Source organism: Schistocerca piceifrons, chromosome 3 (genome assembly GCF_021461385.2).
Source record: "Schistocerca piceifrons isolate TAMUIC-IGC-003096 chromosome 3, iqSchPice1.1, whole genome shotgun sequence".
In the NCBI taxonomy this organism is placed as follows: Eukaryota; Metazoa; Arthropoda; class Insecta; order Orthoptera; family Acrididae; genus Schistocerca; species Schistocerca piceifrons.
The window spans coordinates 781765710-781909888 of NC_060140.1; the positions used below are offsets into that span (position 1 = coordinate 781765710).

General features: G+C 41.2%; 1 protein-coding gene and 1 non-coding gene across 2 annotated transcripts; both read left to right on the forward strand.

The window, feature by feature from the left end:
• Positions 1–14897: 14897 nt before the first annotated feature.
• On the forward strand, positions 14898–116380 carry LOC124789060. The gene is made up of 5 exons (XM_047256352.1): positions 14898–16002; positions 78396–78598; positions 85505–85933; positions 102079–102159; positions 112778–116380. Exons 1-5 carry the CDS (start codon positions 14898–14900, stop codon positions 112937–112939), a joined length of 1980 nt encoding a protein of 659 aa, XP_047112308.1. The 3' UTR covers positions 112940–116380.
• Trnaa-cgc lies at positions 91764–91836 on the forward strand. Its single transcript has one exon. It is a non-coding gene; the product is annotated as a tRNA-Ala (tRNA).
• Positions 116381–144179: the final 27799 nt, after the last annotated feature.

Genomic DNA, 144179 nt, shown 5'->3' on the forward strand with positions numbered 1-144179 from the left:
TCTTTATCACCCCATATTACCATATCATCTGCAAAAATCATCTTTTTGTCTTTTTCTTTTATTATATCTTTAACTGCCCCATTCATTCCCTCCATTACAACATTAAAAAGCGCAGGAGATAGAATACTTCCTTGCTTAAGTCCTTGTCTTATTTCAAAGTATTCAGAGTTCCCCAATGGTGTTCTAATTCTACAATTGTGGCCTCTGTACATTGTCTTTATAACATTAATGTATCCATCTTCTATATCTATCTTCTTCAGTTCGTCCCAGAGTCTTTCCCTGTCAACTGAGTCATATGCCTTTTCTATGTCTATAAAACCCATTATCACCGTTTTGTTATACTCCCAACTTTTTTCCATCAGTTGACGGATAGTTTCCTAAACCCATGCTGTTCTTCACTCAGCTCCTTTTCTATCTTTTCATTTATTCTATTTAGTAAAACTCTTTCAAAAATCTTGGCTGTATGACTCATGAGGGTTATTCCTCTGTAGTTTTTACAAAGTCTTTTATTGCGTTTCTTGAAGATAGGAACAATGTCTCCTGTTCTCCAGTCGTCAGGTATTTTACTATTTCTCCACACGCTTGATAGTACTCTATACAGCCACTGCATTTCCACTGGACCTGCTGCTCTTATCATGTCCACTGATACTTCATCAGGTCCTGGGGCTTCCCCCCCCCCCCCCCCCCATTCATCTTCTTCACAGCTTTTTCCATTTCTTCCCGTGTAATTTATCCTAATTCTGCTTCCCAACTTCTCTCAATTTCTTCATTATTTGTTGTTTCCTCATGTACCTGCTCCTCAGCGTTTAACAGCTTCTTAAAATGTTCTTTCCAGAGATCTTTTATATTCCCTGGATCTTCAATAATGGTACCGTCCTCTGTTTCCATCTTTACTGGTACTTCAGTAGCCTTCCTTTTATTTTTCATCATTTTATAGAACATTTTCTTATTGCTCTTCACATCTTCTTCAAGTTTTTTTGTAAACTCTTCCCCATGCCTTTTCCTTTGCTGTTTCCACTATTTCTTTGCACTTCTTCTTTTCCTCTATATATCTTTTATGGTCTTCGTCATTTTTAGTTTTCCACCATTTTCTCCATGCTCCATTTTTTCTTCTAACTGCTTGGATTGTGGTATCATCCCACCAACTTGTCTGTCTTATTTTTTCCTTTCCAGTTGTTCTGCCACATACTTTTTGTGCTGCTTCGACTAAAGTGTCTTTGAATAAACTCCATTGTATTTCTACATCGCAGAAAACTTCTTTTGGAAATTTTTGTGTTATTAATTCTCTGTACTTCTCAGCACATTCACTCTCCTTCAATTTCCAATCCCGTATCCTCATCACTTTCTTCTGTTTTCTATTTTTCACACACTGATTCATTTTCCATTGTCCCACCAGTAATCTATGGTCTCCATCTGCACTCACACTTGGAATTACCATCACATTTGTTACTTTCTCTCCCCATTCCCTATCTACTAGAATATAATCAATTACACTCTTTGTTCTTCCATCCCAACTGTATCTGGTGATAACATGACTTTCTCTCTTCATAAACCAGCTGTTTGCTATTTTCATTCCATTCCTCTGGCACAAATCCAGGAATCTTTCCCCTTCTTCATTTCTGCCTCCATATCCAAAACATCCCAATACTTGCTCAAATCCCTTTCTGTCTTTGCCTACCTGTGCATTAAAATCTCCCATCACTATATTAGCACTCTCTATATGGTTTTCTAACACATTTTCAAAGTCCATCTTCTCTTCTTCGCTACATCCCACTTGAGGTGCATAAATCTGGATTACTTTTAGTGTTTCTTTTTGGAATCTCAGGTTTAAGATTATGATCCTGTCTGATATATGTATCACATTTTCATTACAGCTTTGTAAATTCTTATTCACCATCACTGTCACACCAATTCTTCCATACCAGTTATTCCCACTCCAGTACAGTTTTCCTCCTCCTCTCAAATTCTTCTCACCTTTTCCCTTCAACTTTGTTTTACTTAATCCCAATATATCCAACTTCCTCTCTGTTAGTACATCTATCATTTCCTCCATTTTTCCATTCAGGGTTAATATATTAAGGGTGTCAATATTTAGGTTGTTTTTTAGTCCAGTTGGTTTCATCTTCTTGTACTGATGAATATCATCAGGTCTCCCATCATTTGCACCATTACTTGAAGAAGCAGTGGGGTCAAATCCTGAGTGGTTCGTTCCGAGGCTCGTCTGTGTTTTGAAAGCAATATATGAAGACTTTCCTACTGGCTTGCTAGGCCTAACGCAAGGAAGGATTTTCTGTTGGGGTTGTCTCCCTTAGCCTTTGGAGTTTCTCCTCCACCACAAGGCAGTGGTTCCCTTCTCATTTAATCCCCAGAAAGGAGGGTTGCCTCATCTACCAGCTACGCCGTTCCGAAGTCTTCCTGCTCCACCGTCGCTGCCATTAAGGTCTTCACCCGTAACCCTGGGCATGGGTTCCGTCTTATACCCCACGGGATTGGGTCCCTGCCTGAAGTCAGCCATCCTAGCACTCCGGACTACTGAAGTATATGATGTCCACCCCCGCGACGTGGACGCACCAGGCAGGAATTACCCCAGTGGAGGAATAGGGAAGGGCACTCTACCTCCCTGGAGCCAGGTTAATGATTGTGTATGGTGCCACAGTCAGATGTAATTATCTTCGGGAATTCCTCAGGGTGGTGTATTGGGAACCTTGCTGTTCACGTTGTATTTTAATGATCTTGTCGACGATGTTAATAGTAACAGTAGGCTTTCGCAGTTGATGCAGTTATCTATAATAATGTCTGAAAGAAGCTGCATAAAGATTTAGCAGATCTTGCTAAAATTTCAAATTGGCACAAATATTCGCAACTTGTTTTAAATGTTCAGGATATAAAATTATGTATGTAACAAAACGAAAAAGAAAGTTGCATCCTATGATTAGAATATCAATGAATCATAGTTGGAGTCGATCAACTGATGCAAATACCTGGCTGCAACACAGGTCACATTGGAGAGTATCGCATAGAATCTGAAGAAACTGAAATGACAGACTCTTGAAGATAGACTAACTTATTCCGAGAAAACCAAAAATTTCAAGAACTAGATTTAAATTATGTCTCTAGGAATATTCTACAATATCCTTCGTGTTGCTCCCATAGGGGTAGTGAGGACAAGATTAGGTTAATTACAGCACGCACGGAGGCGTTTAAGTAATCATTCTTCCCTTGCTCCATACGTTAGTGGAACGGGAAGAAACCCTAACAACTCGTACAATGGGACGTACCCTCTGACATGCACTTCACAGTGGTTTGCAAAGTATAAATGTAGAGGTAGTTCTTTGATTGCCGTCGTGCAGCAACGACCGTTGCAGGTAACGACGAAAGAGCTACAACGGCAATGACTAGGGAAACACCCCCTCCTCACCCCAACCCCTTGACGTTAGAGCAGAAAGCAAATGTAAGCTCCAGCCGTGGGCTGGAGTTCACATACGCTCAGAGAATGCCAGCCTCCAGTGGTTGGCGAAACGTCAGAAAAATCATTGAAAAAACGTCTGACGAAGATCCCGAATCGGAAGCGAACGTCGAGATAATGAAGCTTTATTTGAAGAGGGGACCTATGCGAAATTTCAATGCTGTAAAAAAAAAACCTTATATAGGTTAAAAATTTTCAAGAAATGTAACTAAAATAGGCAAATTTGTTACGAAATTTTAGACACAGAAAACTTAAGCTTTCATGTTTATTGATGTTTACGTCTTTAACTATAAAAAACTAAAAGCATTTCAGCAAAGTTCCTTTTTTGAAAAATCTATCACAACTAAATTAATGCATTTTTGTACAAAATTTGGTGTACCATTATTATACGTATTTGTGGAACAGAATTTTGGTATCTACTTTTGCTGGTGTTTTACAACTTTCCAAATATCTGAGAAAAAGCGCCAAATTTTAAGGATTTTCTCTTGCATAAACGCCATACTATTGCACCAAATGACATTTCCTTCCACAGGATATTTCACTATAATACTGACTAAACGCGTGACAATTTTAAGTACTCTAACGTCAATGGCTTGGGAAGAGAAGGTACGGCTTGTGAGGAAAAGGAACATAAAGTTCCCAAATTGTAAGTTACGGGAATCTAAATCAAACAAAGATTTATCGATGTTTGTATAAGATCTTACCTTCAGTGGGTGAACTAATGCAAGACATACACACTCCTCTTCATCCTCAAGCAGTCTTTCTTTGCTTGTCTTCTTTGATTAATCTGATTTTCGAACTGAGTAGTACTAACGTTCGCTGCAGAACTTCTTCTATTATCGATTTCCTTCAATGTCGACAGTGTGACTGCTTATGGATCAAATCTTACCATGTATATAGTCCATAGTCTGCCAAGATTGGTAAACTGTAGTAATTACACTTTACGATTTTGCAGTGCTTGTGTTGTTCAGAAGTACTGTGCAATATCGTATTTATCCGCCGACACCGGACAATAGATTTTCAATTAAAATATCTCCACTGTATGGGAATATACATATAGGATGTACGAGTAGAGGTTGTGACGTAGGAATGACGACATATGGTTGATGATTGGTTGACGATATATAGAAGTTTAGTCTGGCCATGAAACGTGCTCGGATAGCCTAATGGTAGCGTCTTTTCACTGTCATCACTTCATTGTACAGCTGAAGGTTCTCCATACTGTCCACTGCGAATATATTTCATCAGTTACACTTTACTGGAACGAGGCATGCTGCGGATTGTGATAACAGATCTACACACAATTTTCGCAAACTTTACTCTTTGGCAACCATTTGTACACAACACTATAAACCAAAGAATACGAAATCATTGTGGGTGATGTTATTTCATAGCCTTCTTGATGTATTACTCAAACATTCACTGCATGAAGATTGCATAAAACTGGAAGAAGACGTCGCAGGAATAATTAATATGAGAAAATACACAATAAGAAAGGGAGATGGCACTGCCCAAGCTTTTGACAATCACTATTTTTATCATACTTAGGAGACGATATGGAACGTAATGTTCAAGAATAGAAATTTCAATACCATGCAGTAAATGAAGAGCCAATTAAAACTTTTCACACTTTTGGTCACATTCACGTACGTCCCCCTTAAGAACTTGTTGCTGGAGGTGATCCTGCTCGATAATTCTTAATTGAGCAGCATACATACGGTAGATTTTAATGTTTTGAAGTGATGGGAATGTTTTCCTATTTGCTGAATTAACTCGCAATGCGAATACTTTACGAATTTTCTCGATAAAGTACGTTTTATTCTCACTTTCGGCTTACAGTCACCAAATACAAGCCAAGAGCGGTCAGTGTTAGAATTTATTTAGCGAAATTTCAGCGGTCTAGAAGTGCGACGAAGAGATTTCTCAGCTGGGAAAGTATTGGATGGAGACAGAAAATGAAAATCCGTAGGAAACTAAATAACAGTAATTCACTGCATACTGCTAACTGAATGATGGCAGTTCGTCTTTGCTCGGTAATTTCTTCGGGAACGGGGCTATGTCTACCGAATTCAGAACGAAGAATAAAGCAGTCTGGAGTTTTATGCTCTAGGTGTTTGAGTAAATGTGTGTATCGGTCGCTTTTAGTGCATTCGCTTTCTGAATTATTGAACTGCTCTTTGGCGACTGATTAATGGCACGAAGCCGATTTATTTTAGGAGACTTGAACGAAGAAAACTAAATAGAAAATATGATTTCAACGATTGAGAGTACATTTAGGTAAAATGTTACAATTTTTTAAGTCACCTTAACACAGTCTTTGAGAAACTTATTCAGATACGTCAAGATGAAATTGTGTTGGTGTTGTAAAACGTAATGAACTATGTTCTACAAACTATTGGAACTTGCGTTACCTTTCTGGTGACAATAGTGAACCAAAACTCTTGTAGAGGGTGCAGGAAAAGAGCGTCAAAACAGATCAGGTCAGGGACACTGAATCATCAAATCAGGGGTGTTGATCGAGCAAAACGGCAGTCAGCGACCAGTGCGTATAAACCTTGCCCTATACGAGACCACAACAATCATTCACAATGCACCGCGAGTTTTTGAGAGGGTGGCACAACATTGGTCTAAGACAACTTGATAGCGACGTTAGCGGGCAGAAATTTCTAGCATTTATCGTAAAAGAAATGATATTTGAGAAACAAAAGCTTTTAAAAATTGTTTACTGCTACTTCTTACGTTTTTAATATATTTATGCGTTAGATACGTGATGAAATAGTCCTGATCATCTATGCGCATTACAATTTAATGAATTTCTTTTTGTTCTAAGGTGATCCTCTTCACGTCCAAATTAAAAAAAAGAAGCGCAACTAAAGTCACCAGCCTCGAACAGAAAGTTAAGATTCAAAATGGTTCAAATGGCTCTGAGCACTATGGGACTTAACATCTGAGGTCATCAGTCCCCTAGAACTTAAAACTACTTAAACCTAACTAACCTAAGGACATCACACACATCAATTCCCGAGACAGGATTGGAACCTGCGACCGTAGCGGTCGCGCGGTTCCGGACTGAAGCGCCTAGAGCCGCTCGGCCACAACGGCCGGCGCCAGAAAGTTAAGATTTATCGATTTTTGACTTTTTTGTTTTAAGAGTTATCTTGGGCTAATTTAACCAGTGAGTGCTACCTTCAGCATAGCAGGTGTTATCTGGGGCAAGTTAGGTGAAATGTGCACACTCATGTATGTTCGTCACTGGATGACTGCTGTACTATGGCAGTGGGTTCACAACGATACATTTCCGACCCGTCGTCTCTCAACAAATTTTGCTCGATTCGCTGACCCGTCCAGTTTATCACAAATTTATTACAAGTTTTTTCCATCACTCTAGATACTTTGTAAATGTAAATTACTATACCAGTTAAACAATTAAAATAACCATTCTTTTGAATTTGGGAGGTAATTTAAATCACGAATTAAATCCACTCGGTTAGGCACATTATCCACAACAATAAATGTATCGTTTTGAAATGTAGGTATCATGGAATTTCGGAGGTTGATAATTTATTTTACTAAACCGTAAGTTTTCTCTCACTTTAATTTTAATTATATTCATGTTGTGTGGAACTGGTTGAGACCAGCGACTGTACTACGAATATAGGAAATAGTTTCAACTGCTTCAGTCACTTTTTATTGATATTTATTACCACGAAGCGTTTCAACACCATGCAGCCATCGTCAATTGCGTTACATTTACATGTAAGCTGAAGGGTGATGATTATTTGCTGGGTGGGCCAGTGGGGGTTATGTAACTAAATTTAACCGCGCACATAAAAATTAATTTATTTCAGTGTGTATCTCAAGTGGGTTGTATGTTGCAGCACACACTGAGACACAGCATAAGCAAACAGAGAGATTAATACACACAATAATGCGCTTACAAAACAATGTGCAGTACGTCGAAAGCCCTCTATACACGAGGGTTGGAACCTAAATAGTGGCAACTATTTACTCACAACCAATACAAAAGACTTACATGTTTGCATACGTAACTATTCTTTAAATCAGTCACCAGCGTCGTATAGAACCCGTTGCCAGCGATGTGGAAGACGTAGTATACCGTTAGCAGAGCCTGTTCTGTTGATGGTGCGAATGGAGCGGTCTACTGCCTGTCGAATCTCTGGAACAGTTCTGAAGTGAATGCCACGAAGTGGTTCCTTCATTTTCGGAATCAAATCAGAGCCACAAGGACTTAAGTCCGGGGAGTATGGTGGATGGTACAGTACTTCCCAGTCCCATCGACCGAAAAGAGCAGCCACCGCTTGCGCTGTATACGACAGCCCATTGTCGTGCAAAATGATGGGTGGGTTGCGCAAAAATTGTCGCCGTTTCTTTCGCAAAGCTAGTCGCAGGTGATGCTCCAAAAGCGAACAGTAATACTGTGAAACTTCCTGGCAGATTAAAACTGTGTGCCCGACCGAGACTCGAACTCGGGACCTTTGCCTTTCGCGAGCAAGTGCTCTACCAACTGAGCTACCGAAGCACGACTCACGCCCGGTACTCACAGCTTTACTTCTGCCAGTATCTCGTCTCACGACTGTGCCCACGCCGGTGACGTGGGACTGGCGAGTCCATTTGCTCGGAGGCAAGGTAGGTAGGTCAACAACGTGTGCCATCAGTGACAATAGTAGAGTCCATTGCATAGTGTCTCTACAGCAGTGTTACCATTATATAAGTTCCAGCATACGTAGTCCAAACTCAGAGGCTTCCAAATATGTACCCATCATAAGGGCACTGGCCACCCTTCCTAGATTCCGAGGATGATCACACATTGTATAAAATGAGCAAGGGACACTTAAACATCTGTGTGAAGAACCAGACATTTCCATTCATGGACCAGCACGTGGTAGAAGTTTGCCAAATGACAACCCTAGAAAGTAGTAATGTAAATTTCTTCGACGTTAAATGATTATTACCGGAAAGAAAGTTACGTTAGCATTACTGAATATCCAAAAAATACCAAATAATCGTACTATTGGACATAACATGACATAACATGCTTACAGAAAAAGACTGTTTTTCCATTATTTGTACTACCTCAGCAGCTGAAATAATTTTGTCTTAACTGTTAGTCTTTGGAATGCAAACATCTGAATGTGACTGTGCTCTGTGTCTAGGACAAATATCCAGCAAAAACTTAAGTAAAGACACCAGCGGTATCGTTTAGACGTAGAACACACTTTATGTGGACACTAAAGTGAATGCGTCTTTCGATACAGGGTCATATTTCAGTACATAACACTACTGCCACACCCAGCAAATAATCCTCTCACACTACAGCTTAATTTACGAGTAACTGTCACACACCTGTCGGTAGCAGTATGCTGCCAAAAGCACGCCGTTCTAATACCTACACTCACGGGAACAAATTCGCAATACAAATGAGGAGTTTTTCCGTCAGTGTGTTGGTAAAAAGTGGTTGAAAAAGTAAAAACTATTTCTTAACTAATTTCATTCTGTATTCCAGCAATCTTAATAAGATAACCTGACTCTTGCGATCTGCAACGAACTGTTTTGCCTTGTCGGTGTCACGCACTTCCTGTAGCCGAAAATTTATTTACTGAATCGTTCGTACATTCATTTTGCTACAAGACCTACTAAGATAGCGTTGCACTGTTCTGAACTAGAAATGGAGAACACGGCTTTCTTCCCAATATAACAGAGTGGAGAGTTGTTATTGCCCAATGTTTTAATCAAAAATCAGCTTAATAACTCTGACACTGCAAATTAATTCATTACATAAGGTTCGAAATCGCACCTTAGATAAAGTCGTGAGCAGTTTTGGAATTTAACCCGGGTCATTGGTGCCAAGTCTGGTGACCACTAACTTGACGCCATCAGTTATTCTACGCTGAGTCGTTAGTTACTGGTGGCGGAAAATTTCTTTCAGCACAAGGATTTGAACCAAATACTCCTCATCGTGAACTCGATACCGAAATCTAACTTCCGTGCTCAGAGAGGCTGATCCTAATATACAACAAGTTAGTGAACTCAATGAAAAATTTTAGTTCTGATTCGATAGCGTGAGGATATTTTACTATGTTCCCGATCCTGACCTCCAAAACGGTGCATTTGCCCTTTCTCTGCGTGGAAACACTTCAACATCAGTGCGTATCGTTTGCGCCATTGATGGAAATGCTGATTCCGAATTTAAGTATTAAAGTATTATATCGTATGGCACAAAGACAGTTACATTTGTAGTGAATGTCGGTATATCTGTGAGACCACGAAGTTGCATAAAATGTTTAAAATCAATGAAATCGTTTCCTGAATGTTAGACAGCAATATGGGCAATAGAAATAAATTTTAATTAAGGAAAGAGGAAACGAAACGAAACTTCACTGGTTGAGAGGATATGTCATATCATTTCAGTGTTTACAAAATCGACTCAGATTTACGAAGAACTTCTCAGTATGAGTTAGGTGCACACACTGAATTAGTTGGGAAGGGTCCTGTGGTATTTCTACCACGCGGGGGGGGGGTGGGGGGGGGGTTGGGGGGGGGTGGGGGGGGGTGGGGGAGTTGACGCCCAAGCCGAAATTGATGTACACATCTTCTATCGGGGACACACCTGGGATCTTGCTAGCCATGGAAGTACCTCAACATTATGCAGACACTTCATAGAGACACGTTTCACGTGTGGAACAGCGTTATCCTGTTATCTTGTTGCAAGATGGCAAGTAATTCATGAGGACGTCGGATGTGGTGTGGTGTTAATGGTACTCTACGCAGGGGAAGGTAATTCCCAGAAGGGCTGCTGGTGGTCTCCGGCCAAATTGCGGGACGACAAAGAATGTTTTAGGGAGTCCATTAGTTGTTGTCAGACATTAACACCCCCTCCCCCTCCTCCGCACGGAGGATGAAGTGTACCCCTTCTGCCTGCGTCTAGTACAATCGCTTCGTCAAATGTGATTTATCGTTTACATTTTGAGTATCGTGTTTCATATAAGGGGCGTGCGATCCAATGGAATATTTACCTAGGTTTATGTGGAAAATCTCATAAGAACTGCGTCCATTCTCGTCGCCACACAGGCCCCTGTCATTAATCCAATGTCCGTGGGACTCCCCTTGTCCCACAAACGACCGCTTTAACGCGCTCGGCTATCCACTCGCATAGATACAAGGAATAAGGACATGCAACATTTTGATATCAGCGACTTAGTCAATGTTGGTTCAAGCTAGCAACAGAAAATTATGGATCTGACACCTAATGCGATTATAATATAAACAGTAAAAATTATCAACATGACTGCATTAAAATACAACAAAAATTCGATATTCCACTGCGATATAGTATTTTAGATAGACAGAATAAATCACATACAACCAGCCTTAATAAAATTAATATATTCATGTGGTTAATAACAGCAAACCAGTTTCCATCTTCAGGTGCTATACATACATTTAAAGTCAAAGAATTCCGTTGGTTATGTTGCTGCTGTACATAGTTTCGCCCGAAGTCATCAAATACACATGATGCATCGCATTAGCTAGTTGAAAATTAATGAAAAACATAATTTAAGCCCAGTGATTTTGTCATTCACAATGGAATTTCTGATGAAATATTTCGAGGGAAAATCATAAGAAGAAGAAGAAGAAGAAGAAGAAGAAGAAAGAAGAAGAAGAAGCATCCCATACACCCCGTATCAAAAGCGACATCGACGATTTTGTAGACAAATATTTGAAATGTGAAGTATGTATTAACCTTTAAACGTTTTCCGTAAAAAAGACCACTGTTTTGTATCCAACCCAAGTTGACCAACGCGTAGCAAATAAACTGGTGCACTTGGCATAGCATAAAAGCTACATTAATTTCATTCAACAATGGAAAATATCGAGTTTTGCTCTGTCGGATTAGTAGATTGCCCTGTTGGATTACTATCATATAACATGCCACAAAATTTGAATGCCCTGTTTCTTTTTACTCAGTTCTTCAGTCAACACAATACTGCGGACTTTGTCATCTGTTAAATATTTTAACGTAATAACCGCTGAACGGATACCCAAACCGCAATTACGTCGCTTTTTTTGTAATGGTGCAACAAATCTTTATTGAATCTTGCTAATTAAGAAGACGATCAACGAGTAACGGAGAGATTTTTCCGGCGACGTCTTCCTCTCCGAAAATGAAAAGCCAGTTGGAAGTCCAGAGGGCAATGAATATCTTTGTAATTACAGATCTGTATTTCTTTTACGCTGGCTGGGCCACAATAGTGAGATGTACAGGAGTAAATAGTATAAAAACCAGTTCTTTAAAACCAACTATCTGCATTGGTGCAGCAGATGAATTGCAACAACCCTAAATTGATATAGTGTTATCGGTCATCTAAATAACAGCACAAAAAATACAAAGACTGACTGAAATTTATTTCACCCCTTAATTAATTACGATTTGTAGTATAAATCTGAGGAAATATAACACAAATGATACTGAGATAGTACGACTTGGTGATAATACTACTTGTCGCGATAAGGAGATGAATCACCAATTTTCAGGGTGCACAGCTGTCAAAGTGGTCATAGGTACGTTGCACATGTCGAACAAGTAGATTTACACTCTAACAAAACTACAGTTCGATAGTCTTGGTACAGTACACAAATTACGTATTAAATGGTAGGATTATCTGAAGAATTGTTAGCATTCGTAGGGAAAAGACATAAATGAATGCGTTTAAGAGAAACATTGCTTTTAGTCTGCTTCTTTGCACATAGTTCATCGTTTGTCCTTTTAATATTTTCCATCCTTACAAAAGCTAAATTGCATTTTATAGTAATAAGAACAAGTTCATCACGTAACTTCCGAGTTATTATTTAACCATAGCAAGTACAGTTTACATGGACAAACATAAAAAATTTGTATATATATTTTTTTGTTATTATTTTGTACTCAACGGATCGTTCCTCATCATGCTCAAAGGCAAGAGTTACTTATTGTTACTGACATGTGTGAAGTTGTTTATGAACAACATGATATTGCGTTTCCTAATGATATACGATTAATATGTGTTGTTTTTTAGTTTTACTACATCCCACAGTTTGACGTTAAAAATCAAAAATTTTCGAATGAAACCTGAATTAACCATCGACAGATTCAGTTTTGATACAAATACTGTTGATCTTTAAGCAACAAACAGTAAGATAACTAAGTAGAACACAAATACTCCGTACCTTACGCGTCCCTGTTTTACCCTCACCCAGTTTCGAGACGGTTCACCACTCCGGTTTCTAGGGCAATGTAGTAAGACACTGATCGCATACGCAGACAAAGCGCTCGATATGAGGTGACGCCCCTTAAGTATGCAACACACCTAACGTGCAGGTAATGCGTTTGCTGTCTTAGCTGAGCAAGGCTACTAGGAAACCTACCGTAGTCTACGTTTAATAATGGTAGTCTGCGGTAGCCTACGTCAGTTTTACAACTCCTTCATGGTACAATGCTGGCCATTAAAATACTATCATCATCGAACCAACATGACTTGCTCGACATGTGCAGCGTATCCAACTCGTCACCGTTCGCAGCCATTATGACTGAGGACGATTATTTACAGATTAGCCGACTATTGTTAGTACAGACAAAATAAGTAACCAACGGCGAGAATAGTGCAGTGCGTGCATTTTTTTTGTACACACTATCTTCTATGAGGACAACAGCAGCTATAGGTAGACTTTTTGAATAATAATCGTTTGGCAGTTCTTGTTAATAAATTATTGAACGACTGGATTCGTAGCCTAGAAGCCTGTCGTCCGTTCCGGATTTACGGTACGGTTGAGGAACCGTGGCGTCCGCAGCTCGTGGTCGTGCGGTAGCGTTCTCGCTTCCCACGCCCGGGTTCCCGGGTTCGATTCCCGGCGGGGTCGTCGATTTACTCTGCCTCGTGATGACTGGGTGTTGTGTGATGTCCTTAGGTTAGTTAGGTTTAAGTAGTTCTAAGTTCTAGGGGACTGATGACCATAGATGTTAAGTCCCATAGTGCTCAGAGCGATTTGAACCATTTTTTGAGGAACCGTGGCTCCATACTTTCTGCTTATTTGACGATTCGTTAATTGCGACATTTATTCACGACAAGTAACGTGAGGTCCCGCCCATTTGACAGTCTTGATGATTTTCCGAGCCCACACACCAGAGATAACTGGGGACAGCTAATACAAATTCTATGTACTTTCGTATTATCTTTCATTTCTCCTTCATAAATACAAGATTCTTATTATTTTCGATTTTTATTCGAGTTTATAAAATCTCATAAAGTGATAATAATATGTCATAACCGCTCTTTATCTCCCTAAATTCGTACCGTCAGTTCATTTTAAGATTCTCGTTTCATAATTACTTTTAAGTCTACAAATATTTAAAACTGCCATATTATTTATTCTTACGGCAGATAACATATATTTCCAATTTTAAGCATGTGCAGAACCATATTGTGAAAATATGAATACTACGTGACTGGTCATATGTAAACGGGAGAAAACAAAACAAAATAAAATAAAATAGAGTTTCCTTCCATGTTGCAAGTTTATTGTCATGGTTTAACGTATCTAATCTGATGATGTGGTATCTACGCCCACACACCAGAGATAACTACGTGGTGGGATATCTAATACAAATTCTATGTATTTTCCTATTATCTTTTATTTCTCCTTCTGAAATGCAAGATTCTTGTTATTTTCGATTTTTTTTCGAATTTATAATATGTCATGCAGTGATAATATGTCATAACCTCTTTTTATCTCCCGAAATTCGTATTGTGAATTTCTTTTAAGATTCTCGTTTCATAATTACTTTTAAGTCTATAAATATTTAAACCTGCCATATTATTTATTCTTACGGCAGATAACATATATAAGAAAGTTTCAAATTTTATAATGTGCAATTCCATATTGTGAAAATATGACCTGCCTTAGAAACTATGTGACAGGTCATTTGTAAAAGGCAGAAAATGAAATACAATAAAATAGCGTTTCCTTCCATGTTGTAAGTTTATTGTCATGGTTTAACGTATCTAATCTGATGATGTGGCATCTACGCTACGAAGACGGAAATTTACGCGAGCAGGCAAGCAGACATTATTCAAAATTTTTTGTACGCCGTTACAAGTACGTTCTTGCGATATGAACACGGGTAGCAGGGAGCGCTTGTTGATACACGGGAATCAGCTGGTCTGGTAACCAAGGTTACGAGAGGAAAGGCGTGCGCCCTCTCTGTGACGCTCGCCGGGAATAGCAGGAGGCCGTCCAGAGGCTGGCGCCGCCACGCGGGAGCGCCGCGAACCACGATCGACCGTGCTGCGGTGCCTGCAGAGCAGCAGCAGTCGCGGCGCCCACAGCTGCCGACGCCTCCTAGCAGCTGGCAGCGGCAGCCGCAGTCCACTGCGAGATGTCGGACGCCGCGGTGGCCGTGGAGGCGGAGGCGGTGCCCACCACCCCCGAGCAGGTGCTGGCGGCGGGCGGCGTGTCCCGGAGGCGGCGCGGCACCTCCGCCAGCGGCAAGAGGCGCAGCCCCTCCGGGGGTGGCAGTTCGCGCCGGCGACCGCCCACGCCGGAGCCGCACGCCGTGCCGCCTCCGGAGGAGGACGACGAGCCGGCCTCGAAGAGCGACAGGCCGTCGTCGCCGCCGCCCCCAGCGCCGCGGGACGAGCCTCCAGTTCCCCCGGTGAAGGCACGCAAGAAAGCTCGCAGCGACAAGTCGGCCTCCAGGAGGAGCCAGTCCGCCAGCAGGGACGCCGAGGAACTGATAGCCGCCGTGGAGGCGGACATAGCGGCGGCGAGCCAGAGCGGCCAGGAGCAAGTCGTGTCCGGCAAGATCGCCTTCGTAGATGGCCAGGTGTCCACCACCACTGAAACTATAGTGACCCACACTAAGAGGTTCACTGTGGAGAAGGTGGACCCGGCAGTGCTCCAGAAGGAGTTCGCGGCAGCGGAGGAGAAGACTGAGCTCAGATCGAGCCACGACAATAATATAATTCGGACGACAGCCGTGGTAGAGGCCAAGCCTAGGTCGGAAGAAAAGACAGAGAAAAAAGACAAAGTAGTTAAGGCGAAAGAAGCGACAGCGCCGAAGGAAGCGGTGTGGGGTCCGTTCCTGCGCGACGTCTACCGGGAGTGGGGCGCTTTCAAGAGGCAGTATGCCGGCGAGTACAACCGCATCCTGTCGAAGCGCAACCAGTGCGTGGCCGAGCTGCTGCTGATGGTCATCTTCTGCGGCCTGGGCGGGTTGCTCTTCCGCTTCACGGAGGGCGCCTTCGAGTCATTCTACAAGTGCGGCGTGAAGCGCGTCAAGCGGAACTTCATCGACGACCTGTGGCTGAGCAGCCACAACCTGCGCGAGGAGGACTGGAAGTCGGTGGCGCGCCGCCGCCTCATGGAGCTGGAGAACCAGCTGCACGCCGCCCACGAGGCGGGTGTCACCTCGTACAGCGGCCAGCGCGCCTGGAGCTTCGTCAACGCCATCGTCTACTGCCTCACCGTCGTCACCACCATAGGTAACCGCCGGCGCCGGCGCTCGGCCGCCTCCCGCTACGACGTTTCCGGTCCGAGTGACAATGGCTGCTTTGCCAGCAGTCACGGCGCCATGTGCTCCATCTTTTACATATCTTAAGCACAGAAAATAAGAAAGAGTTCATTTCTTATTCTTAATATCTCACCACAGCCGCTATAATGTCCTCGGTTGTGCTCGAGCCTGTTTTATACTTCTAATTAACATTTTATTTTTCTAAATAAATTACTCTAGCTTCCAGCCACTTCAATCAGTTAAAAATCCTCGATATTCTAACACGTGCTACACAGCCATTATTAAATGGTGACTGTTAGCATCTGACTATGACCAGAGTATTACTTTCGATGCTTGTGGGTATTTAATCGCTTGATAAGGCTATAATCTGAATTTTATTTACATCGCTGTGACACTAATGATTTCAGTTATTCGCTGTGAGACCATAAATTATGTGGTTCAAATGGTTCTGCGCACTATGGGACTCAACATCTGAGGCCACCAGTCCCCTAGAACTTAGAACTACTTAAACCTAACTAACCTAAGGACATCACACACATCCATGCCCGAGGCAGGATTCGAACCTGCGACCGTAGCTGTCGCGCGGTTCCAGACTGAAGCGCCTAGAACCGCTCGGCCATTCCGGCTGGCCCATACATTTGTACAACAACTTATTTAACTTCATTTGTGAGTAGCTAATTTCACGACCTTAAGAATTACCAATCTATACAACATAAAAAATTGCGTTATAGAACGTATAATAATAAAAAAAGATAAGCATTAATGGTAAAATGCAGGCACATTCTGTAAAACAAGGATCACAAAAAACAACTTACAAGATAATTATGACTGTTTACCAGCCACGACTGAGTTCAGTATGAAATATCGTCTTCATTAATAAATGTTGTTGTTGTGGTCTGTCTAAGATTGGTTTGATGCGGCTCTCCTTGCTACTCCATCTTGTCCAAGCCTCTTTATCTCCGAATAACTACTGAAAACTATCTTTTTTTGAACCTTTTCAGTGATTTCGGCGCCTGGCCACCTTCTAAAACTTTTAGCCCCCCCCCCCCCCCCCACACACACACTTCCCTGTAACAATAAATTGATGATCCCTTGATGTCTCAGATCGTGTCCTATCAACCGATGCCTTTTAGTCAAGTTGGCCAAAAACTTTATTCCCCAGTTCTATTTGGTGCCTGCTAATTAGTTACGTGATCTATCCATTTAATGAGAGGCATTCTTCTGTAGCACCACAATTCTGTTCTTGCTGAACTGTTCATCATCCACGTTTCACATCCATACAAGGCTACAGTCCAGACAAATACTTTCAGAAAAGTCTTCCTGACATTTAAATCTGTATTCGATGTTAACAAATTTCTCTCATTTGGAAACTCTTTTCATTACTTCTGCCACCACCAGTTACTTTACTGCCTAAATCGCAAAAATTATCTACTACTTCTAGTGTCTCGTTTACTAGTCTAATTCCATCAGCATCGCCTGATTTAATTCGACTTCATTCCATTACCCTTGTTTTGCTTTCGCTCATATTCATCTTATATCCTCCTTTCAAGATCCTGCCCATTCCATTCAAACGATCCTCCAACTCGTTTGCTGTCTCTGACAGAATTACAACGCCATCGTCAAACCACAATGTTTTTACTTCTTCTCCTTGAACATTAATTCATTCATTTCCAAATTATTCTTTAGTTTCCTTTACTGCTTGCTCAGTGTACAGATTCAGTAACATCGGAGACAGGCTGCAATCCTGTCTCATTCCATTCTCACTTCCGTTGCATGGCCTTCGGCTCTAAAAGCCGTTCAGTTACTGTACAGCTGGCCGCAGTGGCCGAGCGGTTCTAGGCGCTTCAGTCTGGAACTGCGCGACCACTACGGTCGCAGGCTCGAATCCTGCCTCGGGCAAGGATGTGTGTGATGTCCTTAGTTAGGTTTAGGTAGGTCTAAGTTCTAGGGGACTGATGACCTCAGATGTTAAGTCCCATAGTGCTCAGAGCCATTTGATCCATTTTTAGTTACTGAACAAGTTGTAAATAGGCTTTCGCTCCCTACGCTTTATCCCCGCTGCATTCAGAATTCCAAAGAGTGTACTCCAGTCAACGTTGTCAAAAGCTTTCTCTAAATTTACAAATGCATTAAAATTAGGTTTTCCTTTCCTAAATCTATCTTCTAAGAGAATTCGTAGGGTCAGGTATTGCCCCGCCTTGTTCGTACATTTCTCGGGAATCAAAACTGTTCATCCCAGTACTACATAAGTATTTAAAATATAAACTTTTCGAACTATTTGGGTCAAGACTGACGTAAATCCATATGAAGTTCACAAATAATCAGAAACTGCACTAGGTGATTGGGACACATATTCTTCCAAAAACACATACTGGACGAGGGTACCTTCGGTTTCTCCGGCACGATCTTCTAGGAGTGCTTGAGGATGGTCGCAATGAGTAACGTGCGAAATGTGGTATATGCTTAATGGGAAACCGGCACTTTTGGGCCTCGAAGTTCATCATACCTCTATATTCTGGACCTTTCTATCTGGTATCTTCTCAGAACTACAGTGTACATCACTCTCTTTGATACAGTTGAAGAACTGGAGCAGCGAATTGTACGGTACTGTCAACTTTTACGAGGTGATCGGGAGTGTTTGAAAGAAGCCTTTTCTCAGTGCAGGGACGAGTTCAGTATTGCATCCGAATGCGAAAACGACAGGAAGAACACGGCCTTTAAAGGTACGAATTTGGAGTAAACTGTAACGTGTAACGTGCTGAAGTAGCGTTGTACTCCTTGTTAAGGTAGCGCAGAGTCATATTTGAGACCAATTAGATGGGAAATCAGAAGAACCTGTTATGGGGGATACTCAACATTTCGGATTTGGATGCAATACTGTACTATTTTCTGTAGTGAGCTATCAATTTAATCAAACTTCCGTGAAGCATCTGGTAAATAGTGACGAGACTGCACAGTTCGCTACTGCAGCTAGTCGACCATATCAGCAAGAGCTCTGCACAATTAATTTCTATGATGACCCCAGAGAAAAAATCCACAGGATTGAGGTCAGCTGATCTTGGCAGCCAAGGTAGAGGAACTACTCGACCTACCAATCTTGGTTTACATCAGTTGCAAAATGTGGTAGTTGCTTGCCATGCATATACCTCATTCTGCATACATGGGCCGAGGATGAAATTTGAGGCAAATTAGACGTGAACTACGTCTAAAAGTTTCCATTTCGAACGTTTCTGTGTTAACAAGGAGAAGACTGCGTACAAAAGTCATTGGCGGCTCGTAACCGTAATATCACAATTATCTCGCGAACATTTCATTTGCGTACTACGTTTGCTGGGAGGTTTTTGCTTCTGGTACAGTGCACTTGCACCCGTGTCAGATCTCACGGTTATGATAAACCCCGTATACGCAGACTGTATGTTGACAGTGTGGCAAAGCCCGCTTATCGGGTGTACCGAGTGATCAAAACGTCAGAATAAATTTGAAAACTGAATAAATCACGGAATAATGTAGATAGAGAAGTACAAATTGACACACATGCTTGGAATGACATGGGGTTTTATTAGAACAAAAAAAAAAAAAAAAATAAAAATACAAAAGTTCAAAAAATATTCGACAGATGGTGCTTCATCTGATCAGAATAGCAATAATTAGCATAACAAAGTAAGACAAAGCGAAGATGATGTTCTTTACAGGAAATGCTCAATATGTCCCCCATCATTCCTCAACATTAGCTGTAGTCGAGGAATAATGTCGTGAACAGCACTGTAAAGAATGTCCGGAGCTATGGTGAGGCATTGGCGTCGCGTGTCATCTTTCAGTATCCCTAGAGATGTCGGTCGATCACGATAAACTTGCGACTTCAGGTAACCCCAAAGCCAATAATCGCACGGACTGAGGTCTGAGGACCTGGGAGGCCAAGCATGACGAAACTGGCGGCTGAGCACACGATCATCACCAAACGACGCGCGCAAGAGATCTTTCACGCCGCTAGCAATATGGGGTGGTTCTAATAAAACCTCATGTCATTTCAAGCATGTGTGTCAATTTTTACCTCTCTATCTACATTATTCCGTGGTTTATTAAGTTTTCAAATTTATACTGACTTTTTGATCACCCGGTACTTCCCTTATTCCAGGTATCGAGGTAATATACTATTTCAGGGAGGCCTAGCATATTACAAAATGAGTATTTCATGGCGAGATTCTTAAACACCAGAAAATTTCTCGTTATTATGAAGAATGAATTCGTTGTTAAATTCCTTCCTTTGCAGTGCGTCAAATTCTTAAACATACAGTGAGACGATTGACTCTCAGAAACGGGTAAATACAAGTATTGCATTCCGTGTGATATAATGTCCAATAAATGTTACATTGAAATACATCTGCCGGTCGGGGTGGCCGAGCGGTTCTAGGCGCTACAGTCTGGAACCGCACGACCGCTACGGTCGCAGGTTCGAATCCTGCCTCGGGCATGGGTATGTGTGATGTGCTTAGGTTACTTAGGTTTAAGTAGTTCTAAGGGACTGATGACCTCAGAAGTTAAATCCCATAGTGCTCAGAGCGATTTGAACCATTTGAAATACAGCTCCCCGACTAACTGCACTCTGAGGAAAAAGAAAGAACGCACTACGAAGGAATTATCCGAATGATTGGGAAATTAGTAGATCCATGTACATGTACAGACATACTGGATGATTCATTCGAGAGAAAGAACTTCGTAATTTGAGAAAGTCAATAACGCATTGATCTACCGCTGGCCCTTATGCAAGCAGTTATTCGGCTTCTCGGTGATTGGCAAAGTTGTTGGACGTCCTCCTGGATGGCTTGTAATCTCAATGACTGGAGTATAATTGTCATAAGTGATGAGTCCAGCTTCGAAGTGAGCCCCAATGATCAAAGAAGTCGTGTCTGGAGACTCCCTGGACAGCCGCTGGATAACAACCTGACCGTAGCCCGCCATACGGCCCGAGAACCAAGAATAATCGTCTGGGATGCCAATTCTTTTCACAGCAGAACCCTTTCGATTGTCACCCGTTGCACCATTACAGCGAGGCGGTATGTCGACAATATTCTAATCCACGTTTTGTTGCTTTTCATGGCATGCCGCCATGCGCTTACAGTTCAGCAAGATAATGCCTGCCTGCTCACGGCGAGGGTTTTATCTCCTCAGTTCAGAACGTTTAGGGCATTATGGGGAGGGTCTTCCACCCAGTTCGGGACTGTGACGATCTAACGCACCAATGGGCAGAATCTGCCACCATATCCCTGGGAAGGACATCCAACAACTCGATCAATCAGCGCCGATCCGACTAACTGCTTGCATAAAGGCGGGATGTGGAACAACGCGTGTTGTCTTGATGAATTTTCGAAGTTCTTTCTCTTGAATAAATAGTCCAAGTTTTCTTAAATTGTAAGGAATTGTTTGTCTGTACATGTACTGTATATCGCATCTACCGATTTCCGTTCCAAGTGGATAGCTCCTTTTTTGTGACTTACAATGTATGTACCGCAGATTAACTGCAGCAACGTTTATTGATACAGCTGGATCTATTCTTCACTGCTCATCGCAGCTCTAACAAGACTACAGATGATGACAGTCAAGTAATGTGATGAAGTCGTTTCATGTAAACATCTTCATTCTTTAAACGTTATCAGTTTCCATGGCAACCTAAAAATCTTTGCTCTAGAGCAAATAATTTAATTTTCTTGGTGAAATAGGAGAATTTGATTCAATATATTGTCAGTTTTAAGCCATCAGTCCTTTGACTAGTTTCATACTACACTCACCTACTTGCGTTTTAAACCATTCTCTCATAGCAGTACAGTTTCTGCTTATATGTACTGCATATAACACCCTCCGCTATGTGTTTTAATTATGATCTGTATCTGCTAGAAACTAACTACTTCACCTTACCGATTTTTCCAGTGTAGGATAAAAATTCTTGGATGTTTCGCCCATATAACGGCAATCAGCACCTTCACATTAAATCCTGTTAGTACTATATGAACAAAAATGTAGTGAGCGTACTGGCAATAAGGATAACGGTACCCTAAAATGAACTGGACAAATAAAATCTATATCTACGTGATTACTCTGCTATTCACAATAAAGTGCCTGGCAGAGGGTTCAATGAACCACCTTCAAGCTGTCTCTCTACCGTTTCACTCACGAACGGTGCGCTGGAAAAACGAGCAGTGCCTGATTTCTCTTATTTTATCGTGATGATCATTTCTCCCTATATAGGTGGGTGCCAACAGAATGTATCCGCAATCGGAGGGGAAAACTGGTCATTGAAATTTCATGAGAAGGTCCCGTCGCAACGAAAAACGCCTTTGTTTTAATGATGGCCACTCCAAAACATGTATCATGTCTGTGGCACTATGTCACCTATTTCACGGTAATACAAAACGAGCCACCTTCTTTGTACTTTTTCGATGCCATCCGTCAGTCCCACCTGATGCGGATCCCACACCGCACAGCAATACTCCAGAGCAGGGCGGACAAGCGTGGCGTAAAGAGTCTCTTTAGTAGACCTGTTGCACCTTCTGATTGTTCAACCAATGAATCGCAGTCTTTGGTTTGCTCTAGCCACAACATTATCTAGGTTATCGTTCCAATTTAGGTTATTCGCAATTGTAATCCCTAAGTATTTAGTTGAATTTACAGCCTTCAGATTTGTGTGACTTATCGTGTAATCGAAATTTAGCTGATTTCTTTTAGTACTCATGTGAATAACTTCACACTTTTCTTTATTCAGAGTCAATTGCCACTTTTCACACCGTAAGGATATCTTATCTAAATCATTTTTCAATTTGTTTTCGTTATCTGATCACTTTACAAGACGATAAATGACAGCATCATCAGCAAACAATCTAAGAAGGCTACTGAGATTGTCTCCTATATCGTTAATAAATATACTTTATTAAAAATTACATTGCTTCAGCCATATTAAGCTTTACCACATAATGCGTTTGATGTCGTCAAAACATGTTTACCGGCCTGTATAATATGTTGCACGTGGCTTAGTGTTACGTATATTCTAAAAATAAATTGAAATATGTGGATTTCTGACGGTCTGATATTGTATTACACAGGCACAATCATACAGTGTGATTGGTCAGAAGCGTTAAGCCTCGGTTAAGTTTCAATTCTGACTGCACCATGTCGGATAATGGTTCATGCGAATTCTCGATATTGTGCAAGATGAGATTTCGAGTGTTAGGCCTAACTCAAATTCTGGTGGCCTTGAATGTAGTATCTCCTACAATGAGACTTTCAGAAAAATACTGTCCACACAAAACCGAAGCTACAAAAGTTCCACAGTTGTCGCATAATCAGCTGAAATGCCAATACAGGCAACAATCTATAGAAGAATGGAAAGGAAAATTGAGGGTCCTTTAAGTGACGACCAGTTTGCTTTCAGAAAGGTAAGAGTATCAGATAGACAGTTCTGACATTGCCATTGTGAATGGGAACAAAACTTAAGAAATGTCAAAGCGCGTTCATAGTATTTGTCTACCTGAAAAGATCGGTGTACAATGTAAAGTGGTGCAAGACGTTCGAAGTTCTCAACAAAATACAAGTAAGTTGTAGGGGAAGAGGATAATAAGCAGTATGTATAAAAACCAACAGGGAACAATAAGAATGGAACACTAAGAACAATGTTCTGGAATTAAAATGGAAGTAATACCCTAACGTGAAATCTACACACCGAAAAAGGAATGACGGAAATAGAAGGAAGAGGTAGGCAGTAGAGACGAATTCGTGGCCGGTCGCATTGAGCTAAAGACTGATGACTTTTTTAAAAAAATTTCTTCAATACGTGGCATTCTGTGCAACCTACTCGATTGTCCCTCAGCATAACATTAACAGTACTTTAATTGACAGTGACCAAAGGGTGAACAACAGTTACTGACCAATGGACAGTAGAAGCGTTTGCTCAGTCGCCCTTTGGTGACGAGGAAACTATTTCCCATAATTTGTGCACGAAACAGTCAATAGTCCCATTCTAAAATCTACAAACACTTTGGCGGCTATGAAAGGGATTTACTACACTCTTTCATTATGGCCGGGAAACGATGCTAAAGAACGCTTCCGTGTTTCCGCAACGGAGAAACACCGCCGCGCGATTGAGCAACTGAAGCAACTGCTTGTGTTTGTTTCCGTGTGTACCACTCAGCTTGACTCAGATACGAACAGCATGCGCCATCCAAGTTGGCGGAGTTCCAGGATGGAAATATTTGGACACGGCCTCTAGTATCCGAACCTCGCCGTGGGACAATTGTGTGTCAGTTCATCGGACCAATGTCGGATTTCGAATAAGAACTTCGTCTTCATAAAGGGGCTTTCAATGACTTATTTTAATTTCTTTCTATACGGTAAACAATGCTCATTAAAATGGATTGTTGCATCTATGGCTGCCTAATTGACGTTTTCAAGCTGAAATATCCAGATAACTAACAAGGCTATACATTTCATTCAGTTATTTGTTTTAAACCATCTAAACTATATCACACACAACGGCAACCAATTCGTACATGTTGTGCGCAACCAAGATGTAACATAAGTAATGCAATTTAAAATTACGCAGTAAGCGCGCAGCGAATAGCTAACTTTGCAGCATACGAATGAATTACGATCTCTTGCCAACGTATCGAGGGTTGCATTGCCCATTTTGGAAATTACAAAGCTCGAATCTCAAAGTCGTTCAGCCGGCCGGGGTGGCCCAGCGGTTCTAGGCGCTACAGTCTGGAACCGCACGACCGCTACGGTCGCAGGTTCGAATCCTGCCTCGGGCATGGATGTGTGTGATGTCCTTAGTTAGGTTTAAGTAGTTCTATGTTCTAGGGGACTGAAGACCTCAGAAGTTAAGTCCCATAGTTCTCAGAGCCATTTGAACCATTTTTTTCAAAGTCGTTCATTCAATATACGCCGATGAGCCGAAAGATTATGACCGCCGTTCTCCGCGCGATTGAAGGTCAGCTGTTAGCGCGCAGGCAGAAGATAAGGGAAGGAATAGAGACGTATTGGGGAATCATTATATCGATGATATAGGCCGCAAATGGGGAAATCCGCTGACACAAGGTACTTTCACAAAGGGCAGTGCGACCGAACCGCCGAATCTTTCCATCAGTAAATGGAGTATGTTCTCAAGTGACTCCGTTGTTTTAACCCCTCCACTGATAGAATGACCCGCTTCCTACTTCCGTATGTATAAAGCCAATACGGACTTGTAGCTGTCACGCCTTTGCGCTTACTGCTACGTATTTTAACCGTAAATAGCTCAGCCCTAATGGTAAGAGTTAGTAGTGAATTCTGGCGTTATCAGTCTTTGAAGACAGCACAGCTGCCACAAGCTCAGCTCACTTTTACTCCACTCCTACCCTCACCATTACACCACATTAACTAGGTGCTACATAGACCTTGCTAAATTCACTTGCGTATACATTTCTGACCGTTACTCGCCAGTATTTGCCTATTGGATTAGTACACTCCTAACCGGACTATTTCTCAAAGAGCTGTGATGATTGAACGGGTTCGATCCACGGCCTACAGTGCCCTACAGTTCACACGGTAACACTGCCTACCTGACCCACTTAACTTGGTAGTGAGCTTATGTATCCAATCACCACTGCTAGCAGCAGTAGATAATCCTATCAGCACGACGAGAGCAGCAGACTTACCGTCGAATCCTCCTGAAAATACTTATAACTACGGTCGCCAGCTCTGAAGGAGCAAAAGAATAAATCAATTTTTTGGCTCGTTTCAAAGTGAAACGGCTTGAGTTGAATTTTAAACTTAATTCTGCATATTACTATTTCTGATCATTCTAGGTGATTCTACAAAGCAAATACTCTCTCAATTTCTGTGAGTTGGCTTGGTAATTACCACCAAGACAATTTAAGCAACTTAGGTTAACAAACTTCTACCCTCCAACTTATTTAATGATTTTGGGATATTACTCTTGGACAATTGCTATAGAATTAGTTAAGTGACTTTACTTGAAAGGTTATTCAGAAAAATTTAAGTAACTATAAATAGGCGACTCATTCTGGTGTGACCATTGCTCTTTTCTACATTCTTAAACGCTAAAGTATTCTACAACCAAAAGAATTGTAAATGAAAGAGGCGATGGTGGCCTCAGTCTGATTTCACTACACTATGTTTCAGGTTACTACACTTTACAAGGAACAACATGCGTCGTAATTTTGCTCATTACTATATTCTGTCTTCTGCACTTGCACAAAAGAAAACTGGTATTCTCCTTTTACATGTATACAGAGTTCGACTTAACAATTTCAAGCAGTCTTGCCTTGGGTAGACGTGTCGGTGCTGGTGGTGATATGCATGTGGCTAACGCAGCTCTTCCTCTTCACGCCTCGTGCCCTTAATGGCGGCTGGAACTACGAGCTGTAGCACTCGTATAAGCTACTGCGCGTCCGCCATAAAATCTGGGCGCAGGAACTCTTACAATCAGCCCCAGTGGCATAGAGACGGCTTCGACAACCATTCGTCGCGTTCCACTCCACAAACGGCGACGATATTCGCCTCTTCGCTGTTGCACAATCACTTTTGCGTGAGCACAGTTACGCACGTCCGCTCACGTCAACACTCCCCAGGCCATTCCATTGTTCAGTCCTTGTGTCTCCAGCTACCTCTAGCTACGCTCGTATCACCAAGAGTGGGGGCGTTCCCCTACCACCTTTTCACCGAAATGATTTAGTATTTAAGAATATTTATATTTATTACCCTGGAGTTCATACCAGTCATAATAATTTACTACTAGCGCTTTATAACATTAAATCATACAGTAATAGCTTATAAATACCAAGAAAAAGAATACATTTGACTCCGATATCTTATTGCATTGTCTGAGACAGCGCTAATTCCCAGTTTCGCCAATAGATGGCATCAGGGTGCACTCCCTGGCAGTCTCACACCAGCGCGCCCGTTTCCGACGCGCGGGCTCCAAATTACTGTCAGCCCACCATCATTTCAGTTCCGTTACACATGCCCCACTTCTTATTGAAGTATCTAACAGTGATAATTGAATAAGAAGTCTCTCCTATAATGAATCTGAAATTTTCGTTAAGCTTTTTACCAAGGGTTCTCCCTTTCTTACTGATACACCTCGGTACTTATATTACTTATTTAACATTAAACACCAATTCTTTCTATCTTTTCTGCTAAACATTACATAAATGATTTACATATATTCTTTACAATTTTCTTACATCTAAACACAGTACACTTTAAACATCTTTTTTACAAAAATATTAAATACCCTTCTTTTATCTCAGGCAAGTAAAACACACGTTATGCGCCTATTACTTTATAGCCTGTCCTTTTCACTTCACCTCCTCACTTTTCTACCTCTTCCACAACACTTATTTACACATCTATTAAGGCTTTCTTAGAAGCTCAGTCTTTCCCAGTCTGTTTAGTCTCTACTTAAACTAGAAGTTTCATTAGAATACTGCAACATATTTTAGTGAACATTTACCTTTCACATAGAACAAAAGAAACAAAACTATTTACATATTGGTTTACTTTAATATTTATTTAAATATTTATTTTCAATCTGGTAGAATTCGCGGCTCATACCTTTTGAGATCCACTATGTTTCTTACTCCCAGGCGTTTGCCTGTTAATGGGTACTCTAAATAATAAGCATTCACATTGGGTATGGACACTATTTTAAATGGTCCATTATATATATATTTAAATTTGCTGATCTCGTTATTAATTTCACTTGACTTTTCATGTGTTTTTACAAGAACGAGATCACCTATTTTGAATTTAGGATTCCTTACTTTTTCGTCATGACGACGAATTCTCGCATCTGCTTGTTTTCTCATCTTGTCTTTTACTAAGTTCTTTTTACTATCATAATCTAATTCAACTCTATCTGGAAATTCTAGTAGGTCTTCTACTAGACTTTTACTTCTCGTCTTTTTCAGGATTTCTTCTGGAGTAAATCCAGTGCTCTCGTTTGTTAATGAATTCATGATTTCTTCGAATTCACTCACATACATGCCCCACTTCTTGTGGTTACTATGGCAGTACGTCCTAAATAACCGACCTATCTCACGCATATATCTTTCTGCCGGATTACTTGATGGGTGATAAGCTGAGATATGGACCACTTCTACCTGTTTCGCAGTTATCCCATCCTTCCACATTTTTGAGCAAAACTGAACACCATTATCTGATAGTATTCTCTTTGGCTTCCCTACTTTCACAAAATAATCACACACCATTTTATCATACACAGCTCTGGCAGTAGCTTTTCTCAAGGGATATAGCTTTATATACTTTGAGAAAAGTTCAACTGCTACAAATATGTACACAAAACCCCCCATGGTTTTCGGTAATGGTCCAAAGATATCTACTGCTACTATTTCTAATACTTCATCAGGTTTTATTGATTGCATGGGCTCTTGATTAGTTGAATTTGTTACTTTCGCCTTTTGGCATAGATCACAAGATCTTATCCTCTGTGCTACCCTTCGTGCCATGTTGTTAAAGGTAATGCATTCATCTAACTTATCGGTACACTTCCGTGCACCACAATGGCCATATGCCAAGTGAACATAATCTATCAGCACTTCAGTGTGTTGTTCCGGCCAACATACTCTCCATTTCCCTGGATTATTTAATCTTTGAAGATACAGTACACCTTTATGTATTTTATATGAAGCCCTTATGTTAGTTGCGTCCGGATTGTCAAACTTGACCTTTACCGACTTGAGTGCATCATCATCACTTTGATATCTTCGCATATTCCGACATATTTCCCTAATTTTTTCTCTTCCTTCCGCTTTTTTGAAGTAATTCACCTCAAAAACATCTTCCCTATTCTTTACACTTTCTAGTGTCTCACATCCTTCTGGTAATCTCGACAAAGCATCCGGTACCGCATGTTCTTTCCCTTTAACATACTTGATCTCTATATCAAATTGTTGTAAAAACAGCGCCCATCTGGTCAACCTGTTATGTAACAATCTGCAGTCCTTCAAAAATATTAAAGCTTTGTGGTCTGTATGGACCACAGTCTTATGCCCCCATAAGAAAAGTTGAAATTTCCTAAAACCCCATACTATAGCTAAAGCCTCCTTCTCTGAAACCGTATAGTTTCTTTCGTACTTAGACATTGTTCTACTCGCAAATGCTATTGGTCTATGAGTTTTTTCCCCATCTATCATTACCTCCTGAAATATGGATACTCCCAATCCATAATCTGAACTATCTGTTGCCATGTGGAATGGTTCACACAGGTCAGGGTGCCATAACTTTATGTTTTTAGCCAAATTGTCTTTTAGCCGGTTGAATGCTGTTTCACATTCCTCAGTCCACATATACACACTGTTCTTCTTAAGTAGGTTGTTCAGATGTGGGCTATTGAACACCTGATCATCCACATACTTACGATAAAAGGAACAAAGTCCTATAAATGACTTTAGTTGTTTTTTATTCTTGGGAGCCGGACAATTTCTTATTGCTTTGACTTTATCGGGATCCTTTTCAATTCCCTCTGGTGTTACTATGTGACCTAAAAACTTTATTTCTTTCTTCACAAACTCGCATTTTTTCAGGTTCAGGGTCATTCCTCCTTTAATTAAAGCTTTGAACACCCTGTCACATAACTCTATGTGCTCTTCCCATGTCCTTGTAGCAATTAACAAATCATCTACATAAACCGTGATTAGCGAACTAAGTTCACTCCCTAAAATTTTGTCTAAAGCCCGAATGAACACTGAAACGGAAGTATTTAGGCCAAATGGTACCACTGTGAAATGGTAGCATTTGCCATTGAATAAAAATGCCGTGTACTTCCTAGACTCCTCACTTAATGGGATTTGCCAGTATCCTGCAGTTAGGTCTAAACTAGTCATGTACTTTACACCATTAAACTTCTGCAATAAATTATCTATGTTCTCTGGACGATCCAACTCCCTCTTCACTACTTTATTCAGAGTACGAGCATCTATCACTATTCGTACACTTCCATCCTTCTTACCTACTATCACCAGTGGGTTATTATATGGGCTAGAACTCCGTTCAATGACCCCACATGAAACCATTTTATCTATTTCTTTTTGAACTGCTTCTTTCTTAGACAAGGGTACATTATATGGTGGTTTAAAGAAAGATTCATGCTCCTCTACCTCCATGCAGTACTCATAATTTATCACTCATCCCGGTTTGTCTGAAAATACCTCCTGATTTTCTTTCAGAATTTGCCATAGATCCTCCCTTTGTGCATCAGATAGTCCTTCCGTTTTATCCACTACATTTCGAAGGAGTGTCTCCTTATTTCCATCTTCAACTATCTGCCTCACCAGACACCAATCGAATTTTTGACCTTTTCCTGAATCATGATCATCTCTAAATTCTACCCATCTCAGCTGGTTCTCTTCCATTACTCTAGATGATTCAAATGGTATTTCTAAGATCGCACTATCAACTTTACAGACTATTATCCCTTTGTCACAATCTATAATTACTTTCTGTTTTATTAAGCAGTCAATGCCTAAAATGATCTCGGCACTGAGCTCTGGAACTACTAAAAATGCATTCGAGAATAGCTTGTTTTTTATCTTAAATTCCATCATCACTTGATGTTTAACAGGTTTACTACATTTCCCTGTCGCCCCTATCACTTTAACACCTGTTACTGGCATCATGACTACTCCTCGTTGCTCTTTGATCATCTCAAAAAATGCGTGCGAAATAGCATTTATTTGAGCACCAGTATCCAACAATACATATAAATCGTATCCACCTATACTAATGGGTAGGATTGTTTGCATCCTATTGTCCTCTTTCATACTTTCTTTATCTTCCCATAATAAACCCTTTTCCACCGCCAAGTCTTGCCATATTATTTTTCCGGTTTTTATACTGACCATTCCATCTGGAGGTTTCTTTCTCTTTTTCATCCTAAATTCTTTCACCACTTTTCCCAATAGTCCTTCGTCTAGGCTCTTTAATGCTATCTCGTTCTCATTCGAATCTGTCATGCCTGAACTCTCGGTTGCGGGATCGGAAACTTCCTCTACTTCTTTTTCTCCCTGGATGCTTTCTGATGATTCTGACGATAATTCCTCCTCCTTAGAAATATGACCTTCTTCGGATTCAAATAATTCTTGCAAATTATAATCCATTTCTCTACTTTCCCTTTGTTGGATAGTGCATTCGCCACTCTTACTTTCATTATTTTCCCCTACTAATGGAATTCCAGTCTCACTCAACTCATTTGCTTCAGTACTACAGGGATCACAACACTCTTTCTCTTGGTTAGATACACTTTCTCTAATTTCTCTAAAAGAATCTTCATCACAGTCATGTACCCTTGCTGTCACTAGGTACACATCATAATCGGTATGGCTCTCTAACACTGTCATATTCGGGTCCAAACTAATCACTTGAGTGGAAGATCTTTCTAATTGTGCTGGCTGGCTTTTGAGCTGATGTACATATTCTGCATATGAGGTAATTTCTGAATCGGCATGCGTCTCTGCACTATGCCCCTTTTTCTTATCCACCCTTTCCTCTTTAATTACTTCTCGATGCGATTCGTCGACTATTCGTACGAACCTTTTACCATAAGTCACATCACTCCTACCCTGCCCCTGCCTCTCTGCACAGTTGCCATCCCTACCGACAAACAACGCCTTCTCTGACTCTTCCATCATCAATTCGTCACTCTGACCTCGAATTGTACTTATTTCATTCACGTGAGCCTTCACATCCGACCGATATTCTTTTCCTACTTCATTTCCCTTAATAATTCCTCTCTGCTCTCTCTCCTCTGTTTGTATCCCTGCATTATACTTCGCAAAGTTTCGTTTATGTAACTGCTCTTCAGGCGAACGGCGCACTATCCTACTATAGTACTGACTACTCCGATCTTCCCTATATTTGGGCCATTTCTTTCTTTCCGCGCGCGTTAGGCCCTTGACCTGCGCGGTATTTAGTTTTCCTGATTTTGATAATGCATCCCGTTTCCCTGATAGTGTCCTCTCCCTCGCTGAGAGTTACCTCCTCGACCTCTTCCTCCCATCATGTTAATTTGCGGTTCATTCCTACCACCTTTTACTATTCCATTCTGATTTCTGAAACCTCGAAACTCTCTAGTTTCACGCCACCTATCTTCATTCTCGATTTTCTCTAAAAATTCATCGAATGTTCGATGAGTGCCTCCTACATAACGCTTTGAATCGTCAGGTAGCTTTTTCCACAACTCCCACGCTATCTCCGATTCTGATCTACGATCTTTAAGATACTCCAAACGCTTGAACCATCCTTCACAGTATTCTTTCATGAGCCCACGCCCATATTCTGGCATTCTGGCGACAACGAATTCTCTCCACAACCTATCTCTCTGTTGTGTGCCCCAGAATTCCTCAAGGAACTTTTCTTTGAAGTCTGTAAACTTCAAATTGTCGATATCCAAATTCAATCCCCAACGTTTAGCATGACCTGCTAAAGCGTCTATTACTAAATTAATTTTTTCTTTATCCGACATGTCTGTTGGTAAGACACGTTCACAATTTTTTATAAAATCCATTGGATGACATCCACCTTGTTTCTTTTGAGGATCGTATTTTTCCTCCCTACTCAGTATTTCCGATTTTTGCATTACCAATGGGATACCACTACATTTAAGAAACGTCTGATTCTGAACTTGCTGACTTAACAATTTTATCTCATTACGCAGTGTATATTCCTGCTCCTGCACACATGCATCAAAACTCAACATGGTATTGCGCAGTGTTTCAATATCAGCTGCCGTTTCTTTAACAATCTCTTTCTTTACAACAGTTACTATCACCTGTAATTTACTTTCAATTATCGGTTCTAATTTTTCACTAACCAAAGTTTCCACTGATTTCTCTATTCTCTGAATTTCGGTATCAAATCTTTTCTCTATTTCTGTGACTTTTCTCTGAACATTTGTTATTTCAGCCCTAATGCTATTCACTGATTTGTTTACCTCTGTGATACGTTGGCTTTGCGTATTCAAAATATCTAAATTGGCTTTTATTTTACCAGATAGGTTTTCATCCAATTGGGATATATGACTAGCCATTTCTGCTTTCAAACTAGCATTCCCTTCTCGAATTTGCGCCATCATCCTATTTAACAAACTTGTTAATTCCATATCCTCTCCCTTGTGACTTGCATCCACAGATACATTGGGTTCACTTTTCACTAGCTTTGGTTTCACTTCTCGTTCCTCCTGTTTTGTGGGTGTGGATTCATCTATAGGATTTTCCAACCCTACAACAGTATCTATGGTCCCTAATTCTGGGTCTGACCTTGTAATGTTTTCGTCTTGCTTGTTACTATTCGACTCCATCTTATGCTGCTGTATTTCGTGCCTAATTGAAATGTTGATTAAACCAAGTATTACTTGTTTAACTCCTACTATTGGACTTTCTTTTGCTGCTTTGCAGGTTGTCGTCTTGAACTTACCAATTGTGGTATATTTATCTACAACAGAATTTTGAATTTAAAATTTTCTTGAAACTACAAGTTTATATAAAACACTTTTATTGCAGCCATTATTCTACAAACTTGGTAAGTCCTGTCACGGTCGCCACATGCGACCGAACCGCCGAATCTTTCCATCAGTAAATGGAGTATGTTCTCAAGTGACTCCGTTGTTTTAACCCCTCCACTGATAGAATGACCCGCTTCCTACTTCCGTATGTATAAAGCCAATACGGACTTGTAGCTGTCACGCCTTTGCGCTTACTGCTACGTATTTTAACCGTAAATAGCTCAGCCCTAATGGTAAGAGTTAGTAGTGAATTCTGGCGTTATCAGTCTTTGAAGACAGCACAGCTGCCACAAGCTCAGCTCACTTTTACTCCACTCCTACCCTCGCCATTACACCACATTAACTAGGTGCTACATAGACCTTGCTAAATTCACTTGCGTATACATTTCTGACCGTTACTCGCCAGTATTTACCTATTGGATTAGTACACTCCTAACCGGACTATTTCTCAAAGAGCTGTGATGATTGAACGGGTTCGATCCACGGCCTACAGTGCCCTACAATTCACACGGTAACACTGCCTACCTGACCCACTTAACTTGGTAGTGAGCTTATGTATCCAATCACCACTGCTAGCAGCAGTAGATAATCCTATCAGCACGACGAGAGCAGCAGACTTACCGTCGAATCCTCCTGAAAATACTTATAACTACGGTCGCCAGCTCTGAAGGAGCAAAAGAATAAATCAATTTTTTGGCTCGTTTCAAAGTGAAACGGCTTGAGTTGAATTTTAAACTTAATTCTGCATATTACTATTTCTGATCATTCTAGGTGATTCTACAAAGCAAATACTCTCTCAATTTCTGTGAGTTGGCTTGGTAATTACCACCAAGACAATTTAAGCAACTTAGGTTAACAAACTTCTACCCTCCAACTTATTTAATGATTTTGGGATATTACTCTTGGACAATTGCTATAGAATTAGTTAAGTGACTTTACTTGAAAGGTTATTCAGAAAAATTTAAGTAACTATAAATAGGCGACTCATTCTGGTGTGACCATTGCTCTTTTCTACATTCTTAAACGCTAAAGTATTCTACAACCAAAAGAATTGTAAATGAAAGAGGCGATGGTGGCCTCAGTCTGATTTCACTACACTATGTTTCAGGTTACTACACTTTACAAGGAACAACATGCGTCGTAATTTTGCTCATTACTATATTCTGTCTTCTGCACTTGCACAAAAGAAAACTGGTATTCTCCTTTTACATGTATACAGAGTTCGACTTAACAATTTCAAGCAGTCTTGCCTTGGGTAGACGTGTCGGTGCTGGTGGTGATATGCATGTGGCTAACGCAGCTCTTCCTCTTCATGCCTCGTGCCCTTAATGGCGGCTGGAACTACGAGCTGTAGCACTCGTATAAGCTACTGCGCGTCCGCCATAAAATCTGGGCGCAGGAACTCTTACAATCAGCCCCAGTGGCATAGAGACGGCTTCGACAACCATTCGTCGCGTTCCACTCCACAAACGGCGACGATATTCGCCTCTTCGCTGTTGCACAATCACTTTTGCGTGAGCACAGTTACGCACGTCCGCTCACGTCAACACTCCCCAGGCCATTCCATTGTTCAGTCCTTGTGTCTCCAGCTACCTCTAGCTACGCTCGTATCACCAAGAGTGGGGGCGTTCCCCTACCACCTTTTCACCGAAATGATTTAGTATTTAAGAATATTTATATTTATTACCCTGGAGTTCATACCAGTCATAATAATTTACTACTAGCGCTTTATAACATTAAATCATACAGTAATAGCTTATAAATACCAAGAAAAAGAATACATTTGACTCCGATATCTTATTGCATTGTCTGAGACAGCGCTAATTCCCAGTTTCGCCAATAGATGGCATCAGGGTGCACTCCCTGGCAGTCTCACACCAGCGCGCCCGTTTCCGACGCGCGGGCTCCAAATTACTGTCAGCCCACCATCATTTCAGTTCCGTTACAGCAGACAGGCCCGCAGCCTGGGAACGAGGATCTCGGGCACGGTGAAGCGGGTCGGCTGTTGGTGTGCTATGAGGACCGTGAAATTACCAGAAGACGACAAAGTATTGGCGGTCGCGCATCATCACTGAACGTGGACATCACGGATTTGCCCGTTATGAGCCGACCGAGGTGCCGAGCGGTTCTAGGCGCTACAGTCTGGAACCACGCGACCGCCAAGGTCGCAGGGTCGAATCCTGCCTCGGGCATGGACGTGTGTGATGTCCTTAGGTTAGTTAGGTTTAAGTAGTTCTAAGTTCTAGGGGACTGATGACCTCAGAAGTTAAGTCCCATAGTGCTCAGAACCATTTGAACCATTTTTTAGCCAGTTATGTGTAACAGGATACACAGCAGTCTGTGTCAGACCTGACGAAAGAGCACAGTACTGATGCAGGTATGATGTTTCGGAGCACATTGTTGAACTTGGAGTTCCACAGAGGCGGACCACTATGTTTTCCCATGCTGACGCAAGGACATCGTCAGCCGTCGTTATTGTGGATTTGAGATCTCGATGATCTTGGATATTAGATCAATGGACATCATTCACATGGTCGGATGAATCAAGTTTCTTGTTACACCATTTCTATGGCTGTGTCCTGATACGCCGTCATGCAGGCGAACGGCAGCGCGGAACGCGTACTGCGCCACGGAAGCGGGCCGGTGTGACACTCATCTGGGCTTCCATGGAACCTGTTGTAATTAACTGAAGACTCCATGTCAGCTGTGGATTACGTGAACACTATAGCTGACCACCAGGATAATTACATGACTGATGTCTTCCCCGACGGCGATAGCTCCATCCTGAAGAATAGCTCAATAGCTCCCCCAGTCATAAGCACAGACTCTTGTTAAGGATGTGTCAACATTTTAGTGAGTTGTTCTTAAAGTCTAGGGTCAACAAATTCGTCTGATCTGAACGCTACGGAATACGTGTGGGACGCTTTTGGCGCCATTTCCGAGTTCATTGCCAATAACTTACGGGCATTGTTTAACGTGAGCGTATGTATTTGGTGATACTTACCAGCCAAAAATAAAATAAAATGAAAGCAACGAATGAGGTGGCTCAGAGTGTAAGACACTGAGCTCGCATTTCGGACGAGCTGAGCTCAAGATCTGGCCAATCAGATGAGCGTTTTTTGTACACTACTGGCCAATAAAATTGCTACACCAAGAAGGAAATATATTATACTAGAACTGACATGTGATTACATTTTCACGCAATTTGGTTGCATAGGTCCTGAGAAATCAGTACCCACAACAACCACCTCTGGCACTAATAACGGCCTTGATACGCCTGGGCATTGAGTCAAACAGAGCTTGGATGGCGTGTACAGGCACAGCTGCCCATGCAGCTTCAACACGATACCACAGTTCATCAAGAGTAGTTACTGACGTATTGTGACGAGCCAGTTGCTCGGCCACCGTTGACCGGACGGTTTCAATTGGTGAGAGATCTGGAGAATGTGCTGGCCAGGGCAGCAGTCGAACATTTTCTGTATCCAGAAAGGCCCGTACAGGACCTGCAACATGCGGTCGTACATTATCCTGCAGAAATGTAGGGTTTCGCAGGGATCGAATGAAGGGTAGAGCCACGGGTCGTAACACATCTGAAACGTAATGTCCACTGTTCAAAGTACCGTCAATGCGAACAAGAGGTGACCGAGACGTGTAACCAAGGCACCTCATACCGTCATGCCGGGTGATACGCCAGTATGGCGATGACGACGTCATCTCGTCTGCTAGTGATACGAGGCCGAGGGATCCAGCACGGCGTTCCGTGTTACCCTCCTGAACCCACCGATTCCATATTCTGCTAACAGGCATTGGATGCCGACCAATGCGAGCAGCAATGTCGCAATACGATAAACCGCAATCGCGATAGGCTACAATCTGACCTTTATCAAATTCGGAAACGTGATGGTACGCATTTCTCCTCCTTACACGAGGCATCACAACAACGTTTCACCAGGCAACGCCGGTCAACTGCTGTTTGTGTATGAGAAATCGGTTGGAAACTTTCCTCATGTCAGCACGTTGTAGGTGTCGCCACCGGCGCCAACATTGTATGAATGCTCTGAAAAGCTAATCATTTGCACATCACAGCATCTTCTTCCTGTCGGTTAAATTTCGCGTCTGTGGCACGTCATCTTCATGGTGTAGCAATTTTAATGGCCAGTGGTGTAGTTTCTCTTTATCGCTTAAGGCATATGTCGGAATCTTTCTTTTGAAACAGGAGGAAAATGGTTTCCTATACATCCTCTTCCAATCCGAGAATCCTTGTCGTCGATGGGAGTTAAAATTTTCCTTTCTTTCTTCCCGTACAACCCCCGAAGTATTCAAGCTGAGAAATTACCCGCATCGAAGTCGCGTGTTGCCTAGAACGTTGAAGATTTCTTCAGGACAATTCGTCCGATCTTCTATTAATTACGCAATGACAGTGCATGTCACTGATTAAGATGGGGAATGAGATCACTTGTAATCTATCCCATCCATGCCCTCAGAAGTTCGTGCCAATTAGTGTTAGTTCCTGGTTGTAGTAGCCTTGAATGTTTAATCTGCACTCACCATCTCTCCCAATATGCAAGAAACTTCCCAAATTGTTTCCAGTTCTTTGCCTAATCATGTGATGAATGTCCCACATTTAAATCGCACCTTACGTATCCTACACCATCTATTCCAGTAAATGTGGGGTGAATCATTCTCTCGCATAACCTTCACGTTTGAGCGTGTGTGATTCAAGTTATGGTGTGGAGATGGCCTTATTGCTGTCCATTTATCCAGTGAAGCTCTACAAGGTGTACAGAGAAATCCAGCCTTCATCTAATCGGTACGGAGCATCATCTTAATAAAACTTATGCAGCCCTTGTTTGACTACTGGAGCTTTCGACAAACCACGAGATTTACATTGAAGTCATGCGCCATGAATTTGTACTGGAATCACAGATGGTTCAAGGCCTTGTCGCGTTAATATACTTGATAAAGTGCGTGGTCGCTTCAAACGGTAATCTGGATAATCTACCTTTTGTGTTGTATCACCAACCTACTGATTTGATGCGGCCCGTCGCAGCTCTCATTTTGGGGCCAACCTTCTCATCCCAGAGTAGCACCTATAATCAACGTCTTCGCTAGTTTGATGAACATATTCCAATCTATAAAATTTATCAGGCTTTAGTGGCCATTTCTTGACGAATTGTATTCTGACTTCGTGTCGTGTTCCTCGAGCAACGTTTATTTAACGATTTTCCTGTTTTTCCGGCTAGAGTGCCTTGCATTGTCAATTGTTGGTGGTGATCACCAGAAATGAAGAGTAAAGCTTTGACACGTGTTGGTTAAAGGACACGAAAAACGTTGAAGAAACATCGCTCGAACAAACCGACACAGAAGCCATCAGGCATACTCCAGTCTCTACCTTCTCCTTAAACTTATGCCCTATACGACTGCCTCGAGTACGAGGAAAGTTATTCCATGATGTCTTAAAACATGTCGCATCATCCTATCCCTTCTTCTTGTGTCGTAATTGGTGATTATTTGTGTACAATATGCTTGGAAACCGAATGGTTACGAGGTATAGTTCCGGTCAGACCTTGAAAGTTTTCGATCTGTCTTTACCTCTAAGTGATGTGAAGATATGCCAGAATTACACGTGGATCGGATTCCACGATAAAGTGTAAGTCTTCTTCTCCCACTACTGTAAACGGGGTAGATTAGCTATACACAAATCGCCACAGAAGCGTCCAGTTAAAAGACTTGCACCATATCTCTTGGGAGGGGGGGAGGGGGGGCTTCCTGCCAGTCGTGCCATACCCTACCAAATGGTCCAAATGGCTCTGAGCACTATGAGACTCAACATCTGAGGTCATCAGTCCCCTAGAACTTAGAACTACTTAAACCTAACGAACCTAAGGACATCACACACATCCATGCCCGAGACAGGATTCGAACCTGCGACCGTAGCGGTCGGGCGGTTCCAGATCGAAGCACCTAGAAGCGCTCGGCCACACTGGCCGGCCAAACCCCCCTCCCCCCCCCCTTTCTTTACTGGTCAGTGTTTTCAAGTTATAAGTTATTGCATTCTTGGTCGACTTTGCGGAGGGCTACATTTCTCACTATTTAAATGTCAACAACCTTCTGTAACACCACATTTAAAATGCTTCTATTTTTTTCCCATTTTCTCACAACTCATGATTCACTTCATCTACATCTCCATGGATACTCTGCACATCACATTTAAGTGCCTGGCAGAGGGTTCATCGAACCACCTTCACAATTCTCCATTATTCCAATCTCGTATAGCGCGCGGAAAGAATGAACACCTATATCTCTCTGTACGAGCTCTGATTTGACTTATTTTATCTTGGTGATCGTTCCTCCCTTTGTAGGTCGGTGTCAACAAAATATTTTCGCATTCGGAGGAGAAAGTTGGTGACTGGAATTTCGTGAGAAGATTCAAATGGCTCTGAGCACTATGGGACTTAACATCTATGGTCATCAGTTCCCTAGAACTTAGAACTACTTAAACCTAACTAACCTAAGGACATCACACAACACCCAGTCATCACGAGGCAGAGAAAATCCCTGACCCCGCCGGGAATCGAACCCGGGAACCCGGGCGCGGGAAGCGAGAACGCTACCGCACGACCACGAGCTGCGGACTGAGAAGATTCCGTCGAAACGAAAAACGCCTTTCTTTTAATGATGTCCAGCCCAAATCCTGTATCATTTCTGTGACACTCTCTCCCATATTTCGCGATAATACAAAACGTGCTGCCTTTCTTTGAACTTTTTCGATGTACTCCGTCAGTCCTATCTGGTAAGGATCCCACACCGCGCAGTGTTGTGGTTCAGATGTGTATTCTCAGAAATTTATTCCTCAAATTAAGGCGTATGTTTGACATAACTGGGCTTCCTTCGAGGGTTGTCCAGAAAGTAATACGACGCATTTTTTTCTCATCTGAAAACAATGCTGCGAATGAGAAACGTTAAGTATGTATTATTTGAAGCCTCCTGAGTGAGCGCGCCAAGTTTCCGTCACGTCCGACGGATACCGTAACTGCAAATACAGTTTCAAAATGGCGTGTACAAGCAACCTGCCGTCACTGAATTTCTCGCTGCAGAGAAAGAAACTGTGGGGAATATGCACAAGCGCTTGTGCAAAGTCTGTGGAACATCTGCTGTCGACAGAAGTACAGTTAGTCGCTAGGCATGGAAGGTCAGGTCATCAGAAGGCATTTCGGCGGAGATCCACGATTTGCAGCGGTCGGGGAGACCATCCACGACTGTCACCTAGCCCCCTTGGACTTCCATTTGCATGGGCCATTAAAGGATGACATTCGTGGAAGATATTTTGAGGACGAGGAGAAGGTGATTCACACAGTGAAGCACTGGCTCCGCCACCAGGACAAGGATTGGTACCGTCATAGCAATCACACCCTTGTTTCGCGATGGAGGGAGGCCATAGAACGGGATGGAGATTACGTGGCAAAATAGGGTGCGTAGTTAAAACACTATTCTTTCGTGTGTGTAATTCTCATTATGTTCAATAAAGAACTGCTGAAGAAAAAAATGCCGTGCATGACTTTCTGGGCAACCCTCGTAGCTTCTGTAGCATTCTACCATTCTATTCCGAAAGCTCCTCTACCACAAATGAGAATGCAGCCCGCTTTGACATAACCATTCTCCAAAATATCCATCCCTTTGGTCGACGACATGTGCTCTAACATATCGCACTGGCCGCCTGTATCGTATTCCATCTGAATGTCACCGCCACATATTTTCAGTATCACTCTTATTTCGCTTCCTCCCGTCTATATACGCACGGATCAGCCAGAACATTATGACCACGTACCTAATAGTTGGTATGCCCACGTTTGGCACGGATAACAGCTGCGATACTTCGTCGCATGAAAGCAACGACGCCTTGGGAGGTCGCTGGTGTGATTTCGCCACACATCTCCACACATAAGTTATCTAACTACCGTAAATTCCGGGGAGGGGTTACATGATCTCTGACGCCATGTTCAATTACATCCCAGATGTGTTCGATCGGGTTCAGATCTGGCAAGTTGGAGGTGCAGCACATCAATTAGAACTCGCCACTGTGTTCCTCGAACCACTCCATCGTACTCCTGGTCTTGCGACGGGGCGCATTATCTTGTTTAAAAAAAGCTGCTGCCGTCGGGAAACATGATCGTCATGATGGGCTGTACGTGGTCTGGAACCACTGCAACCAGTGTACGATACTCCTTGGCTGCCGTGGTGCCAAGAGCTGTTCCTCTGGAAGATGAGGGACTCGGGTCCTCCCATTGGCATGCTGAGGGAGGTTCGGGGGTCGTGCACATGCATGGGTCGGCGCCTGCGTAGGCTCATCGGTAGGAGTTATTAGCATTGAAGTTAGCCAAGCAGTCCGTTGCGCGAACGAGACGGTGTCCCCAAAGTGTTTTTCGTTTGGTTTTCTAAAATCGACAAGAGGGGGATACAAAAATTGGACATGGGACAGTAGTGAGGATCGAACCAAAGCTAAAGGCTGAGCCTTCTTGTGTGTTATCATACACACCATGAGAACAAATGACACTAATTCTGTTTGGTGGGCCGCTTGAATTTGCCCGTGTAACGGTCTGCCTGGTTAACTTCAATGCCAGTTAACTCGGAAACGGTACACCATATCGAATTTTGTTCTTCAGAAATACACTCCTGGAAATGGAAAAAAGAACCCATTGACACCGGTGTGTCAGACCCACCATACTTGCTCCGGACACTGCGAGAGGGCTGTACAAGCAATGATCACACGCACGGCACAGCGGACACACCAGGAACCGCGGTGTTGGCCGTCGAATGGCGCTAGCTGCGCAGCATTTGTGCACCGCCGCCGTCAGTGTCAGCCAGTTTGCCGTGGCATACGGAGCTCCATCGCAGTCTTTAACACTGGTAGCATGCCGCGGCAGCGTGGACGTGAACCGTATGTGCAGTTGACGGACTTTGAGCGAGGGCGTATAGTGGGCATGCGGGAGGCCGGGTGGACGTACCGCCGAATTGCTCAACACGTGGGGCGTGAGGTCTCCACAGTACATCGATGTTGTCGCCAGTGGTCGGCGGAAGGTGCACGTGCCCGTCGACCTGGGACCGGACCGCAGCGACGCACGGATGCACGCCAAGACCGTAGGATCCTACGCAGTGCCGTAGGGGACCGCACCGCCACTTCCCAGCAAATTAGGGACACTGTTGCTCCTGGGGTATCGGCGAGGACCATTCGCAACCGTCTCCATGAAGCTGGGCTACGGTCCCGCACACCGTTAGGCCGTCTTCCGCTCACGCCCCAACATCGTGCAGTCCGCCTCCAGTGGTGTCGCGACAGGCGTGAATGGAGGGACGAATGGAGACGTGTCGTCTTCAGCGATGAGAGTCGCTTCTGCCTTGGTGCCAATGATGGTCGTATGCGTGTTTGGCGCCGTGGATGTGAGCGCCACAATCAGGACTGCATACGACCGAGGCACACAGGGCCAACACCCGGCATCATGGCGTGGGGAGCGATCTCCTACACTGGCCGTACACCACTGGTGATCTTCGAGGGGACACTGAATAGTGCACAGTACATCCAAACCGTCATCGAACCCATTGTTCTACCATTCCTAGACCGGCAAGCGAACTTGCTGTTCCAACAGGACAATGCACGTCCGCATGTATCCCGTGCCACCCAAAGTGCTCTAGAAGGTGTAAGTCAACTACCCTGGCCAGCAAGATCTCCGGATCTGTCCCCCATTGAGCATGTTTGGGACTGGATGAAGCGTCGTCTCACGCGGTCTGCACGTCGAGCACGAACGCTGGTCCAACTGAGGCGCCAGGTGGAAATGGCATGGCAAGCCGTTCCACAGGACTACATCCAGCATCTCTACGATCGTCTCCATGGGAGAATAGCAGCCTGCGTTGCTGCGAAAGGTGGATATACACTGTACTAGTGCCGACATTGTGCATGCTCTGTTGCCTGTGTCTATGTGCCTGTGGTTCTGTCAGTGTGATCATGTGATGTATCTGACCCCAGGAATGTGTCAATAAAGTTTCCCCTTCCTGGGACAATGAATTCACGGTGTTCTTATTTCAAGTTCCAGGAGTGTATCTCTCAGCACAACCTACCCTGCAACACCCTTCAGATTGTTTCTGACCACACTATAAAATGTACTGTTTCTTAATTGTGTGAATGTGTATGTTTATGACGCGAGAATAATAATAATAATAATAATAATAATAATAATAATCACTTGTATTTTCTTGTCAGAGTGGTAGGCCTATTATATTTTAACTCAAATTCCCGCATCAAATGAGAGACTGAATTATTATAATCGGGAGATTAATTACAGCACCACACTAATGGACAGAGAACAAAAATAAAACGTGATGAATGCCGCATTTTCCAGTCTTATTGTATACTGAAGTATACATTGGTTATAACTATGGGTACAGGATAGGCATGTAAAGGTATACATTGTATTAATTCCGATGTCGTACATCGGAGATTACACTTTTAGTTACGAGAATGAAAACATGGTCCAAGTAGACTGTATTCTTTTTATTATCTGTGTGATCGGCCAGTTTCAACCTTGGGTCATTTTCAGGCATCTGTAAAACTTTCAAAAAAGGTGAAACTGTTTAACACATCAGTTGTCTACAAGCTACTTTATAACTCGAATCACTTACATACCTTAAGCTTCCAGCTGCTTTTTACATTGTAACACATTGTTACTACATGTGAACATCAACACGTCTTACTTCTGTATGTAACACAAAGAAAAAACTGTCATCTCATAGTACAGTCACAGCTGTTATGATATAAATAAAGATCATCAGGAACCTATCTGTGCATGGTCGATAACATTAAGTAAACTACTGGCACCATATTCACTGGCATATTATGTTCGTTATTCTCACATGTGTTATCTTATTAAAAGTAGTGAATCGAAGCTTATATCATATGATACACCACATATAATATTAGAAATTACAGTACAAAGAGGTTATATATGGCCTTTTAAAGAGGTTTGCCTGTAAGTCTATACAATTAAACAATACTGATGTGGTAACAAATACATACGTTAGAACCAGAACAAATACATACAGAACCAGAACAAATACATACGTAAGAACCAGTAACAAATTCTGTATATACAAGGCGATATTTTCTCTATATCTTTTGTACGGTGTTATAGTAAAACCAGGAGACCTAAGTTAGTTTACACAACGTCAGTACAGTTAAGTGGTTATTTCAAAATATATTGCGCTATAGTTATTGGAACCCACAGATGTTACGTGAAGGAGAAGGGTCCACCTGTAGAACTAAAAGTGACATGGAACTACTAGTTACGGATTTGAGGAAATTAATCTCATCTGGAGCTCATACTTGTGAGTCTTATAGTACTAGCCGATTTATAGGCCATGCATCATGTCTCATGTTTACATGTAACATTCACTATTATGTGGACATCACTAGAAAATACGCCAGATGTCCTCATGTGTCGTATTAGTCATACTAAAAACTAAAATCTCCAGTAATAACTTATTAGCAGGAGGAACAGAATGATTTAAATCAATACAAATATTTATACATAAACACTAAATTGAGGCTCCAGTACATACATAAAATTGTCACAAGAAAATTACGTGTGCCTGTATGTAGGTATGTTTGTATGTACATGTGTGTATATATAAAATAATAACAATATAGTCTACCCATACATTCAACAAAATTATTGTGTTACATGTACTAGGTTCATTCCCCTGTAACTATAATCTTGCCTTCCTCAAATACGTCTTTAGTGTTAGATCTTCAAGAGGTGAGAGTTTTGATTTTCGTGTATAACACTGAAACTTCTGTAGGGTCATAATGTTATTATACTAGTTCAACTTAGTTAAATCATTTCACCTGGAATTATAACACCACCTTTTCTCAAGAATTTGTCTTGTTTATACTTGTTATAGAAATGTGAATTCGCTGCATAAATCTTTAACATCTGGATGCCTTCACTTTTATTAATATTGTAATCTTAATCAGCTACGTGAAACCTAACTGAAATTAAATCGCCACTGATCATCAGTACTGCAGAACTGACAGAACTGTGTAGTATTCTGCATACATCTTGTAAGTATTCGTCCTTTCTGAAACACTCCTCCCAACTTTTCTCCAATTGGTATGTCTACAAGGAATTTGAATATTTTATATATGTACAATTACTGGAACGTCAGCTTGGTATGTTGTGTGTAAATATTCATGTGGGTTTAAATCACTCTGTTCCTCCCGTTAATAAGTTACTAATGGAGATTTTAGTTTTTGATATGACCAATATGCAGCAAGAGGACTTCTGGAATATTTTCTAGCGATGTCAACAAGACAATGAATGTTTTATGTGTAGTTATGAATGACTGGTACTGTAAGATAAGTATGAGCTCTGAATGAGATTCTTTTCCTCAAAACTGTAACTGCCACTTCCACGTCGCATCCAGTTCTGCAGATGGCCCTTTCCCCTTCACATAGTACCTGTAAGTTACAATGCTATAACACAATATATTGTGAAATACTTGTAGTGACTTGCTGTAAGCTTTCTAAGGTTTTCTACTTTTATTGTGAGTCCATACAAAAGATAAAGCGAAATATGACGTATTTGCTGCTACGTCAGTATCGTTCTGTTTTGTAGACTGGCAGGCACAACTCATTAAAACACCTAATATAATCTTTTATAGTCCTCACTTAAAACTGTCATTTCTAATACTACCTGTGGTTTGACACTATGCATAATTTTCGATCCCCTACTTTAATAAGATAACACATGTGAGAATAATGAATGAAATATGCCGCTGAGTATGGCGCCAGTAGCGCTTAATGTCATCGACCATCCACAAATAGGTTCCTAAACATCTTTGGTTCTATCATAATAGCTGTGACTATATCATGATGTGACATCTTTCTGTTTGTGTCGGATGGTAGAGGTAACCATGTACAATATTTTGTTATTTTTGTTTCACATACCCACAGAAGTAAGACGTATTCATATTTACATGTATTGGCGATGTATTACAATGTAAAATCAAACTGCAAGTTTAAGGCATGTAATAACTTGGGTTATTAAGTACACATATATGTGAGATGCTTGTACAAACCAATGTCACCAGTTTTGAACGTACTACAGATGCTTGAACATGACCCAAGATTGAAACTGGTCGATCACTCGGATAAAAAAAAAAACACTTTGAGACTATGGACCTCCAAACAAATTTTTAATACTATCTGTTAAGGTATGGTATAATGGTATGTGACAGGGTAAGTCCTTTAGTATGCTTGCGTATCTTATCTGGGTGAGCGTGCAATGTTGCTCTGACAATTTATAGTTGCTAATCTCTGTATAACAGTGTGGATGTTTCGTTTATGATACTTTCTTATACAGTAAAAATATTTTTTAAATATGCATAGAATGGTAGTTTAATTACACAATATTGCTCGGTGGCTAAAGACAGCACACTTGCAGCTTAAAACTGACATAACTTTACGTTGTATGATATTTTCGTCCTTGCTATCAAAGTTGCTGCTCCAATACCGATGTTCGCTAAATGGAATGCAACGACGAAAAAATTTAAATTTAATAAACGAATAGGCAGCACGCCACTGAAACGCCACATTTTGAGTCAGAAAGTTTCATACAGTGATTGGCAACACCAATTTGGTTCAGGAACAGCCAGTGGAAAACTGTCTTTTTTATTATAATTATAGCTACTTAAATTTCTTCATTCAAGTGCCCTGTAAGATTTGGGTGTCAGCATCTCTTCTATCATATTTATATGGTGTGTAAAAGACACAGTTACAGAGTCGATTTATGGGTATTTATTTCGCCTTTTAGAATTTATCCATGTATTATAACTTTCTCCAACAGAAGTTGTTTAGGCTTTGACAAATACAAAAATTAAACTTTAAAAGAGGCTAACAAACAGCTTTCTCTCTTCTGCTGAGCTTCGGTAATTTTCGGGAACGTAGTGGCACCTGTTGTGGTACTTGAGTGGTCACAGTGAATTAAAATTTCTAAAAGAAAGGACTTTCCGCCACTTTGACGTCATGCCCATTGTCGGCGGCTTGCTTCCTGAGTAGGAACGTAAGGAAGGGAGGTCTGTGACAGAACCACCATGTACTTCAGGGAATCTGAAGAGATTTACAGCGGAAAATTATATCAAGCTGATCCACTATCTTTTGACAGCTTTCAAGGATTTCTCCTCATATACAAGGGAAGTGTGACTGTCCGTGTCGCGAGGAGACCAAGGGGTGAGGAAACTTAACTCGGAGCAAGTCGTTACGTATCCTGAAGTCCAGCGTTTATTCTCTACGCTCGTTGTTTAGCATGAAATTGACAATAGTTCGGAAGCTGTTCAGCGATGTTTCCCAAGTATTTCAGTAGAAGTAGCTCGTTATAAATGATATTATTATTATGGGTTATTCGGTTTGTTACTACAGTTACCTTCATTATTGGGAAAATATCTACACAACAGTGAAATAGCCTCTAATAAGCAATCACCAACAGGTACAACACGTAATACGGAGTAATGCAACAACATGCAAGCGAAACAGGTTACATACGCAAAAGGGAACACCTCACCATAGTGTCTATGGGCCGCTCTTCCATTGTGTTCTGTGAACCCACATATGAGCAGCATATGACACACTCTTCATTAGTAAACCTACGCATTCGTCAAAACAAACTCGAGACAGAACCGAGGAGTGTTGAAAGTAAGGAATGTTCAATAAGTAAGGCATCACGATTTTTTCTCAGCCAATTTTAGTTGAAAAGAAAAGCTACGAATTTGTTTGTGACATCTTAAAACATTCATCTCATATTTCGAGCAATTCCTGATAAATGGCAGCGCTATAGCCAGTTTTCGAAATGACGTCTATAACTGAGGTGCCTTCCGATCAAAGAGCAGTCACTGAAGATTTTTAGGCGGAAAACCAGACCATCGCAAATATTCACAGGCGTTTACACAATGTCTAAGAATACCGGGAACTGAATAGAAACGTGGTAATTCTCTGGGTGATGTGTCGTGAACAGAACAAGGAGAAGGAAATCTGACTTATCTCTCACCCGCCGACAGGCCGCACAGCTGTGATGCCTGTGATGTTGCAACGTGAGAACATTCTTATTCGACGTGATAGACGAATAACAAGCCAGCAACGTGAAATCTCTCTTGGTAGTTCTGACATACTCGTCTACCAGTTACGTCACACAAAGGTTTGTGCGCTTGAGATCCTGGAAGCTAACTGAAGAGTATAAAGAGGAGAGAAGGAACATCTGTGTCGAATTTCTTGCACATTGTGAGGCCGATGCTAACGATTTCTCGGGTAACACGCGGTGAGACATGGATTCACCACTTTGAGCCTAAACAGCATTCCATGGAGTGGTAACACACAACGTCTCCTTCGCAGAAGTTCAAAACAGAATCATCAGCTGCTAGAGTCATGGATACAGTGTTCTGGGGTTATTCTGTTCGACGTCCTCTCTCATGGACAAACGATAAACTCCTGAGTTTATAGGGAGACATTTGATAACTATAGAAAATTTTACAGTGGATTCGTGGCCTCCGAAATGCGACCGCCTTTTTCCTTCTCCATGGTAATATAAGGTCACACGTTAGTCTGCGTACTTGAGAGGAGATCACAAAGATTCGATGGACTGATCTTCCTTATCCACACTACAGCCTTGATCCGCAATTTCAGCATTCCATCTCTTTGGCCCAGTAGGCATGGACTACAGTAGCACTACAGACATGATGGGGAAGTTAATGATATGGCAAGAACATGGATGACACGCAGATCAATAAAGCGGTGCCATGATGGCACACACTCTACATTAAGGAGACTGAGGCCACAGAACTAAAAGGAGGTTACGTTGGAAAAAAAGAACTGGGAAGAAATATGAAGTACTTAAATCGTGAATAAAACCGTCTCGTTTTGACGGAATAAGCGTTGTGTATAAGTTATGGAACCACCCTAGTATTAGCTTGGGAACGAAGAGTAGTGAGGCTATTAGTGATGTCAAAGCAAGTATAGTGACTGAATGGAACAAGTTCGTTTTCAAACAGGACAAACGGCACTTATCGTCGACATTTGTCCAGTTATCTAATCAACAATTCAATTAAGCGAAAGAGATGCTAAATAACAGCACTGCGAGAAGTTGCAGAGAAATACGAAGGGATTATTTCTACAACTTTGTTATTAGTTTTTAATAGCAAACGACCTACAGTAGTTACCAAGGCGTTGGCTGACTTTGTCATGTTAATAGATAAATAAATAACGTCCAGCTGAGTACTTACATTCAGCTCAATACATTTACACAGACAACATGAGGTTACTGCTACTGCTTTGTGATGACCCATCACAGACTACACTACTGGCCATTAACATTGCTACACAACGAAGATGCCCGTGCTACAGACGTGAAATTTAACCGACGGGAAGAAGATGCTGTGATATGGAAATGATTACCTTTTCAGAGCATTCACACAAGGTTGGCGCCGGTGGCGACACCTACAACGTGCTGACGTGAGGATCTTTCCAACCGATATACAAACAGCAGTTGACCGGCGTTGCCTGGTGAAACGTTTTTGTGATGCCTCGTGTAACGAGGAGAAATGCATACCATCACGTTTCCGACTTTGATAAAGGTCGGATTGTAGTCTATCGCGATTGTGATTCATCGTATCGCGACATTGCTGCTCGCGTTGGTCGAGATACAATGACTGTTAGCAGAATATGGAATCGCTGCTTTCAGGAGGGTAATACGAAACGCCGTGCTGGATCCCAAGGGCCTCGTATCACTAGCAGTCGAGATGACAGGAATCTTATCCGCGTGGCTGTAACGGATCGTGCAGCCACATCACGATCCCTGACTCAACAGATGGGGACCTTTGCAAGACAACAACCATCTGTACGAACAGTTCGGCGACGTCTGCAGCTGCATGGACTATCAGCTCGGAGACCATGGCTGTGGTTACGCTTGACGCTGCATCACAGAGAGGAGCGCCTGCGATGGTGTACTCAACGACGAACCTGGGTGCATGAATGGAAAAACGTCATTTTTTCAGATGAATCCAGGTTCTGTTTACAGCACCATGATGGTCGCATCCGTGTTTGGCGACATCGTGGTGAACACACATTGAAAGCGTGTATTCGTCATCGCCATACTGGCGTATCACCCGGCGTGATGGGGTGCCATTGCTTACACGTCTCGGTCACCTCTTGTACGCATTGCCGTCATTTTCAACAGTGGACGTTACATTTCAGATGTGTTACGACCCGAGGTTCTACCCTTCATTCGATCCCTGCGAAACCCTACATTTCTGCAGGATAATGCGCGAATGCATGTTGCAGGTCCTGTACGGGCCTTTCTGGATACAAAAAAAGTACGACTGTTGCCCTGGCCAGCACATTCTCCAGATCTCTCACCAATTGAAAACGTCTGGTCAATGTTGGCCGAGCAACTGGTTCGTCACAATACGCCATTCACTACCCTTGATGAACTGTGGTACCGTGTTGAAGCTGCGTGGGCAGCTGTACCTGTACACGCCATCCAAACTCTGTTTGACTCAATGCCCTGGCCTATCAAGGCCGTTATTACGGCCAGAGGTGGTTGTCCTGGGTACTGATTTCTCAGGATCTATGCACCCAAACTGCGTGAAACTGTAATCACATGACAGTTCTAGTATAATATATTTGTCCAATGAATACCCGTTTATCATCTGCATTTCTTCTTGGTGTAGCAATTTTAATGGCCGGTAGTGTACTCAGTAGTTACCCTTGAAGAGTCTAAGAATCGTCCAGAAGAGATCGTCCAGAAGGCAACAGGATGATAACTATCAATCTGTGCATTTACAGAAGGAAGGAGGATTGCGTGTTATTATAACGTACAAGATGTAGCCAATGGAGACAGGACGTGCAATAGGAATTAAAAAATGCTGTAATGGCAATTTTAAATGAACGACCGTAGTATTCGAACTGAACGATTTACGAAAACCGTGTCAAATCGATATACGGACGGAGGGCATTTCAACGCCGCCCTTCCTTTACGTGAGTGGAGTCGGTGCCTTTTAGCCACTGTGCAGCCAGACTCCAGCGGGACGGCAGGGGTGTCTGGGGGCCACGTCCCAGCACAGTTGTTTGCGCGATTCCCGGCGCCGGGATCAACAGGTGTGTGGCGCAGTGCGGCTCGCTCAATAGCTTCGACAGCTGCCGCACTGCGTTCGCGCCTCCTCCGGGGCCGCCGTCGCCGGAGGCGTCGCTGTGACGTCAACGGTCCTGGACGCCCTCCGCTGTGGCGGCAGGTGTGCGCAGATCACAGCAGTGCATCTGTTGGATATCCGACAACCGGAACTGTTGAACATGTACCAATGGGCGTTTGCCAGATGCGTGAAAAACTTACCCACAGAGCAGAACTCTAATTTATACACTGAATGAATGCTTCATAACCTGCCCCTCGTCGTCCCCCTCCCAATACACACCACACACACACACACACACACACACACACACACACACACACACACACATACACACCATGATCTACTCTCGATTTCTCAATGCATTTGTACAATCACAGGGAATATTTCTCCACGTATGTTTTCTAGAGTGAGAAATACAAGTTTACACTAACAAAAACTATTCACAAAAATGGTTCAAATGGCTCTGAGCACTATGGGATTTAACTTCTGAGGTCATCAGTCCCCTAGAACTTAGAACTACTTAAACCTAACGAACCTATGGACATCACACACATACATGCCCGAGGCAGGATTCGAACCTGCGACCGTAGCGGTCGTGCGATTCCAGACTGTAGCGCCTAGAACCGCTCGGCCACCTCGGCCGGCAAGTATTCACAAATATAGAGATAACTGCCTATATGTTGACATTGACAGACCTCAGGGCACTGAACAAATAGACTATTAAAGCACAACTACAGACTGGGAATCTATTTTATAATTAACAACTTGCGTTAAGCTTGAACCTATTTGAAATGAAATAATGAATGATGAGAGTCCTACAACAGTATCCGATTACAAGTCTGCTAATAAACTTTTGGAGCGCATCACAAGCAAAACAATTTTGAGAAACACGAGGGTTATATTCTGAACAAAGGAAAAGAAAACTGAGCACCTATTAGATGACGTTCAGTTTGGTTTTCAGAAAGACAAATGCAGTAGAGAGACGGTTCTGTGGTTGATAATATACGAAATACTTAAGAAAATTTAGGCATCTTGAGAGGATGTTTTTATCTAGAAAAGGCGTCTGACGATGTATGTTGCGTAGGACACTCGAATTTATCAGAAAATATCAATAAGCTGGAGCGAAAGATATACGATATGTCCGAGAACCACCAGGGCTCGGTACGACTTGATGATGAAGGGCGAAGAGCTCGAATTTAAAAGTTTGTAAGACAGGGAAGCAATCTTTTGCCCCTACTGTTCAATCTATACATTGAAGAAACGATGATAGAAAGGTTTAAGATGGAGATTAAAAATCAAGATGAAAGTACCTATACAATCACAAGACTCGCTAATGATGTTTCTACCCACAGTGAAACTGGAGAAAAATTATAGGACATGTTCAGTGGTGTTGACACTGATGAGTACAGAACATGGATTGAGAGAAGATCAGAGAAACGGAAGTGGAAATAGTAAGATTAGTGATAAGATAAAGATGAAAATTGTGCACCATTAAGTAGACGAAATGAAGAAATTCTGTCTATTTGGAAGCAAAATTACACCAACGAAGCAACGAAACAAAGAAAACAGTCTAACACAGCAAAGCCGGCATTCATAGACAAGTGAAGGCTTCTAATATCAAACACTAGTCTTAATCTGAAGAAGAAATTTATGAGCGTGTTTGGAGAAGAGCCATGTATAGCTGTGGGAAAATCTGAAAAGCGGGGAATTAAGGCGTTTGAAATGTAGTGCTGCAGAAGTGTGTTCAAAATTAGTTGGGCATAAGAAATGCAACGACGACATTCTCAGCAGAATCGACGATGAGGGAAACATATGGGGTACACTGAAAACATGACGGGAGAGGATGTTATGACATCTATTAAACACCAGGGAATAAATTCCATGGTATCAGAAGCAGCTGCAGAGGGTAAAAATCACAAGGAAATAACACATCAGACAAATAGTTGAGATCATTGTATGCAATATGAAGAAACTGGCACAGGAAAACAATTCAGGAAAATAAGTATAATGAGGACAGAAGTAACTTTCGTAAATGCTTGCTACACTGTTCAGAGTCTATATTTATTTCTAAGTTAACTTTAACTGTTGTATTTTTCTAAGGACAATTGATATCCTCTGTTCATCTTACCTGTGAGCTACAGTTGTGCAATAAATAAATATTTTTTGTCCTCATAAGCTCAGTTCACAGTAACTGCTTGACGAACAGCAGCTGTTCATGAGGACGTGCATAATCGGTGCGACGCAGATGAACATAACCTCCAGGAAACGATACCGAAACAAATATCAGCGATTCGTGAAATATTATTATTTAACGCATACGTTCTCTTACATTGAAACTTCCCACGAAAGCATAGAATTCGATGTATTTACGTCTGCTGAAAACTGCCACGGCGGGTATGACATTTAATCTCTACCACACGCATCCCCGACAGTTCATAATATTACAGGTGCAGCACATATATCCAGTATCTCAGTATACTGTCTTTCAGCATTATTGCGAAACGGTTTTATGTTCATAGCACACAAGCTGAAATACATCCAATAACAATCATGTCCCAATACGCACTACTTTTCAGCCGTAACTCATACCTGAAACAGTTGCATCGACTTGAGCAGCAGGATTGGACATGAATATGCGATTACCGCATCCTTCAGTTAAGTTGTGATATAGACTTATTTTCTTCCAGGTTCGATTCGGTATGTATTCTTCAGCTGTCCGATTATCTGTTCTTTTCCAACACGACACTTGCTAAAGTTCATTTATAGTGTAGGAGTGGGTTTCGGATGGAGGCTGTGCAGATGTAGGGCTCAATTTAACAGTTATATTGTTTAACATTAACAGAACTGAAATACAATTTCAGCAAAGCAAAATATTTCTGTAGCACGTGAATACCATTAAGTGGGCTCCACGCAATCAGTACAAAAATATCTTGTATTAAATAACAGAGTAAAATCCAACTTCGCCTTGGTATACACGACTGGGCAATAACATTAACAATTTACAATGCCTGATGTCGTCCACTACTAGTCATCATATCTGAGACGATTTTATCAGTAAAATATAAAATGGCAAAATAGCTTTTGTGCTTGCCTAGGATCATAGCGTACAACTGCGCATAGGTCTACTACTACTACTACTACTACTACTACAGCGTCATCAGATAGCCACCACAATAAGCTACCTACGCATATCTTAATAAATTCTTATATAATAACAAATGCAATCGATTATTCACATAAAACAAGCAACCAGATGGGTTCTCAGCAGAATTGCATCAGTAACTGAGACGAACAGCGATCCCAGCGGAGACTGAGGAACGGCCTTCAGCATGTCAAGAGAAGCACTAACTGAGTGTTTTTTCAGCTAACGGTTGCACGCCGGTGATTTTTTGATTCACACGATCACTGTACTAATCGAAACTGAGCTCATAGCGCAGTTTAAACAAATTCTTTATGTTTTCCATCAATAAACAGCCACAACTTGTCACACATCAAACAAGGACTCGGTGCAGAATTTGTGGCTAAGTAACTTACCCAATGCATCACCCCAATACCACACAGCGCACAGTATCAATCAAAACATCACTAGCGTGCAACAGTCAGCTGCAAAATCAGTCAGGTAGTACTCCTCTTGATAAGCAGAAGCTCCTTTCTCCGCTTTCACTGGGATCGCTGTTCATTCGGCTGGGAAAAGACAGCTTGTCGTGTCCACGCAGTGGCCATGTCCCATGCACACTGTAGTGACATCCAGCGTACAGTATTGCAGCAAACAATCGTCGAAGCCCTCGTTCTCAGCTGCGCCCAGAACTCGCCTGTTCGTCTTGTGCAGCGACTGACGCATTTCAGTGGTATCTGCTGTTACAGACATCTTGGCCAAAGGGATGGCAGTTGTCACTGAAACAACTGGTTTTCAGTTAAATCGGCTTTTTGCGAACCATTTTTAACCTGACAATTACAACTGCTCGAAATAGCTGGTTTCTGAAATGACCGAAAAAAACGATGTTTCAAATGGCTCTGAGCACTATGGGACTTAACATCTGACGTCATCAGTCCCCTAGAACTTAGAACTACTTGAACCCTCATTAATCTAAGGATATCACACACATCCATGCCCGAGGCAGGATTCGAACCTGCGACCGTAGCGGTCGCGCGGTTCCAGACTGAAGCGCCTAGAGCCGCTCGGCCACACAGCGGCCGGCGAAATGACGAATTTTCTGTCTTTTATTCCCATTACTTCCTGTAACACACGCAGAAACCGAACGATGATTGACAATTTTTTATTCCGTCAGCTTCAAGATACGTAGAATCAAAATATTAAATTAAATAAGCAAATAAAAGCAAGCTTAGTCCGTCCACCGTTCGCTCTTTTCCTGGATAGGCTAAGTGGTAAGTGATTGAATAATATTGATTCTAATTTTTTGTAACTCTGCTCGAAAATCAGAGTTGTAATCGACGATCACACCATCAATTTTTCTTTACAAATAGTCAGTGCTAAAGGGTGAAAACAGCGGATCAGCTACTTTCTATTTTTATCGTAAACTATGAATGAATTGTTAAGTTTTATGTTTTCGCTTCATATGACGTCGCAAGTTTGTCCCGTTTAATCTTGTAAAGCAAATCTAGCATTGTACTTCAGTTATATTGCATTTAGTGAAATACTTCCGGACTAGGGATGATGCCATTCTGTAATACAACTGATGTCAGGCGACGAGAGCGAAAAACTACCATACAGACTAGATGAGGCGAGTCTTCCAGGCTGCACGTACACGTACACGTGTATCATGTAATAGGATACGCCACGTGGTAAAAGGTACATTACTGTCTTAGCAACACTTCACCAACTTTTATGCTGTGTGTTTGCTGGTCGTTTCCATCGACATTGTTTTTAAAGTAGCACTGATCGCTTTTCCCATTATCTATTATAGTGCAATATTTGAAGCAATGGAAATTTTACGAGTGGAAAAAGGTTTATTTAACAACCAACAATTTTGGCACTGCTGAGATGGGTAGTCGATATTTCGCTTCCTACCCGATTCCTAGCGAAAACTAAAAAAAAGAAAAAACACTTGTTATAACAGAGGCCAAATAAATAGCGAAAAATACCGTTTACTCGGAACTAAAATACCGGTATAGGATTTAACCGGTCGGTTTTTCCCATCCCTACTCGGCCAACACCCCAATGTGGTCCATCCACATCTTCCACAACGGCGAAGGCGCTGGCCTCCAGAACAGTTGCTACCACTGGTTGACCCCGCCGTCTGAGCTTGCTGTCAGCTCGGTCACGGGGTCGCCCGCAGCAGTTACCGCGCCCTCGCCCTCTGTCCTTCGGCGGCTGCAGCGTATGACACTCCGCTCAAAATGCATCTCTGGAAACAGAGAAAACAACCGTGCCATTCGACACGACACACTGTGCTATGCCTGCTTGCTAATGTTTTATCGTTCATGTTTCGACGGCGTACAATACAGCACTGAGGGTGTATATCCTCAGGAAAAATTTCCAACGCGGGCACTTATAATCAGAATCGACCTATTTCTTTTTCTCATAAAAGCTGTATTGGTGTTATTGCTCGTTTTATATATTTTTAAGGCGGCAGTCGTTATTTTTCTGCCAAAATAACGACATCTATCGTCAGCATCACTGATTTATCGCAATGAACTTCATTACATTTATCTTTCTTTTTTTAATTCATGATGTTATAACTTGTTATCAAGACACTGTCCATTCCATTAATTTATCTATGTTAATAGTTATTAAACCCAGAAGCTGTGGGTTAAATTATTTGAAGAATTTCTGCAGCCAGCCACGTTCTGTATAGCATTATTCATGCCAATACGTTTCTAGGTTTACAAAATGCAACATGACTTTTCCCAAGTTCCTTATTTACGTTTACTCAGTAGGTAGGTGCACTTTATTAAGCAAATTACACCTTTTTTATTTAAATAACACTCACTTCAGTGATGCACTGATGCTGTGGCCAATTCCGCATGTGGCCCACATGTGTAATTTTTTTGTATACGTAGGAAATTACATCTCAAATTAAGTTACGCTTTTCATATACATTCGAAACTACTTCTGAAGTCAGCTACGTTTATACACTTAATATTTTCGGCTTTAAAAGTTTATACGTTCCTCCATATAAAAAATAGGTTAATATACAATGAGTCGCGCTAGGTTATTTAAGACGTAGTTTTATTACTCAGATTAATTATATAAAACAAATTTAAAGACCGACATCATGAAACCACCAAAAGCTCTATGTTTATTTACGGGCAACAAGTTTCAGTGGAGCGGTCATCTTCAAGTCACGAGACGATTACTTCACCATCACGTACATAATTATTGTCATTTTATGATAATATAATTATATATTTGACGCAAAGGGAGATTCCATTAACCCGATGTAATTATGTGTGTGACTGAAAGATGATTGTTTCACTGGAATAATTATTTTCGTACAAAATGAGTTTATTTGTACTTAACGTGAATGATTTATCTACCAGATGCTGTAGTGACTTGACGTCGTTACCAGAATTATGAGTAAATTAATAACAGAAAGACAATGATGCATACTTAACATGTAAGAAGTAATAACACAAATTTTACACACTTGTAATACATCTCTGTACTAATATGCAATTTCCGAAATAAAAATGGTCACATAGCAAATGCTGTGGTTCATCACTGAAGCTGTGTGCTATGCACATAACTGCAGAGGAAGAGGATGCAATTTACATAATAAAAGTAAGCGTACCTGGCTATTAATCGAACGTATATATAGAACTATGGAGGCGCGATGGATAAATTAATTTTTGTTTTGTGCAGGACAGTTGCAATGGTCAAAAGAATGCTGTAAAACCGGTGTATTTGTGAAGATATAAATATGGCACCTAGTATCAAGCAGGTTTCAGACGAAACAAATCTTACCCAGAAAATATGTTGCACCTGAAAGTAATTCTCAGGCATCAAAAATCGACAATGAGGTAGCAGTTTTTACCCTCGTAGATTTTAAAAAGGCTTTATGACTCAGTGGACCGTAAGTCCCGCTTCCAAACTGAGCAAACTCTGAGCTCCAAAACTACTGCACTTAGTAGTGAATCACTAAAACATACAAAATGTAACGAAAAATTTAGTGGATAAACTTATGAACATTGCGAAATTAAAACAGGAGTTAGGAAAGGTATCGAGCAACAAACTGGAACTATAACGTTTCCTGGTGAAACATGCATTATAACTGTACAATTACAGTTTTATTTATATATAGGCATTGATTACGTCTGTGGAAAATTATGTTATATTTTGTATTTGTGAAGGATTACATACTGGATTTGTGAAATAATATCTGTGTCGGCGAGTTCTGAAACCGTCACAGATTTGAATTAGTAAAGAAAAACACCGAGATTTAATGACAATCAGCGATTATATAAATAGTAGTGTAAGAATAATAATGTCGTTGTCGTCTTATTGGAGTCACGTAGAGAGGAGGAACCAGTGACGCTATGTTTAACTCATAGGTAGCTTTCATTTGTCAAGATTGTAAGCAGGACGCCATTAGGCGCTGATAATAAAGAAAGGTGTGTAAAATTGTTATTATTAGAGTTTTAAATATAGTTATTTAATGAGAACTTATATGGTATTATTAGGAATCTTCCCTGGTATTTTACCCATTTATTTAAGACATTTTCAGGTTTTTAAGTAGTGGTCGTGGTGTAGAGCTGCGACACGGCGGAACGAGCGGCCGCCGCGGCAGATTCAAATCTGGTAATAAGGGCAATCATACCGCAATAAGCGGTCACGTAAAAAGTGAATTTAAAGTTGTTTATTACAGCAGTTGGAGATCGCAGTACAAAGCAGCAGATTTTATGTTGTGTTTCACAGGCGGAAGCGGGCTGTTAACATTTTAAACTTTAACAGAGTCGAAGTTAAAATACTTTCATGTTTCGAAAGGAAATCTTGCTGTGCAAAACTCTAGACTAGTAAAAGTTATAGAAAAATCATTTTCTGGTTAATAATGATAGTCTCATGCCCTAGTGTTAGCCGTGGTACTGATTAAAAATTAATGTCGACGAAAAATCCACTGCAAGGCTTGAGGTTCTTTAAGCATTGCGTACGGTAACTTCATTATTTTTTTATAGCAGAAATAATTTCAGAACATTTTTACGATAGTTGTAGCAGAGATGTTGTGCATTCTACTGAGTTACAGTGACAAAACAATGTTCATTTAATAAGAGGCCAGTTCCAGTATTATAATAATTAATCTCATTTGTTCGCAACAACATATTTTAGCACATACAATTAACCAAAGTAAACCAGTGTACAGAAAAAAAATTGGAGAACTCTATTCTATTATTATTCAGAGTTCACAGACGCAATCAGTGTCTATATATAAATAACATTGTAATTGCATAGTTATAAAGTACGTTTTGCCAGGAAACGTTATAGAACCTAAAATCGAAAGAATAAGTGCAGGAAAATCGAGAGAGTATTCAGTAGAAATATTTTGGTACAACCACTCAAGAGACTGGCCTGTAAAAGATTAATTACGAAATCCGTTGTCATAAAATGGAAGCAGCTTTCGGGCTTCCAAGAGTCAACTGTAACAAAAATTACGTTTCAATATACACCCAACTGCGACACTACAGTTCGGTCATCAAACAGACTTTCCTTATGCAGCTGTACACTTTTTTTAAAAAACAGGAAGAGAGACCTTGACAAAATCCAAAAAACAGAAGAGAGACAAAGAGAAAAGAACACCAACGTGTAACTGATATGAAAAAAATTAATAAAAATAAAAGCCGAAGGCTAAAATTCTGCAGGCGTATTCAGAGAATGAAAGCAACCAGATTAGTTACACGGGTCGTGTAATCTACATCTACATCTACATCCATACTCCGCAAGCCACCTGACGGTGTGTGGCGGAGGGAGAACCGATAGAGCATCGGTTCTCCCTTCTATTCCAGTCTCGTATTGTTCGTGGAAAGAAGGATTGTCGGTATGCCTCTGTCTGGGCTCTAATCTCTCGCCGGCCGTAGTGGCCGTGCGGTTCTAGGCGCTACAGTCTGGAACCGAGCGACCGCTATGGTCGCAGGTTCGAATCCTGCCTCGGGCATGGATGTGTGTGATGTCCCTAGGTTAGTTAGGTTTAAGTAGTTCTAAGTTCTAGGGGACTGATGACCTCAGAAGTTGAGTCCCATAGTGCTCAGAGCCATTTGAACCATTCTAATCTCTCTGATTTTATCCTCATGGTCTCCTGGCGAAGTATACGTAAGAGGGAGAAATATACTGCTTGACTCCTCGGTATGTTCTCGAAACTTCAACAAAATCCCGTACCGAGCTACTGAGCGTCTCTCCTGCAGAGTCTTCCACTGGATTCGCGATTACTAAATCATCCTGTAACGAAGCTCACTGCTCTCCGTTGGATCTTCTCTATCTCTTCTATCAACCCTATCTGGTACGGATCCCACACTGCTGAGCAGTATTCAAGCAGTGGGCGAACAAGCCTACTGTAACCTACTTCCTTTGTTTTCGGATTGCATTTCCTTAGGATTCTTCCAATGAATCTCAGTCTGGCATCTGCTTTACCGACGATCAACTTTATATGATCATTCCATTTTAAATCACTCCTGCGTACTCCCAGATAATTTATGGAATTAACTGCTTCCAGTTGCTGACCTGCTATATTGTAGCTAAATGATAAGGGATCTTTCTTTCTATGTATTCGCAGCACATTACACTTGCCTACATTCAGATTCAATTGCCATTCCCTGCACCATGCGTCAATTCGCTGCAGATCCTCCTGCGTTTCAGTACAATTTTCCATTGTTTCAACCTCTCGATATACCACAGCATCATCCGCAGAACCCCTCAGTGAACTTCCGATGTCATCCACAAGGTCATTTATGTATATTGTGAATACCAACGGTCCTATGACACTCCCCTGCGGCACACCTGAAATCACTCTTACTTCGGAAGACTTCTCTCCATTTAGAATTCCAAAGAACTCGCAATAGCAAAAGCAATAAAATGGACTGGTGCCGTAAAGGAAGCTCTCAGGGAAGCGGGAATAAGGTAACTTGATGTGCAAGACAGTAGAATACATAGCCAGAAAATACACGACTTTACTGTTCGTACGATACAAAAACCAAATTCGATCTGACGAGCGAACAAGAGCCCATTGTAGGAGATCTGAAGTAATACGGCAGCAAAAGAAAGCTAAAACAAATCTTATTCAGAATCCCATGTTGTAGACCGTGTGGCCCAGTAGCACTCAAGCCTTAATAATAATAAATGTACAACGCCAACTGAAGATGAGTGAAAACCCGAAACGCGTCTTGGCATAAGGAAAACTATACAAAGTATAACTGGTTGCTGTGTTTCTCTAGGTCACTGTAGAAAGAGTTTAACTGATCTTCAGAGTCGTCCGTTCATTGTTACTTATTGAAACAAATTTTGGTGTCCATTGACTCTGTGTACGTTTACAAGTGTGCAGACGAGAGTGTACAGCGGCACCGCAGCCGTAGCGCAGGTCACAGCTAGGGAAGACGGCGGCGCGTGGGGCCAAGGCGCTATTCCCGGAGAGGACCAGCCCGTCTATATATAGAGGCGCTCGGCGCTCCACGAGACCCCGCGACGCGCCGCCTGCCGCCGCTGCTTCACTGTTTTGCACCTGCCACGTCACGCCACGGTGCATTCCACGCAGACCGACAACCTCTTGAAACTTACCGTCACATGAAAGCTAGCAATCGGACCTGAACTCAAACCCAGAACCTTCTACATCTACATTTATACTCCGCAAGCCACCCAACGGTGTGTGGCGGAGGGAACTTTACGTGCCACTGTCATTACCTCCCTTTCCTGTTCCAGTCGCGTATGGTTCGCGGGAAGAACGACTGCTGGAAAACCTCCGTGCGCGCTCGAACCGCTCTTATTTTACATTCGTGATCTCCTCTGGAGGTATAAGTAGGGGGAAGCAATATATTCGATACCTCATCCAGAAACGCACCCTCTCGAAACCTGGACAGCAAGCTACACCGCGATGCAGAGCGCCTCTCTTCCAGAGTCTGCCACTGGACTTTGCTAAACATCTCAGTAACGCTGTCACGCTTACCAAATAACCCTGTGACGAAACGCGCCGCTCTTCTTTGGATCTTCTCTATCTCCTCCGTCAACCCGATCTGGTACGGATCCCACACTGATGAGCAATACTCATATAGGTCGAACCAGTGTTTTGTAAGCCACCTCCTTTGTTGATGACTACATTTTCTAAGGACTCTCCCAATGAATTTCAACCTGGTACCCGCCTTACCTGCCCGCATCTCGTGGTCGTGCGGTAGCGTTCTCGCTTCCCACGCCCGGGTTCCCGGGTTCGATTCCCGGCGGGGTCAGAGATTTTCTCTGCCTCGTGATGGCTGGGTGTTGTGTGATGTCCTTAGGTTAGTTAGGTTTAAGTAGTTCTAAGTTCTAGGGGACTGATGACCTAAGATGTTAAGTCCCATAGTGCTGAGAGCCATTTTTGAACCCGCCTTACCAACAATTAATTTTATATGATCATTCCACTTCAAACCGTTTCGCACGCATACTCCCAGATATTTTACAGAAGTAACTGCTACCAGTGTTTGTTCCGCTATCATATAATCATACAATAAAGGATCCTTCTTTCTATGTATTCGCAATACATTACATTTGTCTATGTTAAGGGTCAGTTGCTACTCCCTGCACCAAGTGCCTATCCGCTGCAGATCTTCCTGCATTTCGCTACAATTTTCTAATGCTGCAACTTCTCTGTACACTACAGCATCATCCGCGAAAAGCCGCGTGGAACTTTCGACACTATCTACTAGGTCAACCTTCCACTGTGAATACTCTTACCGAATGACCTATCGAGTAATGTCACACCCTACCTTTACAGGGTTACTTCCGCAGGCCAGTACATACTTCCTACTCTGTATACTTGATAGACATTCTCCTACATAACTTGCTCCATTAGCAGTCCCGTAACAAATTATACTGAATTGGCAGGGCAGCGGGTATATTTTTCTTTCCTATCATTTCTTCCTTGGTATAAATAATTTTTACAAAATCGTTAAAAGATCTCTTTAATGGAAACATCAACCACACTAGCCAGATCACAGACCTAAACCAATCAAACATTACTATGCTCTCATATTCCAAAACACAGAGGGACACTTGTGTTCCTCAAACAAAATGTACATCTTCTCCAACTGCATCGTTGTCGTTATATAAAATTAAAAGCATGAAAGTGTTATTTATCAAAACATGACATATGTCACCTTCTAGAAAGATGAGATTTTACCTAAACCGCATCAAAGATGCCAAATAGCCATCCGGCTGGATTGGCCGAGCCGTTCTAGGTGCTACAGTCTGGACCAAATAGCCAAACATGAGATATGGCACTCTTAAGAAACAGGAATTTCTTGAACAGAACGAAGAGAGAGACCGTGGCTAAGCGTGACGCATGGCACTTGTAAGAAAACAGAAATTTACTTAAACAGAATTCGAAAGGTATAATATTCCTTAGACGCGATGTACGCCACCGCAGAGTTTAAAGAAACGCAGCACCTTTAGTTAAAATAATCTCTAATTATAGATTAACTGGCCGTGAGATGCAGCGTCATTAAAGAGAATAAGTCGTCCCTTCTTAATCTCATTCAAACAACTTGGACCAGTGTCAGGTGTGGAAAATAGTATAACACCGCCCGCTCCTCAATAGGTAGAACGAGAAACCTTTAATGGGCGATGCTATCTCTCAGACACACAACACCAAATGTGAAATACAGGGTATACATTAAAGGAATCCGTCAAAATTTTGGAGTAATCACTATTACACACGAGAGCGTTAGCAATAAAGGCTTAATGCCAATAACTTTAGTGCCATTATGAAATAACAGAAGAAATTTTGATTAAGGCGTAAGTTTCATCTGAGGTGGTTCAACGCTTACTGCTGAAATGATATTAGTTAAACTTAAAATCCTCAGGATAATGCTATTCAATGAACCAAATTAGTCACCGTGTCAGCTGGATCCGAGCCTCAAGCCTATACACAAGCACCTTAGTTACAGTTATCAGTACCAGCTACCAGAGAATACGTCGCACTGCAATTCATAATGATGAGGACGATATACAAATTGGAACGGACCCAACGATCAACAGTCACCTGGGCGCAATTGACACTTTTCAATTTACAAATGTGCTTTCGCAAGCAAACGAGAACCCTCAACAAATTACAGTAATTAAGTAAAATAAAAAGGACAGAATACAATGAACTTAGTGCAAAGTATTGACATCAGTGGACACAGTCCTGCGCTAATACACTCACTGCGAGCTTGTCTGAACTTTAACAAACTCCGTCCGAAGATCAGGTCCATAAATCCAATGAAAATGAAGCAATTGTCAGTCTAAATTTACGACAGTTAGACTCGGTAACAAAATATGTTAACACTGCGCACTAATCAAGAAACGCCTCCAAGGGAAAGATTTTATACAAGATATTTAGATACTGGAAATGATTGGTGCTACGCGCGGCCTAAGATTTCACTCATCAAGGTTAACGAGCACTACTTGTACATAACAGGGTCTCAATATGTTACAGCACACACATTCAAACAATAAAGTTATATTAACCACTATGGCATACGCACTTACGCAAGGTAACTCGCACTACTGTGACACTGTTAGTCCACTGCAAGGCGAGTGAAACCCCACGGACTAGATACTTATGTACTTCCAAAGTGATCTTCTCATAGTGTTTGTAATTCCACTAGTACTAAGTAGCTCTGACTTGCTCCAGACTATGTCAGCATTACCAGAACTGCACGTGCCTTCACTCCGTGCCGTCCAGATATCGGCCGCCGCTGTCAGCACTCATCGGCCCAATTTTCTCCAATGGCCACAGCAGCACTGCCAGAGACTCCCTGCTTCACATTTTCACTCAGCTCAGAATCCCTCTGGCCTCTGCCGGTCCCCTAAGATCTTCGTAACTTGTAACCGCAGGTATATCGATACCAAAGAAACCATCGATATACCCTCTGCACTGCACAGCTATTACGGAGAAACAGCTCAGCCACATCAGAGGAAAAAGTCTCCAAAATTAAATTTTCATTCTGCAGCTGTATTTGAAAGTTCATGGCAGATTAAAATCGTGTGCTCGACATGAATTCTGTCCCCGAACCACGCCTTTTCGTCGTCACTGACCTTAACAAAGCGTTCTAGTCCCATTCCGACACACGGTTTTAAACTGAGAGGAATTTGTAGGTACAGAGGGCAGTCCGCTGCTGAGTGAAACATAAATTCTCGACAACTCTCTATCTAGCTGGTCTTTAACTAGCGTACCTTGCTTTCATCTGTTCCGAACTGGAAACACACTTAGCTAGAAAGTATAGAAATGCCACGACTTGCATATCGAGTAATAAAGTCGATGGAATTCAAATAAAATGGACCCAGCTACACGTGTACACTGTCGAGCCAAAACGTACGAACTCAGTCAGCTACGAGACTGAAGCCGTCTTGCGGCACTGGGAACGTGTGACGGAGTGAGGAAGGTGTATAGGCGGAGAATCACTCTAGCGCCGACACAGGCCGTAAATGGAGAAATGCACTGACGTAAGCGACTTTGACGAAGGGTAGCTTCTTATGACCCTACCCCGGGAATGAGCATCTCGGAAACGGCGAAGTTGGTAGGCCGTCCGCGTGCTACTGTGTTGGGAATATACGGAAAATAGTTGTATGGCGGTGAAAGAGCAGGCGAATAGGTGTTCGACGTCGACATCTCAACACAGAAAGCAGCGTCGGAGTTGTGCTTGATCTTTAGAGAAGGATACGCGGTGATATGTAGCAGATCTGAGTGCAGGCATGTGCAGTCACAAAACTGCTGCTTGCGATCTGGGATCAGCACATCTGTTCCAAGAGTCACCATCGTTAGCCGGATGGTGCATTATCTGAGGATGGCCTACTACTAGTGACCGAAATCAGTCGTATTTTTAATAAATGACTGTGCGATCGGGGCTGTTTTTTACTAATTTTATCTAAAGTATGCTTACTATGAACATTTTCCGTCATCCACATTCCAACTGATCTCACATGAAATACTTTCCAGTCACTCGAAGACGTGAAAGTACAATATCATATCCTCGCATGTATTGTTCCTAAGAGTGTTCTTCAATTAAGAACAGCCCGCTCTTCGATTGTGTGCTTTCCATACGACAACAACTGGTCGGTTTTTTTTAAATTCTTTAATTATTAATTCAACTTCACACAGCCACTGAGGCTGTTTTAAATGCCATTATTAAGCTTGACAGACACATACACACTGACACAAGTACACACACACACACACACACACACACACACACACACACACACACACACACACACACAGACACACACAAACGATTGCTGCTGTTCAAATGTATATTACGTTACACACAGTTCATAATACACTATTAAAACGCAGAAGATTCTCTGTCATGGATTACTTTGGGTGTTACCCATTTTTTTATGTAAATCACTAACTTTAGTTTACAAATCAAAATCAGAAATGTTTTTATGAATGCTTAAACCTTTCCAAAGACAAGATCGCATAAATATTTCTTTATTTAAAACAACCGGTTTCGACAGACTCTGCTGTTGTCTTCAAGTCTTAAAAAATCTTTCTGTTATGAAACACGTTCATTTTAAGTAAGATCTCACGCCTAGTTAGCACGTGGGCAAGAAACGGCACATTACAGAATATTGTCCCAACTAAAGTATTTGAAAATATAAAGCACCTTGTGCAAATGACCATGGAATATTCGTACAAAACGCTCACGGATGACTATTACGTCACAAAACATAGTACACAGTGGTACATCTGTTTCATAAGCTGGACATATTCTAAACGTTGAAAATCCAACTGGTGGATTTTAAAAGTTCAGCTTCTGTAAACGGGTGTGATATGGCCCATAAGATGCACGTCAGTAGCAGAAGTTTCCAGCGGATATTGAAAAGTTTTACATTTGAGTAACATCAACGATAGTTTGTTAGACCCTTTCCATTACATCATGAATGATGAAGCATGGTTTCATCTTCCCAGTCATGTCAATTCTCAGAATACGAGGTGCCGAGCAACGGAGAACCCTAACATTGTGTGTCAGCAAACACTCCATGATGACAAAATCGAGGTTTTGTGCGGTGTAATAGGAACGCGTATACTTGGACCGACATTCATTAACGCTACCTTCAACGCAGTTGCATATATGGAAATTTATGATACATTCTGAGCTCAAATTGCTGAAAATGAAAGACAATACCACGTTTTCCAGCAAGATGGGGCAACAGCTCGCAAGTCTAAGGTATCCCAGGAACGAGTCCTTTATGTCTTCACTGAGGAACGAACTGTCAGCAAACATTTACAGCCACCACTTTCGCCGGACCTCACAACATGTGATATTTTTCCTGTGGGGACACTTGAAGAGCAAGGTCTATGAAACAAATCCACACACAAGGACGACATCAGCTATAAAGTTGGCGACATCGATATTCGAACTTTAATCCAGATGACACCGAATATCCTTAAACGTGCACAACTGTGAAGTGATGTTGCGGCTGTCACTTTAATGTCTTCTGTAAACATATTTTTCACCATATTTTTCATTGTAAAAAGATGGTAAATCCGTTTCAGTTCTTCGTTTCTGTAGTTTCACTGCATTTCTTTTATATTTACACGGGCTTTTTTTGTACATGGACGTGGTAACATGCACAAGGTGTTTTATGTTTTTAAATAGGGTGTTTCAAAAAGAATATACGTATTACAAAGTATTAATTTCTCCAAACTATCGATCGTTGAGCTCAGTTCAGCTATTGGAGAAACGAATACATAGTCTAGTTTATATTAACAGCCGCTAGGTGTCAGTTGCTTTCTGTTTTGCTTGGCAACTATCATATATTTAATATGGTTACTTTGGAGCAGAAATCATTTTATGTTCTCGAGTGATTACAGGGAAAAGACGTTTTAGGTTGAAGTATCAAATTGATCCTCCGAATGGGTGGAACATTCGCAAATGGTAACCAGTATGTGTATGTAAAGGAAAGAGACCTGGGCGCCCCAGTGTTCCTGAAGAAAATGTTGCATGAATTCAAACTGCTTTCCAATGTATTCCTTCAAATTCAACTCGTCGTGCCAGTCGGGAGTTACAAGTACCTAAAACAACAATTTGGCGTGTTTTGAGACGTCGGTTGGTTATGATGCCGTACAAGTTACATCTGTTACAGGATCTGTGGCCTGATGACAAACACAAACAAGTGGCATTTTGTAACGAGATTCTTGATGCTATTGACAATGATAACACTTTCGCACAACGCATCATGTTCAATGATGAAGCGACTTTCCACGTTAGTGGTCAGGTAAAGAAACACAGTGTTCGAATTTGGGGCCTACAGAAGCCACATTCAACCATTGAACATGTACGAGATTCGACCAAAGTCAATGTGTTTTGTGCGATATACCGATCATTTGTTTACGGACCATTATTCTCCGTCACGGGTAACGGTCAGCAGTATCTCGCTATGTTACAAAACTAGTTGTTTCCGACGCTGCAATAATTTTTCAACAAGACGAGTCGCCAAGTTCCTGAATATCTGAATAAAACTCTACCGAACCCTTGGATTGATCGTCAAGGAGCAGGCGACTTAAGATGTCTCCGCTGGGCTCCATGGTCACCGGATTTGACGCCCTCTGACCACTTCCTGTGGAGTTTCATTAACGACAACGTTTATGTACCACCACTCCCAAATAACCTAAAAGAGCTGAAGAACCGGATTCGTACTACCATAACATCAGTGACAAAGGACATGCTTCCCCGAGTATGGGACGAATTTAAGTATCGATGTGATATTGTTCATGTCGGTGATGGAGGACATATTGAACATCTGTAATCTGAACTTCAGAGGTCCGTAAATACGTGTATAAAGTCTCCTGTTCGTATGTTTTAAAGTTTAATAAATATATTCATTCGAAATACGTATATTCTTTTTGAAACAAACTGTTTTTAAGTCATGACAAATCTTTCGTAATATGCTGTTTTTTATCCACATGACTGCTTGGCGTGAGGTCCAACTTAAAATGAACGCGTTTCGTAACAAAAATAAGATTTTAAGAGCTGAAGATGACATGAGAGTCTGTCGAAACCCGTTGTTTTAAATAAAGGAACGTTTAAGCTATGTTGGCTTAAGAAACATGAGAAAATTCAGTCCGTTTCTATGAATATAGGGGAACCAGGGGTAGAAAGGGGTACAAAGTTGAAAACATTGATTAAAAGTACGAAAGTGTAAAATAAGAGAGTTGTCAATTTTTATATGAACACATTATGATGTATTAATCACAAAAATACAAGAACATTGCCATAAAATAAAAGAACAATATTGTTTTCACTCAAAAACAGAAAGGTATATCATTTGCCCCAGTCTTCCCCGTGCACGATAAGTACAAGTGATTATAAAAACGTATAAAATTATCGGAAATGCAGAAAATATTGGCTTGCTCGGTATTTATTCAGTTTAAAGTGAATGTTAATGTCAAACTACGGTTTTCATGTATTGTATCCTTTTCTTAAGGCTATTTACAAAATTCACACACGAGGAGAGACTCATCTTCGCTATATATTCCTGCACAAGAATATTGTGCATATTTTTTGCACATGGAACCTTCAACTGACTTTGAATAAAACTCACCACAATATAAACATTCATAGTCAGAACTTTCCTCGTAATCACTCTCATTAGTATTGGATGATCTCTCCTTCTTTTTTCCGTTTATCTTCAGGCCCTTTCCTTTCTTTTTTGAATTCTGAATTTTATTCTGTTTCGGAAATAGCTTCTAATTGATCTTTCTTCTTTGGCATAGTTTTTTCCTCTTTTTCCTCAATAATGGCTTCTAACTCTTTTTGTACGGCGAATAAGTTAAAACAACGGTCTTCCCCCTCTTCCGTTTCGCCCTTTTCGTGCTTTCGTTAACTTTTGGCCAGGGCATCAGAATTTCTGGTGAAATATGAAATGAGGAGGCCGTGTTGTCAGTTGTCACCCAAGAGCACTCAGGACTAGAAAAATTAGCCTCAATAACTTTGTCATTCTTAGACGGCAGTTCGCTGAAACCTCGCCAGCTTGATCATACAACTTGTTGGCATCGTGTTTTTAAGCTGGTGTATTAGGTGAAGGCAATACCAATTGTTCAGCTCCAGATACACTCCTGGAAATTGAAATAAGAACACCGTGAATTCATTGTCCCAGGAAGGGGAAACTTTATTGACACATTCCTGGGGTCAGATACATCACATGATCACACTGACAGAACCACAGGCACATAGACACAGGCAACAGAGCATGCACAATGTCGGCACTAGTACAGTGTATATCCACCTTTCGAAGCAATGCAGGCTGCTATTCTCCCCTGGAGACGATCTTAGAGATGCTGGATGTAGTCCTGTGGAACGGCTTGCCATGCCATTTCCACCTGGCGCCTCAGTTGGACCAGCGTTCGTGCTGGACGTGCAGACCGCGTGAGACGACGCTTCATCCAGTCCCAAACATGCTCAATGGGGGACAGATCCGGAGATCTTGCTGGCCAGGGTAGTTGGCTTACACCTTCCAGAGCACGTTGGGTGGCACGGGATACATGCGGACGTGCATTGTCCTGTTGGAACAGCAAGTTCCCTCGCCAGTCTAGGAATGGTAGAACGATGGGTTCGATGACGGTTTGGATGTACCGTGCACTATTCAGTGTCCCCTCGACGATCACCAGTGGTGTACGGCCAATGCAGTCCTGATTGTGGCGCTCACCTGCACGGCGCCAAACACGCATACGACCATCATTGGCACCAAGGCAGAAGCCACTCTCATCGCTGAAGACGACACGTCTCCATTCGTCCCTCCATTCACGCCTGTCGCGACACCACTGGAGGCGGGCTGCACGATGTTGGGGCGTGAGCGGAAGACGGCCTAACGGTGTGCGGGACCGTAGCCCAGCTTCATGGAGACGGTTGCGAATGGTCCTCGCCGATACCCCAGGAGCAACAGTGTCCCTAATCTGCTGGGAAGTGGCGGTGCGGTCCACTACGGCACTGCGTAGGATCCTACGGTCTTGGCGTGCATCCGCGCGTCGCTGCGGTCCGGTCCCAGGTCGACGGGGACATGCGCCTTCCGCCGACCACTGGCGACAACATCGATGTACTGTGGAGACCTCACGCCCCACGTGTTGAGCAATTCGGCGGTACGTCCACCCGGCCTCCCGCATGCCCACTATACGCCCTCGCTCAAGGTCCGTCAACTGCACATACGGTTCACGTCCACGCTGTCGCGGCATGCTACCAGTGTTAAAGACTGCGATGGAGCTCCGTATGCCACGGCAAACTGGCTGACACTGACGGCGGCGGTGCACAAATGCTGCGCAGCTAGCGCCATTCGACGGCCAACACCGCGGTTCCTGGTGTGTCCGCTGTGCCGTGCGTGTGATCATTGCTTGTACAGCCCTCTCGCAGTGTCCGGAGCAAGTATGGTGGGTCTGACGCACCGGTGTCAATGTGTTCTTTTTTCCATTTCCAGGAGTGTATAATAACCTATTTATCTGACGGCCTCTCAAGTCCGATGTCAGTTGTGTCTGCCGGGAGGAAATCTGCATCGGTGAATATGTGTGGGTCCGTGGGCCATATTCCAGTAGCTTCGAAATCTTTAATAGCTGTTTTTATTGTTGCAATTTTGATAAAAGCTGAACCAAAAAGCGTTGAAATTTGAAAGAGAGTTGCGACTTTCCCTGGGTTGCATCGTAGCCATTTTCGAAGCTCATCACTATACTGAAGACTTAAAGGCCTCATAAAAGAAACATCAAGCGGCTGAAGTCTGTGAGAGCAATATGGTGGTAAACACAGCAACGAAACGCCACTCTCCTTTTCGTAGTCTATAACGTCACTGTCCTTGGTATGTGTTGAGTGCCCATCTAATATAAGAAGAACTGGGAAGTCTTTTGATGCCTTAGAAAATTCCACAAATTTTCTAAACCATACAAAGAATGATTCTGTGGTCATCCATCTGGCGCTATGGACCTCGGACCAACCTCCTGGTGGCAGTCCAAACTCAAATTATTTCTGCTTCTTCTTTCGTGGAAAAATAAGCATTGGAGGCATGTAAGCTCCGCTTGCTGACATACAAATGAGGCAGGTTACAGTTTTCCCCCTTTCTGCAGATGTTTGACGTTTCCCCTTGCAAGCTATTATCTGTGATTGGTTTTTAGGGTTAACCGAAACGCCTATAAAATAAATATGTAAGTAAATATTTGAGAAGCCATTAGTTTGTGTTTATCAGTTACATTTGTTAGTAACGAAAAAAACCTGTCGACTGCTACGTTATTAAAACCCATCGCTCTTGCACCAGATGTTGCTTCGGGTTTGCGGACAGATCAAGTAGGATGTCTTTTAGGGTATCCGTTCGTCCAATCTTCGCCTGCAATTTCATTTTTAAATCTATGAACAATGCCATTTCTTACAGCCAGCTGATCACGTAAGTTACGCAAGTCTTTGATTGTTAAGATGAATAACCTAGCCTCCATACTTTTTAAGTACTTAACGAGCTCAAGTTCTTGTTCTTCTGTAAATAAGTTTTTAAACTTTCCAGCCATTTTATTAATTTTGTAGTCAGGGTTTTCCCTTCTTTTTTTGTCGTATCTTTCCAGAGTAGTCTGGGGAACTTCAAATTGGTTTGAAGCGTTCAAATACCCACAATAGCTAGAATTAACTGCCTCCACAGCATTGTTCATGGGTCAGTAGACCATGACTGCCTATTTGTTTTTCTCTTATATACTTCCCCATTCCGCCTCAGGTACATGGTTTAGGTTATGGAGGTAAGGCCACTAAACAAAGATACGAAAACAAACATTTAACTGCATGAAACTAAAGATTATTAAACATATTTTAAGCATCTACTAACAATAGTCGTATTGTAAATAAGTAGGTACAACTTTTCTTGCTTCCAATTCGCCAGACGTTACAAGGCAGGAGCAAAAATTAGCACAAAGAAAACTTTACGATCCAACGCATACGAAAACCAAACAAACATGGCTGCCAAGTTTGAGCAGTAACCGTCTGAACTAGTTCTACTTACTGCCAATCGTTGGCAGCACATCCTAGACACGAAAATATGTACATCTTCAGTCTGCCCCGGTACTCCGTTCTACCCCGGGTTCCCTACTTACTTCCCTTGACGATATTTAATGCCGATATATTTCTACGACGAGAGAATAATGTAGCGTATGAACCACACGTATTCACAATAAAAGTTCCTCACAGCATTTGTGATTAAATTTCAGTGTCGAAATTTTATGGGTCGCCTATTGGTCAAGTATCCATTGCTGATGGTTGGAGGAAAGCAGAGGTCATGCCTGTCTATAGCAAGGGTAGCAGAAATTATTTTTGACGTCCAATTATTGTAGGATCTTGGGACATATTTCAGCTCAAATATGATGAAGTATCTAGGAAGGAATCACCACCTCTAAGCCTATAAGCATGAATTCCGAAGACATTGATTATGCGAAACTCACTCCCTCTTTACTTACATTACCTTGTGAAAATCATCTATCAAGCTCTTCGACAAGATGCAGTATCTCGTGACTTTTGAAAAATATTTAACCCTCTGCCTGTCCAGCATTTATTAATGAAAGTATGATTACATGTGATGTCAAACAACATTTATGACTTGATGGGAGATTTCTGGGTGGGAAGGGTGTAGCATATTTTCTTCGGTGGAGTTTAATGGACAGATGCAGAAGTAACTTGAGGCGTGGCTAAACGAAGTGTGTTGGAACCCTTGCTACTAAAGGACTTGCGGATAATATTAATAGTAGCGTCAGACATTTCGCTGATGTTGTGGTTGTACCGTCTGAAAAATGCTAAAATGATGCAGAAATAATATTAGTCAGATCTTTGTAAGACTTAAAAGTGGTGAAAAGGTTAAGCACTTCTTTTAAATCTTTGGAACGTAAAATAATGCACTTCACAAATCGAAAGAAACGTGGTACACCAACGGGTAGACCCAAGAAATGATGGATAACCTACGGTATAATCGAGTAAGGTGCCATGAACACAGTCTGATAACGTAACACCAGAAACTTAAAGTATAAAGTTCCGAGACAGCCACGTCGAGATAGTGTAGTCCTGAGACAAGCACGTGAAAGGAGAGCTGCTTTCTTTCCCCTCTCTGAAACACCCTCGCTACATTTTCCCCTTCCCCATCCTCTCTTAACCCCTTTCCCTCCCCCCCCCCCCCCTCTCCGCTATCTCCACCAGATACCAATTTAAAACACTGATCGTAACTGTAAAACATAGTACTCTGACGTGAGGTCCAGATACAAGAAGACGGGGTGTTACTTACGTAAATTCTACATTTAAGTACAATTCTTTTCTACTAATTGTAAAATATTAAGCAAGAGATATTTAGCTTTACTTTGTTTTGGATACGAAGATGATGCAGAGAGATCGAAGCATGTCATGAAATTCAAAATATGCAAATGAGACCGAAGAATAAATGAGAATATTTTTTAAATATAAGTACCTTTTGAACAGGGTCTCCAACTCAAATACTACTTCCCAATGTTTCCCAATCAGCTGTACGTAAATCGAATTTACGTATATGGGTTCCAGAGCTTAATATCATCGTTTGAAACCACGAATAAAGTAATTAGTATAAGTCCACAGGCTACGTCATCTCTTGGAAGGGAGCGTGAACAAAACAGCCTTTCATGTGTCACCACAACCGTCAATTACATCAGTCTATCATTGATGACTTCGGGAAAAACGAAAGTCAAGTTAGATTTTTATTCATTGTATGAAGAATGTTTGTAAAGCTTACGGTGGTCTTATAGTGTCTTTTTTTTTCTTTTTTTTTTTTTTTGTGCGCCCAGCGCCCCACAAGATTTCCTATGCCTACTGCATACTTAGCTGCCGCCAAGTTGTTGAGTCAGTCATTAATATCCGCTTTCAGTTCATTGTCATTTCTGTAGTGCTGTTCTGTCCGTCGTTTATTGAAAAAAAATATGGTAATCGCTCGGTCTAAGTCTAGACTGTACGATGAATGTTCGGAAACATCCTGTTTTAACTGCCGAAGTAAATTCTTCGTCATCGCACCAGAATACTGGTGAACTTTATCGTGAAGAAGCAACACGCCGCCGGACAAAAATATACGCAATTTGTTTTGAACGGCGTGGTATGGTAGCTGAAAGAATTGACAGTAAGTCGCTTCACTTTTGATCTCTTCTGTAGGCATAAATTCAATGAACTGGACAACACTTCGAACTCAGAAACCTGTGATCACAATCTGTTTGGTGCTCAGAATTTGTTTGGCTGCTTTTGATTTTGTTAGGAAAGCGTGACTTACGCCGTTCCATTAACAGGACTTTCGTGCGAAACCCAGATCTCGTCACCAATAACCATCTAGTTCAGAAACTCCTCACCATCCTTGTCGTACAGAGTGACAAAAGTCAGTGCTGCTCCAATTCATTACGTTTTTGAGTTCATATGACAAAAGCTGAGGAACCCGCCTGGCACACACTTTTCTATAGCACCAAAATTTTGATAAATAAATGGTTGTGCAGTTTCAGCAAAGCGCAACCTCAGTCCACGATTAGTGAAACGCCTGTCATGTTGAATTTTTCCTCAACTGAAGGTCGAACTGACTATCCTTCATCATGAATATTTATTCGGCCAACATTAAATGTGATGCACAATGTTCGAACTGCAGTTTCATTCAATACGTTCCATAAACTTCAGTTACCTGTTTGTAAATTTTGATATGGCGAACGTTTTCTTGCATTAAGAAACCTTATTGTACTATGAACCAGTAACCGTATTATACTATGAACTCCACACTTCACGTGATAGTTAATTTTCCCACACATTTTAAAATTGCAAATCTTAACAGTGAAGGACCATCCCTGCTTGCTGCTAGTCATACCGACGCTAGGATCTATGAGGGTGAGCCGGCCGCGGTGGCCGTGCGGTTCTAGGCACTGCAGTCCGGAACCGCGGGACTGCTACGGTCGCAGGTTCGAATCCTGCCTCGGGCATGGATGTGTGTGATGTCCTTAGGTTAGTTAGGTTTAACTAGTTCTAAGTTTTAGGGGACTGATGACCTAAGATGTTAAGTCCCATAGTGCTCAGAGCCATTTTTATGAGGGTGATCTAAAAGGAACTCTGACATGGTGATGGAGCTGGAGAAAAATTTCGTAGCACGTTAGATAAAACTATCTTCACTTGTACAGGGAACCTCGCAGTAGGTTTTATTGGCCGACTAGTGTGGACAGCATCTTATTTTACGAAACTATCAATGTTTCTCTGCTATTTCAGGCAGTGTTAATCACCCTGTTGCACGGTGCCTGCTATAGCATTCGTAACGTTGGCATGGTAATCAAGTCAGCGGTCATTTTACCATACTCAAACCGTACACCGTCGCTTTGGATAAACTCAGTACGCCACCTACATATGCGACCAAAGATGGGCCTAGTTAGATTCGTCCGTCGGCATATCCACCGCCGTGGGCGTGCAGCACGAAACCTCTGGTACATCCTCATCCGACGATATGTCGACAACCTCTTGCGAGGTCTCCACATCCGACGCGTCCGGCGGGTCCACTTCATCCTTCATTGAACGACAATGCAAAATGTGAGAATCAGCATGAATAACTTCCAATCTGGAAATAAGTGTTTCGTCACCTATACTAAATTCGTTCGATACAAATATAACCAAGCAACGAGGCGTAATAACCATAGCAGGTTATTCTTCACATTAACAGTAACCGGACGACCGTCGACAATACGTTTCAATACAGACGCATATTGACGCTTTATGAATGCGACTATCATAGCCACCAAATTCGAATTCGGAACAAATTATACGTGTTGCTTCTTAGACAACACCTTTTCTATAAGTGTTGACTTGCCAATTTTTGTATCGCCAAATAAATATAATTGTTTCTTACGAACCTGCATGGACCGAAAGGACTTGTTATACCACCGTACTACGCGACCCGCCCGGCCATTATACGTAAGATGGCACTCGTTCAGTACGTGCACGACGACCCGATTAGCCTGAAAGGATTCAAAGTACTTCTCTATAAAGCGCATACGACTCCAGTTGTTAACAAGGAAAGGATCGGTATAATAAACCTACTAGTACTACTGCTGCTATTTCAGGCAGTGTTAATCACCCTGTTGCACGGTGCCTGCTATAGTATTCGTAACGTTGACATCGTACTTTTACAGCACATGATGCAGTCACACCATCAGAAGAATTTCATTCCGAAAGATTTACTGTGAGCAGCTCTGTGTTTTCAAATCGGATGTCACCCTGGAAAGGATTTTGCCGTAACTGCATACAAAAGCGTATAGCAACTGCTTTAATTTTTATGAAAATCACATACTTATATTGTTTCCAACTATATATTGCTGATTAAGTGAATAGTACTTATGATGTTAGACTACATAACAGTCGCTGTTAGCTCCGCATCATGGTGATGTATTAACGAACTGGGAACGTCATGTGTGCAGGCTACGGACACATCTCGCCCAAGACGACGACGGGACGCGCAATCACGATCGTGTACGCCATCTTCGGCATCCCGCTGTTCCTGATCCTGTTGGCGGACTTCGGCAAGCTGTTCACGCGCGCCATCAAGTTCCTGTGGGCCTTCGTGCGCCGCCTCTACTACACCGGCAGCTGCAAGCGCGTGCGCAGGACTGCCCCTGTCCAGGTACGCTGCCCGTGACGCACATCCACCGTGCGGAGCAGCTCGAAAATTGTAATAACGTGTGTAGGAAAGCAAATGCCATCCACTAGCTTATAAGTGTTAACACGGTTTTGTGCTTTCTACAGAAAGAAGAAAGTGAGGAAGGAGAGACTGGATAACAAAGGGAGAAATGAGACGACGAAACGAGAACTGACACATATGGAATAGAAATCGAAGAGGGAAGGGAGTGTTAAAAAACGAAATTTGGCAACTTTTTTCTGAATTAAAAAGCAGACCATGAGAAATAGTTTTGCTGATTTCCCTGTGAAACGCTGAAATATGATATTTTTTATACTAAATGGTCGAAATGACCAAGGTAGACAAGTATAGTTTTTCTTTGCTACTCGCTACGTACCGCTGTGTATAGAGATTGGAAGATTACTTGTACTAATATATCGTCAAAAGACATGATATATGTACTTGATATATGTACTTCTTAGAAAAAAAACTCTTTAGATTTCGTGAAAACGAAGATACGAGGGGCGCTGCAACAAATTTTTCTCTCTGAGAGTTTTGTTTGCAAAATGCGTAATTCGATGTGGGACATTGTGGGATTTTCGCTCTTCAACGCCTATAATTCCTTGAAGTTCCGATGGGTGACGGCGCTATGTGTAACCTTCAGAATGGCATCTTTAACAGAATTGCGTTCCAAGCAGATAGCTGTCATTGAGTTTCATTTTGCGGAAAATAAGAGCACCGCAGATATTCATAGGCGCTTGCAGAACGTCTACGGAGGGCTGGTAGTGACAAAAGCACGGTGAGTCGTCGGCCGACGCGTCTCTCATTATCGCAAGAAGACTGCGCAAACCTGCCCGATTTCCCGCGTGCCAGCCAGCCACACACATCTACTACTCTTTTCCTTACTGAAGGCATTGCTCTGAAGTGTAGTCTCGTATGTAAGGAAACGTGAACGATAAAGAGTACAGACAATAAGAGAAGAGAACCTTTCGAAATATATTGGTACAGAAGAATGCTGATGATTATGTGTGCAGATATTCACTATAAGAAAAGCCAATTTATAGGACAAGTCATGAGGCATCACGATATAGGCTATTTGGCAAGTGAGGGAAGTGTGCGGAATACAGTAAGCTGGTTTAAAGACAGGTAGATTGCAGCAATTATTCAGAGATAAAGACGCTTACGGAATAAAGTAGCGTGGAGAGCTGCATCAGAGTTCTTCTCGGAGCGAGGGTTGCAACGATAACAACAATCAAAACAATTCCTAGTATAGCAATGAATGTGGAGCGGAAGAGTGAGTTCAGGTTAAAGTGCAGGAGCCAAGTCAAATTTTGAGTGCATAGAAAACACGGCGGGAAGCGAAAATAATTTAAAAATTAAAACGACGAATTAGTAATTGTTACGGAAGCAAAAAGGATATCATACAAAAAAGTACTCTAAAATGTGTAGGAAAGAATATTCAACATAGTGACTGTCAATTAATTTTAAATTATTCAAGGCAACGGGGGTATGTTTCCCACCGAATAGCAGCGCTTTCGCATGGTCGGTTCCCAAGATAACAGCGAGCGCCCGTCAGAGAGAATTGATCACAGGAAAACACTGGTGGAAATGAACACAGTTCTCGCGAAGCCATAGATTGGGCAGAAGAAGAGCTTAATTATTTTAAAGCATTGAGTTTGAGGACAACACTCAAAAGTATGAGGTACTGTGATTCAAATCAACAGTAATGCCTCTACATCGACAGTGCATGAAAGTACTTTCTGAGCTATGCTCAATTTAATATTTGAGAGATACTCCAATACTTGTTCATGGAAGGACGGTTAATGGTTTACATCGATGAATAAAAAACGCCTATGTATGTTGCAAGAGGAATTTAGCTACTGCTTTAAAGAATTATACGGACCCAACAAGCTTCCTGTATCCCAAAATTTGTCAAAAACTGCTCATATCGCAACAAGGCTATATGGTCAACGGCTCCCTGTGAGAAGAGTAATCAAAGTCTTCAAAGTCATACCAGTAATTTGAAAGGTGGTTTAGTGATGACTTTGCGTCTGAAAAAGAACCAGAAAATACAACTGCATACACAACTTCCTCTTGTTTGTTACTGGAAGTTTCCCTGTCGCTTTCTGAGTATGCAAATACTGGTAGAATCTTTCACAGTGCCTTCAAGATCTGTAATACTACATGAAAATGTAAACAGTTTCACGTGGTTGTCAGTATTTATAGTATTCCAGTGTATTGATTTGTGTTTTCTTTGATTAATAGCACTTAATAATGAAGCAGCATAGTCGTGAGGCATGGGGTAAATGTATCACACGTTTTTGACAAGTGATGCTTAACACTCTCAGTTGTAATTATGTTTCACACGATGATTATGTTCCCGTTGCCTTAGGACTTTTTTCACATATCTGCTGATAGATGGTTTGATGCGGCCAGCCACTAGTTTCTCTCCTCTGCCAATCTTCATTTCAGAATAGCTGTTACACTCAACGACCCAAACTATTTGTTATGTACAGACACTGCAAACTCTGTTTTCAGGTATAGATTTTGCCCTCTGCTGTTTTTTCATGTATCATGGAAGTTAATCCTTCAATGTTTTAACATGTGTCCAATCGTCCTGTCCCTTCTTCTAGTTAGTGTTTCCACTTATTCCTCTCCTCACCGATTCTGCGTAGGACCTCATTTCTTATCTTACAGCGCACTCAATTTTCAACGTCCTTGTATAGCATAACATCTCAAACGCTGTGATTCTCCTCATTTCGGTTCTCCCACAGTACATGATCACTTGCATTCAACGCTATGCTGCAAATGTTTACTCTGAAAAATTTGTTTCACAAATTAATGTCTGTGATAACCTCTATTGACAAATTACCTCTTTGCCTCTTCTTCTCGTATGCTCCTTGCTTTGTTCATCATGGACTGTTTTGTTTCCAGGGAGCAAACTTCCTCCGTTCATTGCATTTTCTCTGAACACATATTACATACATACTTGACTATGCGCTCAATTCAACAGGTATTCTTATTCATCTTCATTATCGAATATTATCTTCGATATCTTTTCACTTTGAGTCTTAATTCCAACTTTTCTTTTAATTTCATCGTTCTTGGATATATAGGTCCTGTAATATTCTTCATCACCTTCCAGGTTGAACAGCACTGAAGAAAGACTACATCCGCACCTTACACCCTTTTTAATTTCAGTACTTGTCTTTCGCTCTTCAATTCCTTTTATTTTCGTCGCCTGCACCGACGGGGAACGTTGAACATATTCAGAACATTTTGCCTTGCTTTACTACAAGGAGCTCTTCATTCGTATACTGAATTTCTTTCCACGTTCTTCTGTTCATCCTGACTTTTTTTGGATAACCTGCTCACCAACGTCATTTTCTGAACTAGAGATCAAAATATTTTCTGTTTTAAATGATTTTATGCGAATGTCAGATTCTGTCAGGTTTTTATGAACTTCTGTTAGACGCTTGTGTTTTTTCATGAACAACGCTACGTTTAGATTATTCTTTGTAATCGTGTTGTTGTTCATAATAGTACATTCGCCGTTTCCTGCTGGTATCTGTCATTTATTTTTCACCCAAATTGCTTTATCGCATTTTTGTCCTAAGATTTTCCTGAAAATCAGTCGTACTTGAAATCCGCCATCAGATATCAAGGTTTATCATACTATCGTAATGTTCTCAAATGCTCTGTTTTTAAGACCAAAGACGAAAATTTGTAGATTATCGTATTCTTATGTAGCAAATTGCTTATATCAGCTTTACGATGCTATTACTGAACAGCTTACACTATGTGATCAGAAGTATCCGACACCACCAAAAACATTATTCATATTAGGTGCATTGTGCAGCCACCTACTGCCAGGTACCCGATTTCAGAGATCTCAGTAGTCATTAGACATCGTGAGAGAGCAGAATGGGATGCTCCGCGGAACTCACGGACTTCGAACGTGGTCAGGAAATTGGGTGTCACTTATGTCATACGCCTGTACACGAGATTTCCACAGTCCTCAGCATCCCTAGGTCCACTGATTCCGATGTCATAGTGAAGTGGAAACGTGAAGGGACACGTATACCACAAAAGCGTACAGGTCGACCTCGTCTGTTGACTGACACAGACCGCCGACAGTTGAAGAGGGTCGTAATGTGTAAAAGGTAGACATCTATCCATACCCACACACAGGAATTCCACCCTGCATCAGGATCTACAGCAAGCACTATGACAGTTAGCGGGGAGGTGAGAAAACGTAGATTTCATGGCCAAGCGGCAACTCATAAGCCAAACATCACGCCAGTAAACGCCAAACGACACCTCGCTTGGTGTAATGTGCGTAAACATTGGACGATTGAACAGTGGAAATACTTTGTGGGGAGTGACGAATCTCGGTATACAATGTGGCGATCCGATGGCAGAGTCTGGGTATGGCGAATGCCCGCTGAACGTCGCCTGCCAGCGTGTGTAGTGCCAACAGTAAAATTCGGAGGCACGATGTTATGGCGTGGTCGTGTTTTTCATGGAGGGGGCTTGCAACCTTTGTTGTTTTACGTGGCACTATCACAGCACAGGCCTACAAAGATGTTTTAAGCACCTTCTTGCTTCCCATTGTTGAAGAGCAATTCGGTGATGGCGATTGCTTCTTTCAGCACGCTCGAACACCTGTTCATAATGCACGGACTGTGGCGGAGTGGTTACACGACACTAACATCCCTGTAATGGACTTGCCAGCACAGAATCCTGACCTGAATCTTACGGAACAGCTTTGGGATGTTTTGGAACGCCGAATTCGTGTCAGGCCTCTCCGACCGACATCGATACCTCTCGTCAGTGCAGCAATCCGTGAAGAATGGGCTGCCATTCCCCAAGAAACCTTCCAGCACCTGATTGAACGTATGCTTGCGAGAGCGGAATCTGTCATCATGGCTAAGGGTGGGGCAACACCATATTGAATTCCAGCATTACCGACGGAGGGCGCCGCGAACCTGTAAGTCATTTTCAGCCAGGTGTTCTGATACATGTGATCACATAGCGTATATTTAAATAGCGTCGGTTACAGTCCCTGTACACTGAATATAAAGAGAACTAATTGTTCCTCCTTTCCCATGTAATATTTATGTTCATCTCTTAGTGGTCACAGACCACACATGAGCGTAGCTGTTCGCAGAAGTTTATTTTTAACTTGTTTGCCACGAGGAGTCTCTGCACATAGTTCAGGGAGCTCTGACAACAGTGAATATCCTAGTTGTGTGCTACTGATCGTACTGAATATCGTGCGTACAACTTTCAAGGTCGTAAAGGGCTAAACATTATACAGGGCTATTACAAATGATTGAAGCGATTTCATAAATTCACTGTAGCTGCATTCATTGACATATCGTCACGACACACTACAGATACGTGGAAAAACTCATAAAGTTTTGTTCGGCCGAAGCCGCACTTCAGGTTTCGGCCGTCAGAGCGCTCGAGAGCGCAGTGAGACAAAATGGCGACAGGAGCCGAGAAAGCGTATGTCGTGCTTGAAATGCACTCACATCAGTCATAACAGTGCAACGACACTTCAGGACGAAGTTCAACAAAGATCCACCAACTGCTAACAGCATCCGGCGATGGTATGCGCAGTTTAAAGCTTCTGGATGCCTCTGTAAGGGGAAATCAACGGGTAGGCCTGCAGTGAACGAAGAAACGGTTGAACGCGTGCGGGCAAGTTTCACGCGTAGCCCCCAGAAAATTTGCTCATGCCACAACTGGAGACCGACAGCGCCGACTTCATCTTTCAACAGGATGGTGCTCCACCGCACTTCCATCATGATGTTCGGCATTTCTTAAACAAAAGATTTGAAAACCGATGGATCGGTCGTGGTGGAGATCATGATCAGTAATTCATGTCATGGCCTCCACGCTCTCCCGACTTAACCCCATGCGATTTCTTTCTGTGGGGTTATGTGAAAGATTCAGTGTTTAAACCTCCTCTACCAAGAAATGTGCCAGAACGGCGAGCTCGCATCAACGATGCTTTCGAACTCATTGATGGGGACATGCTGCGCCGAACTTGATTATCGGCTTGATGTCTGCCGAATCACTAAAGGGGCACATATCGAACATTTGTGAATGCCTAAAGAAACTTTTTGAGTTTTTGTATGTGTGTGCAAAGCATTGTGAAAATATCTCAAATAATAAAGCTATTGTAGAGCTGTGAAATCGCTTCAATCATTTGTAATAACCCTGTATTATACAACGTTTTCAACTATTGCCTGTTGACTATTTTTACTTGTACTTTCATAGTGTTTCACTTTATTATATATCAGGCCAGCCACTGACTGCCCGTGAAAATAACCCTAACCCAGAACATGTGTAATTAATGGGCTAAATGTCGTAAGTGTTCTTTTAATGCTGCTTTTAGTCTGGTTTTCTTTTGGTGACTATAAATTATGGTAGCTTTGTAATTTGTATTGTAATTGCGTTTCTTATAATATGTATAAATTTACTTGAGAAAGGGTACGCAGCCGAAACGACGCAGTCTGCAAAAGAAGAATAAAATGGAAACATACAGCAACCGATACAAATAACTTATTTCTTTCAAAAAATCTGAGGACCCTCTTGCAGCTAAATCATGGTTTCAGACTCATGAGGAGCTTCTGTTTCCGTAACTGTGTTGTAATGCCGTATATTCCCGTACGTGATGTCGAACCTTTTTTTAATGTGTTCCAGGACATTTCTTACGATGTCTGTAGCTTTGCAACGCACTCGTTTGCTTCCCAATTTAATCCCATCGGTTTATTAATTTCTCATTGATATTTGTATACCTTGGAGAATATTGCGAATTTAGTTACAGAAAGTTATCTGCTGAAGAAATGTATTGATGTTGGGTGTTGTATGCGTTTCGACTGGACTCCGATTGTGGTGCAGGAGGTGTGGAAGGGCGTGCAGCTGGTGTACGACTTCGCGACGTTCAGACGGCCCAGCCAGGTGCCGCCGGGGACCGACCCCGCGGCCCTGGAGGACGCGGAGGCGAGCGTGCCGCTCAACAGACCGCAGTCCGACGCCGCCCCCGCAGCTGCCCCCGCTCCGCCCGGGGCTCCTCCGGGAGCCACGGCCCCGCCCGGACAGACGGTGCTGCCCCTAGACGGGCTCGAACCCGGCACCCCGGCGCCCTCCGCCTTCGAGGTCGACGACGAGTTCAACCTGCCCATCTCGATCGCCATCTTCATACTGCTCGCCTACATCTTTGTCGGTGCCGCAATCTACTTCGTGTGGGAAGACTGGGGATTTTTCGAGTCCTTCTATTTCGTCTTCATATCGATGTCGACAATCGGATTCGGCGACTTCGTTCCTCAGGTAGGTGATGCCCCTGGCTTATTCAATTTAATATTTTGACCCTACACACAACGAGTAGTCTATGTTTTATGTATTATACAACTGTATTTTTACGAAATCAGAATCACATACCAATGAAGATAGTACACTAATATTCTTCTTCATCTTGTACTATCAGTTAAATAATTCTACGTGTCTTGAAACTGACGCAATAAAAAATTGTCAATCCTTGTTCGGTTTCTGCGTGTGATACAGGAAGTAATGGGAATAAAATAATGTAAATGTCAATACAAACCACCACAGATGCATTTCAGATACGCCACAATCAGTTTTACCATTAATGAATATCTATACGTAACTCAAAGTTCGTCAACAGATTTCGTACCAAAATCTTACAAAGCAGCATGAATGTCACTACTCCAAAATAAATAGCAGCCACATCTTATGGAACACTTAGATTTATCCGCCTGCCACGAGCACTACCGTTAGTATATGTATGGAACACAATAACATGCTGAGGGACTTAAATGAGAACTGTCGAATCCGACATGTTGAAATCTCCCCTGGAATCTTTTATACAAGAAGAACGTACCGAAAGAAAGGCAACGCCAGAATTTTAGCTGTTAAGACACACCGCAAATATTTTTTTAAAAAAAATTGAAATTTATCAAATTCTTATCTCGCCAGGCGGCTGGAGAAATGCACATTCCTGCCATAGCCCTAACAGAAAGCTCACACGCAACACGCTGGGGACATATCCTCGGTTGACGGAACATCGATAAACAGATAACACGGCTCAAAGCTATCGTAATTTGTGAAGCGAATTTCAGGTTCCATTGGTAGTTTCTCTAACATAGTTGTTAACATTTACTATTCGCTCGAATTTGTAACTTATTTAATATCCATAATAGTTATCAGTTTCCCTCGCAGCTTCGCTATGTGTTAAAGATGGAGATAAAAGGTTCCACAGTTTCACAGCAATGTGGAAGCTAATTAATGTTTTCGGCCCTGAAAAGATTAAATATGAAGAACATGGTAAGCAATCTAAACGACCTACTTCTCCTGAAGACCTACATATGTGTTATTTATTTGTTATTTATTAATTAATTTCCTGGGCATTCATTCCAATGATATCGCAGTTGGTAAGAAAATGTGGAAAAATTATATCAAACAGGCAATAACTCAAGCAATTCTGTGAACTGTGGTTGTAAAGATGATTTTGTGCTACCTTAAGTCGAGAACAAAAACAGAGTACCTTACAAGCCCAAAGAAATCATGTATAGTTACAGCTTTCAGTGAGAAAGAGAACACTGTAAATTTTTTGGTTAAACGAAGAAGGGAAAAAACACTAAAACTTAAGCAATTCCAAAATACTCTTTCGTTTTGTAAAATTTGAACATGAATTACATAAATGGCAGAAAAATTTACACCAAATGCGAAACATACGCCAAAATGAAATTCGCCAAGATGTGAGAGAGTAATTATTCGTAAGATTTAGACCTGTACCTGAGACTCAGTGCAGCAATAACGAAGGCGACCTGCTAGACTGGGAGCTCTGAACTGCAAGTGAGATGAACGTTACTGATTTCCAGGCATCTTCGACCTGGTTAAACAGATTCAAGACATCATAAGGGAAAGGAAGTCCCAAATTAAGAACTTTATATCACATAAACGAGTGGAGGAGATATCATTAATAGGTATACTACAGGGAAATTTGTAGCTGACCTGAAGACGAAGATTCTTGCTATCCTCTAGAAGATGCGTATAAAGTCAATCAGTCATGTTTCGTGCGACCGAACTGTGTCATTTACAGGGAAAAAAGACAAAGTTGCTTGCACAGTCGATTGATAAGTATCAGTGCATTATTGTTTCCGCAGCTTTACCTCTGTCTGCAGGAGCATCAAGGAAAATTAGTGGCAAAGTTTTGTAATCAGCGTAGAAAAGTCTGAAAAATGGGATACAAATTTTCAAAGTTACATCCGAAACGCAGAGAATAATTCATTGCTTCTGTTGGACTCCTGTCCTGGTCATAACGACACCTCTGTCTTTAAGAGTACGACGAAAAGATGTGATATAATTCAGATCACACTTACAAATATTATGACTGAACTTGTCGATAAAAAGATTTCTCAACAGTGTAAAGAATTTTTCAGAAAATTGTCGGACAGTATAATTTCCGAAAGTTCTTTGTCATTTCAGATTTCTCAGCGGCTGAGTATCGTTAAACATCAGTCATTACTGCATTGTCATTTTGCTTCATTATATGCCTGGCATGCAGCACAAAATGCAGAACATCAGCTACGAGAATTTCTAACTGCATTGCAGTTCTGCGTAAATAAAGCTAGTAATTCCTAGTAGTGCCTTAATGAATTAATTTTCTTTTGTCAGGCGTGTCTAGTGTAACGAAAGTGTTTATTTTCGTCATCCAATAGACACTTCGAATTTTAATGACGACTACAAGGAATTGTTTCATTGTCAACAAAACATACATTGTTAAAAGGACTGCTACACTGACTTTTATAAAATATTTAATGTCTGCAAATTACTGTCCTAACTGATGAAAGTAATGTACCATTATACACTGCCTTGATTTAACTTCCTATGCTAGACTCTTTGCAACAATTACATATCAACTGAATGTTGTTCAAAAAATTAATAATTTCAGACTTTTTGGTACGGTTTAAGTGCCTAAAATTCACGCGTGTCCACGTCGGACTTAAAGGTACGCGGCACTACTTACTCTTGTCACGGCTTCTTATTCACCGACACGCGTGCTAAGCAAGAAGGGCTGTACAAGCCGTTGTTAAGCGGGTCTGCATGCGGAAAAAAATGAGTAACCCTAACATTTAAAAAAAGAAAAAAATGCTTCCAGTGTGCCTTAGTATCTAAAACTGACAGGAATTTCTTTTTGTATATTGTTACTGAGTGAAAAATTTCACTGTAGTTCTCGACATGCTGGGCTAGACAATACCGTTGTCAGTCATCTGAAATCGTTCATTAATAACGAAAGCAGTTGTCTAGTAATAGACGTATCTTAAATATAGCTACTGCGGTTTTTATTAACATACACTCTCAGACAAAGGAAACGAAGCACCACGGAGGTATTATGCTGAAGGGAGGGAAATCGTTAGATATTATGTACTTGTACAGACAAACAAAAGATTGAAATTTCAGAAAAGTTGGATGATTTATTGAAAAGACAGACGTTGAAAAACTTAGCAAGACAATAACTCGTTGGTCCACTTCTGATCCTTACGCAAGCAAGTATTCGGCTTGGCACTGATTGATAGAGCTGTTGGACGTCCTTCCAAGGGATAATGTGCCAGATTCTGTCCAATTGGCGCGTTACATTATCAAAACCCGAGATGGTTGGAGGCGGCTACCCATAATGGGGAGGGTCCGGCGACCTTGCTGGCCAAGGTAAGGTTTGGCAAGCACACTCTCGCCATGTGCCGGCGGGCATTATCTTGTGGAAAAATAAGCCCAAGATGGCTTGCGCTGAAAGACAGCAAAATGGGACGTAGAATATCATGGAGGTGCCGTTGTGCTGTAAGGGTGCGCATGTCAACTAAAGGGGTTCTTATATGAAAAGAAATGGCACGCGAGACCATCAATCCAGGTTGCCAGGCCTTGTGGTGGGCGACAATACGTTTCGCATCGCAACTCTGTCTGGAGTGTCTTCAGACACGTCCTCGCTGGTCATCGGGGCTCAAATCTAAGATGGGTGCTCACTCGAGACAACTATGAATGAGAATCCAGCACTAAGACGTGTCTGGAAACACCCGAGACCATGGTGGATACCAACCTGACTGTAGCCTTCCATACGATCCGATAACCAGGAGTGATGTCTGGGGGATCCTTTTCATATACTATGTGATCAAATGTATCCGGACAACCCCAAAAACATACGTTTTTCATATTAGGTGCATTGTGCTGCCATCTACTGCCATGTATTCCATATCAGCGACCTCAGTAGTCATTAGACAACGTGTGAGAGCAGAACGGGGCGCTCCACAGAACTCACGGACTTCGAACGTGGTCAGGTGATTGGGTGTCACTTGTGTCACACGCCTGTACGCGAGATTTCCACACTCCTAAACATCCCTAAGTCCATTGTGTCCGATGTGATAGTGGAGTGGAAATATGAAGGAAAACATACATCACAAAAGTGTACAGGCCGAACTCGCCTGTTGACTGACAGAAAACGCCGACAGTTGAAGAGGGTCGCAATGTGTAATAGCCGACATCTATCCAGACCAACACAGGAATTCCAAACTGCATCAGGATCCACTGCAAGCACTATGACGGTTAGCCGAAAAGTGAGAAAACGTGAATTTCATGGTCGAGCGGCTGCTCATAAGCCAAAAATCACCCCGGTAAACGCCAAACGACGCCTCGCTTTGTGTAAGGAGCGTAAACATTGGACGATGGCACGGCGGAAAAAAGTTGCGTGGAGTGACGAATCACGGTACACAATGTGGCGATACGATGGAAGGCTATGGGTATGGCGAATGACCGGTGAACGTCATCTCTCAGTGTGTGTAGTGCCAACAGTAAAATTCTGCGGCGGTGGTGTTATGATGTGGTTGTGTTTTTCATGGAGGGGGCTTGCTGCCCTTGTTGTTTTGCGTGGCACTATCACAGCACAGACCTATATTGATGTTTTAACCACCTGTTGAAAAGCAGTTCGGGTATGCCGATTGCATCTTTCAGCACGATCAAGCACATGTTCATAATGCACGACCTGTGGCGGAGTAGTTACACGACAGTAACATCCCTGTAATGCAGTGGCATGCACAGTGTCCTGTTCTGAATCCTATAGAACAGCTTTGCGATGTTTTGGAACGCCGACTTCTGACAGGCCTCACCGACCGACATCGATACCTATCGTCAGTGCAGCACTCCGTGAAGAATGGGCTGCCATTCCCCAAGAAACCTTCCAGCACCTGATTGAACGTATGCCTGCGAGAGTGGAAGCCGCCATCAAGAGCCAACACCATAGTGAATTCCAGCATTAGCGATAGATAGCGCCGCGACTTGTAAATCATTTTCAGCCCGGTGGCTGGATAGTTTTGATCACATAGTGTATCAGGATGCTTTTGGTTGTCATCCGCGGCACCTTTACAACACAGTGGGTACGTCGACGATACTCTATAGCCCGCTTTGTTGCCACTCATGCCAAGCCATCCTGGGCTCATATTTCAGCAAAATAATGCCCACAAGCGCATGAAGAGAGTTTCTGCTGCTTGTCTTCGTGATGTCCAACGCGTCCTTGGCCTTGAAGCTCGCTTCATCTCTCTCCAGTTGAAGACATTTAGAACATAACAGGCAGGACCCTCCAACAGACTCAGGATTTTAACGATCTGACACTCAAATTGGTCAGAATTTGGGCGGTATCCATCAGGAGGACAGCTAAAAACTCTATGCCAAGCCGAATAACTATTTGCATAACGGCCAGAGGTGGACCAACGAGTTTTTGACTCGCTCAATACGTGAAGTTCTTTCTGTTGTATAATTATCCAGTTTTTTTGAAATGATAATTATTTGTTTGCATTTACATGTACATCACATCCACTGATTTCCGTCCCGTTAAAATAATTCCTTCCTGGAGTGTATTCTACTTCAATACGTTCTACTCTGTGGAAAAATTTTTTAGTACGTAATGTAAAATATAGTGTTATATTTTCTGTATCTAAATAGCCAAATGTAGACTAAAAGTAACTTCCACGGTAGCCCAAGGGATTGTCACTTTTTACTATGCAGGGTGAGGCAGCTAAGGCAGGATATCCCCAATTATAAGTTTCGTAATAGGCTTCGTGGGTGATGCTACTGTATACCGGCAGTTCGACCGGGCGAGGTGGCGCAGTGGTTAGCACACTGGACTCGCATTCGGGAGGACGACGGTTCAATCCCGTCTCCGGCCATCCTGATTTAGGTTTTCCGTGATTTCCCTAAATCGCTTCAGGCAAATGCCGGGATGGTTCCTTTGAAAGGGCACGGCCGATTTCCTTCCCCATCCTTCCCTAACACGAGCTTGTGCTCCGTCTCTAATGACCTCGTTGTCGACGGGACGTTAAACACTAATATCCTCCTCCTCCTCGGCAGTTCGGGAAACTATAGAAATGTTGCGAAATACAGGAAGACCTTGGGAGGACCGATGATTCTTGGGATTTAGCACCTATAAACAAACGGAAAGATACATTACTGTCCGATAGCACGCCTGATGATCAGTTTCCGATAATAGATACAAACATGAAATATCTAGTATGCGTTTGGGGTGACCTAAACTGCAAGAGAAGAATAAAACTGGCTGTTAGTGAAGCAAAGCCAAAAGGGATATGTATGGTAAGAATACTAACAAAATGTAGTTCATCCTCAAGAGACAAAAATTAGTAAATCCTCGTTTGACACGCACGTGAACATCGCTCATCAGTGTGTGCCCCTTACAGGACGGAGTAACAAGGGATATAGTGAAAATACAAAGAAGAGTGTCATGCTCGTCGGTGGTTCGCTTAGGAATTGCGTGCGCGTAGCGGAGAAAGGGCATTTGGTACAAAATTGATTTCTCCGTTAAAACAAATCACAATTAATCTCACAATGTTTGCATCTATATTGATAATATTCGTACATACAAAGCACGCTTTGACAATTAATGAAATAACCTGCTCTTCGTAGCCTCCAAGTTTTTAACAACACAATGGTATGCAATAGAGCTCCCAAGAATGTTGTACTCAGTATCACTGCATTGATCAATAATAAGTACAAATTGCGAGCAGTTACTTCTGCTCGTTTCTCCTTCAATATCAGTGGGGAAATTCTGAAATGTTATTTCACTGTTAATAGAGTAGGTAAGAAAACTAAGTGTAGAAATACTTGGAGTCTTTAGAGGCGAAGAAACTAAACACTTGTTTAATGTGACAAAAGTGTCACAGGTCCACCATTTCCCCGCTGGTAGTTCAGGAACCTCAATTATTTGCTTGACGTATTCCAATCTCTGTCTTCCTCTACAGTTTTTGCCCTCTACAGCTCCCTCTAGTACCATGGAAGTCATTCCCTCATGTCTTAGCAGATGTCCTATCATCCTTTCCCTTCTCCTTATCAGTGTTTTCCACATATTCCTTTCCTCTACGACTCTGCGTAGTACCTCCTCATTCCTTACCTTATGAGTCCACCTAATTTTCAACATTCGTCTATAGCACCACATCTCAAATGCTTCGATTCTCTTCTGTTCCGGTTTTCCCACAGTCCATGTTTCACTACCATACAATGCTGTACTCCAGACGTACATCCTCAGAAATTTCTTCCTCAAATTAAGGCCGGTATTTGATATTAGTAGACTTCTCTTGGCCAGAAATGCCTTTTTTGCCATAGCGAGTCTGCTTTTGATGTCCTCCTTGCTCCGTCCGTCATTGGTTATTTTACTGCCTAGGTAGCAGAATTCCTTAACTTCATTGACCTCGTGACCATCAATCTTGATGTTAATTTTCTCACTGTTCTCATTTCTACTACTTCTCATTACCTTTGTCTTTCTCCGATTTACTCTCAAACCATACTGTGTACTCATTAGACTGTTCATTCCGTTCAGCAGATCATTTAATTCTTCTTCACTTTCACTCAGGATAGCAATGTCATCAGCGAATCGTATCATTGATATCCTTTCACCATGTATTTTAATTCCACTGCTGAACCTTTCTTTTATTTCCATCGTTGCTTCCTCGATGTACAGATTGAAGAGTAGGGGCGAAAGGCTACAGCTTTGTCTTTCACCCTTCTTAATACGAGCACTTCGTTCTTGATCGTCCAATCTTATTATTCCCTCTTGGTTGTTGTACATATTGTATATGACCCGTCTCTCCCTATAGCTTACCCCTACTTTTTTCAGAATCTCGAACAGCTTGCACCATTTTATACTGTCGAACGCTTTTTCCAGGTCGACAAATACTATGAAAGTGTCTTGATTTTTCTTTAGCCTTGCTTCCATTATTAGCCGTAACGTCAGAATTGCCTCTCTCGTCCCTTTAGTTTTCCTAAAGCCAAACTGATCGTCACCTAGCGCATTCTCAATTTTCTTTTCCATTCTTCTGTATATTATTCTTGTAAGCAGCTTCGATGCATGAGCTGTTAAGCTGATTGTGCGATAATTATCGCACTTGTCAGCTCTTGCCGTCTTCGGAATTGTGTGGATGATGCTTTTCCGAAAGTCAGATGGTATATCGCCAGACTCATATATTCTACACACCAACATGAATAGTCGTTTTGTTGCCTCTTCCCCCAATGATTTTAGAAATTCTGATGGAATGTTATCTATCCCTTCTGCCTTATTTGACCATAAGTCCTCCAAAGCTCTTTTAAATTCCGATTCTAATTCTTCTTCTATCACATCAGACGAAACTTCACCCTCATAGAGGCTTTCAATGATTTCTTTCCACCTATCTGCTCTCTCCTCTGCATTTAACAGTGGAATTCCCGTTGCACTCTTAATGTTACCACCGTTGCTTTTAATGTCACCAAAGGTTGTTTTGACTTTCCTGTATGCTGAGTCTGTCCTTCCGACGGTCATATCTTTTTCGATGTCTTCACATTTTTCCTGCAGCCATTTCGTCTTAGCTTCCCTGCACTTCCTATTTATTTCATTCCTCAGCGACTTGTATTTCTGTATTCCTGATTTTCCCGAAACATATTTGTACTTCCTCCTTTCATCAATCAACTGAAGTATTTCTTCTGTTACCCATGGTTTCTTCGCGGCTACCTTCTTTGTACCTATGTTTTCCTTCCCAACTTCTGTGATGGCCCTTTTTAGAGATGTCCATTCCTCTTCAGCTGTACTGTCTACTGCGCTATTCCTTATTGCTGTATCTATAGCGTTAGAGAACTTCAAACGTATCCCGTCATTCCTTAGTACTTCCGTATCCCACTTCTTTGCTTATTGATTCTTCCTGACTAATGTCTTGAACTTCAGCCCACACTTCATCACTACTATATTGTGATCTGAGTCTATATCTGCTCCTGGGTACGCCTTACAATCCAGTATCTGATTTCGGAATCTCTGTCTGACCATGATGTAATCTAATTGAAATCTTCCCGTATCTCCCGGCCTTTTCCAAGTATACCTCCTCCTCTTGTGATTCTTGAACAGGGTATTCGATATTACTAGCTGAAACTTGTTACAGAACTCAATTAGTGTTTCTCCTCTTTCATTCCTTGTCCCTTTTCTTCTACTCCTTCCCCTACAACTGCATTCCAGTCGCCCATGACTATTAGATTTTCGTCCCCCTTTACATACTGCATGACCCTTTCAATATCCTCATACACTTTCTCTATCTGTTCATCTTCAGCTTGCGACGTCGGCATGTATACCTGAACTATCGTTGTCGGTGTTGTCCTGCTGTCGATTCTGATTAGAACAACCCGGTCACTGAACTGTTCACACTAACACACCCTCTGCCCTACCTTCCTATTCATAACGAATCCTACAACTGTTATACCATTTTCTGCTGCTGTTGATATTTCCCGATACTCATCTGACCAGAAATCCTTGTATTCCTTCCACTTCACTTCACTGACCCCTCCTATATCTAGATTGAGCCTTTGCATATCCCTTTTCAGATTTTCTAGTTTCCCTACCACGTTCAAGCTTCTGACATTCCACGCCCCGACTCGTAGAACGTTATCCTTTCGTTGATTATTCAATCTTTTTCTCATGGTAACCTCCCCCTTTTCAGTCCCCTCCCGGAGATCCGAATGGGGGACTATTCCGGAATCTTTTGCCAATGGACAGATCATCATAACTCTTCTTCAAATACAGGCCACATGTCCTGTGGATACACGTTACGTGTCTTTAATGCAGTGGTGTCCATTGCCTTCTGCATCCTCATGTCGTTGATCATTGCTGATTCTTCCGCCTTTAGGGGCAATTTCCCATCCCTAGGACAAGAGAGTGCCCTGAACCTCTATCCGCTCCTCCGCCCTCTTTGACAAGGCCGTTGGCAGAATGAGGCTTACTTCTTATGCCGGAAGTCTTCGGCCGCCAATGCTATTTATCAAAATTTAGGCAGTGGCGGGGATCGAACCCGGGACCGAAGACGTTTTGATTATGAATCAAAGACCACGGTTTTACAGATATTGTTCAAAATTTCGCCCGTTTACATTAATGCACAACAGGTATCTGCGTGCTAATAATTGTCCGACTCGCTCCAGTCAAATAACGGTTCAAAGCAAACTGGGCTATCTGCTCTTTTGGACAGTCTGTTTGCGTCCTATACACCAGATGCTTCATTTCCCACCACCGTTCCCGCACAAAAAGAAACCCAAAGGAGCGAGGTCGAGAGAGCATGGTGGTGGAAGCAGTGGTCCAGCCCTCCCAACCCAACAATTGGGAAATTTTTGTCTTAAAGTTCTCTGTCATCAAGGGCAATGTTTGGTGGGACCCTATCGTGATGGAACGATAATCGTTGCCTGACTGTCAGCGGAACATTCTGCAACACTTGCGGTAGTACTTCAGGGAGAAATATACCGTAATTTCCTCCACCGAGCATGTTAGCTGGAAGATATGGTCCAGTCAAATTGCTGTGAACAATACTAGCTCGCACATTTATGGTACACTCCTGTTAGTTGTGGAACACACGACGTGCCTTAGAATTTTTCAAGACATGGCTATTGTGGCTGCTGAATTTTCCTTCTGTTGTGAGGGCATCCCCTTCAGCAACCAAAACACACGTATGCAACTCAAGAATGTTTACAATGTGGTGTAGATACCATTGGCAGAATTCCACGTACTGGAGACCGTCTTCAGTCTGGGTCTAGTACATTCTGAAACTTTGCAAGGCAGGACGTTCCGAACACTGGCATTGGAGATTCTTAATTTCACTGGCTATGCATCGTGTGCTGCTGCCACAGTTGTCCTGAATTCGCTGCAACGCCGCTTCCTCAAACGAACAGTTCGATGGCTGCAGGGTCTACCTGTTCCCCGTAGGGATCATGTTTCAGAAAAACGTGCAAAAAGTCTTTGAAATATGACATGATTTAGTAACCTCCTCCCTGAAAATCGTTCTGTAGACTGATGCTTTGCTGTTCGAATGTTCCATTGTACCTCCCCCCGTAAATGAGTCGTTCCAGATAACTCGATTAGCGTGTAATCAACTATCAGAAACCTGTAGAAACTTTCATGTGAACACAACATAACTTAAATAATACTAATGTAACTGTAGGTGCAGAGAGATGGACACTGCTAACGGCAACGTAAGCTTGCACTTCTTAGCAGTAAGAAGTAACTGTATTGCAAATAAGGTTCCAGTGACAACGTCTTGTAAACGAAGCAGTCAATAAAACTGCAAACGTTGATCTAAGGGATGTCAAGCGTGAACCCCTTCACCACACCCTAGCGTGGAATGGCTGCACCTGTACTTTTGTGTCAAACAACAAAAATGTTTCTTTTTTATTTCATCTAATAACTCTACAAATTTGTACACTCTGTTTATTTTAGTTATGAAATCTAAATATAAAGTGAAGCCGACAAAAACTTACTTTTCTGTCATTATTTCAATATCAGCTTGTTTGTATTGAGGCGAAGGTCTCGCGCCATTAGCCCACTGTCTAGTGTACTGGCGAAGAGGTTCTTATGCATACTAGGCTGGCTCTGAGCACTATGCGGCTTAAATTCTGAGGTCATCAGTCACCTAGAACTTAGAACTAATTAAACCTAACTAACCTAAGGACATCACTCACATCCATGCCCGAGGCAGGATTCGAGCCTGCGACCGTAGCGGTCGCTCGGTTCCAGACTGTAGCGCCTAGAACCTCACGGCCACTCCGGCCGGCCTTATGCATACTAGTACAATAATAAACAAAGCAAAGAATTTATAGCCATCTATGCAAAATAAACATTCACAATCACAGAACACTAAAATAAGATGGACTGGCCAACCAGACATATTTTTCGTCAGCTATTTTGGCATTACATTAAAGTGGACACTTACTGAACTATATCTATTCATTCATTAGAAGTTGAGGATTGTTCTTGCAGCACCTCTTGCTGGCGTGTATGGCAAATTACTATATGTTTACTCTGATGATAAATGAAGACACTGACTTTATTTTCTCAGACACACAATGGTAAAATTATTTCACTTCTGGCGAACTCGTATGACTACGTTTCGTTAATTTGTGCGTATTTTCAACATAAATATCGGGATTTTTGGGGCTTTGTAGCATTTGTTACATTCCACTTACAGTTATAAGCAGTACATAAAATGAGAGAGCAACTCAAACAATTTTCCTTACAAGTGGTCAATGTGATTGAGCACCATTCGTCACATGGCACTCATCGAGTCGATAGAAGAGTTCTTCCCAAGCCTTGATCAGTGTGACTGGATTAATTGTTGCAACAACTGCTTCAGTCCTGTCTCTGAAATCTGGTAGACAAGCTGGGACTGGAAAGGCAAAAATCACATAGCGTAATATCGGGTGGAGACCATGCGTATCAAGCTCTGTAATCTGGCCCCTAGCTGTCAATCCAGCGATCAGATATAACGTAGTTTAACCAGTAGCGAACAAAATAACGCCAGTGTTGTGGCCCACCATCTTGCTGCCAGATAAAAGTAGTGTGGTTCAGGTTCTTAGAATCGAGGAAAGAGCCATGGTTGTAACGCAACAAGATAATATACACGAGCTCTTGTTGCTTCACCAGAAAAGGAAGACCAATAAACCTTCCGCCTGGATACAGCAGTGAAACATTAAATTTAGGAGAGCGTCGTTCAAATTACACCATCTCTTAGGGATTTTCTGATCCCTCACATGCTCACCTTATGTGTATTCACGTTTCTACTTAGGTGGAATGTCAGATCATCACTGAAGATCACACGATCCAGGAAAACTTAATAGTTGTCAAGTGTCCACGATGATGTCACTGGAACTGCTAATTCACGACCAGCCTTCTGCACTGATTTGTTGGCGCTACACACGAAAGCCTATTCCACTTGTCCGACACGTCCTTTAATCACTCTTGGTCGTCATGTACTTGCATAAAACAGAATTGTTTGAGTTGCTGTTTCATTTGGTGTATTACTTAAGATTTAAGTTGAATGTAATAAATGCTACGAAACCTTAAAATCCGATATACCATTCTGAAACACCTGGCATTATATTTTAATCTCGTCAGCGCTCCTTGAACCGACTGTTTAGCACATGTTGTGCAGAAAATTTGTTATAGAGCCCGTCATAGTCTACAGACTAAACTGTGTCATCATATAAAGCTATACATAACATACAATAAAATTAAACCGATAGTAAGGCTTGTACATTTTTTTGTCTGTCTGTCTCTTGCAGTTATTGGTAATGAGTTCATCAATCAAATGTTAGTAAATTAGAATTTACTCGTTATTTGTCTATTTGTAGAACACTACATTTTCTTTGTTTAAAAAGAGTAAAAGATTACGACCACATTTTAATGAGTACATATGTATAAGAAATAACCATGACTTACACATTTTTCGTTGGCTATAACTGTGCACAATCCCTACATCAGTTCAACTGCTCTTTGATATTGATCTTTCAAACGAGTGCAATTTCATTTGCATTTGTTTCAGTTTTCTTGTGTAGACTTGCTTCAATGAATATACTGCTTTTAAATTTTATCAAATTTTTTAGGCAGATGCTACATTGTGAATTTGCCTTCAGGGTCTAACCCCCAGTGTTAGTACATGAACACCAACAAGAGTTTCTTATTTAAAAATATATAATCTAAAACACTGTTGCAGTATTGGAAGTTGGATATACATGTTTCCTTACTTCATTTCTTCTGTGGTGTGACAAATTCTTGTAACAGATACAATACATACATTTTTTATTACAGTAGGCAGTAATTAAGCCTCAAACTCTTCAATGTGAGCATTAAATAAATGTGGTGCAGTATTTCTCAGCTGTGTTATTATGAAGAAACATGCTCTCCTGAAAAATTCACCCATCAGCACATCTCTGGATAAAATCTTTACTGGATATGTGCACATTCACAGTATGAGGTATATACAGTAAAACTTGAATTTCTTGTTTAGATTGTGTGTCATATATTTTATGTAACAGTAATCAATGTATGAGGATTCCTCATACTGTGAACATGTACATTGACAAATTTATTTCATAGTCTACCTCCAAAGATACATTTTATTCAACTAATGTAATTCTGTACAAATCATGTTAATTTATCAATAATTTGATCAAAAGTGACCTTTAATAAATAACCAACAGCTAACTCATTCACATAACTTGTGGTGACATAAATACATTTGACACACAACCATTAAATACCACACTTCAGTACACTTGTTTTAAAGTTTCTTGTTTATTTCTTAATTATTAACCTTGAAATATGAATTTATATCTGTATCTCTTTCTTTGTGTATTCCTGTTCCTGTCAACTTATCTTTATTTATTTCCTTTATTTTTTCTTCTTTATAATATGTTAACGAATATTTCCTCGTTTTTCATGCAACTTTCGTAACTCAAGTCTGACAGCGTAAGTAGATGATGATGTGCTCTATGATTCAGTCATGCTATATTCCATAGCACATATGTCATACGTTGTCATATAGCAGTACAGACAGCACAATGACACAATACACAAGTGTTGCACTACATTTTACTCACACTGTGTTTCACTATAGGTACTAAATACCTAATGCACAATGCAGTTGTCATGAAGCTGCAGAGCAAAATACAAACCTTTTAGCTGCTGCCTCACAACAACATGCTAAACTAGCTCTGTGTTTTACCTCAAGTTCCGTACTCTTTGGTAATAAAATCTACTTGCATGAAAATTTGCGATTAACATATTTTATCTATTTTTATTTTTCTATACGTTAATTCCAGCTTTCTGCTGATGTAAAATATCATGCTTTGATTTGTTTTTGATTCATATTGTTATCTTTACTCATAAAAATCCATAATTGATTAAATACGAATAAATGGCGTTATGAGCTCATATAATGAAAATCTTTGAGAATTTGTGAACTGTTTTTGGACAACTTATTGGCCCATTTCATGACATTGTCAGTACATGTTTAAATATGTTGCTGATGTATTTTTAAAATGTGATTATTTTATCTTGAATTGTGTCTACAATTTACTTGTATCTATATATTTTCATTCAACTACAAAATAATATATTCTAAAATTTTGTCAAAAAAAAATAGTATGTGATTCCAGCATCAGTGTTGTTGCTAAAATGTCATTTAAATGAAGCTGTTGTTTAACAGTGAAACAACGCATAAAAATTCATGTAGGTGACTTCTTAACAGTATAATAGAAACAAGAACAGTTGAGTATTTTTGTTAGATCAGTGACCTAACAAATAATACTGTGATTAGGTAATAAAAATCTACAATTTAAATTCAAAGAGCTAAAAAATTCTGCTGCATTTGCCTAAAGGCAATATCAATATGAAATTATATTTTATGTAGATGAGTATAGGGAAATGAAATGAAACTACATACTTTAGTATACAACAAACATCATCTGACTTATATGAGAAAACTGCGTTAATGTATCAGAAAATTTTATGTAACTGATGAGAATCTAGCAGATTTAAGATACTGTAAAAGAAAAAGTATATTACCAGAAATTGTGTAGGTCATGTAGTTAATAAACTGAATAACATGTTACATACGATGTGTTTTAGCGATTGCTGTGAATCAGTTGATTTTAGTAGCTTGCAGTAGCTTATGCAAATTTATGCTACTCTTTTACTACCAGCTTTCTTATTTTGTAAGTAAAAATCTATGGGAATAGTAATTCTTGTTCAAAATGATACTATTTCCATCCTCTAGAAGAAAGAGTCGTACACACTTTACTGACAGCTGCTTGTCGATATAGACGTTCTTTTAGAGCTGTTCTAAATGTCTCAATTTGTATTATATATATAAAATATTGTTTTGATAGTTTAGTTATAATATCAGCTTAGAATCATAAATGTATGATGAAATTTAACACTTAAAATTAGTGTCACACTCCATGCAGTCATACCTTAATAATGTTAGGCAGTACTATCAGTCATTTTTGGGCAGCTGTTTAGAATGTGGCATCTTGATTTTCATCATGTATCTCAGAGATATACATATGAAACTGTTGAAAATATTGAGGTAGGTGTTTTAATCATGGTTTGCGTTTCATTTCAGCACCCAATGTACATGATGGCTTCCATTGTCTACTTGGTATTTGGTCTGGCCCTAACATCTATGTGCATCAACGTTGTGCAGGTAATAAATTCATTATGTACATCTGCTCTCAGTTACATTACTTACATTAGTTACATTATTTAGTACCTCATTTTACAACTTGAAAACACGGCTTTTCGTTATTTACACTATCGAAAAAGATTATTTAACGTTATATACCTTTACTGATAAATGAAATTACGTGCTTTTTTCTAAATTTGTGTAGTGTATTGTGCAAATGACACTCTATGGTACATATCTAAACCATGTGTGTTTCTTTATATCCAAAACTGTCACTAGTGCCCTGAAATTTCTTTAGATCTGCGTATAGCTTCCTTATTGGGTTTGAAAAATTACATTTGACACATTAATATGCCTGAAATTTCTGATTTTCAATGACAGTGTTTCCCAAGACTTACGTCTACACATCCCACAGCTTGTCTATTCTTCTGTTCTACAAAATGGTTTCTTGTGGGCATTATACCCATCATCAGTATCCATTGTCTACCATATACTTTCCTAAACATTGTACTTGTGGAGTCACTCGTATTTTTTCAATTTTTCAAATGTCCTAAATTTGAGAGTGGGACGTCACAGTCCAGAGTAATCAGTGTTGGTGATTCTCCTTACGTTTGTTTTCCTTTCGTAATGTCTACAACCCGTTACAGCATCTATTAGTAATGTTTATGTGTATGTGATTTACAGATTTACCTTTGGAGGCGCCACTTTTGTTGTAGCATCAGTAAGAGGAACTGAACTATAACTGTTTCATGGTGATTTGTTTCCTTTGTTAGTTGCTCGTTCTGGATACAATATATAGCACTTCTTTAATTATATTTCCCAGACTTTGTGTCAGTATGCAGAATTCTGGCTTTCTCTTTGTTCCTGCTAGTACCTATAAATCCAGAATTAATTCTTTTGCTTTGTTGAAAGATTACAGAGCTTCGTAGTTTTTCCTTTAGCAGTCGCTTTTATTATTCAGTCTGTGTACAGCTTAAATGTCAGCTGTAGTTCATGCACTACTTTATTGTCGTGTTTCTTTAGATACAAGTGTGAAATTGGGAATTTGTTTTACATGTAAGTGCTGTCTCTTACTGGTTGTTTGTACAAACTGAGTTTGCGTGTAAGATTCAGATATGGCAGTAAGCTATATATGTAGAGTGAGATTATTATTTCCTGTCTTTATAATTATGTTTTGGTAACTAATCTTATTTTGGTCTCTTCTCATGCTATCAACTCTATGCTTTAGTTTCTTGAATTCACATCTTCCCAGATATTTCTTTGTTTTGATTAGAATGCTCTGCCAGGCAGAGAACATTACTCATGCAGAGCACATTGTCCCCAGTTCAGTACAATTGTTCTATGTAATAAACTGGCTTCAATATGCCAAATGAAAAGGTTTCGTATGATTGCTGATAAATATCTAAGAGACAGCAGATCCGCCTGTAGAAAGGACTTATTACAAAAATATAAGTAGCCTATTATTGTTGTCAACATCTGCATGAAGAGAACGATACTTACTAAAGAACAGGATTTAATTGATTCTCCAGTTCATTCTGTTATCTCTACAGTTTTGCTTTGTGAGCTGAATAGAATACATTCTCTACAACGGAAGATGCTGATGTTGCAGCACACAGGATTTTTGTTTGTAACTTATTGCGCTGTAAACGAAAGGTTCTTGTTGTCCTGTCACTGTACGAGCCAGTCATCAGTAATCATTAAACATATAATTATGATTTTTTAGGTTGTTTATCTCTATCAAATAGACAGATATCTGATATATTTCTTACTTCTGTAGCAACAGCCCTGACAGGCATTGGGAGAATATAACAGTTTTTATTTTATAGGTTAAGCCAAGTCGTTCACATGTTGACAAAAATTTAAAATTATGAATGCTAACGAAAACATTTGTGTAGATTGATCAATCAAACGAACTGTTTTAATATATAAAAAATATGTTTGATGATATTTGATTTACTTGAAATAAGTTTACCAAGGGCATTCATTTTTCAAACACAGTTAAGGTAATACAAGAATGCCAACAAATGATTTATCGTGTAATCTTAGAGAGATTGAAGCAGAACCTATAACATTAGGCAAAGAGAGATAGATGTCAGCATTAGACACATCCTTAGAACCAGTTACGATAGATTTTGAGAATGGTATACAGATGGAAAAAAAAAATGTCTCACTTGGTGGTCGGCATGTGATTCCACATCTCAATACATGACAAAAATGTATCTAGCAAAACCTAGTACCACCAATAGGTTGAATAGACGTGCGATTTAAAACCGATGCCCTGGCAACGCTGAAGCTGCGTGCAGCATGGGCAAGAACAGATAAACTCTGCGCTGTGCCGGAGCTGTTCCTTTAGTTTGGTGAGACAAGGCAATGCCGTAGGGAGCGTATATGTAGACTGGCCGATGTTGGAGTAGTGTTCGCGCCAAACTAGTTTTTTCAGTTAAAGCATCAAACTGTACCTAATTTACACTTACATAATGTGGTATCTTGTGTATTTCTTTCCGTTAGTGTTGCATTTATTGAAACAGTAAGACGTAACATGGATTTCTTACAGACGTAAGCGACCACTGTCTTTCGTCCGTGGCACAAACAAAATCAAAAGGAAATAACAGTGCATGTAGTAACATCGTAACCATCCAGTGAGATGCAAAATACACAATACTTTGGTTGCACTAGACTGCGCACTATGCTACGCACAAAAATTCCATTCGGTACATTTGACGTCCAGACTGATCTTCAAAGAGTCGGTAGATATGTCTATGAGCAACGTTGACTTTAGAGACGTTCAAAGCGACCAACTTCCGGTTGCAAGCATTTCGCGGCTCGTATCATTCTTTGCTGGACACTACGTAACACACGTGCAGCCACCACTGTTCAAGCTGTATGCACGCGAGGTATTAGGTCGTGTACATCCATGAATGCAGTACTATAAACTTGTTCGTTCAAGTGTCCCCACAAATAAATATCTAAATGACAAAGGTACAGGGAACTTGGAGGCCAGAACATTGTACCTGCAAGACCAATTCATTTCCCTGGAATTGCTTTCTTTAAATACACTGAAGAGCTAAAGAAACTGGTACACCTGCCTAATATCATGTAGGGCCCCAGCGAGCACGCAGAAGTGGCGCAGCACGACGTGGCATGGACTCGACCAATATCTGAAGTAGTGATGGAGGGAACTGACAAAATGAATCCTGCAGAGCTTTCCATAAATCTGTAAGAGTACGAGGGGCTGGACATCTATTCTCATCAGCACATTGCAAGGCATCCCAGATACGCTCAATAATGTTCTTGTCTAGGGAATCTGGTATCCAGAGGAAGTGTTTAAACTCAGGAGGGTGTTCCTGGAGCCATTCTGTAGCAATTCTGCACATGTGGGGTGTCGCATTGTCTGGCTGAAATTGCCCAAGTCTGTCGGAATGGACAGTGGACATGAATGGATGCAGGTGATCAGACACGATGCTTATGCATGTGTCACGTGTCAGAGTGGTATCTAGACGTATCAGGGATTCCATATCACTCCATCTGCACACGCTACACACCATTACAGAGCCTCCACCAGCCTGAACCGTCCCCTGCTGACATGGATGATCCATGGATTCATTAGGTTGTCTCCATACCCGTACACTTCCATCCACTAAATAGATTTTGAACGAGACTCTCCCGACCAGGCGACATGTTTCAAGTCATCAACAGTCCAATGTCGATGTTGACGGGCCCACGAGAGGCGTAAAGCTTTGGTTTCTGCGGTCGTCAAGGGTACACGAGTGGGTCTTCGCCTCCGAAAGTCATTTCGTTGAATGGTTCGCACGTTGACACTTGATGGCAGCATTGAAATCAGCAGATATTTGTGAGAGAGTTGCACTTCTGTTACGTCGAACGATTCTCTTCAGTCATCTTATATAGGAGTTGCTGACCGCAGCGCCGTATTCTGCCTGTTTACGTATCTCTGCACTTGAATACGCATTCCTATACCAGTTTCTTTGGCACTTTAGCGTAGTTACGCACATTCTTTCCAAAATGTGCGGAGCACCGTCATGCTCAAACTATAGACGTCGCCGAACACCAACGGGAACGTTTTCTGCTGCGTCGGGCAAAGTACTGCAAAGAAATGTACGATATAGGGGAGCATTCAATTAGTTCAGCAATAGGTAATGGTCCAAACTCTCTCCTGCCACGATTGCAGCCCCCAGGTTTTATACCAAAGCGCGCCTGAATGCCACATTAACGGGTGACCTGAGGGCTGTGTTCCAATAATGGCTGTTATGGAGTTTGATAATACCTGCACGAGAGAAGACAGATTCATCAGTCCATCTATCGTTATTTATAAAATGTTCGTTATCTTCCATTTGGAGCAAAACCCATTCACAGAACCTTACTCGTCGGATGCAGGCTTCTCGCTACTGGTGTTGAATTAACGTTTAATGGTACGAATTCAGTTCTTCATAGTGCTGCAGTTCAAAAGCCAATTTTTGAGTTATCTGGAACGCCCCTGCTGTATCACTGGTACATCGCCGAGCTGACTGGTGAATAGTTTCCAAGTCTCGAGTCCTCTGTTTGTGGAGTACATCTAGTCCTTGAGCGACCTCTGTGCATTATTTGTGGACGAAGCTTACCAGTTTTCAGAAGGCGTTGATTCCGGTGACGAAAAACATTCTTACTGAGATGGCGCCTTTGAGGGTAGCGTGCAGCATATGCAGGAGTAGCAGCAGCCGCTTGGTTATCGTATGTAGTCAGCACCGGAAGCATATAGACGTATTCATCATAGGTATTCTCTATCGGAAAGCCGCCCTACTTATTTTGACAGAATCAATTATGGTTGCGCACGAATACAGTTCATTGGATGCCACTGTCATTTGATAGGGTATCGTCATGTAAAAAATTATGTCCTGCTTGTAAACGAGAACTAGCGACTGGACGTCTGAAAAATAAAGGAACCTGACGAGGAATTCGAAATGTAGCTTCGTGGTGGATGTGGGTATGATGTCCCAACAGTCTATTCAGGGAGCTACGACGGCTGGTATGGTAGAGCGACCTGATACACGTTCCTCTGTACATTCCGTTGCACTGCGCGGTGTGACAGTGTTGCCAGCTCCTCGATTTCATACTGCGTTTTCAAAATGCACCCAATTGATTTTGATAGGTAAACTTTTCTCTTCAAGCTGGGGTTGAAGAATCTTATGCCGACCTCCAAGTGCAGCGTTTTTTCTTCGCCCTGAATATCGTATTTGATCAGTACTTTATATTCTATTCTGCTTCTTTTGAAGTATTGTCTACATATAACTAAGGAGCCATCGGGAAAAATTACATTTTGTTAATATAGCTATTCATAGTGATGTGATTTCTTAGGTTTTCTCGACGTATTTGATTAATAATGAGCTTTCTGTCTTTGTAGCGAGTTGTTGCTTCCATTTTACTCACAACACTTCGAGGACCAACTGAGCCGACTCTTCACGTACTGTGAGTTTTGTTGTTATGTTGATATTCTGTCTTCATTCTTCTTCTGATTTGATTGTAAACAGAATTTGTTTAAACTTCTGATTGCTGTAATGGTTTATGCCTTACGAAAATATAATTACAAGTTCATTATGTTTTCCTTCCGCCCTTGTGAAGAAATCTTGTCAGGATTCATATTCAGTTCCTCAGTAAAAACCCCTTCTGCTTCTAGTGCTTCAAAGGCGATGTGGCTTCGTCTATCGTTTTCTTTAGCAAATGTTTCTTGTAAAACTTTTTTGATTCTTCTAGCATTTTAATATCCTTTGATTTCCTGGTGTTAAACATCTATATTGCGGATGGTGTACTAGTGATTTCACTATCATCTGAGCTGTAAATAGTGCCACATACACATTGCGTAACATGTCAGTTGTATTTTTTTATCAATAATCTTTTTCCTCCAATTGATTTCATGCTGCTTACCACGACTTTCTCCCCTTAACCTCAGACTACTGCTAACACCCAGCGACCTTAATTATTTGTTGCATATATTGGTTCTCTCTCCTCATTTACAGTTTTATCCTTACAACTCCAACTAGTAATGTGGGGTAGTTATTCCCTAATGTCTTCATACATGTCCTACCATCACATCCCTTCTTGTTGTCAGTGTTTATTTTCTTCGATACTGCGGAGAAACCTAAAGTCTCACTTATCCGTACACTTCGTTTTCAGCATACTTTTCTAACATACATTTCAAACTTATCCCTTCTGTTCCGATTACCCCTCAGTCCACGTTTCACTTCCATACAAAGCTGTGCCCTTAATGGCTCTGAGCACTATGGGATTTAACTGCTCAGGTCATCAGTCACCTAGAACTTAGAACTACTTAAACCTAACCAACCTAAGGACATCACACACATCCATGCCCGAGGCAGGATTCGAACCTGCGACCGTAGTGGTCGTGCGGTTCCAGACTGTAGCGCCTAGAACTACGCTGCCAGCCCGGCAGGCAGCTGTGCCCCAGATGTACTTTCTAAGAAAATTCTTCTTTAAATGAAATCCTGTAACTGATTTTAGCAAACTTCATTTAGCGAGGAATCATCTCTTTATCTATACTTCCGGTGTCCTCTATGTTTCGACTGTCATACTTTATTTTGCTTACGAGGTACTAGAAGTCCTTAATTTCGTCTGCTACGGTGCCCTCATGGAGATGTAGAAGTGAATTATACAGGAAATGCTACATCGTAACAATGCTGCAGAACACTCATAAATTTGTTATCTTATTTCATCACTAGACCGATAAATTGCTTGAGTTTTCTCTCTGTGTCAGCGGTGGAAACATCAATAGTAAGCACATCAGGAGTAAAGTATTGATATTAATATGAGTGTTGTTATTAGCGACTTAAGATTTAATGGTAGTTGTCGATGTAGTATAAACAAGTGGGGTAGTACTGATAGGGCATACCAATAATTACAGTAGTAGTTCTGATTGTGGAGGCAGTAATAGGAGTAGTAGTAGTAGTAGTAGTAGTGATAGTAGCAGTATATGTATTTGCAGTCTTATTTGCTGTGTCAAACTAATAATACTGAGTGAGGAAGGTAACAAAGATTGCATACATCGAATACCTACGCCTCTTTTTCTGTGACAGAATACCCAGCTTAGTGAGACAAGAAAAATTTGCCATAGCATCTAGGTTGCCCTCGAAATGTTAGAGTTGTAATAAAGCGAAAATAAATAAAATAATTTGTTAAATATTGTTAATCTAAATTAAGATTCAACGTAGAAAAAAAAATAACACTGAACTTATTGTTATGAAGACTTACTTGTAAATTTGATAGGCAACTATCAGTTGTTAAGATTTTTTTCCAGAATGAATAAAGAATAATAATATTTATATGGACTTTCACGCCTCCTTTTTTTATATTTTTCTCTGTGCTACTGAGAAGTGCTGCCTTCTTTGAAGGCTGAACTTCTTCTTGTTATGTCTCGCGATCATTTTAGCATTTATCGAACGTTAACAGGACATTGCCCTCTAGCCCTATTGCACCGCTACGATTCTGTTTCTTCTTTATTCCTATATGGGATTTTGAATGAATGCATGCTGAACTCTTACGCCGTGCAATCGTTCGGGATTAATAGTCACTCTACATTCTGAATACCGTAACGCTGATATTAAATTTTCATCTTTCTCAAGCCGTTTTCTGGTATGTTGTTTAATCAGTTCGCCTATCATGACAATGTTTACTTCATTGCAAGTCTCTGGTTCTGGTCTATCGGGGTACTTTTAAAACGAGTTTCAAGCATCTTGTTTTGAACCGCCTGAAGAGTTTCTATATTTGTCTGCCATGATGTGCCCCAGGAAGATGTGTTAACGTTCAAGTTTTCTCTTGATAGTAGAGGATAGAGAGCATGAATTAGAATTGTCATTTTCTCTTTCTTCGCTTGTGTGTTTGACATGAATTAGAGTTTATTGTCTAGCAAGACACCTAGGTACCTGATCTGGTTGGTCCACTGGGTTTCTGTGTTATTCTTTCACAATGTATGTCTCAGATCTGGCCTTCTTCAGGTGAACATGACTGCGAGTGTCTTATCTACATTTAGCTCTATCATGTTACATACTGCCCACTGCTCTGTGACATTTAGCTGCCTATGAAGGCGGATTACCGGAGCGTTCACTCGACCGCCGGTGAGCAGCGCAGTGCCGTCCGCAAATTGTGCGACTGCTGTTTGTGGTGGAGTGGGCCGGTCATTGACATCCAAAGGAACAGAGTGAGCGGTAGTAGAGAGCCTCGTGGAATTCTTTGATCGAAGTGTTCTTCACGAAAAACGTCTGCCCGAAAGGAAACTTGATTAAGTAATCTGGGAATGCGCCAAGGGCTGCCATTTTTTATATTAGTTTGGTCTTCCACGTTTTGTCATACGTTTTCTCCTGCAGTACGGTTCGTACTATACGCCACCTGTGGCAGCAATCAAAGTCACTGGGACAACTGTGGAGTATGTGAACAGCATTGTGGATCACCTGCAGCTTATCCAGCTTGATGTCTTCCCTGACATAAGAGCAACTGGGCGTGTCAAAAGTCCAGAATCGTTTTATAGTGGATAGGGAGCACGATAGCTGATGCCTTGACCTCTAAATTCGCCTGATCTGAACTGACGGAACACATCTGTAATGCTGCTGGACACACGCTCCGCGTGCACAAACCACGGACCCGTAATTTCCCTGCGTAGAAATCTGGTGGTATTTACCTCTAGATACATAGGAAGGATTTATCGAATAAGAGGTATTCTGTGTTTCAAGGATGGACCATCACTATATTGAGCAGGTGGTTATAATAAGAGGATAATCCCAAAATAAAGGTCTCCTATTCGTTTATAAGTACAGAACTCTGTTTGTGTGGCAGTTGGTCACACTGTTATGAAGAGTGCTTCACGCGCTGTGTGTAAACACGCGCACGCCACGCTGAGGCCCTCAGTCCTGGCTGGCTTGGCAGCCGTTGAGAATGGAGCTCCCGTTGGATGTTACCGCCAAGTGCGAATTGCGCGCAGTTATTCGGTTTTTGAACACAAAGGCACTGCGCCGATTGAAATTCATCGACAATTGATGGAAGTGTATGGTGAGTAGCGCATGGATGTAAAAAATGTTCACAAGTGGTGTAGAGACTTTGCAGGTGGTTGGACCGAAATTCACGGCGAACAAAGGTGCGGGAGACCGTCAATTTCTGAGGAGACAGTGTTGAAGGTTGAGCAAAGCATGCGTGAAGATCGGCGTATCACCCTCGATGCTCTCTGCACGTTGGTTCCTGAGGTTTTCCGAAGCATCGCTCACAGAATTTTAATGGAAACATTGAACTACCGGAAGATGTGCGCAAGATGCGTTCCACGCATGCTGACTGAGAACCACACGTGGCAACGAGGTGATGCTTCCCGCGCATTTCTTCACCGCCTTACACCCGAACAGGACAACTTTCTGGACCCAATTGTCACGGGTGAAGAAACCTGGGCATAATACTTTACACCTGAGACCAAGCAACAATCACGCCAGTGGCGGCGTCCTTCTTCGACAAATCCGCGGAAATTAAAACAAACACAGTCTGCCGGTAAAGTCATGACCACCTTTTTTTGGGATCGGTTAGGGGTATTGCTGGTCGACGTTATGCCCACTGGGACCTCAGTTAACGCTGACAGGTACTGTGAGACTCTGAAAAAACTCAAACGGGCAATTCAGAACCGGAGAAGAGGAATGTTGAGTAAAGGCGTACACACTCTCCATGACAACGCTCGCCCATACATCGCTCGGCAAACCGTTGCGCTCCTGCAACAGTTTCATTGGAACATAATCACCCACCCACCCTATAGTCCTGACTTGGCGCCCAGTGACTATCACCTGTTCCCTAGGTTAAAAGAATATTTGGCCGGAAAGCGATTCAGCTCCGACGACGAGGTGAAAGAAGAGGTTCGTAACTTTCTGAACAGCACGGTGGCGAGCTGGTATGACATCGGCATACAAAAACTGCCACAGGGTCTACAAAAATGCATCGTCAAAAAATACCTAAATGTCCAAGCTGTAAACTGATGTAAACCATTGTAGAAAGCCCGCATCTCGTGGACGTGCGGTAGCGTTCTCGCTTCCCACGCCCGGGTTCGATTCCCGGCGGGGTCAGGGATTTTCTCTGCCTCGTGATGGCTGGGTGTTGTGTGCTGTCCTTAGGTTAGTTAGGTTTAAGTAGTTCTAAGTTCTAGGGGACTTATGACCACAGCAGTTGAGTCCCATAGTGCTCAGAGCCATTTGAACCATTGTAGAAATAAACAGGTCTATGTACTTATAAAAAAATAATCTTACTTTTGGGATTACCCCATGCTTTCGTGGCCGTTGTCAATGCAGTTGGAAATCTTCTGGGTTGTTAGCGCAATATTCTTCAGACGATCGACGTTTCGACCCCTCTGCTGGAATCTTCTTCAAGATCTTGGGATGTCTATCGTAAACTGAACACACAGTCTATAGTGGACACCACAAGATACTGAAGAAGATCCCAGCAGAGGGTTCGAATCGTCGATTGTTTGAAAGAATATGACGCTGTCCAACAACCCAGAAGATTTTAAATTCAGGTGACCCTAATGATTTGGCTCATGAGTATCTTGACACTGCTGGTGCGAGCTACGCACTTGCTCCTGTGGAAATCGGACGACGGATGGTCTCTGTTTCAGATAAAGCTGTCCGACAGCTTCCGGCAGGCGAGCGCCAAGCTGGGCGCCACGATAGGCCTGCGCGTCACTGACGAGGACGGAGTCGCGACGCCCATCCCGGCGACACCGGTCGTCGACCTGAGTGACGTGCAGCCGTCGCTCGGCAAGTCGGCGTCGACGTGAGCGTCAGCGGCGCCGCAGTGCCCACCTGTGGAGCCCACCACCTGCACTCCGTCCCGGGGCTTCGCTCGTCGAATCAGCTGGCTGGCCGTGCCAGTCGCTCCCTGCTGAAAGAGAAAATTTCACTTTGACTGCCATGCTTCGGCTGCTATGCCCGTAAGAAAACGTCTCCACGAAAGCAGACAGAGAACACACGGTAGACTAATCCGCTGGGCAGGTTCCCACAAATACTGAAATATCTCAGAATAATGTTTGAGGAACTTGGTACTGGTTCCTCAGTCTTGTACTACGATAGTGACCGCGCTGCGTTTTACTGTGCCTCTGAGGGGAACAGTAACGCGTAAGACCTCCACTTTCATTGACCGTCCATACAGTGAAACTTGCATCTCAGCCAGATGCAGGTCAAAGAGCCTATCCGAGGATGCATCTGGATTGTGATATGTTTGTCCACGACGCATGAAATTGATTGATATCTGCGATTGTATCAGCTAATTTATAAAATGTGGCTTTTTCAGCTGCAGTTATATTTATTTTACCCATTTTTATTGGCATCATAGGTTTCGGCAGATGCTGCCATCATAAGGTGTGTTAATTGTTACTTTTTCATCAAGTAGACTGCTGTTCATCGTGAGAAAGGTTTTTCTGGATGTGGCAGTGAATTTAAGTTCCGAAATATTGTCGTCATTCTTCGGGAAGACTAATTTATGTCAGCGTGTGCCCTTTTGTGTCTGTGATTTTTTTAATAGCTACAAACATATTTTTATTTCCATGTAGTGGGTCACACAGATTGCTAGTACAGACAGTGCATCATCACCCTCCTCTTCTGGATCATTTGTTTACAATGGAGAGTTAATACTAAGAAATGCATAAAAATGATTAAAAGTCAATAAGTACAGAAAATCACACTTCATAAAAGTGTTATGATGTAAACACACTTGCTCAAAACTTGTATTTGTAAGTATTGTGTGTATTATCTTAGCAGCTGAAATACATATTACCTTAGCGGTTGAAGAATCTTTTCAATGGTCTAGTCACTACACTGCAAATAACTGTTTCAGAAAGTAGTAATAGTGATGGGTACGTTCTTGTACTCTGTGTACTAGGTCAAAATGTATTACAGCTGAATGTAAGTAAAAATATTTGATAAACTATTTAAATAATAAAACACCTAGAATGGTGCACACTGACGTAACTTAATCTTTCTGGACAGGGACAACCTTTTCGAATCTTAACTCACTGGCACATCCACCAAAAATGAGTTCTCACTTTACAGTAATTTATAACTAGCAGTCAGTGTACAGAAAGCACTGAGGTACGTGATGCCACCGAAACGCAAGGTGCCAATAAATAATGGATAAAATATTCTTGACTAAAAATATATTATTTTACTAAAAGTAACACTGTCAACATAAATCAGCCGTCAATAACGCGTTTATTACCAGTCCACTGTTTTAGATTAATACTTGCACATTACTTATTTTTCTCGTATCAGGTTAACTCAGAGAGCTCTTTCCTGATGTATATTATGTCTTGATGTTTTATCTAATCGATCTACCGTCTTATTTGTCAATTGGTGCTGTGATATTATAGTGAGACATGAATATTGCTGGAATATGCGGTGTGTTTCCAACCCTCTTCGTGATTCTTGACTCTGAAATGAGTACAAGACAGTTCCTAGGGGACAGGAAGACTACAAGTATTACTATGTCCCACTGTGTTCCTCAACTCACGGTACAAAAATAACAACGAAGAAACTTGAGTGGTAATGGTATTCAGCAAAGTCACTTTTTGTGACAGAAGTTATGTACAGTAACGGGCGTTGACGTGGTTCACGAAAATGCAACAAGTATCTATGGTGATAAAATATCGATTAGACGAAAAAGGAGTAAGAGTTTCAAAGCTATCATATCGTTTACAGAGCTCATTAAAATAGACTGAGAAAATATCAGATACAACTAGTATTTTCCCATATTTAGGGAAATGTATCATCGATTGAGCATCCATATTTAGTAGTAAGTTTCCCCTTATTTCTCCACATCATCGAAGCCTAATACCGGTATTATTCTTTCCATATGACTCTCCAACTGGAATTTGTACACCATATCTAATAAGATACTATCTTAGTGATTGTACCCATATCCGAAACCTTTGTGATCCATTCACCTCAAACAGCATGTTCAGTCACATCACATTTATTTTTCTTTTCAAGAAGAGTGGTGTCAGCGCATAAAAGAGGGAAGGATTGGGAGAACTGTGCCACATATATGTCACTCAATTACCTGTTTCCAATGCCAGCAGGGGATTCCCTTAAATAAGTCAAATGCAGAGCACCGAGAATGTCTAAAAATATAAAAACTGAGACATTTTCTTTGTTTCTGGCTTCAAACTATTTAATGTCAATTATCAATAAGGTGTTATTCCTATTGCAGAACAAGAGTCCAGATCTTAGAGATTGTTTATAGCGCCTTTACCGCAGTCACTGAACGTGCAGTACGGAGACGATAGTTACTGGGGACTTGCACCAGTACAAAGTCTTCAAGCCTACCCGCTTCCAAAACGTGCTTCGTGTTAAGCTGAGTATACAGTAGGGGAACAAAAATCTCAGTAATTCTCACGCTGACTGCGCGAACTATTATGCAGCTCACAATATTGCTCCTCAGAACATTACCATGAACGAAGGTTGTCAGTTCCGTTCCCTGGGAAACTATCTCACAATCTACGAATCTATTGTACACCGAAAATCCGTTAAGTAGTTTAGAGACTGGTGGGTGTTCTTTATAATGTCTTATTAAGTAAGTTACACGTTTCGAAATATAGGTTACCGTGCATACCCTGCAGAACACATGTCGCAATACGCTTGAAGAATTTCCTGAGGCACACTGCAAAACAACTTTCAATCTCAACAATGTTTTACTTTCATATATGTCTGTTTTCACTTACCACTATTTGCGAAAGTGTAATAGACGTTCTTGACTAAAGCAAATTATTGTTCTCAAATAATATGGCGTCCATAATTGCTGTATAGTTTCATGGCCTCACACATTTGTTATGAGACACTAAAAATTCCATGGTCATATTTGAATTATTGTTCCATATTTCTGTGTTGTAATTGAAGGTAAAAGCATTAGCGTTCTCAACTTATTTTGAGGTTGTCATTAACAGATGAAAGCAATTTCTTTTACTGATTCTAAGAAAGGAGATCGGATCTAATTTTGCACAAAATATATTTCTGTAATTTTGTTTCTGTGAAGTGCTCTAAACTTCTTGTATATTGAATAATAAATAACACTATACTACTAGCATATTTTATCTAAATGTAAAGCTTTTATATTTACTGCGCTGTGAGTTGTTAATCATTGGACAGTAATGAGTGTGACTGAGAGAAAAATGAATTGTATTTCTCTATTGTTTTACATTTTCAATAAAATATCCATTTTATTTTAATCGTGTGCATTCAGAAAATGTCTGGAAAACAGGTCAGCTACGTTATGTTTTACATTGCATGCTACACAGATCTCGTACCAGTGCATTTAGATTTTATCTTTGCCTTCAGACGTGGTAACATTGTTAAGAAGAATACGCTAATACGCAGTCCTCGTAAATCATACTGAACGACTCTTAATTTGGTCAGTCAGTTTATATGCACAGCTATGAAGGTTTTATAGTTTTCTTACTCCAGCTTTTAAGGTGATGATGGGCCTATACAACTGTGAAACTATCACACAGACTCGAAATACATTAATAGGCTTGCCCTATCTTAAATAATCAAATTTTGAAAGAAAATTGCCTAATCTCAAAATATAAAAATTATATTCTAAAACACTGAATCACAAAATGTATTGTTAGTTTTACGATGAGTTGCTTCAAATTCACGTCATTCATCAAGGAATCATGTTAGCTCATTATAATTTTAAATTAATTTTTAAATATGCGTTTCATGCGTTATTAACTGTTATGCATGTGACCAGTTCGTTGCAGCACACAATGTCATTCATATGATTGATTAACATGAAGAATAAAAACCAGGAAATTTATTTAAAAGCGAATTACCACATATATTATAATACGGGAGATGCACTATTTACCGAGAAGAAATATGATGTAAGTCTTCATTTGAATATTAAAGCCTGGTGACACTATGTGATTCTCTGCTGCAGTAAGTAGTTTTAAAGATGACTGTTGAAAACTTTATGCTGATTCTAAAGCAAAGTGGCATGTTCTCGACAGTAAGAAATGGAAGATAAGCAACTGAATGGCTCGTTGAAACTGAACTTAAAAATAGGATCACAATGAACTATAATTACATGAAATTTTAGGGATCTGGGGGAAGGGAGCTATCAGCAATGTCTAAATTAGTCACACAATTTTAAATTGGACTAAGTATACAATTATGTATGTCACTTACACATCTGAGTACGTAATTTGGCTGTATCATAGCACTTTGTTAAAGGGAGTTCCATTGTGATGTGAACACATATGACAGATAACTATCACAAAGTAAAATATTATAGAACACACCTGCACGTAAAGTGTTACAAACAAGAAGTAATTGGTTTTCTTAGAAGAAGTATTACGAAAGACCCCTCCAACACAAAAAAATAAATTGCCACATGAACTACGTCAGAGATATGACAATGTACTGTGTTAACTCATATGATAACATTTTAAACACTGTGTTCTGCAGTGGATATAAAAATATTGCACAGTAACAAATTAGTACAATATGATTCTTCTGCTAGATTTGTCTTCCATTACAACTCGTTTTTCGGTGTGCTGTAATGACTTCACAAATATATAAGTTGATGTGACTGTTATTGTGGAAGAGTACTAAATGAAATTCCTTGTAGTATTAATACATCAACAGAAAAATACACACATGGTACAACCCTGAGAATGCAGATCTTAACTCGAGGCAGCAATGCTGTTCAAGTATATTGATGCACATCATTGGAGACAGAGGTCCAGAAAATTTAACAATATTCTACTCAGTCTATAAAAATCAAATGTTCTAACAACATCATGTAAATTTTGCTACTGTACCTTAATTCTGAGTATTATAATGTTATTCAATTAGACATAAGCGAAAATCGTATTGAGAAAAGTCAGGTAATGAAATCAGGAGTTCAGAACTTACAGCTATATGCTTCGTTCTGAAACTACTGGAGTGTACAACCTGAAAACTGAACAAACTGTAGTAAAAGATGCACTGTCGTGTGTCGCAGCTTAGTGTCTGTTACTATTCAGGTGTTCATGAAACCATAGTTCAACGAAAGAACACGGAAAATTAGAGAGAACACATCACATGCCTGCATAAGTGACTCCAGAATAGATGTTTACTAAGGGAATTTAATGAAAGTATAAAAGACACACACTGTGTTTGGGTGTACTGGGGCTGTTATATGATAACGATTTTTAATGATTTTCTACTCGATTCCTTCACATCCATGTGTTTTCTGAGTTTCTCCTCCACTTCCGTACTGAAACACCGTTAATGTCACTATCTCAGGTTTCAATAAACCATTTGCAATAGACGAAACATACCAACGAATCGAATGTATGTACAGACCATTTATTAAAGAAATTTTTACTTACAATTAGTTGCAGTTCCTTAGCAAATAAACAATACCTGACCAACAGCTGGATAGATTGAATGGATTATTAATCAAATTAATTGTATTAAGTAATTACATTCTTCACCTCAACGTCGCAACTTCATGTCAGAGAGGAAAGTCTTGCATGAATTCTAAGATATGTTAGTTTCGCAGGCTTTAAGATAACTAATCACTGCAGTCATTAAAATATGCATAATTCTATATTGGTGTTAGTGTAAATGCAATACTGACTACTGAGAGCCGATATAAAACATACGTAAGGTTAGGACTGTGGAATTACTCTGAGAGTTCGACCACCTTATGTAACATTGCTTACATTTCACTGCAATTTAAGGAAAAAAGGAAAACTCTTCATGCTAACTTCCCTGTCCTGTGTGCTGAACTCTGTCTGGCCTTTTGGAGTTGCATGACTATATCCTCTTAAAGGTATCCACAAAAAACATTTTAGTAGATCACTTTGAGATTTAGTTAGCTGTAATCTTCTTATTCTTCCTATCTTCCCACAATGTCTTCATCCTTTCGCTATATATAGAAAATATTTCTAGTGCAAAAAGGTAGGTAATTAAGGAAATGCGACCTGCAAAGTATGAAATACCTAAAGGTTATTAAGAGTTTCAAAGGGAGCATTAAACAACTTACTAGAACATGGGAAAGGAATGCAGTAGAAGACGAATGGCTAACTTTGAGAAATGAAATATTGAAGGTAGCAGAGGATGAAAGAGGTAAAATGACAAGTCCTAGTAGAAATCCTTGATAACATAGAAGTTATGGAATTAAAGGAGAAAATATAAAAGTGCAGCAAATGAAACAGGCGAAATGGAATACAAACGGCTAAAAACTAAGATTAACTGGAAGTGCAAACTGGCTAAGCAGGAATTCTTAGAAAACAAATGTAAGGCTTTAGAAGGATATATCGCTACCAAAAAGGCATATACCGCCAACATGAAAATTTAAGAGACCTTTGAAGAAAAGAGAAGCAGCTGTATGAATATCAAGAACTCAGATGGAAAACCAGTCCCAAACAAGGAAGGGACGAATATATGGAGGAGCTACACAAGCGAGATAAACTCGAAGGCAATTTTATACAAATGGAAGTGGACGCATATGAACATGAAATTTGAGATAGAACATTGCGAGAAGAATTTGACAGAGAGCTAAAAGATCTAAGTTGAAACAAAGCCCTGGGAGTAGATGACATTCTGTCAGAACTACTGACGGCGTTGGGAGAGGTAACCAAGGCAAAATTCTTCCATTTGATGACCAAGATCTGTGAGACAGGCGAAATATTCTCAGACTTCAAGAAGAATATAATAATTCCAACTGCAAAGAAAGCAGATGCTGATGGGTATGAATATTACTGAATTGTCAGTTTAGCATGTCATGGTTGCAAAATACTGACACGTATTCTTTACAAAAGATTGAAAAAACCGGTAGAAACCGACCTTAGGGTGATGAGTTTGGATTCCAGAAAAATGAAGGAATAGGTGAAGCAATATCGATTCTGCGGCTTATCTTAGAAGATAGGTTAAGGAAAGGCAAACCTACATTTATAGCGTTTTTAGGAGTAGAGAAAGCTTTTATCAATGTTGACTGATATACTGTCTTGGAGATTCTGAAGGTAGCATGGGTGAAATACAACAAGTGAAAGGCTACCTACAACTTGTACAGAAACCAGATGGCAGCTATAAGAGCCTATGGACATGAAACGGAGGCAGTGGTTGAGAAGAGAGTGAAAAGGGTTGTACCCCAACCCCAATGTTGTTCAGTCTGTGTAGTGAGCAAGCAGTAGAGGAAACCAAAAACAAATTTGGAGTACGAATTAAAGTTCAGGGAGAACAAAAAAAACTTTGAGGTTTACTAATGACATTGTAATTGTGTCAGTAGCAGCAGACTTGGAAGAGCAGTGGAACTGGTTGGTCAGTGTCTTGAAACGATGATACGAGATGAACATCAACATAAGTAAGATAAGGACAAAGGAATGTAATCTAGTTAAATTAGGTGATGCTGAGGGAATTAGATTAGGAAACGAGACTCTGAAAGTAATAGATCTGTCATTTAGCCAGTAAAATATCTTATGATGGCAGAAGTAGAGAGGATATACAATGCAGACTGGCTATGCCAAGAAAAGTGTTTCTGAAGAAGAGAAATTTATTGACATCGAATACTTACGTAAGCTTTTTCTAATAGTATTTGTATGTAATGCAACCACGTATGTAAGTGGAACATGGACGAAAAACAGTTTGGACACGAAGGGAACAGAAGCTTTTGAAATGCGCAGGTACAGAAGACTGCTGAAGATTTGATGGGTAGATAATGTAACTAATGAGGAGGCACTGAACAGAACTGAGGAGAAAAGAAATTTGACACAACCTGACTAGAAGAAGGGATCAGTTGATAGGACACCTGGGACATCAAACCAAGAGCCGACTACAGTAACTAAATTCAGAAGTATGTAAGTGGGGGTAGTTATTTGGAGATGAAGAGAGATGCACACGACAGAGAAACATGGAGACCCGCATGAAACCAATGTTTGGACTGAAGACCACAATAATAACGAAAAATTTGTTCAAGGTATTTCTACTGACCTGCTATGAGGATCTTACATAATACCACTGAAAATAGGTATAGGTAACACATGTCACCTTATATCTGACTTTATGTCAGATGATTTGGACCTTATGGTCATAAAGTTCACGTTTGAAATTATGATTATTGACGTTTTGTTGGATCAAGTCAATTCTTATGTGGTACATGTAGCAGAATGCCACGATTAATCAAAATGCAGGGATTTTCTTTGTAAATCTCCAGGTGTTATGAGGAAACATCCAAATTTGCAATATCAAGTTTTCTTAATTGGAACCTAGTTTCGGGTTACCTGAACCCATTATCAAATCTTCCGAATTTCTACATACATGTGTGTCAAAGTCAAGTTTTTCTCTGATTATTAAGAGGGCAAGAAAGACATTTGTCCTGCCAATGTTCAAAGAAAAAATTGTTTTTGATACACATGATTCACATGTATGTACAGCCTTAACACATTTTGCTTGCTATTACGGAATAAAGAATTTTATTTGTTTAGGTGATTTGAAAATGAGTTCATGTAACACTAAAATAGTCATCAATTAAATAAAAAAATCTAGCAACTATGGCTGTTTTGTACATTAAACTGGTTATCAGAAGTTTCTGTCCCATTGGTAAGACAGCATGCTGGAAATCGATGAATCTTCATGGGTGACCATTGTGATAATCAAATGACAAAGTGATACCACCACCTTTAAGAACCCCGTCTGCTGTTCGTTGTCGACACTGTTGCAAAGCAGTGATTCACCAGTCTTTCAATCAGCCTCGTCCTTCAATTTGGTGGAGTTAGCAAATGACTGGTGTGTGCTTTGTCACCTTTTTATATAGTGGATGAACCAAAACATATTTTTTCAATCTGCAAATGTAACATCAGCATCACATAAACCAACAGGAATGACTTTTAGTCCATTGATCATCAATTTTCCATCGATCTTGAATACTTCATAAATTATGGTGTCCTCCCCCATTATTTTATTGCTTCCTAGTTATATTGAGGTATCCCATACATCGTTATCTGTCGGTGCAACAGAGTGTAGATTCGGGATGAAAATGCAGTTTTTTCACACGAGGCACACAGTTGCATCCATTCTCGAAATAATGCTTCAGGGCGTCACAGGTAGCTATTGTGCTCATCTCGAGTATTCCCTCTGGAAGACAGAAACAAATGCTAAATGGTAAGTAGCTCATTAGCTTCTCCCTAAAAGCCTGTGGTGATTTCGTGCCTGTTCTTTTTGAAGCCATTTACTCTGATACACTTAAGTCGTATATGCCTGATTGGTTTCAATATTTGCTTCTGAACTGCTAAAACTTTACAGAATTTCTCTGGATTTGATGACCAAGCAATATTTCCCAGGCTTCGATGTACGATTTTAGAGCTCCGTTGATTTCTAGAGTTCAAGACATGGGTTTACGTTCTGGGGGAAGCACGCCAAGATTCCTTACTGATTCTCTAATGGTTTTCAGTAATTCATCTAAAGGATTTGCCTTTTACTGCAGTACTGTATATGGTTTTTTTCAGTACTCGGAGTAAATACATCGTTCTTCAAATTTCTAATGGTTTTTTTTCCGACTGAGTTGAAGCGTCTTATGAGTTCATTATTAAAATACACATTTACAACTACAGCCACAGTCCACAAACCAATGTGATGTGCATGGCAGTGGGTCTTTCAACTGAACCACATGTCAGAGATTCTTCGCAATGCATTCAAGCATGGAGGACTGCTTCAATGCCTCTGTGCATGATGTAATTACACAAATTTTTTTGGCTGTGCTAGGTAGGGGGCTGTAGTATATTCCTGGAGTCCTCACTTAATACTATTATTTCCAACTTTGCAAGTAGGTCTTTGCGGGATAATTGACGGGTAACTTCAAGCGTCTGCCAGTTACGTATTTCAGCAGTTCCGTGACGATTCTTGACGAGTGCAACAAACATGTGGAGGCAATGTCATGAGTTATAAAATACGAGTGGTTGTAGGGTTCATAAAATATCCGTTTTAGGGTAAGGAGGACAGAAAGAAGCCAAGTTCTAAGAGAGCTTAGGATTGAGACAAACCTTCAGTTTCAGAAAGAAACCAAAAAACATAATTCTAGCTTATTACATCAGCATAAACAGCTGTTGGTTAAGAATTTTCAACGATCATCAGAAATGTAGACTCAATCCAATTTTAATTCAGCCAATGAGAAATGACAGCTATCTTTATTGCAGCAAAATATTTGAGGACTGAGAAATAAAATTAATTAATTAATTACCTTCATAGATGAATTAGAATCCTCAAACTCGGTTGTCATAAGCTGCCTCTCTGAAAGTCATGTGACCACTGGTATAGAACTTTTAAGTGTTACAGGATTTCGGTCAGTATCTCACTTTTGTAGAGCAGAAATGGAGAAAGGAGGAGTTGCCACATTCATCAGGAACTGTCATAAATTTAAAAACATAGACATTCATAAATTTTGCCTAGAACGGCATATGGAAGAGTGTGCAACAGAAGTAGAATTTCACAAAAAATCCCCCATAATATTAAGTGTGTACCGAGCACCTGCAGGTAACTTTAATCTGTTCATAAACCACCTTGAAGCTGCACTGGTCCATTTAACAACCAAAAACAAAGAAATAGTGGTTACTGGTGACTTAAATGTAGATTTCCTTAAAGGATCTTCCAATAAGAACTTATTTGAGTCAGTAACACTATCATTCAACTTAATTCACACTGTTAAGTTCCCAGCTAGGGTAGCCAATTGCTCACAAACAGCCATTGACAATATCTTTATGGAGAAGTCCAATGAGCAAAATTATGTTAAAAAACCAATAGTCAATGGCCTCTCAGAACATGACATGCAGTTGCTTCTGTTAAATGTTAATACTGAACAGGATGTAAAATCTGTTAAACGTGAGCTCAAGAGAGTAATCAATAAGCCAAAAATTGATTATCTTAGGACACTCATCAGAGACATTCAATTTAGTTAGGTTTACGGTGTTCATAGCCTGAGTGAAAAATATAACACTTTTGCTAATAAAGTGCTTACGTTACTTGATCACTGTTTTTCCCCAAAACTAACCAAGATCAGACCAAAGTCTACAAAGAAGGCATGTATTACTCAAGGAATAGAGGTATCTTGTAAAACAAAGAGAAAACTGCAGTTAGGTTTACAGTGTTCATGACCTGAATGAAAAATATAACACCTTTGCTAATAAAGTGCTTACGTTACTTGATCACTGTTTTCCCCCAAAACTAACCAAGGTTTGACCAAAGTCTACAAAGAAGGCATGTATTACTCAAGGAATTGAGGTACCTTGTACAACAAAGAGAAAACTGTTTCTGTCAATCAGACACGGTTCTGATGTTGACGCCAATTCACATTACAAGAAATCCTGCAAAATATTAAAGACTGTAATACAGCCATTAAAGCAAATATATTACAAGGAAAGGATAGTCATATCAGATAACAAAACAAAGACAATATTGCATATAGTGAAGAAGGAGACCAGTAGAACCAGACATGAAGAGGGGCAAATAGCTTTAAGAGTAAATGATATATTGGTGACAGATGTGTATAGTGTTGCAGAACTTTCAAACAAACATTTTATAACTGTTACTGAAAAGATGGGGCTGCCAGGTTTTGTAGATGCTGCCATGGGATACCTCAGACTAGATATTTCAAGTAACTTCCATAATATGAATTTGACCCTCACTACCCCAGCAAAAGTAATGTCCATCATGAAATCTTTAAATTCAAAAATATCTAGCGGGTATGATGAAATACCAACAAAGTTAATTAAAGAATGTGATTCTGAGTTAAGTAACATATTAAGCTATCTGTGTAACCAGTCGCTTATCAGCGGAATATTTCCTGAATGGTTGAAGTATGCTGAACTTAAGCCACTGGTTTAGAAGGGAGATAAAGGAATAGCATCAAATTTCCATCCAATTTCACTTTTACCAGCAGTCTCAAACATTTTAGAAAAGCTAATATACAATCGGCTTTATACCATCTTATCACAAACAACATAGTGTCAAATTCGCAGTACGGATTTCTAAAGGGTTCTGATACTGAGAAGGCTAACTACACTTATAGTTACAATGTACTTAATTCATTGGACAAAAAACGGCAGCCAACTGGTATATTTTGTGACCTGTCAAAGGCATTTGACTGTGTAAATCACAGTGTCCTTTTAAGTAAATTAGAATATCATGGTGTAACACGAAATAATACAAAATGGTTCAAATCTTATATCTCTGGCAGGAAACAAAGGTTGTTATTAGGAAAGAAACATGAATTAAGCTATCAGGCACCATGCAACTGGGAACTAATTACATGTGGGGTCCTACAAGGTTCCATCTTAGGGCCTTTGCTTTTTCTTGTGTGTATCAACGTCCTTTCATCAGTAACATTACCAAATACCAAGTTTGTTTTGTTTGATTATGAAAACATTGCAATAAATGGCAAATCAAGGGTAGTCTTAGAAAGAACAGCTAATAAAAATATGTGTGGACAATAATCATTGGTTCATAGCCGATTCTTTGTCACTAAACTTTGAAAAACACACTACATGCAGTTCAGAAAACTTGTAAGGGGAGTCCCCTGAGTATTTTCCTAACATATGATGACAAGCAGATAGAAGAAGAGACAGTGTTAAATTCTTGGGATTACAGCTTGATAATAAATTGAAGTGGGAGGAGCACACCACAGAACTGCTAAAGCATCTTAACAAATCTCTATTTGCAATGTGAATTCTGTCAGATGCATTGGATATAAAAATGAAAAAGCTCGCATACTATGCTTACTTTCACTCCATAATGTCACATGGGATTACTTTTTGGGGTAATTCATCAAGTCAGGCTGAATTTTTCTGGGCACAAATAATTGCAATAAGAGTTATATGTGGTGTGAATTCAAGAACATACTGCAGTGGCCTGTTTAGGGAACTAGGGTCACTAACTGCTGCTAGCCAACATACTTATTTCTTCATGAAATTTATCGTTAAAAATATATCAGATTTTCAAACCAACAGTTCAGTTCATAGAATCAATACTAGAAATAAAAATAATCTTCACAAGGATTTAAAGTCACTTACTCTTGTACAAAAAGGTGTGCATTATTCAGGAACACACATTTTCAATAACTTGCCAGCAGCCATGAAAAGCTTAACAATCAGAATAATTCAGTTTAAGAGAAGTGTAAAGGATTTATTGGTGGTCAGCTCCTTTTACTCCATTGATGAATTTCTCAGTAGAACCAACTGACAATCTAACTTCTGCACCATTTCACTGTAGTAATGTGTTCATTGTAAATAAGTATTGTAGTAGTTCTATTATACGTTTATTGCCTTATTAAAAAGCATTTTTTAAATTTTAATTTCAGTGCATTAATGCCATCTTAGTAAATGAGTGCTGTAAAGTGATCCTTTTGTATAGTCTTCACAAAAAAAAAAAAAAAACACCACGTTCAGACTCACTTAAATCTTGATACCCGGTCGTTGTAGCAGCAGCAACCGATCTAATAACTGCCCCAGACACTTGTCGTCTTACATAGCTCTTGACGAACGCCGCGCCGTATCCTGTCTATGTGTCTCTGTAATTGAATATGCATGCCTATACGAGTTTCTCTGGCGTTTCAGCGTATTAGTTAAAAACAAACCTGGCAGTCTACTGGTTGGAACGTGGAATGTTAGATCATTTATTCATGCAGGTATAAAGGAAACCGGTAGGTTGTAGTAAGATAGATTGAGAGTTAGTGAAATTCGGTGGCAGAATGAACGAGACATCTGATGAGGTGAGCCCAGGGTTGTAAATATGGAAACTCGTAGAGGTAACACTGGAGTAGTTCTGATGATGATTAAGAAAATAGCAATGTGGGTAAGTTACTGTAAACAGCACAGTGAACGCATTATCGCAGCCTATATAGGCACAAAGCCGACACCCACCGCAGCAATACAAGTTTATATGGCAATTGTCCCTCCAAACGATGAAGAAATTGGATTAATGTATGATGAGATAAAAGAAATTATTCAGGTAGTTAAGTATGAAAAACATTTCATTGTGATGGTGGAATGCTATCAGATAGTACGTAAAGGAAGAGAAAGAAAAACAATATGACAATACATACTGGGGGAAAGGAATGAAAGAGGAATCAGCTTGATGGAATTTTGCGGAGAGCGTAATTTAAACATCGCCAACGCTTTCTTTAAGATTCATGAAAGAGCGTCGTATACGAGGAAGAGACCTGAAGGTACTAGAAGGCTTCAGTCTGATTGTTTTGTATGATGATAACACAGAGATTTCGGAATTAAATTTTAAACTACAAAACATTTTCAAGGGCAGAAATGTTGAATTAAATTGATGATAGGGGCGAAATAAAAACATAGTTAATGAAGCAGGCAAAATAGAATATAGAACTCTAAAAAGTGAGATTCATAGGTAGTGACAAATGTGTAATAATGAATGGCTAGAAAACAAATGCAAGTCTATAGAAGGATAAATAACTAGGGCAACATTGATACTACCTACAGCAAAAGTAAAATGTTTTACGAGAAAACAGAAGCAGTGGTATGAATATTAATAGCTCAGATGGGAAAACAGTACTAAGCAAAGAAGTGAAAGCTGAAAGGAATAGAAGCTAAGGCAGGCCATCCCAGACATTGATTGGCGTCTTTTGCCAAGTTCTAGCTGACAGTATGACGAATTTTCTGACTTTCACCAGTATTAGTCGCAGAAATATGACACCGAAATTGCTTTCTTCCCCTAATGGGACTGAACAGTGTTTTTCTGTGGTATTCGAAAGAAGCTTCTAAGAGGAAGTCAACAACGTAACACGAAAACGACTTGCGCAAATAGTATCAAGGTAACAGAGATCATCAACTGTCCCACCGTTAGGAGAAGAGGTTCCACAAACATCTGACTTATTGTAGCAAAGGTAAACAAGCACAAAATTAGGCTACAGTGCGAGTGTTTGTTATCACGGCTGTCATAAGAAGAGCTCAAAATGTTGACCTTGAGCGCTGCTACACGCTATAAAGTGATTCTGGGGAAGCAATATTTCACGGTGAATTGCATCTGGAATTAACAGCAGCATACGTTGGTGTTATAAAGAATTTAATGCCTTCGGCAGTCGTGATAAACCTCTTGTTTTAATTTTCGCCACACTACAAAATGCTGAAGTGTTAACTTTTGTGAGTGTACTGACCATTTTGCGTATCCTGAACGACAGGTCCAGTCCAAACGTTCTCTGCAGAGGGTCTATTCTTTTATGTGCGGAATTGGTGGAACATCCGTCTTGTTGTTTAAACACTGACTGCCTTATATCCAATAGGACGTCCTCCAATAACTGTGGCAGTAGCATACCTTAAGAACTCGTAGTATTTGAGTGTATTTAGACTCAAATGAATAAAACAAAGATGTGCGTCTCGTAAAACACGCACCAAAAGTTGATACACGAAGAGCATAATTTTTATCCACTTCTTTGAGTTAGCGTGGATTTTCAGCCGGCGGTTAATGCACGTTGCGAAGAGTGAGTTATCCATGCTTGGTAAACGATGCTTCTTCCTTAAGCAAAAGTTTGGATAGATATACCCTATAACTTTGCACTTTTCATAGATAAAATCCGGAGAACTGTACCAATGTTAGAAGTCATTGCCTTGAGTTGGTAGATACAGTGGAATGTGAAGAGGATGAAATACGACGGAATTTAGTTTTCGCAGAACCCTCTTTTGGTGACCCCTCTGCTACTTCCGAGATGTCTCTGAGTAACGTTTGTATTGTGTGTTCATCAGCACCATCATCATCATCTTGAACAGTTTCTAGCCGCAGGCTGAGTCTGTTTGGAAAATAAGACTCGCCATCTACCCCTGTTTTCCCCCCATCGTTCTGTGTCATTTCGAGTCCTTAACCCTGCTTTCAACACAACCTTCCAGACTTTTCGGCAATCTATTTGTTTGTCTTCCTCTTTTCAATTTCTTTCACATATCCATTTCGTATATCTTTTTGCGAATCCTCCTTTTTTCCACTGTCCTTAAAACCGATATCGTCTTAGCCTTGATGTTTCTGTACTGCTCTTCACGGGCTCCTCTTTCACAATTTCCCTTACCCTTTCTTTCCTCAGCCTAGCTCTCCTTGTCACTCTTATCCTAATTCTGAGGAACTTCATTTCGCAGCCGGCCGCGGTGGTCTAGCGGTTCTAGACGCTCAGTCCGGAACCGCGAGACTGCTACGGTCGCAGGTTCGAATCCTGCCTAGGGCATGGATGTTTGTGATGTCCTTATGTTAGTTAGGTTTAAGTAGTTTTAAGTTCTAGGGGACTGATGACCACAGATGTTAAGTTCCATAGTGCTCAGAGCCATTTGAACCATTTCATTTCGCATACCTGTATTCTGCGTCATTATACATGTTTCAGCTGGATAGGTCAGTATTGGGATGTATTAACGTCTGCATATTACATCTCTGCTTATTTGGGGGACGCTGTTGTTTCAAATTAGGCTTCTAACATTTCGGAAGAATGCTTCTGCCTGTCTGGCACGTTCACTGATTTCTTTCCCATTTCTTCCGATTTCCTACATTACATATTCCAAGTACTTCGCACTTCCACCTTTCTTCGATTATTCGCCTCCAATCCTTATTCCGCTGGTTGGTCTATCTTCCTTTCTAATTGTGACAAGTAACTCGCATTTCTTTACATTAAATTCCATTCCATACTGTCTTACAATTTCTCCCAAGGCATCCAGCTTTTGCTGAACCTCCTCACCCTCGTTTCCCCGGATCATGAATGAAATTTTCACCCCACAGCGGTTGTGCTCTGATGTGTAACTTGCTGGCAGATTAAAAGTGTATGCCAGGTCGTGACTCGAACTCGGGACGTTTGCTTCTCGCGGGGAAGTGCTCGACCGACTGAGCTACCCAAGCACGACCCTCACACTGTCCTCATATCTTACTTCCCCGGTAATACTTCTCCTTCATTCCCAGCTTCAAAATAGTTCTCCTGAGGACCTTGCAAGACTAGCATAGCACAGTTGAAAGAAATTATATTGCGGAGACGTGGCTTAGCCACAACATAGGGCATGCTTCTGGAAAATTTTCACTTTGCAGCGGAGTGTGCGCAAATATGAAACTTTCTGGCAGATAAATACTAAGTGCGGACCGAGACGCGAGCTCTGGACCTATACCTTTGGCGGGCAAGTGCTCTACCTACTGAGTTACCCAAGCACGACTCAGGACCTGTCGTCACAGCCTTTCTTCCGCTAGTTTGGAAGGTAGAAAGTGAGGAGCTGAGGACGTGCCGTGAGTCATGTTTGGGTAGCTCAATCGGTAAAGCACTTGCCGCCGAAGGCAAAGGTCCAGAGCTCGCGTCTCTGCCCAGCACTCAATTTTAATCTGCCAGGAAATTTCAAAATTTCTTTCATCTTGTCTTCTGCAGTATTTTCTGTCGCCTTTGTCATTATTTCATCCAATATCACTAAGAGGAGGAGGGATGGCAATGCACCACGCTGTTTCACACCACTTGTTTGCTGAACCAACCCGTCGTTTCGTTTCCCTCTGTCACGCGACTCAGACTTTCTGCGCTGTGCTTGTTGTCTGTTTTTCTACTTCCTTCTTTTGTAGTGCTTCCCTGACCTTTCTTCCACAGACGCTATCAAATGCTTTCTCTATATCTGAAAGGCTATCACAACGTCTTCCGTAAATTCGTAGAAGTGCTCCCGGAGCTGCCTCACTGCAAATATGAGGTCAACAGTCGCTCTTCCAGTTCAAAATTGGCTCTGAGCACTATGGGACTTAACTTCTAAGGTCATCAGTCCCCTAGAACTTAGAACTACTTAAAACTAAGTAACCTAAGGACATCACACACATCCATGCCCGAGGCAGGATTCGAACCTGCGACCGTAGCGGCCGCGCGGTTCCAGACTTTAGAGCCTTTAACCGCTTGGCCACCACGACCGGCGCTCTTCCAGTTCTGAAATCGTGTTGTTCATGTCATCATTTGTTCTCTACCCTTGTTCGGATTCTGTTCTTCACGATTTTTTCATGTACTTTGGCACCGTTTTTATCTGTGTGACTCCCCTTAGTTTCTACAATCCTTCCTACTCCCTTTCTTGAACATAGGGACAATTATTGCCTTTCTCTAATTTTCTGTATCCTTTTTCTCATTTCGCACCACCCTCATTACATTACTGATTCTAAAATGATAAGTCCTCATTCCTTGCATTACTTGCTCTTTCCTCTCATTGGCGTATTTTACTCTCCACATCTACTGCTTCTACAACTGTTTTATATAATGTTGACAAAGACAGTTCCTGCGTACTCAGAACGATCAGGATGCCCTTCAGCGTACGACCACTCCGCTGCTCTAATAGTTTGGTGAGGTTCGCCATAAACAAAATGTACTTCTTCGATTTTCGGTGACGTTGTGAACGTCTGAGTAGCTTAATGAGTAAATTAATATAGCAGAACACAGACGGGTGTTCTCCAAGCGCAGAGGTATGCATAAGACCCATATTTGAGTTTCCTTACATTTGGTGTAATAGGACAGACATTTTTATAGCGAGGCAGTGGTTTGCGGCGCTGGTATCTTGATACTGTTTCATCGAATCTCCCACATGCTATTTCACTGTAGTTGTCTTAGAAGCTACTTTCAAATGATACAGAAAAAAAGTATATACACTGTGTGATCAAAAGTATCCGGACACCTCGGACACCTGGCTGAAAAAGACTTACAAGTTCGTGACGCCCTGCATCGGTAATGCTGGCATTCAATACGTTGTTGGCCCACCCTTAGCCTTGATGACAGCTTCCACTCTCGCACACGTTCAATCAGGTGCTGGAAGGTTTTTTTGGGGAACAGCAGCTCATTCTTCGCGGAGTGCTGCAATGAGGAGAGGTATCGATGTCGGTCGGTGAGGCCTGGCACAAAGTCGGCGTTCCACATCATCCCAAAGGTGTTCCATAGGATTCAGGTCAGGGCTCTGTGCAGGCCAGTCCATTAATGGGATGTTATTGTCGTGTAACCACTCCGCCACAGGTTCTACATTATGAGCAGATGCTCGATCGTGTTGAAAGATGCAATCCTCATCCCCGAATTGTTCATCAACAATATGAAGCAAGAAGTTGCTTAAAACATAAATGTAGGTCTGTGCTGTGATAGTGCAACGCAAAACAACAGGAATTTTACTGTTGGCACTACACACGCTGGCAGATGAAGGTCACCGAGCATTCGCCATACCCACACCCTGCCATAGAATCGCCACATTTTGTACCGTGATTCGTCACTTCACACAATGTTTCTCCACAGTTCAATCGTCCAATGGTTACGCTCCTTACACTATGCGAGGCGTCGTTTGGCACTTACCGGCGTGATGTTTGGCTTATGAGCAACCGCTCGACCATGAAATCCAAGTTTTCTCACCTCCCGCCTAACTGTTATAGTACTTGCAGTGGATCCTGATGCAGTTTGGAAATCCTGTGTGATAGCCTGGATAGACGTCTGCCTATTACACATTACGACTCTCTTGAGCTGTCGGCGGTCTCTGTCAGTCAACAGACGAGGTCGGCCTGTACGCTTTTGTGCCGTACGTGTCCCTTCACGTTCCCAGATTACTATCACACCGGAAACAGTGGACCTAGGGATGTTTAGGAGTGTGGAAATACAGACATATGACACAAGTGACACCCAATCACCTGACCACCTTTGAAGTCTGTGAGTTCCGCGGAGCGTCCCATTCTGCTTTCTAACGATGTCTAATGACTACTGAGTACCTCGCTGTAGGTGGCAGCACAGTGAACTTAATATGAAAAGGATTTGTTTTTGGGGGTGTCCGGATACTTTTCATCAAATAGTGTAGTTCCATTAGAAAAAAAAGTCGATGTCGTGATTCGGGGGCTCCAAACGATAAAAATTAGTTGTCAATGTCAGGAAATTCGCCTTCTTGTCCTCTATAACTCGTCGAAAACCACACATAGATATATTTACTTATTCTGGTTATATCTGGGGTGACCCGTCTTAGTCATCGTACCTGTATAGAGGGACTGTACAAGGTAAATGAACTATATATTATAGAAAGGGAAAAACAAGCAGACGAAGATGAAATGGGAGGTACAACACTATGAGAAGAATCTGGGCGGCACTGAAAGATCTAAGTTGAAACAACATCCCTGGGGGAGAAGAAATTCCCTCAGAATTACTGTTATCTTTGGGAGAGGCAGCCTTGACAAAATTATTCTACATCTACATAGATTCTCCGCAAACCACCTGGTGTGGGAGCTGTATGAGGCAAGGGACATACCCTCAGACTTCCAAAATAGCCTAATAATCCCGATTACAAGGAAATCAGGCTCTGCCGGCAGGAGTGGCCGAGCGGTTCTAGGCGCTACAGTCTGGAACCGCGCGACCGCAACGGTCACAGGTTCGAATCCTGCCTCGGGCATGGATGTGTGTGATGTCCTTAGGTTAGTTAGGTTTAAGTCGTTCTAAGTTCTACGGGACTGATGACCTCAGATGTTAAGTCCCATAGTGCTCAGAGCCATTTAAATCAGGCTCTGAAACGGGCAAATGTTACAAAACTACCACTTTAATAAGTCATTTTTTCAAAATAACGACACGAATTATTTACAGGTGAATGCAAAAACTGGTAGAAGCCTATCAGTTTGGGTTCCGGAGAACTTGAGAAACAAGCGAGATAATATTGCCCTCCGACTTGACTTACAAAGTATGTTAAAGGAAGGCAATTCCACTCTTGTAGCATTTGTAGTCTGAGAGAAAGCTTATCATAATATTTACTAGGATACACTCTTTGAAATTCTGAAGATTGCAGCAAAAGGTTATATACAACGTGTACAGGACACTTAGGCAGTAATAAAAGTTGAGGGGCAGCAGAGGCTGAGAGGGGAGTGGGACAAGATTGCAGCCTATCACCTGTATTATTTAATCTTTATACAGAATAAGCAACAAAGGAAACCAAAGATATATTTGGAGAAGAAATTAAAGTTAAGGGAGAAGAAATAGAAACAAATAACTTACAAGTGCCGGCGAACGGAATGGACACTTTCTCGGAAGGAGGATGCAAGCTGAATATCAACAAAAATGCAGCAAGCGGTATGATATGTAGTTGGTTGAAATCAGGTGACACTTAAACTAATGATGGTTAAAGTAGAATGGATATAAAACATAGACGGGCAATGCCACGAAAAGCGTTTCTGAAGAAAAGAAATTTATTAACATCGAATATAAATTTATATGTTAGGAAGTCTTATATCCAGGTATTTGTCTGGAATGCAGACTTATACCGAAGTGAAATGTGGACGACCAACAGTTCAGACAAGGAGAGAACAGAAGCCTTAGAAATGTGGTGCTACAGAAAAATGCTGAATATTAAATGGATAAAGTGAGCAACTTATCAGTGGTTCAAAAAGTTACACTTTTCATTTCCTACAGAAACGAAATTGGACGTGCTTTATTTGTTTAGATGTGGAGAAATCGAATATCAAGGTTAAAATTGTCTGCTTCCTTATGGTTACAGGGTTATAAGTAAATAGGTGTTTACGTTTTTTCACAGTAACACTTACGGGACATTATACGACCTACGTGCAAAGACATTGTGAGATGGTTCAATGCCGTGAGTGAGTGAGGTGGATGCTTCCATTACAATTAGGCAACACTGTTTTACACCATCATTCATGTGCGTACCATCCAGTCACATGAGCATTGCAGAACACAGAAACCAGACGCGATTTTAATACAATCCTTTGTCACGGCTGCTCGGTCTTACGCTGCGTTAGTTCACTTGTTACTGGGACGAGTATTGGCAGTGAATGTATGTGAGCTGTGGTGTTCACACTGAAGAACTTTGTTATTGTGCACATGCACGCTTTCACAAATATGCCCCACATGTGCACTAACAGATCTGATGACTTTTATTGCATTTGTGCAGATGTTATTTGTGCTTCAAGAAGGTGACCATTGACTAAAGCAGTGAAACAAGCATTTGCTTTGTATTTCGAGTGTCGAGTTGGAGACCAGGATAAATTGTGGGCTTCACATGCGTGTTGCATCTCGCGTATGTCTGCACCGATTGCTTGGATGCATGGGAAAACGTCTCCATAAATTTTCGTAAGGCTGTCATTTGGCTTGACCCACAAATCGCGCGTCGGATTTCTATTATTCTATTTTACCTTCCTCGTGGAAGGGAGGTAATACACAAAGGAAAAGGAGTATTCAGTACCCTGACATTCCTTAAGCCATCACCATGTGCCTCATGCTGAAGGATTTCCAGTTCCTGTTCCTCCATATTTGGCTCCATCAAGCAGTGACAGCGATGGTGCTGAACCGACGCGTACAACCGAAAAAGTGCGATTATCTGTCAGTGATACTGAACCTACGTTTACACCAAGATTGAATCTGGAGAACCACAAAACGTCACAGTCTGAACTAAGTAATCTAGCAAGGGATCAAAATGGTTCAAATGGCTCTGAGCACTATGAGACTTAACTGCTGTGGTCATCAGTCCCCTAGACCTTAGAACTACTTAAACCTAACTAACCTAAGGACATCACACACATCCATGCCCGAGGCAGGATTCGAACCTGCGACCGTAGCGGTCACGCGGTTCCAGACTGTAGCGCCTAGAACCCCGGCCGGCTAGCAAGGAATCTAGATCTTCCGAAGCATGAAGCCCAGCTCTTGGCTTCACGACTCCAGCAGTGTAATCTCGTCGCTGACACAGTAAGAGTGTCTGTTGTTCTGGAGCGTGAGAAAAAAGACATGAGCGTCATTTCAGTACGCAAGACAACATTAAATTTTGTAGTGACATTGATGGTGTGTTAGCAGACCTTCACATTACACACAAATCAGACAGGTGGAGACTCTTTATAGGTGACTATAAGAAGCCAGAAGGCAGTACTATTACACAACATTAATGTAAGACCATCCACTTCTATCGCAGGTACTGTCTTAGCTAAAGCAAGATGTACAGTGTTGAAATCGGTTGTAAACTGTGTTAATTACAATAATCATGAATGCTTGGTGTGTGAAGATTTCAGTTGTTGGGTTTGCAAGGTGGTTACGCTAAGGACTGGTGCTATTTGTGTGAGTGGGACAGAAACACAAAAGAAAAAAATTACACACAAAGGGAACGACCTCCAAAAGGAGTTCTAGTGCCTGGGTCAAAAACTATTGCCAAGAAACCTCTAGCGAATCAAAACTAAGTTGTTCTCACACCATAGTGCATTACGTTGGGACTCATGACAGCTTTTGTTGAGGCTTTGAACAAGAATAAGGCAGTAGGCTAGCATTTGTGTAAGAATTTTCCTCGATTCATCACAGAGAGTTTCACAAAGAGGATATTCCTTGGTCCATAGATACGCTCTCTGTTTGGAGACACTCACTTCGAGTCCACTCTAATGCATGGATTTGGTTGCGTAATGTGACAACATTGTCTTCGGGAAACAGGTGAGCCCAAAATTACAGGGAGACTGTGGACGAATTCACTCATTCCTATAAGATCAATTACTGCAACATGACCCTAAAGGTGCACTTCCATCTCAATACGTTTCCAGAGAACTGTAGTGCATTCAGTAACGAACATGGTGAGTGGTTCCACCAGGACATTTCTCTTATGGAGCAACGGTACACAGACAGTGGACCACTGCTATGTTTCCTGATTTCTGTTAGATTCTACAGAGATACTCAAGACACCATACAGAAGTGGAAGGCAAAGAAACGAGGTGTAACTTGAGTAAAAGAAGGACACTTTCTCAGTCGTCAAGGAATCAGCAACGGGACGGCTACGTGGGAGCTAAAATTGTGGATGTAAGCCAAGAGACAAATACAGTAAGCAGGTTGAAATGGATGTAGGCTGATGTAGTTATTCAGAAATGAAGAGGTTTACACAGGACATAGTAGCCTGGAGCGCTTATAACTGAATCCTCGCGAACTGCATGTATACTGCTAATTTGCCATCTTGTCATCTTAGTTTGGACTGTTGAAATCGTACGTAAGTGTTACGTGTAACCAACGTTAGGTCAGACACAGTTCTGTATCTTAAAATGTTTCGGTGACTTAAGCGTCCGGGAGGACGATCTCGGTGCCTGACGTTGCCTGCAAGGCTTATAGTAAAGTCCTGCTCTCACCACAAGTTGTTAGCTGAAACGAAAATTACTTTACCACTCCGTTGGCTACAAGTGGCAAGCTCGTCATTAATAGCTATTTTGGCCCATTTTAACTTTGTGTAACCTGTGCTGAAACTTTGTTTGAAGGCTATCGACTGTTTAATCCCAAAACGTAAGGCAGATATGGTGTTCGATCGTATACCTAACACATATACGCAAATACACATCACTGGATTTTAGCGCTTCCTACCTGTGTCACGTACCGGGAAAATCAGGAATACAGAAATACAAGTCGCTGAGGAATGAAATAAATAGGAAGTGCAGGGATGCTAAGACGAAATGGCTGCAGGAAAAATGTGAAGACATCGAAAAAGATATGATTGTCGAAGGACAGACTCAGCATACAGGAAAGTGAAAACAACCTTTGATGACATTAAAAGCAACGGTGGTAACATTAAGAGTGCAACGGGAATTCCACTGTTAAATGCAGAGGAGAGAGCAGATAGGTGGAAAGAATACACTGAAAGCCTCAATGAGGGTGATTATTTGTCTGATGTGATAGAAGAAGAAACAGGAGTCGATTTAGAAGAGATAGAGGATCCAGTATTAGATTCGGAATTTAAAAGAGCTTTGGGGGACTTACGGTCAAATAAGGCAGAAGGGATAAATAACATTCCATCAGAATTTCTAAAATCATTGGGGGAAGTGGCAACAAAACGACTATTCACGTTGGTGTGTAGAATATATGAGTCTGGTGATATACCATCTGACTTTCGGAAAAGCGTCATCCACACAATTCCGAAGACGGCAAGAGCTGCCAAGTGCGAGAATTATCGCACAATCAGCTTAACAGCTCATGCATCGAAGCTGCTTACAAGAATAATATACAGAAGAATGGAAAAGAAAATTGAGAATGCGCTAGGTGACGATCAGTTTGGCTTTAGGAAAAATAAAGGGACGAGAGAGGCAATTCTGACGTTACGGCTAATAATGGAAGCAAGGCTAAAGAAAAATCAAGACACTTTCATAGGATTTGTCGACCTGGAAAAAGCGTTCTACAATATAAAATGGTGCAAGCTATTCGAGATTCTGATAAAAGTAGGGGTAAGCTATAGGGAGTGACGGGTCATATACAATATGTACAACAACCAAGAGGGAATAATAAGAGTGGACGTTCAAGAACGAAGTGCTCGTATTAAGAAGGATATAAGACAAGGCTGTAGCCTTTCGCCCCTACTCTTCAATCTGTAGATCGAGGAAGCAATGATGGAAGTAAAAAAAAGGTTCAGGAGTGGAATTAAAATACAAGGTTAAAGGATATCAGTGATACGATAGGCTGATGACATTGCTATCCTGAGTGAAAGTGAAGAAAAGTTAAATGATCTGCTGAACGGAATGAACAGTCTAATGAGTACACAGTATGGTTTGAGAGTAAATCGGAGAAAGACGAAGGTAATGAGAAGTAGTAGAAATGAGAACAGCGAGAAACTTAACATCAGGATTGATGGTCACGAAGTCAATAAAGTTAAGGAATTCTGCTACCTAGGCAGTAAAATAACCAATGACGGACGGAGCAAGGAGGACATCCAAAGCAGACTCACTATGGCAAAAAAGGCATTTCTGGCCAAGAGAAGTCTACTAATATCAAATACCGGCCTTAATTTGAGGAAGAAATTTCTGAGGATGTACGTCTGGAGTACAGCATTGTATGGTAGTGAAACAAGGACTGTGGGAAAACCGGAACAGAAGAGAATCGAAGCATTTGAGATGTGGTGCTATAGACGAATGTTGAAAATTAGGTGGACTGATAAGGTAAGGAATAAGGAGGTTCTACGCAGAATCGGAGAGGAAAGGAATATGTGGAAAACACTGATAAGGAGAAGGGACAGGATGATAGGACATCTGCTAAGATATGAGGGAATGACTTCCATGGTACTAGAGGGAGCTGTAGAGGGCAAAAACTGTAGAGGAAGACAGAGAGTGGAATACGTCAAGCAGATAATTGAGGACGTAGGTTGCAAGTGCTACTCTGAGATGAAGAGGTTAGCACAGGAAAGGAGTTTGTGGCGGGCCGCATCAAACCAGTCAATAGACTGATGACCAAAAAAACAAAAGAAAACCTGTGTCATCGTCTTGATAGCTTCCATACATACACCAAAGCAACTGTTTTCCGGAACAGGATGGGAGCTGCTTTTAACTCACTATACGGAAGTCCCTCTGAAACAAATACGAAACTACGAAACTACCGTCGCCAAACTCTGAAGTAGCTAATTTTATATGTTGCTTCTGAAATATATAAAAAACATCGAAGTAGAATATCCTTTAGCTATGTTAATTGAAAACAAGGCGGGTGAAAGCAGAATCGTTTCTTACATAGCATTTTTGCTATCATCCTTGAATCTGAGACCAACTAATTACTGATAATTATTTACCTCAAATCGAAAATTATTTCAAAAGGAATTAAAGTCGGCAAGGAAACGTAAGCAGTGCAGTATATTAACACTCAGTTTTGGCTGAAATATTCCGCGACCACTTCGTTATTTATATGACTGAAGTACACTGTCGTATTTCATAAGTAAGAGTTATAAAAGCGTAATTTTAACGCAAGCTGTTAATTAAAAACGTAAGAAAAGAAATAGGAACGTGAAATGTATCCAGGCGAAATGAAATTTAGAACTAACCTGAAAATAAAATTTCTATGTTTTATAAATTATAGAGTGCAGCAATCAGTCGTCGTTTTTTAAATTTTACTACGCAAATCCAGATTTCGGCTAGTAGCTAGCCATTCTCAGTGCACTATTTTCTAAGTTATATGCCACATAACAGTCGCTGAGTGCACCCACTTTCCGAACGGAAGGTAACCTGATGAAAATTTGTATGGTTCCAAGAAAGCAATGTTCAAAACTTGCAATGAAAGTCGACGGATGTATGTAATTAAAACAGTATAATAAATATCTTGGCCTACTGATGACGTGCCGTTGTAATTAAGGCTGGCAACCAATTCTACACATTCTGTTCACATCTTGGCAATGCGAACTAGTATGGTTCATGACGACGCCTTACCAGAGCCATTGTAATAACTACAGTAGTGGCTCAATACTTTGATACCTTGACGAAAAAAATCTCGGCTGACCAGCCTGGTTTGAGTGTTCATAGGACACAATATTTCAGCAATCGACCACGTTGCCATCATCAGGTGCGCTGATGCACTGACCGCGGTGGGCCAGTGCCATGTATATGTAGGACAATCCGCTTCCGGTACTCCCTTAGGCGCTCCCTATGAGTCGGTGCGGTCCGCGCCCTGCGCGCGGTCCAGGTACAGCATCCGTTCTCCCGCCGTCTGGACGCTGCGTCCTAGGTCTTCTCGTTCAGGAGGGTCTGCCGGCACCGCTCTCGTTATTCTTACCTCCTCCCCCGAAGTCGGTGCACTTTGGGAAATATCATTTTTCTTCTTAATCCGGCTGATCACGGGTTCCCACGCCTTGCTACGGATGTAACCGCTGTCAGGATTTAGTTGTGGCTCCCTTACTCTGATCTCTATGGCTTCTTTGATGACACAGTCCCAGTATTTGGAAGTCTGTGTCAGGACTTTGATTTGGTCACAATCCATGCTGTGGAGTTCCGACAGGCAATGCTCAGCGATTGCCGACTTACTGGGCTGTTGCAATCTAGTGTGCCGTTGATGTTCTCGGCATCGGTCCTCAGTGGTACGAATGGTCTGACCTATGTATACTCTGCCGCATTGGCAAGGTATCTGATAAACCCCTGATTTACGTAGACCAAGGGGTCCTTGACAACACCAGGAAGGCTCTTGGTTTTGCATGGAGGACGGAAGATGTTTTTCACTTGGTGTTTACGTAAACTGTGTCCAATTTTTCCGGATAAGCCCCCACAAAACGGAATAATAGCCAAGGTCGCCTCCTCCTGAGGTTCATCCTCAGTTTCCGCCGACGCTGCAGGTGTGGGATGTAGAGACTTCCGAATTTGTCCTTCCTTGATATTTTGAAATGCCGGGAGACACGGGAAGATTTCAGTTAGATTATTACATCATGGTCAGGTGGATGTTCCGAAATCAGTTACCGCATTGTAAGGCATACCCAGAAGCTGATACACTGTCAGATCACAATGTAGTTGTGACGAAGAAATTAGTCAGTAAGAATCAATACCCAAAGAAGTTGTATACGGAGGTACTAAGCAATGAACAGATACGCTTGAAGTTCTCTAAGGCTATAGATACTGCAATGAGGAATAGCTCAATAGGCAGGGCAGTTGCAGAGGAATGGACGTCTCTAGAAAGCGCAATCACAGAAGTTGGAAAGAAAAACATAGGTACGAAGAAGGCAACTACGAAGAAACCAAGGGTAACAGAAAAAATACTTCAGTTGATAAATGAAAGAAAGAAGAACTACAAAAATGTTCAGGGAAAAACAGGAATAAAGAAACAGAACTCGCTGAGGAATGAAATAAACAGGAAGTGCAAAGGAAGCTAAAATGAAGTGGCTGCACGAGAAATGTGAAGAAATCGAAAAAGAAATGACTGTCGGAAGACATATAGGAAAGTCAAAATAATCTTTAGTGTAATTAACAGCAATGGTGGGAACATTAAGAGTGCAACACTAATTCCAGTACAGAACATGGACTGTGTTGTGTTCATAGTTCCGCATAGCGTGTACACAACTTTCCCACTAGAGGCGCCCCTCTAAGCACAACAGCGCAGGCGCAGCACTCGTCCGTCTCCGCACTACGAGATGGTGCTGCCGTAGAGACGGACCAAATTCTGCTTCCGCCGATCCGCGCATTTATATGTAACGCAGCCAATGAGATTGCTGCTAACGTAGAACCTTTTCTCCTCGTTGATCACAATCGTGCAGTGATACCTGAACGCGCAGGTATTATAGCGAGTGTACAGACCTCCGATTAGTCAGTCTGCATTAGTCTGCAATAGTCTATACCAGTTTATAGTCAAGTTTCAGCCTGGGCCTAATAATATTACCACATTTCTGTACATATCCATTAACAGAAATGTATAGACACTTTGTCAAGTATCAGAGATATGTGAGAATAAGATTAACGTACCAAGACCAAAGGAACTTCAGACTGTCAATTGTAAATAACATCCAGAATCAAGTTAAGTAAGGTTTATGATTGTTATTATTTTAATAAATGTGTGTGAAAATTAATCACGTTCTGTTTAAAGTTGGTCACCGTCACACTACTCTAAGCATGCAAGTAGCATTTCTATCGTCTTACCTAACGGCACAAGATAAACACGCCACGATAAGACCACGAGACATATTGCTGACACTCGCCTACTTCGTTAGAGTGACAAGTCAAATAATCTGATGGTGTGTGTACCGAAGGTCTTACAGTACGCATACCACAGACTAAGAGTAAATTGAAGAAAGATGAAAGAAGTGAGAAGTAGGAAAAATGAGAACAGCGAGAAACTTGAGGATTGAAGGCCACGAAGTAGATGAAGTTAAGGAATTCTGCTGCCTAGGCAGCAAAATAACCAATGACGGACGGAGAAAGAAGGACATCAAAAGCAAACTAGTAACGGCAAAAGGGGCATTCTTGGGCAAGAGAAGTCTACTAGCATCAAACATAGGACTTAATTTGAGGAAGAAATTTCTGAGAATGTACGTTTGGAGAATAGCACTGCATGGTAGCGAAACATGGACTGTGAGAAAACCAGAACAGAAAAGAATCGAAGCATTTGCGATGTGGTGCTACAGACGAATGTTGAAAATTAGGTGGACTGATAACATAAAGGAGTAAAGAATGAAGAGGTTCGGCGAAGATTCCAAGAGAAAAGGAATATGTGGAAAACACTGACAGGAAGAAGGGACAGGATGACAGGACTTCTGTTAAGACATCAGGCAGTGACTTCCACGGCACGAGAGGGTAGAAACTGTAGAGGATGACGGAGATTGGAATACATTCAGTCAGTCAGTCAGAAGACCTATCCCCCCATCCTCAAAAAAAAGCATCTAAACTGTGTAGACTTCCTAAACTACACAAGACGCCGTACGTTACTACAAAATTACCAATGAATTACATTTCTGAATCAAATCCAAGAGAAAATATAAATCTAGGTCTGAAATTGTAAATCAATGTACCTGTTAACAAAATTAAATACCTCCCTATTTCACATAGTGCAGCTAGTATCTTTTTATGTTAGAAGTCTGTTTACTAATATACCAGTGAAAGAATGTCTCGACATTTTGACAGAACTATTATACAGGGCAGGTGTCAACACTGCACAACTTTAAGACATAAAACTGTCTACCTGGCCAAGTTTACAACAAAATTATTTCCAATTTGAAGGTGTTCTATACATACAGTTGGTTTGGCAATGGATTCTTGTCTCAGTCCTCTTTTCGCAGATACCGAAAGACGGTTCCTACGTAATAAGCCTCTTAGTGACAATAACAAATATTAGTACAGAGTTGTCGATGATGTACTGTGCCTCTGGACTGGAACCAAAAGACAACTGAACACATTCCTTGAACATCTAAACTCACAGCAAAACAACATACAGTTCATTATGGAGATTGGTTAAAAATGTATTTACTTCCTACACCTCAACTTATATATCACCACACATACACATAGTTTCAAAATTTACAGAGAACCCACCACAACAGACACTGTAATACCCTTTTCTTCACAACACACACAAATATGCTGCCTTCCATTATATGGTACATAATCTTACATCCATACCAACATAAAAACAGAATTTTCAGTTAGAATTAGAGACCATTAAATATACTGCATCAAACAATGGCTATACCCCTAAATTAATTGATAACAATTTACACAAAAAAACAAATAAAAAAAAATGTTACCCTACATATATGCCCAATCTGCACCAAGAGTCTTATTTAAAACCAACTTGTGTATTATCCCATATTTAAGAAAGCTGTCTGATAAATTATCCAAAGCCTGCAATTACAAAACTTC

What these genes read in the sequence shown, in the direction of transcription:
- LOC124789060 (XM_047256352.1), top strand. Translation starts at nt 14,898, where the DNA reads ATGTCGGACGCCGCGGTGGCCGTGGAGGCGGAGGCGGTGCCCACCACC. An exon ending in CACCGTCGTCACCACCATAG is followed by an intron (nt 16,003 to 78,395) that starts GTAACCGCCGGC and finishes TCATGTGTGCAG; the next exon opens with GCTACGGACACATCTCGCCC. An exon ending in TGTGCATCAACGTTGTGCAG is followed by an intron (nt 102,160 to 112,777) that starts GTAATAAATTCA and finishes TCTCTGTTTCAG; the next exon opens with ATAAAGCTGTCCGACAGCTT.